Source organism: Bubalus bubalis, chromosome 8 (assembly GCF_019923935.1).
Source record: "Bubalus bubalis isolate 160015118507 breed Murrah chromosome 8, NDDB_SH_1, whole genome shotgun sequence".
Classification (NCBI taxonomy): domain Eukaryota; kingdom Metazoa; phylum Chordata; class Mammalia; order Artiodactyla; family Bovidae; genus Bubalus; species Bubalus bubalis.
The window spans coordinates 75,693,231-75,835,620 of record NC_059164.1 but is presented as its reverse complement, the minus strand read 5'-3'; the positions used below and the strand labels follow the sequence as shown (position 1 = coordinate 75,835,620).

The 142,390-nt window shown below is 50.0% G+C and overlaps 1 protein-coding gene across 2 annotated transcripts; it reads left to right on the top strand.

Moving 5' to 3' along the window:
- Positions 1 to 32,079: 32,079 nt before the first annotated feature.
- On the top strand, positions 32,080 to 137,239 carry ADCY1 (adenylate cyclase 1). Of its 2 annotated transcripts, XM_006051280.4 has the most exons (20): positions 32,080 to 32,724; positions 46,803 to 46,952; positions 59,837 to 59,955; positions 65,950 to 66,061; positions 76,683 to 76,810; positions 84,309 to 84,467; positions 87,323 to 87,464; positions 88,841 to 88,996; positions 95,511 to 95,705; positions 95,862 to 95,959; positions 96,912 to 96,996; positions 100,409 to 100,498; positions 100,983 to 101,239; positions 101,519 to 101,645; positions 117,705 to 117,821; positions 118,628 to 118,774; positions 119,392 to 119,490; positions 125,008 to 125,122; positions 126,958 to 127,082; positions 129,029 to 137,239. In XM_006051280.4, the coding sequence occupies exons 1-20, from the start codon at positions 32,080 to 32,082 to the stop codon at positions 129,365 to 129,367; spliced, it is 3,405 nt and encodes a 1,134-aa protein (XP_006051342.3). In that variant the 3' UTR covers positions 129,368 to 137,239. The 2 variants fall into 2 exon arrangements, 1 of the variants encoding a protein (XP_006051342.3); XR_006552889.2 differs by lacking the exon at positions 129,029 to 137,239 and having other exon boundaries at positions 32,108 to 32,724; positions 119,373 to 119,490; positions 126,958 to 126,978.
- The last annotated feature ends 5,151 nt before the right edge of the window (positions 137,240 to 142,390 follow it).

Genomic DNA, 142,390 nt, shown 5'->3' with positions numbered 1-142,390 from the left:
GCAGGCCTGTGTGCCCTCCAGAGGCCCCAGGAAAGGATTCTTCCTGCCTCTTCGAGCTACTGATGGCTCCTGTGTTCCTGGGCTTGTGGCCACATCATTCCAGTCTCTGTCTTCACCTTCACGTGGCCTTTGCTCTGTGTATTCCTGCGTGTCCTCTCCTCTTCTTATCAGGACACTCATCCTCGGATCATCACCCTAAATCCAGGATGATCTCATCTTTAGATCCTTAACTGAATTATATCTGCAAAGACCCTATTTCCAAATACAGTCTTATTCTGAGGTTCTGGGTGGACCCGAATCTGGGGAACACTCTCCAACCTGTGCCAGAGTGAGGAATATTGTACATTTGTTCTTAGACTCCCTAACCTACAAGTAGAATAAGCATTGCAAGGTAATAAAAGGTAAGTTCTTAAAATCATGTATCAATGCTAGAGTCTTTCTCTCTTCTCATTTCTGAATAATTCTCTACTCAGTTTTCCTCAACAGCCTTTCTTTTTTTCTGCTCAAGCTATGTCAGGAAGTTTTGCAGAATTTTCCAAGGCCTGAGCCACCACTGACATTTCTTACCCTGGTTTTGTTGCCTCTGAGTGCTTTTCTTGGGAAGAGGCAAGGGGAATCAATCTTAGGCACCAGGAGGTAGGGATGGTCTGCAGGGTTCAACATGGGGTGGGTAAACCACCTTTAAGAGGAGTCCACGTGGCCATGTGGCCACCACCCAGGGCTCAGGGATGTGTTGGTGGAGGGTGAGCTTGGAGCACTGACAGCCTTAAAGCAGACTAGCAGGTAGGGTTGGACTCACTCAACCAGGTGTGGGAAATGATTGGATCTTTCTGAGAAAGAAGTCTAATGGAGTTGTGGTCCATGGTCACTGATGTGTTAATAGCAAGAGGGGACAAGAGGGCCTGGAAGCAGTGCCAGCATCCAGAGGGGATTTTCTCAGTCTGGACAATAGCCAGGGAGCATGCAGAATAAGGCAGTGACCGTAGAACAAGAAATGAGAGCGACAGACTATTTACAATAGCCAATACCTAGAAGCAACCTAAGTGTCCATCAACAGATGAACACAGTGGAATATTACTCAACCACAAAAAGAAGGACATATTGCCATTTGCAGTAACACGGTTGGGCCTAGAGAATATCATGCCTAGTGAAATAAGTCAGAGAAAGACAAAGACTGTATGTTTTCATTTATATGTGGAATCTAAAAAATAACACAAATGAATTTACTTATAAGACAGAAACAGACTCACAAGACATAGAAAACAAATTTATGGTTACTAAAGGGGAAAGAAGAGGGATAGATTAGGAGTATGCGATTATCAGATACATGCTGCTGCTGCTAAGTCGCTTCAGTCGTGTCTGACTCTGTGTGACCCCATAGACAGCAGCCCACCAGGCTCCCCCGTCCCTGGGATTCTCCAGGCAAGAACACTGGAGTGGGTTGCTATTTCCTTCTCCAATGCATGAAAGTGAAGAGTGAAAGTGAAGTCGCTCAGTCGTGTCCGACTCTTCGCAACCCCATGGACTGCAGCCTACCAGGCTCCTCCGTCCATGGGATTTTCCAGGCAAGAGTACTGGAGTGGGGTGCCATTGCCTTCTCTGTATCAGATACATACTAGTATATAAATCACAGAGACTTACTGTATGGCACAAATTTATTCAATATTGTATAATAATCTATAATGGAAGAGAATCTAAAAAATATAGCTATAACTGAATCACTCTGCTGTACACCTGAAACTAAACAACTCTAGCTTCACTGTGACTGTGTAAGACGCTGCACTGGGAGTCTGTGCTGGGGGTGTGTCCTGCTTCTTCACTCTCACATGCTCACTCAGACAGGTAATTCACGGCATTGATCCATCTCCTCAGCACCTGTGGGTGATAGTGGTGCTCCCCATATTGACTGGGGGGTGGGTATGAGGACCCGCTGCCTTTCCTAGCAGAGACACCTGTGGGCCCGACAGGTCGGAGCTCCCTGTGGTGGGGCTGAGCTCTGTGTGTCTGCTGCTCAGCCTGCCTCTTCTACCCGCAGATACTCATCCTGAGGGGACACCCAGCAAACTTCCTGCACATGGACCCCCATCTCAGAGACAGCCTCTGGGGCCACCCAGTCTGCAGCAGGGCCTGGCGATCATCACACCTCCTGGGGAGGTCCTTCGGACTAAAGAGATGCCATTGGTGGGATATGAGGGGCCCTTGGCAGGTGGGAGCTAACCAGGGTATGTCACCTTCCAGACAGTGCTCCAGGGGAGGCAGCAGATAGTTAGGACGGGGACTCAGAGTGAGGGAGAGATGCCCTCCTCATTAGCTGACGGGGGAACGCTGTGGATCAGCCGGCTTCACCGACCTGGTTGCAAAGAAAATGGCCACCATATTCTTTTGTTCTCCGTGGACTTGCAACAGGGAGGCAGGACAGGCTGAGTTTGCAGGATAGACCAGAATTAGACTGCAGGTGGTCACGGATCTGGAGGCCTTGGGAAAACGAGCACCAACGGCAACGTGGAGATGTTAAAAACTACACACTTAATTGCTCCAGAAAGTGCTGCGAGCATCAGAACTATATTTGGACTGGAAGGGCTTATTGGCAAAATATTGCAGCAGATGCTGGAGGGAGGTTTAATTGGAGGAGTCTGCATGCTCCGTTTCCCAAGATTCTGAGTTTGATGCCACTTAATTTTTGCAAAATAGAACATCTTTTAAAAGGTTGAGAGCTACAATATAAGCCATTCATAGTTGTTAGAGCAGCATTTTTCTTTTCAAAGTAATTTAAAGTAATCTGTAATGACTGAGAAAGAAAATGTGGTTTCTGGGCATGGGGTGAAGGAAAAACTGCAGCTGACATGCTCCATGTCATTATTTAATTTACCCTTCACACTGAAACCCCCGAAAATTAAATCATTTTCTTTCTCCTTTCAAAACAGATTAGGCATCATAGAAAGCCAGTGAATAAAATTGATTCTATCATTTCTAATGAGGAGAAAACATTGCACTTGAGAGTCATAGAGTTTTCAAGACACGTTTACAAACATGTTTTACAGCATATTGCAGTAAATGTGGGGGGGCCTAACCCAGCTTCGTATCTAAGAATTGCCTTCTTTTTCTCCAAAGTTGTCCTCCGAGACCTTCTTCCTGGTCCCCAGGCTGGCTGCAGTTGGTTGGACTCCAGAGCATCACCTGACAGAAGTGAAATTTGGCTTTCTCCGCTGGGTGTAGAAAGAGGAGGAAGGAAGAGACCACAGTGGCCAGACAGTGATCTTGGATAAAGGAGATGTGTATTCTGGGCTAAGTGGTCCTCCCCAGCACCCCCGGGCATCCCAACAAACAGCAATTCTGGGTTAGGGCTCCTCAGATGCATCATGGGCTACCATGGTGGGCTCAGTGGTAAAGAATCCACCTGCAATGCAGGAGACCCGGGTTTGATCTCTGAGCTGGGAAGATCCCCTGGAGAAGGAAATGGCAACCCATTCCAGTATTCCTGCCTGGGAAATCCCATGGACAAAGGAGCCTGGCGGGCTACAGTCTGTGAGGTCGCAAAGAGTCGGACATGACTTAGCGGCTAAACAGCAAGATGCAACACAGAATGACCCAGAGGGCGTGTTGCTGAGCCCCAGCAACAGCTTCTGATTCAGCAGGGCAAGTGGGGCCCCAGAATTTGCATGTCTAGGAAGTTCCCATATGATGCTGATGCTTCTGGCCTGGGAACCACATTTGAGATCCACCGCTCTAGATAAATATGATGATGCTTCCCATTCAAATACAGTGGATCCTAGAACAACTTGGGGGTTAGGGGCACCCACCGTCTGCATGTAACTTACGGTGAACCCTCCTTAGTCATGGTTCCTTTGTGTCCGGGTTTCCTCCATATTAGTTGTTCTGCATCTTTGGATTCAACCAACTGCTGATTGGATCATGTTGAACTACAATATTTACTCTAAGTGGACCTGTACAGTTCAAATTTGGGTTGTTCTGTGTAAACGAGATTCACACAGAAATACAGGCTGGAGCATAGGACATTCTAAGAAAAAATAGGGAAGAAAGTCATTCCTCTACCCTGTACCCAGCCTGAGGTTAAGAACTTAAAGTAGAGGAGCCCCTGGAGTGAGTGTCAGAATGAGCTCCCCTCAGGTAGGGTGTGTGCGTGTGTGCTCAGTTGTGTCTGACTCTGCGACCCCATGGACTGTAGTCCACCAGGCTCTTCTGTCCATGGGATTCTCCAGGCAAGAATACTGGAGTGGGCTGCCATGCCTCCTACAGGGGTTCTTCCCAACCCAGGGATTGAACCCACATCTTTTATGTCTCGTGGATTGGCAGGCGGGTTCTTTTTCCAGTAGTTCCACCTGGGAAACCTTCCCTCAGGTAGGCTGCTTCTGTTAGGAAGCTAGCCAGACATACCTGCCCTGTACCCTGCCCCCACATCTGAGATGCTTCATCTTTCCCTCCCCCACTTGAACAGTGGTGGTTGGAGCATTACCTGAGGTCCTTGCTCTCGTGGTCAAGGACCACTGCTAGGTTTCCAGCCATAGGTTGGCACAGGTGCATCAAGACCTAAAAAGTGGCTCAAGGTAACCCAGGGTTCATCACACTGTACTTGTACTAAATTAGCATTGTGGTTTTGCCCTCACCTCCTTTTGCTTGGGTGCTTATGTGTGCCTGTGCACTAGGAGGAAAGTTATGTGACCTAAAGCTGTCAATCAACTTGTCAGTCAAGTGACACAGGACACAGGGAGGGACTTGCCACCTCTCCGAAACAACCAACCCCACCACGGGGCTGCTTCTGGTTTCCAAACAGCCCGCTGTCATCCTTTCTCGGGAGTGACTTTATTTCTGCTTAATAAAAGTCTTGCTAATTTAAACTGCTTTATGCCCCTTTACTGAATTCTTTCCCCCGAGAAGGGCAAGAATGGAGGAAATTGCCATTCCGCCAGTGACACTTCTGGCAGTTACAAGTTCATAAAACAAGATTAGACAAGGCTTCTCCCTTTTATGTTTAAATATAATAAACATACACACTTTTCTCAAGTCTGCAGACTGCTGATTTGTTTTAAACCTGTGAATCCCCTGATACCCCCTGAACGAAGAGCCATAGTACATTCTCAGGGCCTCCGTCTCGTTCTTTCCCAGTCTGTCTCTCCATAACTGAAGTAACTGCTGGCTGATTGAAAGCAGCATCATTAGTGTGGTCATTGCTGAACTTCACAGGAATGAAAGCAGACAGCAGGCCCTCTCAGTTCTGACTTCACGGTCCTCTGAGATTCATCCAGGTGTTGCTATAACAGCAGTTCAGTTTTCTTAAAGGTGTGCAGGCTTGGCCTTTAAAACACGTTTCACTTTGAAATAATTACAATCTGATAAGAAGCTGTAAAACAGAGTGGTCTCCTGTTCCCTGCAGCTGGTTTCCCTGGTTGTAGCCTAACTGTGGAAGACTGTCCACACCGGGAAGTTGACACAGGTACACTGTGTGTGTGGTTATACTCCTATGTCATTTGTTACGTGTGCTGATGCCTGTAAATACCACTGCAATCAAATTACTGAACGATGGCAAAGACCTCCCTGTGCTACCCTTTTGTAGGCCTGTCACCTCTTGGTGGGTATGGAGCCAAAAGACACAACCAAGCCAAAGATCAGGAAAAGGAAGGATTTATTACTTGTAGCAAGTAAAGAGAACACCAGAGATGTTTCCCAAAGCAGTGTCTCTCCCAAAAGCAAAATTGGGGAAGTTTTAAGCTAAGGGTACATGCATGTTCATGATGGGGCTTGGGTGGTGGACAGAGACCCAGCCTTAGTTTACTGAAGTCACAAGGGTCAGAAAAGGCCATCGTCATCATCCCTTAGGTTCTAGCTGAACTGGTGGTTGAGTTTCAGGCTAATCTTTACCACTGAAAAAGAACTGGAGGTCCTTACAACTGATATGTTATCTTTGCTATTATTACTTTTGTTCCTCCTAGCAGTTGTTTGTTCTTGCCTTCTTTTGTTCCCTTAAGATTATTAATTACTGACGCCTGTCCAAGGGCCTGGTTCTTCCTCTGGGCATCCCCTGGTCTATCTGCTCACAGTCACCCTGCCTTCATTCTCCCACGACCATCCCTGATGCATGGTAACCACCCATCTCTTCCCTACCCCTACGATTTTGTCATTTCAAGAGTTTTAAATTTATGCTATAATTATAGATTATATAACTAAACAATGCAGTATGGAACCACCCTTTTTCACTCGGCACAGTGTCCTTGAAATCTTGAAAATCACTGTGTGTATCAACACCTCTTTCCTTTTTAATATTCCTCAGGTTGGATGGTTGGAAAGGGAGAGGTTCCACCCCAACCCCTCTTGAGTTCTTTTGGCTAGTCTAATAATTAAATTGACACAGAACAGGTTAAGGAGAGGAAAAAGAATTAATTTGTGTTCATAGAGGTTTCATAGAGGTGGGACCTCCGAAGTGACCAAAGCAGACTATTTATGCATCATTTTTTAGACAAAGAAACAATGATCTGTGAAGTTTTAACAAAACAAAGGGGCTTATGCTTGAGATAGCAAACTAATGAAGAATTAAGATTTGTTTATACAGCTTTCTTAGTCTTGAGTCCCCCAACTCTGGTGATAAAGATGCTTTCTGTCCTCCCAGTATGGGAAGATGTGGGACATGTATTTCCTGATTTCAGAGGAAAAGAGTGGAAGGAAGTCAGAGTGTTTTTATATCTTTTTCTTTCACAGGCTGTTTCTCAACTTAATTCAAAATTTTCAAATATGCCACTGTGGCATACGTTGGGATGGCCAGCTCTGAGGCTCAGTGGGAGAAGACTAGTTTGTTTCACCATTCGTCCACTAAAGGACATTTTGGTTGTTTCAGTTTTGAGTTATTATTACAAACAAAGCTGATATTCGTGTACAGGTTTTTGTGCAGGCATAAGCTTTCATTTCTCTGGGATAAACAGCCAGGAGTGAGATTGTTGGGCTGTGTATTATCAGTGTATGTTTAGTTCTTTGAGAAACCATTATACTATTTTTCAGAGTGGCTATACATTTTACATTTGCATCAGCACCATTATAAAGCCAACTTTTCTGCATGCCTGCCAACATTAGTACCCAATTTTATGTCTATTTTAGCTATACTAATATTTAATAGATGAGGAGTGGTTTTTATTTGCCCTTCTTCTAATGGCCACAGATATTAAACATCTTCCCATGCGCTTATTTGTCCCTTGAATATCCCCTTCCATGATTCGTGTATCTTAATCTTTGCCCATTTTCAGATTGAAATACGTGTGGTTTTTACTGTTGAGTTTTGGGAGTTCTTTATACATTCCAGATATTAGTGTTTGCCAGCTATGCAGTTGCAAAAATTCCCCACCCCCCCAGTTTGTAGCTTGTTTTTTAAATCCTTTTGATGGCATCTTTTGCAGAGAGAGCTAAGATTTTAAATTTTAAGTTCAATTTATCATTTGTTTTCTGTTATGAATTCTGTTTTGATGTCAACTCTAAGAGCTTTGTAACACACTCTAGATCCTGAGAATTTTCTACTCTGCTTTCTTCTAGAAGTGCTATAGTTTTACCTTTTATGTGCAGGTCTGTGGTCTTTGTTGAATTAATTTTTATAAGGTGTGAGGTGTGAAATTGAAGCTACGGTTCATTTTCCTGTCTATGGATGTACAAACACTTCAGTAGTGTTTGTTGAAAGCACTCTCTTCCCTCCACTGGATTGCTTTTACATCTTTCTCAAAAATTGCTTGACTGAGCTACTGCTACCCAGGGAAGGCAGACTGTAGGGGCCTGCCGGGACTCTACTCACAAGGAGGCTGGGCTCCATGAGGCTGCTCTTCTTGGATTCTTGGAAACCTCAACAGCCCTCCCCAGGATATTTGGGGCCAGCTGTCAGGACAAACCCCCTCTTTATTGTAACCTTTAGAGAACATTTCATGAGCAGACTTGCTCAGGACCACATTTTGTGCTATCTGTGGTTTTCCCTTTATTATGAATAAGAATTTCATTCTCTATATTTATGTGATATTTACATTTCATTTAATTTCATTCTTTATATTTATGTGATATTTACAAAGCCTTGGTGAGGCTGGTTTAACTATTTCCCCATTTTCCAGCTGAGGGAGAAGAGCTGTGAAGGGTCCCAATCAAATCCAGTCAGTGTCTGGGGCTCAGCATGTCAGCCTGGCTTCCTAGGCCATGAACAGAACTGGCATCTAGGTTCTAACCAAGAGGTTCAGTCAATTATCACCACTGGAATTCACATAGTTTCAGGTCAAAGCAGCAATTCCTGAACTCCAGATGATTTTACCTGATTCCTTGATGCGACCATGGACCTGAGAGCCTATGGAATCAACCAAGTCATTCAGTAAACAAGGGTGACTGGTTGGTCATCTCTGAGGCAATGTCCTGGGGAGAAGTGAATGAAGTGCTGTACTTCATTAGAATCTGCAACACACATGATGCAAACTAGGGGGCGCCTCCTCCTGCACCCTAGGGGAAAGTGAAAGTGTCAGTTGCTCAGTCCTGTCCGACTCTTTGCAACCCCATGGACTGTAGCCCACCAGGCTCCTCTGTCCATGGAGATTCTCCAGATAAGAATACTGCAGTGGGTTGCCATGCCTCCTCCAGGGGATCTTCCCAACCAAGGGATCAAACCAGGTCTCCTGCATTGCAGGCAGGTTCTTTACCATCGGAGCCACCAGGGGAGTGATGGAATAAACACAGTGAAGATCTTTGCCATGATTTCTTCTGTCCTGTTTGGGGGCATTGAGCCTCACCTGAGCCTGGAGGGGGATGGTCAACAGTGGTTCTCCCTCTCAGGAAGCTCATGAATTTAACCTCATGAATTCAGATATTATTCTACTCTGGGAACAGTTTAATGGAAAAAAGGGAGAAGGGAATATTAACAAGTAATATTTATTGAGCACTGACCATTTCCTGGGTAGCAATATTAAAATATCCTTCCTTGCAATGGCCTTGGAGTTACGCTATTATGACTCCCATTATACAGATGAAAGTCAAGGCCCAGAGAGGTCAACCAACTTGTTCAAGGTTATTCGGCTAGAAGTGTTGAAAGAGGGTCTTGAACTCAAGTGGTACTCTTGACCACTGAACTTATAACTAATCTGGGAGCAGAGTTTTGTGGCCTGAAGTTGGGGTGCAGAGGACAGGGCTCACTCTACCAGGGGGAGGAGAGTCGTGGGGCTAGGACTCCAAAGGTGGAAGTTGAGAGGTGAAGCAGGAAGGCTGAGCAAGGATTCCCAGGTAGAGAAGATGGGCAAGGGCAGTGAGGCAAAATGGGCTTGGAGGCCATGGTGAGCCAGGTGATTTCCAGAAACTACAAGCCCCTCGAGTTGGTTGGGGCCTGGGGTATGGGGACAGCTGGGAGGTCAGACAGAAAGGCAGGGGGAGCCCAGAGCACGTGTGACCTTTACAATCTGAACTAGAGGTGAATAGGAGGCTCTGGACAGTGTTAGGCACAAAGAGACACACCCGTATTTCCCTTTAGAGAATTCAGCTTAATGACAGTGGGCAGGTGGGGGTGGGTAAGACAGCGGAGAAACCACCGTGGTGGGAAAACAGCTGAAAGGCTGGTGCCTCTCAAACAGCAGGGATGGGGAGTAAGAGATGCAGAGGTACCCACATGTCCGAGAGGTAGGCATGTGATTGGAGACAGGAAAATAGAAGCATTTAGCATAATCCCCAGGAGTTTTTCTTGGATGATGAGTAGATGGAAGAGTGATTTATTAAACAAAAATAAACCAAAGATCAAAACAAAACAAGAGAAATAATGACAAGAGAAAAAACTAACAAGGGCAAACCAGTTTGATTTTAAGGAGAAACCAGGGGGAGGGGATTTCAGTTTTTCACAGACTGAGCTTGCAGTGTTTGTTCAGTAAGCAGAGGAAGGGTCTTTAGAGAGGCCCTGGTGGGCATATTGTAGGCCAGGGGCTTCTACGAGAGGAGACTGAGAATAAACCGTCACTGCAGTTGCTGAATTTTGTTCTGTGTTTCCGGTGGTTTGGCTCTGAGAGTCTGTAAGACAAACCTAAGATGAACAGACCACTGGGGAAAAGTGACTAAAGAGGCAGCGCAAGTGCAGTATGTGAGCCTTCAGGACAAATGGGGGGAATTCTCGCACATCATTATCTGGCCACTCAGAAGCCGGCCGTGGGCGGTGCGGGAAGTACCTGCCACCTCTGTCATTTTACAGCGAGGAGCTGGTCTGGGATGTGCAGGGGAATCTAACAGAGACATTAGTCCTGGAAGACAGAATGAGTTAACCTGGCTCCTTTATTAACCCAGACACTCACCAGATGAACGGTGACGACTGAGCTGTGCATCGGCGCCAGGAGTGAATCCAGACAGGATTGACCCCGATTGATCTGAAGCTGTTAACAGGTGTCTCCTCTGGTTTTCGCCACAGAACCAACAGGCTTAGACGGGACCTTTTCCTTGGAAAAGGTCAGAACCCAGAGAGGGGAGGATATCAGCGTTCCGCTGAAATAATGTAGTTTCAAACGGATGTTGGAAAATCAAAACAGATCTTTGGTTTCAAAATAGAGTCTTGCTAAAATAGTCATTGCTTTTAGGGAAATTATTACCTGAGTGGGGGTGAAGGGACCCTGTTGGGGTGCTGGAAATATTTAATATCTTGATTTGAGTGGTACATCTGTGGGTTTATGAATAAGTAAAATTTAATCCGTATTCTTAACATCTATACATGTTATTGTATTTCGGCTGAATCGTGTCTCCCCAAAATTTACACATTGAAGTCTTAATCCTTAGAACCTCATAATATGACTTTATTTGGAAACAGCTACATCATTGAAGATGTAGCTAGTTAAGACGATGTCATCCTGGAATAGGGTAGACGCTTAATCCAGTATGACCGGTCTCCATATTAAAAGGGAAAATTTTGACATGGACACACACACACATGTAAGAGTGCCATGTGAAGACTGAATTATTCTGCCACAAGCCAAGGAACCACCAGCAACTGGAGAGAGGCCTGGAAAAGACCGTCCTGACACCTTAATCTTGGACTTACAGCTTCCATAACTGTGAGAGAATGGAGGTCTGCTGTTTATGCTGCCTGGCCTGTGTACTTTGTTATGGCAGCTCAGGGACACTAATAAAGACCAGTGGCTAAGACTCCATGATCCCGACGCAGGGGGCCTGGGTTCAGCCTCTGGCTAGGGAAATAGATCCCACACACTGCAACTAAGAATTCCCAGGCTGCAACCAAAAATGCTGCATATCACAATGAAGACGAACAATTCCACGTGCTGCAAATAGACCCAGCGCAGTCAAACAAATAGTAAAAAAACAAATATACAGCATTAATAGGAAAAAGGAGAAAATGATCATTTCAAAGGACACAGGAAAAGCATTTGACAAAATCCAACACCCTTTCACAATAAAAACACTCAACAAATTAAAACTAGAAGGAAACTTCCTCAATATGTTAAAGGTATCTGTGTAAAACTCATAGCTAGCATTATACTTAATGGTGAAAAGTTGAATGTTTTCTTTTAATATCAGGAATAAAGCAAGGATGTCTGCTCTCATACCCTCTATTCAACACTGTACTTCAGGTTCTAGCCAGGACAATTAGGCAAAAAAAAAAAAAAAAGAGTGAGAGAGAGAGAGAAAGAAAGAAAAGAAAAAGAAATAAAAGGCACCCAGATTGGAAAGGAAGAAGTAAAACTGTATTTGAAGATGACATGATCTTGTAAAAGACAATCACAAGGAAGAAATTTACAAAATAAACCAGCAGAGCTAATAAATTGAACCAGTTTGTAGGATACAAGATCAGTGTACAAACCAGTTTAAATAAATGGATAAATGAAGAGATATCCCATATTCATGGATTTGAAGTCATAATATTTACATAGCAATACTCCCTAGATTATTAATATCTGCAGATTCAATGCTATCCCTCATAAACTTTCAAAGGCCTTCCCCACCCCCCATCAAAGCAACAAACTTATTCAGAAACCTACATGGAAATGCAAAGGTCCCAAATATTCAACCAATCTTGAAAAAGAAGAATAAACTTTCAAAGTTGGAGAGCTTATATTTCAATTAAAAAAAACTTACTATAGAACTAAAGTAATAACAGCAATAACTCAGTACAGGAGTGAGAGCTCCCTGATGGAGTCCCAGATTACTGCTATGGGATTGCATGGGCAAGCCACCTGCAGCTCCGCACCTCAGTGTCCCCACCTGTCCCCATGTCCAGGATCGGGCTGCAGGAGTCAAGAGACATAAAGCGTATCTTTACAGCAGGGCCTGGCACACAGTGAGGGCTCTAAATACTAATCCCTATTATTTATAGAGGCTTCCCTCATAGCTCAATCAGTAAAGAATCTGCCTGCAGTGCAGGAGACATGGGTTTGTTTCCTGGGATTGGAAGATCCCTTGGAGAAGGAAATGGCAATCCACTCCAGTATTCTTTCCTGGGAAATCACATGGACAGAAGGTCAGACACGACTTAGTGACTAAGCAACAACAACATTATTTATAGGGACCAGAGATCAAATTGCCAACATCTGTTGGATCATCGAAAAAGCAATAGAGTTCCAGAAAAACATCTACTTCTGCTTTATTGACTATCTCAAAGCCTTTGACTGTGTGGATCACAACAAACTGTGGGAAATTCTGAAAGAGATGGGCATACCAGACCACCTGACCTGCCTCCTGAGAAATCTGTATGCAGGTCAAGAAGCAGCAGTTAGAACTGCACATGGAACAACAGACTAGTTCCAAATTGGGAAAGGAGTATGTCAAGGCTGTACATTGTCACCCTGCTTGTTTAACTTATATGCAGAATACGTGAGAAACACTGAACTGGATGAAGCACAAGCTGGAATCAAGATTGCCGGGAGAAATATCAATAACCTCAGATATGCAGATAATACCACCCTTATAGCAGAAAGCAAAGAACTAAAATCCTCTTGATGAAAGTGAAAGAGGAGAGTGAAAAAGCTGGCTTAAAACTCAACATTCAGAAAACTAAGATCATGGCATCTGGTCTCATCATGTCATGGCAAATAGATGGGGAAACAGTGGAAATAGTGATAGATTTTGTATTTTGGGGGCTCCAAAAGCACTGCAGATGGTGACTGCAGCCATTAAATTAAAAAACGCTTGCTCCTTGGAAGAAAAGTTATGACCAACCTAGACAGCTTATTGACTTTCCTGGTGGCTCAGAGGGTAAAGCATCTGCTTGCAATGTGGGAGACTCGGATTCAATCCCTGGGTTGGGAAGATCCCCTAGAGAAGAAAATGGCAACCCACTCCAGTACTCTAGCCTGGGAAATCCCATGGACAGAGAAACCTGTAGGCTACAGTCTATGGGGTTGCAAAGAGTCGGACACGACTGAGCTATTGCACTTTCACTTTCAGACAGCTTATTAAAAGCAGAGACATTACTTTGCCAACAAAGGTCCATCTAGTCAAAGCTTTGGTTTTTCTAGTAGTCATATATGGATGTGAGAGTTGGACTATAAAGAAAGCTGAGGGCTGAAGAATTGATGCTTTTGAACTGTGGTGTTGGAGAAGACTCTTTGAGAGTTCCAACCAGTCCTTCCTAAAGGAAATCAGTCCTGAATATTCACTGGAAGGACCGATGCTGAAGCTGAAACTCCAATACTTTGGCCACCTGATGTGAAGAGCTGACTCATGCGGGGACAGAGGATGAGATGGTTGGATGGCATGACTGATACAATGAACATGAATTTGAGCAAGCTCCAGGAGTTGATGATGGACAAGGAAGCCTGGCATACTGTAGTCCATGGGGTTACAAAGAGTCGGACAAGACTGAGCGACTGAACTGAACTGATTATTTATAATCATTGTAGAAAATAGGAAAATATATTTAGGAAGCTGTGTCTTCTGTACATTGAACATTTTAACCTGCTTGGAATCATATGAATGCATAATGTTGACTTTCACTTTTTCCATTCAGCATGAGTTCATGAAAGCCCATTGCCTCATTAATAATTTTAGGTCTCTAGATGCACTGAGAGCTTTCTATTTTTGTTTGTGTGAATATATGCACTAGAAACTGTGGGGAGATCCAGTGCTTCCCCACTGAAACTACTCAGTCTGGATCTAGTCAGAATAAAACTCACTGAAGTCATCAACATTAATCTTTAAAGTGATGGAAAAACATTTAGGTAAATGTGAAAATTCTTCCTTTAGCTTTCAAATCCTGCTGTGCTGGGTTTAGCAATGTAAATTACAGTTCTGGTCCCGTGGTGGTTTCCTCCCCTTGGTGGGTGGGAGTGGTGGAGCCTTCCCCCTTTGCTTTGCCTGCTGACCCACTCTGAGTGAGAGACAGCACAGTGACCACCTTGACAGTTTAATGGGGAGAGTCACTGCTTCTATAATTATGTAGTTATATATAGAACACATTATGTCTGTCAAATAAAACTGTTAATTTCCATTCCTGTTCAGATAATGGGAAATGCAAATTTTAATAATGTAAAAGCATTTCCCCAAGTTTTCAATCAGATTTTGGTGCTTTTATCTTATAAACTGATTGAGAAAATAGACCAACACAGGCTCTTTAGGAAGAAAGAAATATTTATTGGTAGTACTTCATAATAAATACAGTAGGGTCCCTGGACCAGTGGCCTCACATCACCTGGGAAATTGTTTAAAATGCACATCCTTTGGCCCCAGCCCATACCTACTAAACTGGAAGCTGGGAGAGGGGAGGGCAATCCTCCAGGGGATGCTGATGCAGACTCAAATTTGAGAACCACTGGTGGCTCGGTGGCAGAGTCCACCTGACAATGCAGGTGACGTGGGTTCAATACCTGGAGGGGGAAGATCCCCTGGAGGAGGAAATGGCAACCCACTCTTGCCTGGAGAATTCCATGGACAGAGGAGCCTGGTGGACTGCAGTCTGTGCATGCTTCATGCTAAGTTGCTTCAGCCGTGTCTGACTTTGTGTGCCCCTATGGACTGCAGCCTTCCAGGCTCCTCTGTTCACAGAATTTTCCAGGCAAGAATACTGGAGTGGGTTGCCACGTCCTCCTCCAGGGGATCTTCCGAAGCCAGGAATTGAACCCACATCTTTTACCAGCTCTTGCGTTGGCAGTCAGGTTCTTTACCACTAGCACCACCTGGGAAGCCCAGGCTGCAGTCCAGTCCAATCTTTGGAGTTGCAAAGACTGCGAGAGCACGATTCACAGCATGGGATTTGAGATAATATTCTCGACTACATAGTTCAGCAAAATACACACATACAAAAACAGTTTAAGTTTCTCTCTTACTTTCTTAAGTTTCTTCTCTTACTAGTGAGCTAGCAGTGAGGGGGTTCTGTCTGAATGACAGATAACTTGAATGTCTCTGTAGTTCAGCTTTTTTCTGATCTTGTGAAATAGGCTTTAAAAAATGTGTGTGCCTTCCTAAAGTTTCATAAGTTTATCTCTATAGGACTTGCACCTCTTTTGTTACATGTATTCTTAGGTACCTTACAGTTTTGACTATCATTATAAATGGGATCATTTGGAAAACTCTGTTCCTGCTTCAGAGATATAAATACATTCTTAAATTTTGCTGCTGATCTTCTAGCCAATCATATTGTTAAACACATATCATTTCTGATGATTTAGGTATGGATTTTCCTGAATTTTTGATGTATTTGTTTGACCAAAAAGCTTGTTCATGTTTTTCCATCGCATCTTACGGAAAAACTTGAACAAACTTTTTGGCCAATCCAATAGAATATCACATAATATTTAAATAATAATAGCTTGGTTCCTTATGATTTTCCAATGCTTAAAGCATTTAGATCTTTAGAAACTCTTTAATACCATTTACATTGATTTAATACTATTTATTATACTTCGCCATGATCTCAAATAAATAGTGGATTTGTCTTATTCTTGATTTTTAAAGAAAATGATTCTAAGATTTCATCACAAAGGATAATGTTTTTGAAGATTTTCATTCAGAAGTCTGCTTCCATTTTTATTCAATTAGACTGATGAAGAATGTGTGAAGGATTTTATCAAATGCTTTTGTGGCATCAGTTGAGATGATGGTATGGTTTCTCCCTTATTAATCTATTAATTTGGAGAATGATATTTATAGATTTTTTTTTCTAATGCTAACAAGGCCTGCTGCTGCTGCTGCTAAGTCGCTTCAGTCATGTCCGACTCTGTGCGACCCCATAGACGGCAGCCCACCAGGCTCCCCCGTCCCTGGGATTCTCCAGGCAAGAACATTGGAGTGGGTTGCCATTTCCTTCTCCAATGCATAAGAGTCAAAAGTCAAAGTGAAGTTGCTCAGTCGTGTCTGACTCTTAGCGACCCCATGGACTGCAGCCTACCAGGCTCCTCCGTCCATGGAATTTTCCAGGCAAGCGTACTGGAGTGGGGTGCCATTGCCTTCTCCTCTAACAAGGCCTAGTAGTTCATAAAACAAAGTGGAGTGTACCCTCTTTTTCTATTCTCGGGAATTGTCTCTGATTCTGGAGCGATGGATTCCTCAAAAGTTTGGCAGAACTGATCACTAAAATCTCCCAGGCTTGCTATTAACTACTGACCTAGTTCTTTTAATGATTATACCACTACTGAAATGTTTCATTTCCTCAAGATGTTATTCATAAGTTATGTTTTTTGCAGGATTCAGATTATATACGCTCTCAAATATGTTGCCACAGATTTGTAAATGGCATCATCTTAATTTCTTTAAACTGTAGTTTTGGTAATTAAGTCCTCTTTCATATTCCTAATATTTTCTTTTTTTACTTATGATTTCTATTTATTTATTTCAGTTATTTTTGGCTGCCCTGGGTCTTTGTTGCTGCCCTTGGGCTTTCTCTAGTTGCAGCAAGCAGGGGCTTCTCTCCAGTTGTGTGATGAGTTCTCACTGTGGAGGCTTCTCGTGTTGTGAAGCATGGGCTCTAGGCACAAGGGCCTCAGGAACTGGCACACAGCATTAGTTCCTCTGCTGCATGTGGGATCTTCCTGGACCAAGGATTGAGCTGGTACCCCTTGCAATGCAAGGCCTACCATTGCATCCACACCATTGGACCACCATGGAAGTCCCCCTAATATTTTCTTATACTTTCCCTCCTTTAAACCAATCAACTTCTACAAAGAACTGTCAATTTTCCTAGTCATTTTAAAGAACTTATTTGGCTTTGTTGATTTTGAAGATTGAGTATTTGTTTTCTATTTAATTTTAGAATTTAATTTAATTTAGAATTTAATATAAATTTAAATTTATATTTCACATGATATTCTATAGTTCTTTATATAGCCTCTTAGGTTGGGTTCTTAGTTTTTTATTTTTAGCCTCTCTTCTTTCTTATTAAAGTCTTTGAGGCTATAAACTTCCCATTAAATACGGTGTCCATTGTATCTCAAGGTTTGGTATGCAGTATCTTTTATTGCTCAGTTTTAAGTACTTTGAATTTTTCTGGTATTATTTCACTTTGAGTCATGAGTTATTTTGACATACAGGAACATTTAGTAATCATTTTATGTTTACACATATTTTACTTTTATTGTGGCTAGATGACTGGTTTGTAAATATCTGAGTCTTTGACTCAGATTTTTGAGATTTACTTTGTGACCTAGTGTTTAACTTTTGTAAATGTTGCATATGTACCTAGAAGAGTGTATTATTGAATAAATCAAGTTTAATAGTGTTCAAACCTAATTTACCTTTAGTCATTTTTTGTCAGCTTAAATTATTGATAATTGAAAAAGGAAGATTGATATCAACTACTCTGATAATATACTTGTCAATTTCTCTTAGTTCTACCAATTTCCTTTTTTTTTTTTTTGGCCGTATCTTGAGGCATGTGGGATTTTACTTCTCTGACCAGAGACTGAACCTATGCTTCCTGCATTGGACCACTGGGGAAGTCCCAAGCCAATTCTTAATTTATATATTTGGAGTTGACTTTTTTCATGCAAATTCAGAATTATTATAATGTATGGATTGAATATTTATCTCCCTCCCCCAAATTCATATGTTGAAATCCAATCTCTAATGCAATGGCATTAGAAGGTAGGTCATTTGGGAGGTAATTAGGTCATAAGTGTTGAGCCCCCATGAATGGGATTAGTGCCCTTCTGGAGAATCCCATGGTTGGAGGAGCCTGGTGGACTGCAGTCCAAGGGGTCGAGAAGAGTCGGACATGACTGAGCGACTTCACTTTCACTTTTCACTTTCATGCATTGGAGAGGGAAATGGCAACCCACTCCAGTGTTCTTGCCTGGAGAGTCCCAGAGACAGGGGAGCCTGGTGGGCTGCCATCTGTGGGGTCGCACAGAGTCAGACACGACTGAAGTGACTTAGCAGCAAGAAGAAGTCCAGGGAGTTCCCTGGTAGCCTCATGGTTAGGACTCTGGGCTTTCACTGCCATGGCTTGGGGTTCAATCCCTGGTTGGGGAACTGAGATCCTGCAAGCTGCAATGCCAATAATAATAATAATAAGCCCCACAGAGCCAGTTTGATCTACTCCCACCATCGAAATAGAAGAGAAGTCAGCTGTTTGCAACCTGGAAGGGGGTTCTCACTAGAACTTTACTATGCTGGTACCTTGACCTTGGACTTCCAGCTTTCAGAGCTGTGTGAAAAGAAATGTCTGCTATCGTGGTGTTTATAGCAGGCTGAGCTGACCACAACTGTGTATTCCTGTGGAGCTATTGTCATTATGCTGTGATCTTCTCTGTCTGCAGGAACATTTTCTGTATAAAGCTTATCCTGCCTGGTGTTAGCCTCATTAACCAGTTGTCCTTTGTTCAGTGTTTCCATTTGTTTCTTTTTTCTTGATTTTTCATCTGTGGGTGTTGTTACCTATTAACTCTTGTAATCAAGAAATTACTCAATTTTGTTCGTATGCCCAATATTTGTCTTTCTACTCCCCACACAGTTCAGATCATTTTTCTGGGTTCATTTTCTTTTCCTCCTGGAGCGCTCTTTTAGAAATTTAATTATTGTCCTTATATTGGTGCAATTCTCTTGATCTTTGATTTTCTGAAAATATATTTCATCCCCATTCAGGAAAGTTTTTTCTGCAAATTACACCATTCTCAGTTGAGAAGTATTTTTACTCAGTCCTTAAAAATTGTAATTCTTCTGTTTTGAGAGCTCTTTGTTGCTGTCTGAAAAGTCTGTTCTCAGGCCACCTGTTGTTCTTTTGTAAGTAGCAGATCCTTCCCTTCTGGCTGCTTTTAAGACATTGTTTATTGTAGTCTGTTGCTCACTCATTTCTGTAACTACACCTTTAATTCCTTAGGAAATATATTCATCATTAGTTGATACTCTGTATATGATCATTACACTATCTCAGGTCTTTGAGGGTCTAAATCCATGGTGGTTTGTTTTCTGTTGACCATCACTCTCAGTAGTTTGCTTTCTTATGTCTTTGATGATCTTTGAGTATGAACTCATGTTGTTTATCTTAGTCTGAGGAGAATCAGGTACTCAGACTAAGGTGCTTTCTGACGGGTAGCACTTGTGATTCTGTTGGTAGCCAAGGGGCACTTCTGGGTTGAATTTCCTGTGGGTCCCCTTCTTCCTTCCCTCCCTCTTCCCCTTTCTAACTTTCAATATAAAACATTCAAACATAAGGGAAAATGGAAAGAGAGTTTTCTTTGACTGAACCAATTTGATGAAAGTTATAGACAACTGATCTGCCTCCTGAGAAATTTGTATGCAGGTCAAGAAGCAACAGTTAGAACCGGACATGGAATAACAGACTGGTTCCAAATTGGGAAAGGAGTACGTCAAGGCTGTATATTGTCACCTTCTTATTTAACTTATATTCAGAGTACATCATGTAAAATGCCGGGCTGGATGAAGTACAAACTGGAATCAAGATCACTGGGGGAAATATCAATAACCTCAGATATGCAGATGACACCCCCCTTACGGTAGAAAGCAAAGAGGAGCTAAACAGCCTCTTGATGAAAGTGAAAGAGGAGAGTGAGAAAGTTGGTTTAAAACTCAACATTCAGAAAACTAAGATCATGGCATCCAGTCCCATCACTTCATGGCAAATAGATGGGAAATCAATGGAAACAGTGAGAGACTTTATTTTCTTGGGCTCCAAAATCACTGCAGATGGTGACTGCAGCCATGAAATTAAAAGACGCTTACTCCTTGGAAGGAAAGTTATAACCAACATAGACAGCATATTAAAAAGCAGAGACATTACTTTGCCAACAAAGGTCTGTCTAGTCAAGGCTATGGTTTTTCCAGTAGTCATGCATGGATGTGAGAGTTGGGATATAAAGAAAGCTGAGGGCCGAAGAATTGATGCTTTTGAACTGTGGTGTTGGAGAAGACTCTTGAGACTCCCTTGGACTGCAAGGAGATCCAACCAGTCCATCCTAAGGGAGATCAGTCCTGGGTGTTCATTGGAAGGACTGATGCTGAAGCTGAAACTCCAATACTTTGGCCACCTGATGCGAAGAACCTACTCTTTGGAAAAGACCCTGATGCTGGGAAAGATTGAAGGTGAGAGGAGAAGGGGATGACAGAGGATGAGATGGTTGGATGGCATCACCAACTCAATGGACATGAGCTTGAGTAGGCCCCAGGAGTTGGTAATGGACAGAGAAGCCCGGCATATTGCAGTCCATGCGGTCGCAAAGAGTTGGACATGACTGAGTAATTGAACTGAACTGAACTGAACTGAACTGATAGACATTGTGAAATTTCATCCCTAAATATCTCAGCATCCATGTCCTAAGAAACAAGACACTGTAACTGCAACATAATTATCATGCTTAAGAAACCAAGTCATCTGGTCACTTACTAATTCCCTGATATCATCTCAGACCCAGTGCATTTTCACATTTCCCTCATTGTCCCCAAAGGCTAGCTTATGGTTAAAAACTAGGATTCCAGAGGTTATCATATTAAGTGAACTAAGTCAGACAGAGAAAGACAAACATTATACAATATTGCTTATACATGGAATCTAAAAAATATTACAAATGAACTTATTTACAAAACAGAAACAGACTCACAGACATAGAAGATGAATTTATGGTTACTAAAAGGGAAAGGTGAGGGGATAAATTAGGGGTATGGGTTTAACATATACCACTGTATATAAAAGAAATAAATACAGATTTACAATATAGCATAGGGAGCTATATTCAATATCATGAAAAAGCCTATAATAGAAGTAAATATGAAAAAGAATAGATAGATAAACCTATATATGTGTAACTGAATCAGTTTGTACACCTAAAACAAACACAATATTATAAATCAATGGTAGTCCAATTAAAAAATAATCAACAACTAGGATTCAATCAAGGTTCATATATTATTATTGGTTATTATGTCTCTTTTATTCTAGAACAATCTCCCCCCCCCCCACCCTGTTTTTTTAATATATAAAAGTGGTTTTCACCTAACATGTAATTTCTCAAAGAGGAGTCTGGGACTGGCTGAACCTACACCAATGAACTTCAGCAGGTGCCCAAGTTGACTGCTCCAGGTTGTCCCTTTCTCCTTGCCATCAGGAAGGAAGGAGTGGAAGACAGCCTGCCCCCCAGCCCCTGAGCCACCCCTTTTCTCATTCCCACACTCCTCAATCACCCTCACCGGGGTGCTGACCCTCTCCTCTGTAGGTGAGGTGACTGGCTCCCCCTCCCTACAATCTCTTTCAGGGGATTTGTGGGGGGCTTTCCCCGACACCTCCAGAGCGGGCAGATCACCTCATGTTCACAGCAAGGAGGGGTCATCCGTTACCCTCCTTCTAACAGATGAAAATGTCAAAGTTGAGAGAAGCGAGGCTGATGGAAGTTGGCTCTGGAAGACGGTCAGTGGTAGCAGCAAACCAGTGGCTGTGCAAGGCCACAGCTGAGCTCTGAGTGTTTTTGCAAAATGAACCTTGCCCCCACTCCCATAACTTCCACCAAATTCCAGGGAAGCGCCCAGCCTGCCTGCTGTGCTCAGGGGTGCAGGTGTGCACACTGGTGTGCTCAGGGCTGAGGCTGCACTCTGCCACACGGGGGACCTGGGCTATACCACTTTGTGCCCCATGAGCCTTGCACAGTGGGCTGCTACACTGTGACCTCCTCACCAGCATCCAGGACTGCCCATCCCCCCAGGTGCATTGGCACCTCCTTGGAGTTTGGATTCTTGCAGGACTTCTTAGCATCCTAACTCTCTGTTTCTTCCTGGGAACTTTAATTAATACATGATAAATAAGCATTTATTCCCTGCTTGTAACCATCTGTGGGGAGAAGGATGCCCACCTGTAGTGTTCCAGCTCTCTTTTAAAACAACATCTGACCAAAAAAAAGTGCGTTGACCAGACTTCAGGGCAGCCCAAGGCTTGGTTTGCTATCACCTCCGGCCAGGTCCTGGAGGCAAGCGCATCTTTCCCCTGCAGGCCAAGAACAGGGACTTGGTAACTGAGAACTGAAAGCACATATAAACTGGCCTGCTTTCCTCTCACTGATAACAATTTGTCTTGACCTGAAAAAGACATATTACAATAATAATGTATATTTTGCTTATGCTTTACAATGGTTGAATTGTAATTTATCTATTCTGACTTATTAGTCCTCATAGCAAACCTGTAATGTGTTAGATTTCCAACCTCATGATATTAAATTACATATTTATGATTATAAAAATTTTTCATAAAAATTTTATAAGCCACAGAAACATACATACATACATAGGAGAAAAAACAAACATCCATATTCTCTGGGAACCTGCTGAGGGGAGCTAAGCCCTGAGGGTAGAGGAGAGGGACATGACAATGAGAAGTGACCGTGTGCTCCAGGAGTTCACAAGGGAGGGAGATGGAGGAAGCGAAATAATTGTCTTTTAAGACTGTAAAAGTTTCCTAGGGCTGCTGTAAAAAAAAAAAATCCACAAACTGGGTGGTTGCTTTATGGTAGAAATTTATCCTTTACAGGTGTGGATGCCAGGAGTTCAAAATCAAGGTATTGGCAGGGCTGTGCTTTCTCCGAAACCTGTAGAGGAATCCTCCTTTCAGCTTCCAGCTGAGGTGGTGGCTGGCCAGCCTTGGCATCCTTGGCTTGTGGCAGCATCATTCCAAGCTCTGCCTCCATCCTCACACGGCCATCTTTTCTTCTCATTTGTTATTATTCAGTCGCCAAGTTGTGTCTGACTCTTTGTGACCCTCATGGACTGCAGCACACCAGTCTTCCCTGTCCTTCACTATCTCCCAGAGTTTGTTCAAACTCATGTCCATTGAGTCAGTGATGTCGTCCTCTTCTCCTCCCACCTTCAATCATTCCCAGCATCAGGGTCTTTTCCAATGAGTAGGTTCTTGGCATCAGGTGGCCAAAGTATTGGAGTTTCAGCTTCAGCATCAGTCCTTCCAATGAACACCCAGGACTGATTTCCTTTAGGATGGACTGATTGGATCTCCTTGCAGTCCAAGGGAGTCTCAAGAGTCTTCTCCAACACCACAGTTCAAAAGCATCAATCCTTCAAGGCTCAGCTTTCTTTATAGCCCAACTCTCACGTCCATACATGACTACTGGAAAAACCATAGCTTTTACTATATGGACCTTTGTCAGCAAAGTGATGCCTCTGCTTTTTAATATGCTGTCTAGGTTTGTCATAGCTTTCCTTCCAAGGAGCAAGCGCCTTTTAATTTGGTGGCTGCAGTCACTGTCTGGAGTGACTTAGAGTCCAAGAAAATAAGTGTTTCCACTTAGATACCTAAATGTAGGATGATGGCATCTTGAGACCTTTAATTAATTGCATCTGCAAAGAATGTATTTCTAAAGTCCCATTCTGAGGATGAGTTCTGGGGGGACCCCATTCAACCTGCTACAGAGATAGAAGTTGATGAGTGTGGGAAGGCAGGGGAGTGTGGAGGGAATTGGTGTGGGGCTCCTTCGATAAAGAGGGAACTGAGCTGGTCCATAAATGGGGGTGTGCTGATGGTGTTTTATCCTACTAGCGTCCTAACCTTCCCCAGTTGACATGGTTCCAATGGGATGCCAAACTGTGTGTTTTCTTTATGCCCTCCTGCCTAGGGAGGAACAGGACCCAGACTCAGGCTGGCTGTTGGAGACCCTGGGCTCCTAGCACAGTAATGGTCCCAGCAGTGAGCACATGGGGGCCACTGGGCTGCCTCTGCTGGCACGTGGAGGACATGAGCTAACCTAGAATGACCAAGGCACAGGAGGCACCTGCCCTTCCTTGTATTGTTCCCATTGGTATCAGGAAAACACGATTTGGGCTTCAGGACCCATCAGAGATGTTTGTGAACCAACCTGCCACTGTGGTTTCCATTCCTCTTGATTGACCTGGAAGGTTTCTGGCTGATATAGTGGATGAAACTCTGCAAGGCAGAGGAGAGGTTCAGAGAGGACCTGACAACACGGGGGATGGCAGGGAACAGTTAAAGAATTCCAGTCTGAACTGGGGGCAACCAGTGTTCAGTTGTGTAGGAGAGGGGACGGGTTGGGTGCCGGTCTGCCCAGCCTTGCCCAGGGCAGCACTCATGCTACACGGTGCCCCTAGGTGTTCCGTGGTCAAGTTAGTTGAAAGGCAGCGTTCAGCCAAGGTAAGCAGGGCTCCTGTCTGCAGCATCTCTTGAGAGCTTTCAGACACAGCATTTCTTTTCTTAGGGTTTTCCTCAGGACGCGTGTGCTGTAAAAAAACACGCTTGGGGGATGCTCTGAGGCAGTAGGAAGCATCTTTTTTTAGAGCATGGAATGGATAAGATGCTTTCTACATTTTAGGGAAAATGTGCCAGCGTCTGAGTGACGGGAGGGAGGGTGGTTCCAGTGGTCTTGGCAAGAAGCGGTGAAGACCCGGATGAAGGCAAGCTGCAGCGGGCGAGAGAGGAGATGCACGGGAGGAAGCTATTTCAGGAGTCGGATTCATAGGACTGGGAGGCAGATTGGACATGAGGCGAGGAAGGCAGGCTTGGAGGGAGAGGCTGCCGGGCTCCTGATGGGGATAAGGCGGTGCCTGGAGACTCAGGGAATCCAGAGTGGGTTGGGGTGTGGTCCCACTCACATTTCCCGGGGGCTGACCTGAGTGCTGTCACCAAAACTGAGTGTGACTCAGACCTACAGCTCTTAACATAGGGAAGGGTCCATTTAGCCAGACCCCACAGTGGTGAGCAGGGGGCCAGTGGGCAGCGCGGCTCTGCACCAGCCTCCACCCACTGCAAAATGCAAAACACAGGGCTGGGAGCTCATCATCCAGGTGCCTTGGGCTGCATTTACAGCACTCTAATTCCCTTCCCTTTACAGGAGATGCAAAATGCATTTAAAAATCCTTCTGGAGTTTTGGTTTTCCTTTTAGTCCCAGATGGCCTTTTCAGCCTCTGGCGCCTATATTTAACCTATTTAATGAGATTTCTTTTCCAGTAATTCCTGAAACTGGTAATCTCTAATTGGGTCAAATTCTCTACCCACAAGCCAGCGATTCTATTTTTAGTGCAAATCCTCAGGCTGAAGCTTCCCTGCCTTTCGGGCGCAGCTGTCAGAGCCGACTCTCCGCCTTGCACAGCTTATTTCCCACCCCTACCCCCCCTCTCCGCCACCGCCCGGCACGTTTCAGGGTGAGCCTTTAGCTCCCCTTCCCTACCTCCCCCTGTCTTCAGCTTGACCCCCTGGGGAGGGTTTATACAAATCCATTTAGTGCCGGTCAGCTTAGGTCCCCTGGGTCACTACAAATAACTGTTGGCAGACAGCTTTGGGGCAGCGCTGAGCAGGCACCTCTCCTGTCGCCTTCTGTCCCTGTGGTGGATGGTCTGCCAGGAGAGCTGGTACTAAGAGCATTGTTTCAGGAGCTGTCAGGACCCCAGATGTCACCAGGGAATCCATAGGGAATCCCAGCTTTGTTCTCATCACCCAGGGCACGCCGCTTGGCGTCAGGATGTATGCCAGGCACTGCCTCGGGGGTGGGTGGTCCTTGTCTGCACTGACCACCCTGTCCACTAACAGCAGAGGTGACCATCAGGACACTGTGTCCCCTCCTTCCTCCTGCTGGACAGAACCACACTCCTGTGAGAACACTTGGCCCCTGGACAGTTACCATCTAAATGGAGAGCTCCCCTCCTTCTCAGAAAACACCACTGCATACCTGCCCAGAATCTAATTTCTTTTGGAAAAAAAAATGCAATATAGAGAACACAGGAAGGGGATGCACTTGCTTTGGCTCATCGAGGGAGGTGTGTTAAATTAGGGCAGACGGTTTTTCCCTGGAGCACCTGAGTGGGCATGGATGGGGCTTGAATGAATTGCTGTCTGCACCTGAGAGTGGCCACCATGGCCTCCGTCCCAGGGCCGGTCAATGGACCTTTTCATCCTATCTGTGCTGATGTCAACCCTCCCAGAGTCATCTGGGCCCTTCCACACTGCTTGTGGCTGATGTTCACTCCTCAAGAGGCCACTTGTTGTCTCACCAAGATGACACAGAAACCTCACAGGAACCCTGGCTCTGGGCAGTAGAGGAGGTCAGCAACCCCCACGCCCACCACCGCCCACCACCACCAAGTCTGGATTAATCGTCTAGGCCCCACAGTGTGCTCTGGGCATCAAGAACAGTAGCCCACCCTTCTGGGTGCATGGGTGCAGTTCACAGAGCCCAGTATAGCCTGACCCCTCTCTCCTACCACTGGGCTCTTCTGAGGACGTATCCTGCTTTCCTGGAAGATGATCGCCACAGGTGCGATTCTGTATCTACCTGTGTGATTGCTCGGCCGGCACCCGCCTCTCCCACCAGCCCGGAGTCCTGCTCTGCTTGATGCCAAATCCTAAGTGACAAGGGCAATCAGCGAAAGTGCCTGTCACACCAACCTCCTCCCGCCAGCCGGGTCTCCCTGTAGAAGCGGTGGACACTCAGATGTTATCTGACGCCTTTGCCCCTAGGCTGGCCAGAGACGCCAGCGCAGAAGTGAGGATGCTGAGTCCCCCAGGATCTGCGAGCCCACCACCCTGGGGAGGAAAGTGATAGAGCCACTTTGAAGCTGCAGTTAGCCCATTCCTGCTGGCACTGCAGGGGACAGTGACATGTGAAGGGGAGGCTGGTCGTCTGCCTACTGTCATCTGTCCACTTGTCCAGGGGCAGCCCCTGCTTGGGCTCGAGGACTTCAGGAGGGGAGCACCTCCCTTGGTGGCCTCCCCAGGCCTCCAGGTTGTGGTCCTGGGTCAGCCATCCAGGCTTTCAGTTGGGAGAGTAAAAGGGCCTCTTAGTTTTCAGATTAAAAAAAAGAAATTATTTTTAATCGAGGGATAATTGCTTTATAATATTGGTTTGATTTGTGCCATACATCACCATGAATGAGCCATAGGTGTACATATGTCCCCTCCCTTTTGTACCTCCCTCCCACCTCCCACCCATTCCCACCCCTCTAGGTTGTTACAGAGCCCCAGTTTGAGTTCCCAGAGTCATATAGCAAATTCCCACTGGCTATCTATTTTGCCTATGGTAGTGTATACGCTTCCATGCTGCTCTCTCCATTCATCTCACCCTCTCCATGCCCTGGTCCACAAGACTATTTTCTATGCCTGCATCTTCATTGCTGCCCTGCAAATAGGTTCAACAGTACCATCTTTCTAGATTTCAAATATATGCGTTAATATACGATATTTGTTTTTCTCTTTCTGACTTACTTCAGTCTGTATAATAGGCTTTAGGTTCATTCCCCTCACTAGAACTGACTCAAGTGTTCAGATTAAGGTAGTTGGGGTTGGAGTTCTCCTTCCCCCTTTTGACTGGAGGGTTCCTGAACAGACTCCCTGAACTTTTCTAATCACTGTCCACAAATCGTGGGCCTCTCAAGCCCCAGACAACAAGTCCACCAGGAGCAATCTGAGGAAGGCCTGGGAAGTGTGCCTGCCCCGGGTGTCAGGAATGTGCATCCCAGTGTCCCTGGAGGCTGAGCACCCCCAAGTCACCTGGCTGCAGGGCTATTCCACTTTAATGGCTCTCTTTTGAACCTGTCATGTGGGTCATTTGATTAAGAAGCAATGGCTCTGACAAAATTAACTTTGTAGAATGTAGTTTCCTGTTAAACTTTCCTATCTCTGTCCCAACCAACTTGCATTTCCACAGTGGCCCAGAATCAATCCACGAGAGGTAGGTCTCTTTCCCACAGACCCACACAGGCAGAACTTTGTTCCAAATACAGAGTGGTGGCATGTGGAATAAGAAACACTTGTCTGCAAACACTTGAGTCCATGGGCTGGCTTAGAGCAACTACCCTGGTATCATGGTCTCTGTTCAGAATGCCTGAAACTTATACATTTACCTCAAAGCATTTGAATGGCCTTTGCCCCATTCCTGTATGCAGGGATCACTGACCCATGAGAGGCAAAACCCATTTATTTTGTGCTTATGAAGTAAGTGCAGGTTCTGTGGGCATTTGTGCCTCTCTTCCTACCATAACCCTGTGAGCCAGGGGTTGTTACCCACTCAGTTTAAGGAGGACACGAGGCACAGAGAGGCTGAGTAACCTGCCCAAAGTCACACAGCTGGGAAGCGTGGTGCTGGGACACCAGCCCGGCTATGTGACTCAGGGTCCACCATCTCTGTGGTGTCTGTGATGCTGAATCTGGCTTCAGGCTAGGTCCACCCTGAACCATACTCACTCATGATCTGAAACTGGATTAGTTTCTGCGAAGTTCAGGGCCGTTGGCAGTTGTGATGCTCAAATGCAAACTAACACATGAGATTTGTAAATAATCAAAAGCCAGAGGGAGGCCTGGTGGCATTACTGGTGCAAGAAACACTGCCTGCCTGTCCCAAGAGATGTGCCAGCTCTCCTTAGGAAAGTGGGGAGAGGACTGTGAGCAGCCCTCCACATGGTAGAGGAAAACATTTGTTTGGTGACAAGAAGGTAACCGAATGTCTGTCCTCCCAGGCCAGCAGGACTCAATGTGGCCCACGATGGTGCCCTCTATCTGCTCACATCCGCTGGGGAGGACGTGCTCCCCAGAACTAAATTTCCCCTGGTGATCTTTGCAACCCCTTTGCTATCTGTCAATATTTACTCTCTGTAACATGGAACATTACCCAAGATAAACCATATGCTAGAGGTATTAGTCTGCTAGGGCCCCTGTAATAAAGTATTGCACCCTGGGAGCTTAAACAACAGAAAAGAGATTTGCAAACAATTCTCTCACAGAAGTGGGAGGCCTGAAGTCCAAGATCAAGGTCAGTGGGGAGGGCCATGCTTCCTCTGAAGACACTGGGGGAGGATCCATTCCTGGGCCTCTCTCCTGATTTCAGGTGCTGCCTTGGCTTGTGGCAGCGTCACTCCAGTCTTCACGCGGTGTTCTCTGCATGTGAATCTGTCTCCAAATGCCCCCTTGTATAAGGACACCGGTCATATTGGGTTAGGACTCACCCTACTCCAGAATGGCCTCAACTTAATTGCATCTGTAATAACCTCATTTCCAAATAAGGTCATGTTCAGAGGTACTGCAGGTTAGGACTTCAGAGTATAAATCTGAGGTGGACACAATTCAAGCCATGACACCCAGTTAGTGTACTGGATGTGTGCACTTGACTCTCGGATAATTTCCCCCATAGCCCTGGCTGCAAATTGTCCATGTGAGGTCTTCTCCTTGCCTTCCAGCCAACGGGATGAGACAAGAGGAACCTATGAGCAGTGCACGTCTGCACTGTGATGGTAACAATCTCTCCCACCAGCTGGAGTTATGGAGCCATAGCCTCCACAGCTCCCACGAGGCTCTGGTGCATCCCCATCTCTGGCCCTGCAGGAACATCTCCAGGCCTCTGCTTCCTGGTCAACAAGACAAGGGTGATAAACCTTTTCACCAGGATGCCACGAGGCACAAAGGACATGATGGATGTGACAATGACCTGTGAACCATGCCCCATGGCCCTGGATGCTTTGTCAGGAGGAGCAGTGTGCTTCGTCAGGAGATGCTTTGTGTGTAGCAGCAAACAAAAGGCGTGGTGCCGTGGCTGAATCTCTTTCCATTGACCCTGCAATACACAGGCTGTGTAGAAAAAGAGTTGATCTTGCCCGTTAAAGTTGTTGGGTGAAGGAAGAGTGTGTTACTGATTTGTGAACTTTGTACCCAGATCACTTTATCATACTTCTTGCATTCTTACTGTAGTTTGATCCATTTTCGGCTATTATTCAGCTTGCCTTTCACAAAGTCATTGAGATATAGAAATATACTGCATCATTTTACAAGAGAATCTACTCTTGACACTCAGTACTTAAATAGAAAAATCTTGCAGACTTTGCTACCTTTTGGGGACGGACAGAAAACCAGATGATGGAAGATGGGCACTTTGCCAAGTGAGGGGGAGGCAGGAGATCTTCCTGGTTCAGTTGCTGCCCTTCCGGAGCTGCCTGATCCATTGGGGTTGGAGACGAACTGATGACCAAACAGAGTGTTGGGTACTAGGGAGAGTAGAAACCAGGATGAGGAAGCAATTGGCTGGGGCAGGGGGAGTCAGGAAGGCTTCACAGAGGAGGCGTCCTGTGTGGGGAGGCCATTTCAGGAGGAGGGACCAGATGGCCACCCAAAATTTGCTGATATGAACAGCTGGGAAACAAGGGGTGGAGGTTTTCCTGGCCTAGGCAGAGTCTTTACAGCTATCACAGCTGATACCAGATTACTTTGGACCTTTTATAACAATGGCAACTTCACCCGGCTCAACTAATACTGATTCCAGAAAGATGTGACATGCACCTCAAATTTAATTCTTGTGTCCATATAACAGTATATGTGCAGGGGTTCTCAGCCCTAGAGCCCCTCTAAAACAGACCCATGCCTGAGCCACAGTAGTTTAACCTGTTTGTCTGGAACTGGGCTCAGGGAAAACCCCTTGCTGGGGGCTAGCCTCCTGGTCTCTGTGACTCCCTGGGATCTCAGGTTCCCAGTCCACCCACGTCCACTCATATGAGAAGCAGCAGGGGATGATGGAGCAGACACTGGTTCTGCTGGGAGTCCGGACACCTCTCCACATCTCCTGGAGTCAGCTGTTTACTCTGAGATCCTTGTGTGTTAAGGCAGAGGTAAGACATAAGACCCACCCCCCCCCCCCCCCGCCCCCCGCCAGGGGCTACTATGAGCATAATGCAGGTTAAGGCTGGCACAAAGCCTTTTCCTTTAGAGTGAGTGTAAGCAGTGGGTCCCACACACATGCCACGGCAACGGTCCCTACATTTGTCCTGCTGAAGAAAACATCTCATCACTCCGGTTTCCAGCTTCCACTTAGGGAAAACTGCAGCTTCCCCTTTCCTTTCCCTCTCCCACTCCATCCCTGCACCAACAGCCTCACACCCGCTTCCCTAGCCTCCATTGCTGTGACTCTAACCTGGCTCCTCCAGCGCTCAGGTGGCACTGGCCACACTACATGCAGGCGACTGGGGTTTCTGCTTGTCGGATCTTACCACCTGGTCATTGCTTCCACCCCTGCACCCGATGACAGGGGTTGTAGGAACCAGGACAGGACTTGCCCACAGCCTGCCGTGTGGCGGGTTCTGGGTGTAGAGAGGCTGGGGGGAGGGAGATGTCGCGGGCCACCACCTTCCTCCCTGCCCCCGGGGTCCTAGGGCATCCCCTCACCTCTCAGGGCTTTGGGTATGGGTCTGTGGTCAAGCATGGGCCCCATTTTGGGTTCCTCTAGAATAGAGTGACCCGCTTTTATTGGGGGTTACATTAGACAAGGTAAGCTGCCCCCCTCGGAGGGAACGGTGCAGAATTCCAGCACTTTTAACGCCCCAAGAGACAGCATAGTGCGAGGCGTGCGCACCAGTGGGGAAACTGAGGCCGGGAGGAGTAGGCTGGGCGCCCAAGGTCACGCGACTCCTCGGGCGGCGGGGTGTACAGATTGTGGAGTTGGGGTGCGGGCCTCGCGCACGCGCGTGGGCCTCGCGCGCCAGGCCCGCGGCTCCGAGCTCTGCTGTCGCAGCGCGGTCGCGGGAGGACCGAGGCCGGGGCGCGGGCGGCGCCAGTGCGCAGGCGCGGCGGGCGGGAGGGGACGCGCTCGGGGCGCGCGCGCGGGGCAGCCGGCGCCCCAACTCGGCCCGCCGCGCCCCGGCGCCTCGCCGCCCGCCCGCCCGCCCGGCGCCCCGGCCGGCGAGGGGCGCGCCCGCTGCATGGCGCTGGGATGGCGGGGGCGCCGCGCGGCCGAGGCGGCGGCGGAGGCGGAGGCGGCGCGGGCGAGTCTGGGGGCGCCGAGCGGGCGGCGGGGCCGGGCGGCCGGCGCGGGCTGCGGGCGTGCGATGAGGAGTTCGCGTGCCCCGAGCTGGAGGCGCTGTTCCGCGGCTACACGCTGCGGCTGGAGCAGGCGGCGACGCTGAAGGCGCTGGCCGTGCTCAGCCTGCTGGCGGGAGCGCTGGCCCTGGCCGAGCTGCTGGGCGCGCCGGGGCCCGCGCCCGGCCTGGCCAAGGGCTCGCACCCCGTGCACTGCGTGCTCTTCCTGGCGCTGCTCGTGGTCACCAACGTCCGCTCGCTGCAGGTGCCCCAGCTGCAGCAGGTCGGCCAGCTCGCGCTGCTCTTCAGCCTCACCTTCGCTCTGCTGTGCTGTCCCTTCGCGCTCGGCGGCCCCGCCGGTGCCCACGCCGGGGCGGCAGCGGTGCCGGCGACAGCCGATCAGGGAGTCTGGCAGCTCCTTTTGGTCACCTTCGTGTCATATGCCCTGCTGCCCGTGCGCAGCCTGCTGGCCATCGGCTTCGGGCTCGTGGTAGCCGCCTCGCACTTGCTGGTCACGGCTACGTTGGTCCCAGCCAAGCGCCCACGTCTCTGGAGAACGGTAAGTGTCGCCGCGCGCCCTCGATCCGGTCTGGGACACACCTGCTCTCGGGAGGGACTGGGCACGCGGGGAGAAGGGTGCGAATCTACCGACTGGGCAGGTGGAGAAACTGAGGCCCCGAATTGGAAGGGGGACGTTCAAGGTCACTCAGGGAATTGGGGACACATTGAGGGCTGGCACCCTGGGGCCAGACTCTTTCCCAAGTTACAGTCCACAAGCGCTCCTGGGTGTGGAGTGTGGAGACCCGAAACTAGCGGGCGTGGAGAGGGCAAGGATTGGCCCAAGGTCACACAGCTGGTGAGCGGCCAGTGAGGCCAGAGCTCTGGTCCGATGCTGTCTGGCTGCACCCATCCCCAAAGGATGGACAAAAAGTAGGTACGAGGAGCCGGCCTCGGCAAGCAGGATTGCTGCGGGCTGTGCGCTCAGCCCGGGGCTCCTCTCGCTTGCGCCTGGAGCGCGGAGCGCGTGCTAGGCTCGCAGAGTCACCCTCCCAACCCTGCCATCATGGGGGATGTGGGAAGCGGGTAAAGACTTTGGCCCCCTCCAGCCACCCTGGCTCCCATTTGTGGATCCGTTTGGGGTCCTGAAAGACAGGGTTTGCCAAGGTCGCACAGGGCTCTCTCTGGTCTCTCTCGACCTGCTCTGCCTCAGCCGGGATCCAGGCTCGCAGCGCCTGAACTTTGTCACTCTTTTCCCCCAGGGGCAAGATCGTGGTGAGGACCCCATGCTGACTGCTTCCTAGGGGCTCCTCCCCAGCCCGAGGACCCCAGGGGTTTTAGGCAGGTGTCTTCCAGCCTGGTGCTTTTCCGTGCAGCCCAGCCCATCCCACCTAGTCTTGGAGGGCCCAGAGGGAGGGTTTTGTTTCTCCCTCTGGCTTTATTTTGGCAGGAGGGTGGTGGGAATCTGATGGGTTGGAGGAGCCCATCTAAAGAGAAAAAGGGGGATGTGAGGAGACAGGGGTGAGGAAGGGCAGCTGGACAGAGCTGGCTTTGGGAAGAACAACTGGGGTGGGGGGAGTGATGAGAGTCAGATAGCTGGTTCCAGGGCCCCACCAAGGCCCCTCCACCCAAGGATCAAAGGAGGTGCCCCCAGACGGTGATGCCAGAATGCACAGGGTCAGAGGGGCCATGGGACACCCAGGAGTGACACACGTTTCAGGGCCCAAAGAGGCCAGTGTGTGGTAGGGGCTGTGGAGGGGCAGGGGGAGAAGGAGGGAGTATGTGGAAGGGAGCGGGCTGAGAAGGGCTGGTGGGGTGGGGGGAATAGAGGAGGAGAAATAGGGGTGAAGGCCAGAGACTGAGAGGAGGCAGAGATAAAGGCAGAAAAAAAGGGAAAAGGGCCAGGGGGCTAATTGCCCCCAGGGAGAGGAAGGAAGGCATGGAGAGGGGAGGGCTCCATTCTCCAGCTGGCCTCCTGCCTTGCATCCTTAGGCTTTGAGTGGGGCTTGTGTGACCTTCTCAGGGGGCACTCCTGTATCTTTCCCCCCACAGCCCTACTATGTGTTGTGTTTGCTCCCCCCTCCTCCCAGCCAGCTCCCCCCAGCAAGGACCACCTCTCTATCCGGACAGGGATGGTGGCTCAGTGGCCAGGTCAGCTTCAGGTGAGAGGGGCCCTAAGCTACCTGGGCAGGCCCCGGCTGAGTTCTGGTGGCCCCAGGGGTTCAGGCAACTGCTTCAATGAAAGGCTGTACTATTGTCTCCTTTTATAATCACCAATGTTCTAGGTAGCCTGTAGACATTCCTTTTAGAGAATTAAAAGATTAAGGAAGGGGGGCGGGGCAGGGAGAGTCTGTAAAGGTGCCCCAGGCAATCAGAACTCCACCCTTCCCCCAGGATAAGATGAGCTCCAGTATTCTAGGGAGGAGGGGAGCCCATCCTGGACTTAGGTGAATTCTTAGGGAGCACACACCTGGGTTTCAGTTGGCTGATGGCTGTGACTCCATGGGCTAAGCAGACCCTTCCCTCACTGAGCCTCAGTTTCCCATCCTGTCTTACGGGGCATCACAGCTCACCTTCAGGGCTGTGGTGAAAGTGAAAAAAGTCCACATTGGAAAAACACATATTCAGAATCTTGTGCCACTTCTGAATTGTTGTGGCTTCTTTAGAATGTTGGTATTCAAGTCCACCAGTCTGCACAGGTGGTGATATTGACAGACAGATGGAGATGGATGCGGAGAAACATGCGGTGATCGGACCGCATGGTGCTCCAGGGATTCTCCCTTCCAATGAGAAAATTCTGGGAGTCTGTGAAATCTGTCCTTAGTGAGCTCTGAGACTGGTGGAGAAGATGGCACCCACGTTTCTGAAGCATGTTGGTTGCTAGTCAGGCTTACGCCTCCCTGCCCTCCTGCAGTGCACTCACCTGCTGACAGTGCCACTCCCTCAGGATGGAACCCAGGATAGGCAGAAGCCCTGCAGGACACAGGGTAGAGGCCAAAAGGAGGCAGAAGGGCTGGATGGATGAGCCAGTCTGTGCTGGGGTGCCGTCTTTGCTGCAGATACGCAGCGTGTCCTATGCTTGCTGGAGAAAGCCTGTGCTGGGGCCTGAGACCTGGGTTAAAGTGTGGGCTCCTCTGGCCCTCCATAGAGGGATTCCAGGGGTTTTCTGCAGCAGTGCTGGGCTGCCCTGGTGTGCTTTGGGGCTCTGTAGGGCCCAGGCTAGCCCAGATGCTGGGAGGCAGAGGAGAACACGCAGAAAGCCAGACATGTGACTGCACAGCTGAAATTTGGGGGGCTGGTGCTCCTCCCTTTCCCGAGAAGGTGTGCCTGCTACTGCTTTCCCCTGGGGCAGAAAGAGTTTAAGGGAAATGGCCTTACTCCCCTGTGGCCCAGGACCAAGGCTGGGCCCCATAAATATAGATCGAACGGAATCCCTTCTGTGTCCCTTGCTTTCAGGGCCCAGTGGTTGTACCTCAGCACAGTTACTTTTATTTAACTGGGTGACATGTCAGAACTGAAGGCATCCCATGCAAGAACACCAGAGGCCTGCTCAGAGCCAGCAGCAGTGGGCAGGCTGCAGAGTCCTGGGCTTTCGAGGGTGGGGGAAGGAGGGAAGCTGGTAACGTCAGACTTGTCCCTTGCTGACTTACATACTGGAGGTGGCTGTGCTCAGGTACAGGGCGGGGAAGTAGAGTCAGGGGAGTGCTTGTGAAGGTCACTGCGGAAGGTCATTGCGGGGGAGTGGTGGTGGGGGAGGATGGGTGTCTCTGGAGAAAGCTCGCTGGCTCATGCTGCCTGCCCTGCCCCCCAGGTGCCTTGCCTGTGGCAGGTGCAGGAGGCAGAGCCCCAGCGTCCTCCTTGTGCTGCCCCTCTGCTCACAGCTCCCAGAGGCCCGCTTCTCAGCCAGGTGGGGCAGGGCTGCTGTAGTTTTCAGAAGGGGGACAGTGAGGGTCCACTGCAGCGTGCAATTTGCAGCGCAGTGTGGCCTCCTGTCAGTATAAAGGAAACATGTTTAGTGCCTGAACCACGGAATGGTAACAGAAATCATGGCTGCCCTGGGGAAGTGGGAGCTGGCGAGATTTCCATCCCCAGCCCACCCCCTCCACCCCCTACCTTGTAGTGTGGTCTGAGCTCTTGAGGAGCTCAGAGTGCTGGCAGGTGGAGCCATGTGACCGCTCTCAGAACCTCCGCGTGTGCTGGCGGTGCTGGCTGCCACACGGGCTTTGGCAACCCATGCCTCTTGCCCCTGTGTCTCCTACTCCTCCTTCAAGTCAGGCCTCTGGGGTGTTTGTCAGGACCTGTGTCCCTCTCTCAGCCTAGCCCCTCCTCAGGCACCCCCCACCCCAATTCTCCCCTGCCCCACTGGTTGGCCCTCTTCCTCTCTTTGTTTAGTTACTAAGTTGTGTCTGACTCTTTGTGACCCCATAGACTGTAGCCCACCAGGCTCCTCTGTCCATGGGATTTCCCAGGCAAGAATACTGGAGTGGTTTGCCATTTTCTTCTCCGGGGGATCTTCCCAATCCAAGGATCGAACTCATGTCTCCTGCACTGGCAGGCAGATTCTTTACCACTGAGCCACCAGGGAATCCTTCTTCCCTCTGGCCCTCTGCAGACTCTCCGCACTCCCTGCACCGGACCCTCTCCTGACCGCCTGTGCAGCCCTGCCCCACAGCTGGCCCCTCATCCAGCGTCGCCCCTTCTCCTCAGGCTGGACTCTTTCCCAGGTGGGGCCCTCTTCCTGCTCCCCTAACCAGCCTCCTGGCCACTGCCACCAGTTCCTCCCTGCCCCCCAACCCCCACCCTGACTGGTTCTGTCACCTGTTTGTTCACCTGCCTTGGCTGAGCTGAGCAGGGAGGAGGAGGTGGCTCCCTGGCACAGGCTTGTCCTGGGCTGGCCGCTCCTCCCCCAGGCCTCCGGTTGCTGGGCAGGGCACAGCACCGGCTTCCCATCCCCTGCACCTTTCAGCCTGGGCAGTTTCCAGTGCCTCTTCTAGGCCTGCAGGTTCATGTCTGTGGGCATCCCATCAGAAACTCCTGAGTCCTTGGAACCTGGGCTCCCAGCCCTCTTGTCTGATGGGCGGGTCCCTCCCTAAACCTGGTCTGTTTCTATCACAGCTGTGTCATCCTCTCGCTGGGCAGCCAGCTCCCACAGTAAGAAGCACCTAGAGTTGCCGACACCAGGGCAGCAGGAACTAGGGAGGTAGGGCCCGGGTGGGGAGACCATCCTGCATCAGAGTGAGGGTTCCCATCTGCTCCCCCTCCGGGCAGTCCTGGGGGTCCCAGGCTTTCCTCTGCTGCCATGGATCCCCAGACTGTCCATGTGCTGGAGTCTGGCCCCCTGGGTGGACTCAGCGGCGGGGCTGGGGACCACTGGAGCAGACACAGCTGTGAAGCCTCTGCAGCTTCTCAGGCTGTGGCACTTTCTCTAGATGGTTCTGGGTCCACGCTTGAGTGCCAGATGCTGAGCCAGGGGACAGGACCTCCTGCCCTCCAGGAAGTTAGTCTTCGGGGACCCTGATCAACTACTGGAACTGCAATCTGTGCTGGGGGGAGTGTGTGTGACCTTCGGAGAAGAATAAAGGGGACAAGGCAGACGGAGGGCTCAGGCCTGCCTCCTGGGGACAGAACACTCCAGGGTCCCGGACAGATGAGGCCAAGAGGCTGCTGGATTCTGGGGTTGCAGGCAGCTGGCTGAGGGAACGAGCTGGTCACCGCCGGGTGTGGAGGAAGGGGCAGGTGTGGGAGGCCCTGGGGTTTGGGCTGCACAGAATGTTTTGAGGCCTTCCTTAAGCGGGTCCTGTGGGGAAACGTCCCCACCCACTGCCCTTTCCACGGGCTCCCTCCCAGTGGTTCTGGGGTGCTGCCCTTCTCCCCTCACATCTCTGATGTCCAGAGGGCCAGGTTGATAGGCCAACTGCTCTTTGTTGCAAACTTGGAGCCCAGAAATGTCCTTGGGCCATTTCCTGACTCAGATGGTGGTGGGTGGGCTTGCAGAGTGGGTGGGGTGGGAACTCCCTGCACCGCAGGGGCTCCGCTCCAGGCTGTGTTGCTGAGGGCAGGGCCCTCACCCTGTGCCTCCCTTTCCTCCGAGGTCATGCCTTTGGTTGTGTAGGCATAGGTGGCCCCCGGGGACTGTGCCAGCCCCACAGCGGGCAATCAGTGAAGTGGAAGCCGTCTCCTGTCATGCACTCATACACGAGCACTCACACACACACAGACGCACACCCTTGCACACTCACACAGGAATGCATGCACCCACATGCAGACTCACATACAGGCACACGCTCGCACACTGCACTGATTACTTTTCCCATTTCCTGGGTAGATGTGTTTTCCCTGAGGAAAATGGGATCTGGGGCCCTCCCGCCCTGCGACCTTAGAGGCCAGCCCTTGGAATGAGACCAGGCCCCAGACTGCACCCAGATGGGGAGGCTGGGTGAGGGGGGCCGTGCATGTAGGCCTGAGAGCCGTGGGGTGACAAGGACCAGGATCCCCGACTGTCTGGGGCCCTCTGCCCTCCGTCTGCTCTGTGTGAGTCTCGGCAGGGCAGGCTGGGCTTCCTTGTGCGCACATCCGTGTGTGGGGCGTGGTGTGAGAATGACGCTCACTGCCTTCACTGCTCCAGTGCAGGCTGCCCCTCAGTGCTACGTCTGTGTCCCTCCTGTCCTCATCCTCCCTAGGTCCTGCTTTTTTCCCTGCAGCTCCCGACCCTGCCTTCCTGGATTGGAGGGTGGCGGGATCTGCTTTGTACCCGAGCTGCCGGTGTTCACTTTGCCTCCAGCCGAGGGAGAGCTTCTTGACTCCTGGTTCTCTGGGTGGGGCTGTGCAGAGCATGGATGCAGCTCTGGGGGTGGGGCTCGTGTGTGTACATGTGTGCATGAATGTGGGCACAAGTGAGTGCACATGTGTAATGTGTGTGCATCTGTGTGGGCATGTAGTTGCCTGTGTGTTCACCTGTGCATGTGTCCTCCTGTACAGGAATGTGAGTGTGTTCATGTGTGTGTGTGCATGTATTCGTAGCATCCAGAGGCCCAAGTCCCACCCCAGACCTACAGAGTCTGGGTCCCTGGGTTTGAGGACACCCACTGTTCTTCCAGAATCGAGCACCCGCCTTGTGCCAGGCTTGGTGTGGGGAGTGTGGTCTGAGGGCCCACAGTCTGCGCACAGGGATGGAGAGCAGGGCCATTGTGTGTGTAGGTCTGGAGTCAGGGGCACTTGCTGAAATGGGCAGTGTAGCTAAGAGGGGGCAGCCCAGGGGTCATGGTCCATAGTGATCCTGTGGGCAGTGTGGCTGCTGCAGGCCCAGAACCAGGGTGTCCTGCTTTGCTCCTGAGGGTTGCCCAGGTGAGGGGTGCCCAGGTGAGGGGGTGCCCAGGTGAGATGTCCAGGTGAGGGATCCAGGATGCCCATTGAGGGACTTGAGTGTAGGGGAACAGGTCGCCTGCCCCGATGAGTAACCTGGGTGCAAGGGGATAGGATGCCAATTAGGGACCCTGGGGATGGGACTCCCACCCATGATGCCTCAGGAGCTCTGGACAGCTGGGTGCCCCCTCTTGCTGTCCACGCTCTCAGAGGGGAAGTCCTCCCCAGGGCCACATTCCCAGTCTGAGGGCGGATTTGTGTTTTGACTCTGAAGTACAGAGTAGCTCTACCAGAGCTCAGCTTTCCCTGTGCTGAAGTAGACCCTGACCTTCGGGAGCACAGCTTCCTCCAGTGGGTGGATGGGCCTTATTGCTCACGCAGCAGCTCGTCTGGGGCCCAAGGCACCATGTGCCCAGGCTGGACGTCAGATGCCACACTCTGGACAAGGAGAATGGCCAGCTACAGAAGGGTCTGGCTGCTTCAACCCGGGCCGGGCCTGGGACCCTGGCCCCGTGGTCCGCCCTCCTGTGTGACCTGTCATCCCATGCAGTGTCCCCCTACCGCCCTTCTCCGGAGCTGCCCAACGAGCTCCTGGGAGACTGCAGCCTGGGTGCCTCCCGCATCTGCACTGGCAGCTCCATGCCGCATCTGAGCATCTGAGCGAGGTGTCTGCTCTGGGACTCTCTGTCCACTGCTGCTGGGAGAACTGGGTTGTGAGCGTTGGTGGTCAGGGCGGAGGGTGCTCACTGAGAGCCTCGTGCTGGAGTGCTGTGCTGAGTGCTGGCCTTCTCTGAAAGAGTGTGTTTTTCTTGGTGCCTTTGCCTAGTTTCCTTATGTGAGAAACGCTGTCGTGTTGTTGGAGTGTGTTGCCTTCTGAATCATCCGTGGCCAAAGGGATCTGAAATGTGTGCTCTTTGAACTTGTTTTGCAAGATGGCTGCTTTTCCAAACACACTCACCCTGCTCTATGGGTGAAAAGCTCAGTGAGCACATTGGGGAGTCACTGGTGTAGCCTAAGGATTTGGGCATATCTCTGCTACTTTGTTGTAAAGCAGGTCTTTATCTGCAGGAATCACAAGTGGTTCCTGGGCCCTCACCATGTCCCTGGAGGACCCTGTGCAGTGGGATCCATTCCTGAAGTCCAGTGTGTTCAAGGGTCCGAAATGAGCAGTGAGGGGAGAGCCTCTGTGGGGCTAGAGTCGGTGTGTGACCCAGTCCCTGTGTGCACACGTTTGTGCACTGTGCCCCCCCGCCCCGCCCCGCCCCGCCATGCCCGGCTCCCACCAGCCCAGCATGCCCCAGAAGCCACGTCACTGCAGACACTGGGACATACTGATGCCTTGCCTCTTATGTGCCTCTGTCGGTCGTGGAAAAGCTGGGATCCCTCCCCACTGCCCGGCTGATGACAGATGCGAGAGTTGGGCTGCAGTCTTATCAGGTCTTGTCTGAGGCAACCTGGAGAGAGGTTGGGCAGTGCCCCTGGCAGTGCAGGCGTATCCCTGCACCTCCCTTCACTCCTTTCCAGGGCTGTGCCAGGGCCAGGCCACCTCCCCCCCAACATGCCCTCAGTTACTCATTCAACAAACACCAGAGCACCTGCTATATTATGAGAGGTTCCCAGATCTATCACGGACCTGACAGACTGAGGCCCCTTGAGAGGCAGCAGCAGGTAGGGGAGGTGACAGATGAGTTAATAATATAATGTATTGGAAGATAGTAACTTCTAAAAGCAACAGAAGGAAAGAAATAGAAACAGCCAGCAGGAGAATCCAGAAGCTGAGGTGGAAGTGTGTGCACTTTTCGCCAGGGGTCAGGTAAGTGGTTTTGATAAGGTGACATTTGAGTGGAGCCCCTGCAGGTCAGGAGTGCATCAGGCACTGTGTGTGAAGGGGGTTCCTTCCCAGGAATGCAGGACAGAGGCCCCAAGCAAAGTGGGCCAGGCCAGGGGTACACGAAGAGGACAGGCTGTAGGGCATGAGCCACAGAGAGTTTTGGGCCCAGGGAGACTCAGGACTAGGGATTTAGAGCAGAGGACCATCCAGGAGCCTCAAGGGCCAGGAGGGGCACAGGCTTGGGTTAGGAGGCAGCTTGGCAACCAAGCAGCGGATGGCAGGGAGGGCAGTCAGGGGGCCCTGTGTTGGAGACAGAGCCGGTAGGATTTGCTGGTGGTGGAAAAGGGCCGTGGCCTGAGAGGTTTCCAGGGGCCTGGATCAACTGAGGTGGGAGAAGCTGCTGGGGTGAGTGCTGGGTGCCACCAGGGGTCCCACCAGGGCCTGTCCCAAGCAGGCTTGAACAGACACCCAACAGGAGACATGCATGGACAGGGGAGGGGGACGACTGGCTAGGCCAAGCTGAAGGTATTGGTTTGGGGGTCTTTGGCATAGGGATGGGCTCCCAAGTGGAGTGTGGCTGAGATACCACAAAGGGTGGAGTTTGGGGTAGAGAGGGGTCCAGATGCGAGGCTTGGGCCAGAGGATGCTGGGGAGGGTGCCCATGGAGGGGAGCTCATGGCTTGAGCAGGTGGGCTGGACACTGGGACCTGAGCCTGGGTTCAGGATATGAAGGTGGTCCTGACCTGGTCACAGACCACCCAGCACAGCTGCAGAGGGGACGGAGGCTGGAACTCCACTGGGCCTTTCCAAGAGTTTTGCTGAAAGGGGAGAAAACTGGGCAGGCCCAGGAGAAGAAGAGGAGTCTCATTTTCAGGAGAAAGAGAGCAGTAGGTCCCAGCTGGAGGGTTCAGGGAACCCTGGGGCATGGGCAGTGGGAGTGGCTGGGCCAGGCAGAGAGAGGGCCGCGGGGGTGGAGGGACGGGTGAGGATTGGGATGGAGAAGCTCTCCAGGCTGCGGGTGTGGGGTGGTGCACTCACTCCTAGGAGACGCCCGGGTGGGCAGGCCCTGGCGTTTCCTCCAGCGGTGTGTGTGGAGCTGGATTTTACCAGCCTGACGTTTCCAGAGTGGGAGTGACAGGAGAGTGTCCTGCTGGGCCGTGGAGTTTCAGCTGGAGAAGAGAGCTCTAAGGGCAAGCCTTCCAGGGGTGAGAAAGGTGCAGATGGGGTTCCTGGCAGGGCCCAGGCATCCAGGGGGGTGTGGGCTGCAGGGGGTCCTGGGGGGCCTGGATGCTGAGGCCAGGTATGTGGGGGAGGTGCCCTGAGGCCAGGAGTGAGGGCAGTTACAGGGAGCCCGGGAGGTGGGGCTGCTGGGTGTGCCCTGCCCTCTGCAGCTGGGGGCCCTGCCCTTCCTCAGGACCCGTGTGTCTGTAGATTGAGGATGCTGGTGGGGGTAGCAAGGACCTGTCAGTCCCGGGAGGCGTGTTCTGGGCTGTGTGGTACTCAGCCTCCACCCCAGCACAGACCCTTCCCCAAGCTCAGAAGCCTCAGCCTGGCTCCCCCCGTCATCCGCTTCTACTGCTGCCAGTGTGAACCAGCGCCCTCTTCAGGCCACACCTGCCAGCAGGTGACCTCTGGGCTTCTCTCTGCCTTGTCACCCTCCTCCCTGGTCACTGATTAGGTAGCCTGTCTTGAAACTTCTCTGTGCCCTTTGGGGTAGGACCTGGGCCTCTTGTCACTGCTGTGCCTGTCACCTTGGTTCCTGATCGTGGAGTGTGGGGAATTGAGTGGAGGCAGGGAGGCAGGTGTGCTGGGGGCTTTAGCATCATGTGGACGGCCTCCTCCTTTGATTTCCTGGGCGAAGATCGGCAGATTTGTGAATGTGAATTCAGAGCATCGGGCAGGGAAGATCCCCTATCTCTGTTTCACTCTGCCTGCTAGACTCCAGCTGTGGGGCAGGCCATCGGGCTCTTCTTTGTGTGAGTGTCTCAGATGGTGTTGACAAGGCAGTCAGCTATGCATCCAGCTGGGCCTTGGTGTCCCTGGGGGATCACTGTGGCCACAGAGTAAAGGGAAGGTGTGAGGAAGGTGGGTGTAGAGGGGGTGACAAGGTGACCCAGTTCACCCCAACTCTGCTACTGATTTTTCCCTTGACCAGATTGCCCAGCCTCTGCCAGCCCTTTTGCCTGTTGGCCCACGCCTCTCTGCCCAGACCTCACTGGGGACCTTCACTTTCCCCTGTTTCTGCCACAGGCCACCTGAAAATCCCTGGCTTCCAGGCTCAAGTGTGACCTGTGGCTTCGTGCACCCTGTGCTCAGCTGACCTTGGGTGCCTGGCCCCTCAGTTGGACTCTTTGTCCTCCTCCTGACAGTGACAGCTGAGGGCTTCACTGCAGGGGTGCCGGGCTGGACAGCATCTCAGAAGAGGCATCCTGTGTGTTGAGATATCTCGTCTCCATGTTCAGAACCTTAAATTGAGGCTAGGATGGCATGCAGAAGCCATGAATGATTAAGGTTCTACTGGGAGATGAGTGTTTTGTGCAAAGACTCACTGTTGTTTAAATTTTTAGAAATCTGTCCAGCCCTGTACCTGTGGGTGTTTTAAACACACTTAGTATGCTTTTAAATATTGATTCTGCCTGCCTGCCTGCTAAGTTGCTTCAGTGGTGTCCGACTCTTTGCGACCCTATGGACTGTAGCCCACCAGGCTTCTCTGTCCATTGGATTCTCCGGCAAGAATACTGGAGTGGGTTTCCATGCACTTGTGCCGTGCACAACCCTGAAGGCTGTCCCCTTCAGGGGATCTTCCTGACCCAGGGATCGAACCTATGTCTCTTATGTCTCCTGCATTGGAAGGCAGATTCTTTACCACTAGCACCACCTGGGAAGACCAAGTATTGATTCCACCAATGTGCAACGTGTTGTTTCATATACGCTGGTCTTCCTGGTGCCACCAGAAAAGTGCCTTCATCAACAGACTGGCATGAACTGGCCCCAGAATACAGCAGGCGGTCCTTTAGACACAGGACACTGTCTGGTACGGGGCCAGTGCAGCTGCCCTGGGAACACCAGCGCTGGCTGCCAGGACCGGCACTGAGACCGACTGGCACTGGCCTCGGAGAAGCATGTGTGTTCCAGTCCTGCACCTGGAGAAAGCATGGATGCTCCAGCTAGGGGGGCACTCAGATTTGGAGGTGTTCAGGGTCACAGTGAGGGTGAAGGGTCACATGCAGGGTCACAGGGAGATGATGAGGTCATGGAGATGTCAGGACCTGACTTGGAGATGGTCAGGTCACATGGAGATACTCAGGGTCATGTGGAGATGATGAGATCGTGTGGAGATAATCAGGGTCACAGGGAGATGATCAGGGTCACATGGAGATGGTCAGGTCACAATGCGACCTTCCAGGTAATGGCAGGCACCATTTTTATTGGACTTTCGGCCGTTCTCCTAGACCCCTCTCAGGATGGCTGTCCCTCTCTCTGGGGGGCAGAGGTAGGATCCAGGAGGTGATTTGCAGGAGAGTATTTTGTATGCAGTCCGTGTTAGGTGTAAGCGTGTGTCCATCCTCTGCCAACTGTAAGTGGGCGAGTTGTCCCTGTTGGGTTTGCTGGGGGCTCACTCCCCTGCTGGGGGTTTAGGGAGATTGACCATTGGGTGCTGGGGTCCTGTGGATTCCAGTTGCTTGGCCTGTCTCCCTGTGTCCTCCTGTGAACAGTTTCCATGTCTCTAGATGGATGTTACTGCCGACTGCAACCTCCCTGGGCTCTCTGTCCTTGTCCCTCAGCTCTCCCTGTTTGGGCCACCTTGCCCGTCACTGCCTGGACTCTGGCAGGTGTCCTCTGATCGTGGACTGCCGTCCCATCTGCCACTGTGTTTATTTGTCCTGTGTAGTCGTGTGTGATATCAGTCCTGGGTGGGGAGTATTTCGGGTTAATCCATGAGGAGCGGTGACACTCAGAACCTGCAGGAAATGCTGGAGTTTAATCAAACATAAAATCATCCATTTTTACAGTGACTGTGACGGGGGCGGGTGGGTGCAGCGGTTTTATGAAGACTGCAGCCTCACAGGGAGGTGGTGGGCGCCCTTTCTCTCTCAGTGGCCTGGGGGCTCCAGGGGGATGTGCTGGGGTTCTGCTGGTCCGTGGAGGCACCTCTGTCTGGCCCTGGGCCCTGTGGCCATGAGAGGTAGGTACAGGTCAGCTGAAGAGGCTGAGCAGGGGACGTGGGGTTTGATCCTTCGCCAGCCCTGCCACTCTGCGCGGTGTGACCATCATCTGTCGTGGGTTCCTGGGAAGTCCCCCGGGCTCAGTCCTGGGCAGTCTGGCCTGGACTTGCAATTAGGCAGGTGAAAGCAGGAAGTAGTCACACACCGTGCTCCTCAGACTTCCTGCCTTAACTCCCAGGCTGGGCAGAAGCTACCCTGGAAGGGTCCTTCCTGGCCAGGTCCCTTTCTGGCTTCTTGTCTGTTGACACGGAGTGAGAACTGGAGCCATCAGAGGCTCTGGACGCTGCATTTTCTCCATCTTCATATGTGCAAAAGTTCACTTCGTACTCAAATGCCATTTTTTCTTTTTTGTTTTTAATCCGCTCGCCTTCACTGCTTTTCTCCAGAGCCTTCCATGCTGCCTTTATGAGAATAACCACTCTGTCTGCACCTTCGACACGTCTAGGTGTAGTGTTTCCTTGGGCTGTTGTAATGAAGTGCCCAGACTGGGCAGCTCAGACAGCAGACGCTACTTCTCGGAGTTCTGGAGGCTGGTCTTTCTCGAGGCCCCTCCTTGGCTTGCTGATGGCCGTCTTCTCCATGTCCTCGGGCAGCCGTCCATCTGTGTGTGTCTGTGTCCTCATCTCCTCTTACAGGGACACCAGTCATGTGGGATTGTCCTGGATACTGTTTAGTCACTAAGTTGTGTCCGACTCTTTGCGACCCCATGGACTGTAGCCTGCCGGGCTCCTCCGTCCATGGGATTCTCAGAGAAGAATACTGCAGTGGGCTGCCATTCTCTCCTCTTGGGGATCTTCCCGACCCAGGGATCGAATGTGTGTCTCCTGCGTTGAAGGCGGATTCTTTACCACTGAGCCACCAGGGAGGCCCCTCGTGTTGGATTAGGGCCGCCCCAATGGCTTCACTTTCTCTTGATTACCTCTTGAAAGACCCTGTCTCCAAGTATAGCCCCTCTCTGGGGGATTGCGGGTCAGGACTTCCACGTGAATTTTGGGGGATGCACCTTGCATCCTTGCCCACTATTCAATTACATGAAGCTTATAGCACAGATGACCCCTCAGAGGGTGCGGGATGAGGCCTGGCTTGTGGCCACATGAGGCTGGCTTGGCGCGTGGGTCTGGCTGGCGTGGTCATTTTGTGGGCTGGTGGTTGGGGGATGTGGAGGAGCCTCTGCTGAGCCAGGCCCCTGGTGCAGTCCTCTGCATTGTTCTCTCCCCCCAGCTGGGTGCCAACGCTCTGCTCTTCCTCGGTGTGAACATGTATGGCGTCTTCGTGAGGATCCTGGCTGAGCGCGCCCAGAGGAAGGCCTTCCTGCAGGCCCGGAACTGCATTGAGGACCGGCTGAGGCTGGAGGACGAGAATGAGAAGCAGGTCAGTGCCCAGGGCCTCACCCAGAGGGGCGTGGGGGGCCTGGGGTCGGGGGATGGAGCCTCACAGTCTTCTACACCGAGGGCTCTGGGGGTGGGGCCAGACTGACTCATCTGAGAGTCGGATAGGGGTCTCAGGCCCCCACTAGTCCCTCTGCCTCCGTGGGCCAGCTCCCTCGGCCTGTTGGGGAAGAGAGGACAGTTGTTGGGGGCACTGTGGAAGTGAAGGCAGAAGAACTGCCATCTGTCCCCTCAAAATACCTGCTGGTGATATGTGGTACAGGACTATGGAGGAGATGCCCGGGGGCATTTGCAGGCCTTAAGTGGAGGTAGAGCAGAGCTGGGCTTGGTGCCTCTGGAAGAGCTGAGTTGTTAGGAAGTGGGGGTCACCATCGCAGCCCCACAGCGGAGCTTGGCTGAGGCCGCAGAGCACTGTACCCTGTGATCTAAAGGCTTGGAGGGAGCCGGGCTGGGATCCCCCCGCCCCAGCCACTGTCAGCTGCATGTCCTGGGCTCACTTCCACAGTGATGTTTCCTCTGCTGCTGTCCTGGGACCACCAGGCTGCTCTGAGCACTCTGGACGAGGCCTTCAGCTAGGAGCCCCCAGACTCCTGGGTTTATGAAAGTGCAGAGGCTTGTGCGCCACTCCTGGGGTGGGGTGGATGGGATGGGTTTATAAATGAGATGCTATTATTGTGGTAAATGTAAGGCATGAAGTACTGACTGTACATTTAAAAATGTACATATTTCCATTTATAGGTATTGTAATGATGCCTAGTATTTACAGTAAAAGAAGTAGATGGCTTATGTATATTTAGATCGTGTGTAGATCCGTGGGTGGCTTTGTCTGTGAGTGGTGTTTGGGTGTGGGAGCTACTTGTCTGTGAGGAAATGTGCACACGTGTGATGTGCACGTGTGTGTTTTGTGTGCACATGTGTGGATTTGTATTTCTGTACACATGTATTAGATATGTGGGGCATGTGTGCAAATGTATATAGGTGCATATGTGCTCATGTTAGTGTGTGGGTATATCCACGTATGTGGATTTGCATTCATGTGGATCTTGTGTGCATGCCTGTATGTCTGTGTTCACGTGTCCATGTGTGTATGGCTGTGGATATGTGTGCATTTGTGTGTATGTGCGCATGTAGATGTGTGTATATTTGTGCACACACGTGTATACTTGTGCATGCTCAAGTATAAGGAATGTATTTTTCCAGACCAGCATCATTAGCACCAATGGGGAGTCTTTGTTGCTTAGAGGGCCTTGAACTTGGTGTCCTTACCTTCATCACGTCCAAGAGATCCCAAAAGTGAGTCTTCAGAGTTCTCTCCCCTTAAATACTTCTGCTGAAGTGCTGGAAAGATTGATGTGGGGGCCATTCTTGTGTGGATGAATCTGATCTTCCTTGCATCCCCTCTGTTTTCCCTCTTCTCCATCTCCTTTCAAATGTTTTCCTTTCCCACATTTTCTAATTTTAAAAAGCTATTTGTCTTTATTGCAGTACAGTTGATTTATAATGTTCTGTTAGTTTCAGGTATATAGCAGACTGATTCAGTTATACTTATTTTTTTTTCAAAAAATTCTTTTCACTTAGAGATTATTACAGAATAGAGTACCCTGTGCTGTAAAGTAGGTCCATGTTGGTTATCTATTTTATATATAGTAGTGTATATATGTTAATCCCAGACTCCTAATTTTTGCATCCCCCCCTTTCCCCTTTGGTAACCATAAGCTTGTTTTCTGTGTCTGTGAGTCTGTTTTTAAGTTCATTTGTATCATTTTTTTTTAAGATTCCACATATAAGCTGTATCATTTGATATTTGCCTTTCTCTGTCTGACTTACTTTGCTTAGGATGATAATCTCTAGGTCCATCCATGTTGCTACATATGGTATTATTTCATTCTCTTTTTATTGCTGAGTAATATTCCATTGTGTAAGTATAGCACATCCTCTTTATCCATTCATCTGTCTGTGGACACTTAGGTTGCTTCCTTGTCTTGGCTGTTGGAAACAGTGTTGCAGTGAATGCTGGGGTGCATGTATTTTTTAGAATTATGGTTTTTTCTGGACTTACTTTCTCTGATTTTGTCTTCATTTCTTTTCTTACTCTTGCCACCTTTCCTACAGATTACCTAGCGTCACCCTTAAAATATGTTTAAATGCTTGATGCACCCTCTGTCTCTCGGGTGGGTCCTGCCTGTCAATGGTGAGGATGCTGGCCGCACATGTGGGTTCTGCAAATGTGTTTCTCCCCCTATGCCCACATTCCTGCCCCGGGAACATAGTGGCTGAGCAACCTCTCTTGCTCTCATGGAGCAGTTGCGAGCCCAGCCTCTGCTGCTGTTCATATGTCACTTCTCTGCAGCTCTGAGAGCAAGGGTTTATTTTCTCAGTCCTACAGCTGAGGAAACCCAGATTGTTGGAGGCTCAGAGACACGTCTGAGTTCTAATAGCAGGCCTGATGTTCTTAAGCAGGAAATCTACAAAATGGTAAATGTCACCCAGCCCTGTCAACCCAGCTGAACGCTCCGTATTTTCAAGTCTTTGTCCTTATGCACATTCTCTCCCCATGTCATTGTCATTTTGGTGTATACACACTTTTATTTCTGCATTTTGACTTATTTCCCATAGGTGTATCCAGCCGGTGCTCTAAAGGTAATGGAAAACAGCTGCTGCTTCCTGTGTGCGTGTCTGGCATCTGACATTTAGATACTTAAAAATGTTTCTTTTTCATAAGCATCTTTATTCATATAGACTTGAAATATCTTTGGTTATATCCTCAGGAGTGCGAATGGGATGTTCTTTCTCTCTCTGGGTCCTGGGCATTTTCCAAAACGTGTTGTGCTTCATTTTATCTTTATAAGTAATAATTAGTTACACTGGGCTCTGGGGAGCAGTGGTTGAGTGGGGTCCTGGGGCCAACAGAGCCAGCTTCACAGGGAGCCTGTCAGAAATAGAGATTCTCAGGCCTGCCCAGTCCCGTGGGTGGGGTGGGCCCAGCGTTCGGGGTTCTGGTGTGTATTCCCACTGTTGCTCGTGATGCACTTTTTCCCTCCCTCCCCTTTTCCCCGCTTCCTGTTAGAACGTGGTTCCTCCCGTTTATTCAGATGCTGGTTACTAGCCGTGGCCGCTTCTCCACATGTGCTTACCATTTGTATTTCTGTGTGGAGTGCGTGTTCTAATCCTTTGCCTGCTCATGCTCTGACTTTCCTGTGGGTTTGAATGAGCCTCTCACTAGAGAAACGCTGGTGCTTCATCTGAAGGGATCCCTGTGTTGCCCAAGCCTGTTCCTCTAGCTCTGCTTTTCTTTGTGTAAAAACTCAATCTTTCATGTTTTCCAATGTATCGGTCATCTTCCTTGGTGGTTTCATCTATTGCTGCAGAGCTGAGCACACGGAATGTGGAAGTGAGTGAGGATGGGTCATCCCCATGAGTTCCCCTGGCTGGTCCTGCGAGGAGGCGAGGCAGCATCCTGACTGGTTCTCTGTTTCCGATTGGAACCAGCGGGTGGTATCATAGGACAGCTGTCTCCCTGGGCAGCCTTGTACCCGGCCCTCAGGTTACTCCCTGCCTCTGGTTTGCCTGACTGTTTTTAGCTCAGGGAGCCTTGTTTCTTTGGGTGGCAGAAGGGAAACCCTCGAGCTCACATGGGGCTCAGGCACCCCTTCGGGGCTCTCAAGCACCCGTAGGCACTCGATACATCAAAGCCTGCCTGGGGACCGCCTGGCTGGGCCAGGGGAGCCTGCAGGTGGCCAGCCACCTCTGCTCAACTCATGCCTCTGTGTCAGTGTGAAAACCGCAGCCCCCTGAGTTGCAGGTGAGGGGTGCCCCAACCATACGGGCTTGTCATCTGTCTGTGTTTTCATGTCTCAGCTCAAGTCGCAGACAGTCCAGTTCCATAGCTGCTTCTAGAGTTTTCTCCAGGCCCTGACCCCATCAGGCGGCACCCAGGGTGATGTGGGGGGATGTTGGTGGGTGCAGCCCAGTTTTGTGGAGGCCATGCTGGGGGTGCACCCCAGTTCTGGAGGGGCCACTGGGGTATCTGGCTCCAGAGTGACTCCTGTGTGACGGCAGGTATGCCCCTATCAGCCTCTGCAGGAGGTGGGGTGACACTGCGCTGGGGCTGGAGGGGTGGGAGTGGTGTCCTTGAACGAGGCTGAGTTGGGGAGGAGCTTGAGCGCAGAGGCCGAGCTGGAGAGGGAGGCTGGGCTTTGCACTTTGTGGAAGGACGTGCATGAACATGTGACCATGTGCATGTGACGTGGGGCCTCTGATGTGTTCAAGCAGGTCAGACAGTGGGTCAGATGCAGGTTTTGGGGGGTCGGTGTGGAGGCAGGACTTGGAGGCAGGTCGGGGGCAGATACTCTAGAAGTTGGTGGGTTGTTCTTTCCTCTCTTCCAGGGTGAGTATCCTCCTGGAGGATTTGAGAGGATGGAGGTTGGAGGCTTTGAGAGGCAGGAAGAAGAAGGTTGTGCTTTGTGGCTTGAAGCAGATGTTTCTCCTGAGCCCCAGGAGATGTCTTCTCCCTGGGATGTGCCCACTCTGCACAAATCTGCCGCCAACATTGTTCTTGCCCATGTTGATCTGTTACTTTTTATTGACATGTAGTTGGTTTATAGGGGCTTCCCTGGTGGCTCAGTGATAAAGAATTGCCAGCTAATTCAGGAGACATGGGTTCGATCCCTGGTCTAGGAAGATCCACTGGAGAAGGAAATGGCAACCCACTGCAGTATTCTTGCCTGGAGAATTCTGTGGACACAGGAACCTGGCAGGCTACAGTCCTTAGGGTCGCAAAGAGCTGGACACGACTTAGCGACTAAGTGCACATACTGGTTTACAATACTGTGTTATAAATAGTTCTAGCAAAGTGATTTAGTTGTGCAGGTTTCAGGGTGCACTTCATCACAGCCCTTGGGGAGAGCCTCTGACTATCGTAGGGAAGGATGCCACCGTGAGCTCTCACCACTCACCTGCTCTCAACCAGGAAGGACCTGTGGGCATTCCATGCCTGTAATCACTGATTTTTAAGGCAACCCTGAGAAGAAGGTGATAATTGCTCCAGTAATCAGGAACATCCCCTCCCCTCCTACACTGTTTAGAACTAATTAGCCCTGCAGTTGCTGTTTTGAAAGGAAATCCATCTGCTTTGTCTACAAAATCTGAGTTTGTATTTATCTCCTGCCCTCCTCCCTGCACATGTGGGCAGGCATGGTCTCCCCAGACAAGTCTCCCAGAGCAAGGCCTCCTCTGTCGTTTTCACCAGTTGGAATGTTTGAAGTGGTCAGTTCCCCTCAGTGCAGCCCGCAGGAGCAGAGGGGCTGGAGAGGATGGACAGGGGGCCCACTCTCGTTCTGGAAGGTTCTCTGCTGTGCTTTGAAGTAGCTACCTGAGTTGTCGGTGTCCCCGAGGCTGACTCCTATAAGAGAGACTTGTATATGCTTAAGTGACCCCCACCCCGCCCCCGGAATCAGAACAGACAGTGGCCCCTGCACAGAGCTGCCCAACTCTGTCCTGTCCCACAGGGTCTTGGCAGAACAGATGAATGAGCTTGATCTGAAAGGGTTCTTTTCTCTAGGTTCTTAGATCTTTCATTTTAGGCCTCTGTGTCCATAGCTGAACATGTAAGAACCTTGTTCTGTTTTATAAATCTGAGAACTGGGGCTGGCTTGAAGAATTTAAATGATGTGGGAAGGATAATAAGGCGAGTCACAAAGTAGCTAGTGACTCAGTGAGGACAGCAGAGGCCACAGCCCAGAATCCCCCCAAACCAGCCGTGGCCCACTTTCTCCTTTTATAGCCCACATCTCCTCAGCCATTGAAAAGGCTCACACAGAGGTTTTGGGTTAAAATATTCCAAAGGGCTGTGAAAGGGCCTTTTTAATAGGTCTCTTTCAGTTTCAGACAAAAGTTGGTTCTTTGAAACAGAAAAGCCTTAGAGAGACTGACCAAGAAGAAAGAGCAGACACAAGATGATTGGGGATGGGAATACACAAGCCACAGAGATAAAGCTGGGTTAAAAATAGATAAGAGGGAAATACTTAGAGGTTTTTAAATTTTTTTTTTGCCAGAATATTTGAAAACTTAGACAAAATGGACAAATTCCCAGAAAGGTGTTAGTTACTAAAATTGATTCTAGAAGAAAAAGAAAGCCTGAAACATCCTATGGTCATTAAAACGATTGACTCAGTAATGAAAAGCTTGCCCCAAAGTCATCATCAGACCCCAGTGGTTCTACAGCTGAGTCATAGAAACTTCTGAGGAAAACGTTGTTCCAAGCTGATCATCCATAGGACAGAAACTCCTTGTGAGAGTGCAGAGTAACCTTGCTCATGATTTTGGAGGACGGAGCCAGAATTCCAGAATCTCAGAAATGCAGGTCAGACAGATGCACAGGGGAGCAGCTTCTGTCCCCCTAGTCCTGCATTCATGACTGGTATCTGCCCTGAGGCCCTTTGCCTCTTGGTGCCAAGTGGGTTGGGAGAGGCCCAGCTGGAATTTCTGTGGGGGGTGGTCATCCTTGACCCAGCACATCTGAATGCTTGGCCTATGGCTCCAGGGACCCTGGGATGGAGGGAACCTGGTCTCAGCCAAATGTGGGACTGCATGGGAGACAGCAGCAGTTAGCTCCTGTGGGGAGGCCCAACTGGAGGATGGGGGGGTCTGAGAAGCATGCTACATGGGGGAGGGGTGTGCCTTGGAAGAAATATAGAAATATTTGATTGGGGCTTTGAAGGTTATGTAGGAGTTTGCCAGGTGGAGGCTGGGAGATGGGGAGCAGTAGGTGGCTTTCACTCAGAAAATGGGGGGTGGGGTGGGGCACCCAGTGGGGTATTCCAGTCAGGGCAGGCAGATTGGTAAGCTGCGGCTTTGTCGTCCTTCAGCGTGGAGAGAGCTGGGGCAGAGTTGGACAACCTGCTTCACTGAGTGGGGGTAGGGAGCAGACAGAGACCACTTGGGGGCCTCATGTGATCACAGCTCCCCACTGGGGTCTAACCCTGAGGTCTGAGCCTGTCAGAGCTGGGGAGCATAGGGAAGGGAGTGAGAGGCCTCTGAAGGTCACCCCTTAGCTCCTTGGGGCCTCTTCCCTACTGCTCCCCACAGCCCGGCCAAGAAGCCTGGGCTTGCAAGGTCTGACCCCTGAGATCAGTGTCCTTGCCCTGACTGCAGCGGCCACCACTCCAAAGTCCCTAACATGCCTCAAATGCCATTATTAGGTTATAATTCCAGAATTGCATGCAATTGTTTGCAAAGTGTATACTCAGTTTGTCATTCTAACAAGATAAATGAAACTTTGACAATTTTGATTTCCCATTGTGTGAAGAAATCTATCAAGAGAAAGCAAATTTCTTTTAAAGTGATATAGCATGGATTTTTAAACAGATCTGGCTCATTCACAGCACCTTTAGAAACCACCATATATGTTATTTATTTTTAATTAAAAAAACCTATTGATCTATAGTTTACATACTGCTGCTGCTGCTGCTAAGTCGCTTCAGTCGTGTCCGACTCTGTGCGACCCCAAAGACGGCAGCCCACCAGGCTCGGCCATCCCTGGGATTCTCCAGGCAAGAACACTGGAGTGGGTTGCTATTTCCTTCTCCAATGCATGAAGGTGAAAAGTGAAAGTGAAGTCGCTCAGTCGTGTCCGATTCCTAGCGACCCCATGGACTGCAGCCCACCCGGACCCTCTGTCCATGGGATTTTCCAGGCAAGAGTACTGGAGTGGGTTGCCATTGCCTTCTCCAGTTTACATACTATTAAGTTCAATTTAAAGTTCAAAACAACTAAATGACTTTTCTGATATTTTGGGTGTATAACCATTATAATAATCTGTTTTTTGAAAATTTTCAATCACCCCAAAAAGAAAGCTGTACCCGTTAGTGGTCACTCCTTATTCTAGACACTGTTAATCTGTGTTCTGTCTCTATGGTTTTGCCTGCTCAGGAAGTTTCTTATAAATGGAATCATACATATGTTGCCTTTTGTGTCTGGCTTCTTTCACTTTGCATATTGTTCTCAAGGTGTGTCTGTGTTGTAGCGTTGGTCAGTGCTTCATGCCTTGTTATGGCTGAGTAGTATTCTACTGTGTGGATGGACCACACTGTTTACCCATTCGTCTATTGATGGATGTCTGGGTTGTTTCTACTCTTCTGTTATTTTTCCAGTCTATTTTCTCTGTTTTTCAGTTTGGTCAATTTCTACTGTTCTGTCTTCAAGTTCACTAAACTTTCCTTGGTCCCCTCCATTCTAATGTTCCCATTTGTTGAGCTTCTTATTTCAGGTTTTTTTTTTTTTTTTAGTTTTAAAATTTCCATTTGATTCTTTTTTAATTTTTTTGTTTTTTTTTTTTTGTTTTGTTTGTTTATTTTATTATTTTGTATCTTTTATTTCTTTGCTGAGAGTTTCTGTTTTTTCACTTTTGCAAACATATTTGTAGTTGTTCATTGAATCATTCTTAGGATAACGGCTTTAAAATCTTGTTAGTTATTCTGATTATTGTCATTTGGTGTTGGAGTCTGTTGATAACCTTTGTTCATTTGTTGAGATTGTTTTGGTTCTTTGTATGATGAGTGATTTCTGATTGGAACCTGGACAACTGGGGTATTGTGTGTGAGACTCTGTGTCTTCTTTGAACTTATTTCTATGACTTCATTTGGTAGGGGAAAGTGGAGACCACCACCTCAATACTTCCTTCTTGAGGTACAAGTCGAGGTTCCATACTGAGCCTCTGTTGGGACTTATAGTGGTGGGGGTACCTCCTTACTGCTGTGCAGGAGAGAGTTCTGGCTTCTGACTTGGAGGAGCAGGAAAGCCCTTGGCTCTGCTGATGCAGTGGAGCAGGGTTGGTGGGGTGCACTGGGTGTTACCAGCTGGTGGCGAGCACAGGCAGAGTTCCCTGCATGGCTTCTCTGGCACCCCAGCCTGGGGAGGATGGAGCTTTACTGATTTTTTGGAGTGGTTTGCCTGGAGTAGGACAATTATTGTATAGCAGTTTCCATCTCCTGAGGCTACCCCTGTCCTGATCTTTTAGTCAGAGAGGGTCGAATTTGTTGGAGCTTACTGCTGTGCCTGTTGACATTTCTGGGGCACCCACCTTCCAGCACCCAGTCTGGGGTATGTAAGGCAAAAAGAAAGTCCAGGCTCTCACCTGCAGGCCATCCCTCGCACAGAGGTTTCTGCCTCCTTCCCTCTGCCTTTCAGAGCCTTCAGATGACTGTTTTATATGTAATGTCCAGGACTTTTTGTGTACTTAGTGGGGGAATAGGGAAAAGTGCTTTTCCATCTTTTCAGAAACAGTCTTCATAATTGTTGTTTAAATATCTAATGTTTATTAAGGTTAATATATTAAGTCACATTTTGATAATCAAGATAAAATTGAGGTTTTTATATAGCCTTCATAGAATGCTGGGATATTTTGTATGATTCATATTTATAAATTTGTCCCTTTGATTTCTGGCTTTGTATCTTATTTCACTAGTTAGAACTCATCATGTAGCTGTCTGCTTCTAATGTAATGTTTATTGCTGCCTAAGGCTTGAGGGCTGGGTTTGGAATTGGATGTGGATTTCAGGTATAATCTTTATGATGTCAGCCAGCTAAGTTGTTTGCTGCTTTTTGTTTTTAATCAGGGACGGGAGCTTGATCTTTTCAGATGGCTGGCTGCTTTGCTCCCTGTGGGCGAGGTTGTGTACTTTCAAGTCTTGATTATTAATGTGTGTTGGCTTCAGGCACTATCACTAATCTTGTGGATGGAGTTAATGCTGAGCCCTTGGTCAGAAATATAGCCTGCTGTTAGGAACTTCATATGACAGTGGCTTATGCAGTGAGATAACTCTTTTTCTCTTACATACGTATTGCAGGCCCGGCACTTTATGGCCAGTGATGCAGATCTGACCCATGCAATCCTCACAACCCAGTCTCCATCTAGTTAAATGGTCTGCCATTGGTAGCGTGTAGCTTTCCTCCTCCTGAACTAAGACGGTCGGTACAGATCCAGCCATCATGACTGTATCCCCAGCAACAGGAGGAGGGAAGAAGAACAAACTGCCTTTAGGGAATATTCCAGAAATTTCCACTTGATCCTTCAGCTCCTATCTCCTTGGCCACATCTAGTTGAACAGGAGGCTGGACAATACAGCTTTCATTCCAGGTTTTCAAGTCCCCTGATGAGAATGAGGGGCTAGTTTGTGGTGCTAGTGGTGGAGAAGGGACCCTGGGACAGTGCTCACCCAGCCATCTGTCTCGGAACCCCATGCTGCGCTGGGTGTGCGCCCCTGGGCTGCAGTAGCACCTGGCCTAACCCTCCACACCTGCCTCCTGATTTCCTCTTGAAGTCCTGGACTAGTCAGTGTCCCTCTGCTTTTTCAGTCCTTCCCTCCTGGTGGCTGCCCCGGTTTCCTTGTTCTAACTCCAAGTCGTGCAGGACAGCTGAGGTGATGGAGAGACCGAGAGAGGGGAGGGCTTTCCTCAGCAGGACCCCGATGGGGAGGCTCAGGGAGAGCGGTTGGTTCTGGGGCTGTGAGACGGTGAAGGAAGGTGTGAGGCAGGCACCGGGGAGGACAGTTTCCCTTGCTTGATTTGACTTGGGCGACACCCGAGTGCTTTTCCGAGAGCAGGTGACAGATTTAAAAGATGCAGGAGACAGAAGAGCGAAGCCGTGAAGAGCTGTCATCGGAGGTGCTGGGATGTGTGACACAAGATAGGGACCCCTGTGGGTCAGCGAGGGCCTGAGGCGTTCGTCCCTTTCTCGGAACACCCTGCTGAGGAGGTTGGTGTGGTTATCACCCTGATAGACAGGATGGGATTGAGACAGAGCTTAACTAATGGCCCTGGAGGAGGCAGAGTCGGGATGGGAGGCCAGGCAGCTGTCCTGCAGGCCCTGGGACTCTTCTCCCTGAGACCCCCCTGCATGGGGCTCTGGGGTGCACCCTGAGCCCCTAGACTGGCAGGTGGCCTGAGGGGCCTGGGCTTGTAGACACCCCTGATGTGGGGCAGCAGAGAGGGCTCTGCGTGTTCCCAGGGCCTTTCCAGGGTGGCCTGCCTTGTCGTCCAGCTGCTTCTGTTTTCCCACCTTGCACCTCAGGGCAGTGACAATATCTGGAAGCTTCCAGGTGGTCCTTTGATGGTGGCCCGAGTGAGCCCCCTGCCGAGTACTCTCTGGGACCGCGGGCTCGCCTGCAGAGGCTCCTGTCCACGGGTGGTGCTCGGGCTCGTCCCCAGAGGCCCCGCTGCTAAGGAAGGGATGATCAGGTCCTGTCTACACTCAGTTCACACACCAGCTCCCACGCCCTGGGCACTGGGACTTTCTGTCCCCGAGGCTGCTCTCACATGCTCACTTAGACTGGCACTTCCATCTTGGAGGGGCCTCTCCCCATGTGGCTGGTCACAAAATGTCATGGACTGCTGTGCTCTTGCGATGTTCCTCCTGAGTGTGGGGGTCTGTCCAGCCTGGAGCCATGTGGGGGCCACAGTGGGTCCCCCCACCCCACATAGACCAGGCCTGGTTCTCCTGGGTGCACATACTCAGCTCCACCTGGTGCCGGGTGGGGCTGGGCCTGGCCTCCATCCGAAGTGTATGTGGGGATGTGTCACCTGGGGAGACTCTTCCTATGCATCAGATACATTCTCCCATCTTAAAATAACTTTACGATCTGGAGCCAAGGGGGTGAAGCCTTCACACCCCTACCCCAGGCCCCTGAGGCCATTTCCTGGAGGTGGGAGTGCTTTTAGGGTTGGTGGCTGTTGTCACTGCTGCTGCTGTGATTGCCCTCCAGAGGATGTCATGTGGGGGAGCGGCTGCTCCCAGGCAGGGATGTGGTCTCATACTGTGGGGTAGACCTGGGGTCTACGAGAGTCTCAGGTCCTGGGACTGCACCTGGCCATCTGGTCTAGGTGGAAGATGCCAGAAATCCATATGGCCCCTTCTGAGCCTCCTCCCTTGAGCAGACTGAGGGCCAGGGGCTGTGGGCCCAGCCAGGTTGGGGGGTGCTACTGGAGAGACAGTGAGGGAGGGACTACTGCCCCCTCCCTGCTCCACGTCCACCTTTGTAAGTAGGAGGTGTTACTTGATTGCAGGCAGGATCTAAATTCTGCACTTTTATTTTCTTTCCAAAGTAGAGTGTGTGTGGTTGGGGAGAGGCTCTGAAAGGGACAAAGGGAGGAGTGGGGGTCTCACCCCAGGTTTCTAGAACATGGTTTCTCAGACACGGTGTGACCAGTGGGGTTGAGGCCAGGGAAGGATCCATCATGAGGAGGAGAGACGGGGATTGGAGAAGGAAACCAAGGTCCAGAAAGGGTGACAGAGCCCCAGGGGGCAGCATGGCTCCTGTGGCTTATCAGCCCAGGCATTCGGTCCATACTCTTGGGGGTGGAGAACCTTTGACTTCTGCAGATCTGGAAGTGATCAGAAGACAAGACCAGGAGAATATGCCACATTGTATCCAAAGTCGCTTATCTCTGTGGAACATGGGCTCCTGTCTGTCGATGGGCATGGGCAGCCCACCTTGAGGTCCCTCTTGAGGCTGTTTTGGGTGGTGGTGTGGGGAGTGAGGCTGGACAGGCCTGGTTGGAGGCAGCGGTGTCTCCTCCCTGTGACCCCCACTCATTGGAGCTGGGGCACACAGTGAGCTCGCCCCAGCAAGCTTGCCCAGTGCTCTGGGAACAAGTTACCTGTGCAGTGACAGGCCAGGCCTGGGCACAACCCACCAAGGCTCTGAGGCTGGGCAGGGTCCATGGGGCTGAACCACGTGCTGGCTGTGTGTGAGGAGGCTCTGGGGCCCCTCGTGGAGGGCAGCTCCTTGGCACCAAGGTCACTGGATTGGGCATGTCCAGGAATCACAGGGAGGAGCTGCTGTGTCACACGAGCCTGTCTCTTCTGTCCAGGAGCGGCTGCTCATGAGCCTCCTGCCTCGGAATGTTGCCATGGAGATGAAGGAGGACTTCCTGAAGCCCCCTGAGAGGATTTTCCACAAGATTTACATCCAGCGGCATGACAATGTGAGGTAGAGCTGGCACTGGTTTGGCCCTGTGATGGGAGCTGAGGTGGGAGGTGATGGAGATGTGGGAGGGGTGATCGGGGAGGGGGGAAGTGATGGAGGAGGTGGGAGATGGTGGAGGTGGAGATGATGTTGTAGGTGGGAAGTGATGGAGGAGGTGCGAGAAGGTGGAGGAGGAGGAGGTAATGGCAGAGGAGGGTGATGATGGTGGAGGTAGTGGTAGAGGTGGGAGGTGATGGTGAAGGTGGAGGTGATGGAGGAGGAAGCGGTGATGGCAGAGGTGAGCAGAGGACCCTAATTTTAGGGAAGGAGGGAGCAGGTGTGGGTCAGGAGCCCAGGTGAGCACTTGCCCAGCAGGGAAGCAGTTCCCATAAGGGGTGTGGGTGGGCTTCTCTGGTGATGCATTTCACAGTTGCTATTTCTCATTTCTTCACCTTCTGTTTCCTGTATTGGCTGGAGAGCATGGGAACTCTGTCCCTTAGCCAGACTTGGGCAGTGGCCATTGGACTGGGAATTTGCCTATATCAGGTTAATAACTGAGCATTGTTCTAGTTCGTGCTGGGCTCTGGGGTAGGTGTTCCTTTTACTTTGTTCATCTCTTGGCAGCCCCAGGAGGTAGAGATGGTTATTCCCATTTTATAGGTGAGGAAACCGAGCCCTTGGAATGAACCAACTTTCCCTGGACACTCTAAAGTTTGCTAATTTGTTTTTAAAGATTCTGTTAAAATGTAATTTATTATATTAAATCATGCATTGCCTTTAAAGGTACTTAGAATAGCAGTGTTTCCTGTCTGGGAGTAATACTTGACAAAAGTGTCAGGTAGGAAATGATGGTTTGAAGGACCCATGCACTCTCTCTCCTTCTGGTCTTTGCTGGTTTTCTTGGGTGTTGGTGTCAGGCCTCCCTGCCCACTGAGCCCTTGTGGACCCCAAAGGATAAGAAAATCCTCTGTCTGTGTCGAGTGCTGCAGACTGGGTCCCCATGAGCTGGTGCTTGTTTGTCTGAATGAGCCAAGGCCCACTGCTGCCAGCCCACCCTTGTCAGGGTCCAAGCGCCCCTGTGTGTGGGCTGGTGTGGCCAACAGCTGTCTGGTGAGTGCACTCACTCCCACTGTTGTGTCTCTTAAGGACCAGTTTTGTCTTCCTACAGAAGATGGTGAAGCCAAATGGGATTAAGGCCTGATATGTGAGGCCAACGTTCAAGCCCAGTCAGGAGAGGTCACTTGGTTCTGTTTAATATCATCACACCCTTGATATCCATGAGCACTGTCACCTCTACTTTATAGATGAGGAACTTGAGCTTCAGCAAAGTGAGGTGGTGCAGGACTCCCGGGCCAGTAAGTGATAGGGCTGAAGCTAGTCTAGGATTGGCTGATGCTGATGTCTGCCGAGACCTTTCCACTTTGCACATTACCTTTTGTTACTGGGTAAGGACTCGATTTAGTGACCAAATGCCCTGCTGAGAAGACTAGACTACCACAATAATCCAGGGCACACCTTGCCAGGGCAGAGCATCTGCATACATCAAGGAAAGCATCAGACATCAGGGGTCTTCTGGGGCTGCAGGTAGAGGTGGGCACGTGCATGGAGCACCCAAGTGCCTTTCTCTTCCTCTCCTCTCCTATAATGGTAATACAGATGTGACAAGTTACTGCTCCCCTTTGCTGCTGAAAAATCTCTGTCCAAGTCCTGTGATGGGCTTCCCTGATAGCTCAGCTGGTAAAGAATCTGCCTGCAATGCAGGAGACCCTGATTCGATTCCTGGGCTGGGAAGATCCGCTGAAGAAGGGATAAGCTACCCACTCCAGTATTCTTGGGCTTCCCTTGTGGCTCAGCTGGTAAAGAATCTGCCTGCAATGTGGGAGACCTGGGTTCGATCTCTGTGTTGGGAAGATCCCCTGGAGGAGGGCATGGCAACCCACTCCAGTATTCCTGCCTGGAGAATCCTCATGGACAGAGGAGCCTGGTGGGCTACAGTCCATGGGCTCGCAAAGGGTTGGACACGACTGAGCGACTAAGTGCGTGTCCTGTGGTGGGCCAGTGTGCTTGGTGCAGCCAGGACAGCCCTGAGACAGGAGCGGAAGCTGAGGCCCGCTGTCACACATAGTGCCAGCTGCACCATAGCCCTCCTGGCTACCCTCCATCAGGATTCAGCGACATCTTTCTACAGCCCAAATATGGACATCTCATTGGGCTGTCTACAGTCCTGTTATGTCCAAGCCCAGTATGGCCTGGCTGAGTGTTGAAAGCATGTCCCAACATTCACATACACACCATTGTCAAAGATTGAGAAATTTATTTGCTCCGAACATCTAAGAAAATTTCTGTCTAGTCATTAGCTGAACACTATACCAAGTTAATGAAGCAAAGTCTTTAGTAGCGTCATGTAACAAAGAATACAGACTTCATAGAATTAGTTCAGACAAGTCACTAAAGAAGCAATAGTATAAACAAACAGTAACAGCAACAAACCCTGAGGCGGATATGTTTTTCAGAGTTGCCGTGTTATATTACCCAGTTTTCAATAAAAACATATGAAACAAGCTAAAAACAAGAATGCATGGCTTACATAAGAATATATTTAAAAAGCGGTCAATAGAAACTATCCCAGAGGAAGGCCAGACATTGAACTTATTTGGCAGTACCTTTAAAATCAGCTATCTTAGATGTGTTCAAAGAACAAACCATGTCTAAGAAACTAAAAGAAAATATGAGAGTGATTTCTCATCAAATAAAGAATACCAATAAAAAGATAAAAATTATGTAAGTGAACAACTGAATAGAAATTTCAAACGTGAAAAATAAAATGAAAAATTCATCTGGGGCTTAGCAGCAGATTTGAACAGACTGAAGAAAGAATCAGTGAATTTCAAGATAAGTCACTTGAAATTATCCAGTCTGAAGAACAGAATGAAGAAAAGGATGAGGAAAAATGAACAGAGAACTGAGGGACACCATCAAACGTAGCAACACACTCATGATGAGAGTCTGAGCAAAGAGAAAAAGGGGAAGAAAAATTGAAAAAAACAATGGCCCCAAATGTCCCAAATTTGGTGAAGAACACTTAACTACATCAGAGTAGCTCAAATAAGTTAAACTCAAAGAGAACCGCAGCTGCACACATCATAATCCAACTGTCAAAAGCCAAAGACATGGACAGAATCTTGAAAGCAGGAGGAGAGAAGCACTTTAATAAAGTTTCTCATCAGATTAATAATAAAGATAAATAGTTTAATAATGAAAACAAAACTTTAATAAAGTTTCTAGCAGATTTCTCATCAGAAACCATGGAGGCCACAAGGCAGTCGCATGGCTTATTCAAAAGCTGAACTAGAAAGGTAAGAATTCTGTACCCAGCAAAAATCACAACAGTGCCAGCTGCTGTTCTCTCTGCCTGCAGAACCTTGTCTGGTGTCTTCCTGGCTCCCCTTCTCCTCCCTTCAGGACTCAAATGTCACCTGACTTACTCAGAGCTCCACACCTGTCTTCCCTGCTTCATGTTCCTCCATAGTTACACTTGTCACCTTTGACACACTGTGAGCATCCACCTCCTCCGACTAGAATGGAAACTTCTGGAGGGCAGTGATGTGTGAATCTTTTTGCTCACTGCTAAGTCCCAAGCATCCATCCAGAACACTGCCTAACATGTAGATCCTTCAATAAGTATTTATTGCATTGTAACACTCACAAATTATTGTAACTAAGCAATTGGTGAGCTCTTAGTAGGTGCAAGGTGTTATTCTAAGTGCTTTGTTAATCCATGTAACCCTCACAACCTGTCATTGGACTCTGGTCTTATTCCCATTTTAAAGATGGAAAGACTGACATGTGAAAGTATTGGGTAGGTTGCCTGAGGTCCCAGCACATTGCCATAACTAGCAGACGTGGACAGTCCTTCTGGAATCCAAGGTCTCAACACTTCTCCCCGTCACTTCTCGCCACACTCCGGAGCCTCTCCTCTTGGATACTTGTGTTTCACTGCTTACTGCTTGTGTCCATGTCCCAGCCAGTCTGCCTCTCTCAGCTTTTGATAAGTTATTATATGGTTCACCCGTTCTTAGTTTCCACATACTATTTGCACTTCTGAATCAATCCCCTCTTCCTTTTTTTCTTTCTTCTTTCCTCCTTCCTTCCTTTCTTGTTTGTCTGGAAAATCCCTGGATAGGCTCCAGACCCTGCTCCAGCCTGGCTGAGTCCTTGAAGTGGGTGAATTCCAGCCTTACCATTATCATTGCTTCCCTGTGCTTTGTCCCTGCTCTGAGCCTTCTTTCCCAGATGTTGAGCTCCTGAGGACAGGGGCCTGGGGTGTAAGAGATCCGCTACCTGGGTGCTTTAGGGGTGAGGTTTCCCGTTGGTTGTGGAGGTTGTGGAGGACAGGCAGGGAAATGCTGGGGGCTTTCCAAGCGTGGAGGTGGGCAGTGCTCAGTCAGTGTTCATGGAACTAAATGAATGAGCAGAGGCTGAGAAACCAGAGGCTAGAGGAGGGCGTGAGAATGCATGGGTGGTTATAGAGAAGGAATAAAACACGGTGGATCCTCAGAGGTGTGAAGAAGCCTGAATTTTATACTGAACAGAGGGAAGAAAACTGTTGTTTGTCTCCACCCACTCTTGCAGTCCCTCTGCTCAGCTTCTCAGTATCAGTGACACACCTGTAGCCTAGACACAGTTTTTACCCATTCATTCATTCCTAACACAGATATGTGTCTCCTGTTGCTCTGTGTTTGGTACAGTGGGATGTACAAGTCAGGTCTGCATCCTTAGGCTCCTCTCAGTCTCAGTGGGGGATGCTCTTCTGCAGTTAGAGGATTATAACGGCATATGAGACTTGGCCTGGGGTGAACACAGCTGCTCTCTGCACTTGGCTTGCTCACAGAAGCCTCTCTGAGATGTGGGTTCCCACTTTCTGCCTGTAATGTGGGTCCCCACTTTCTGACATGAGGTATTATTGAAAATTCAACCCTGAGTTAAGATCTGGCATCAGGAATTAAGATATGAACACAACTGTGTCAAAAGAACAGATTCCTGTACACATCACTTTCTTCATTTAAACTGGAGATGCACGTTTATGTCTCGTCAATCTCTCCAGTACCCATGTGAGTGATCTCCCAGGTCTCATAGCTGACGGTGCTTTTGGCTGAAGGTGACAAAAGTTGGCCATACAGTGTCTTCAAGAGTGAGGGGTGTTCCCCTGGGGTGAGTGGTTTGGAGGTGACACCTGGTACTGGTCCAGGAACTCTGTGATCAGGCCTCATGGTTCCCATGGAGCAGCTTGTTCTGAGCTAGGCCCCTGGTCAGCTCTCCATCATCCCCACACCTGTGGGGGATCAAGGTGCTTGGGGGATCAGCAGGAACCCCACCACTTCCAAATGTATAGCTAGGGGAAGCTCTCTGTTGCTTTACAAGTTCTCTGTCGGGCCTTGATCCTCTGTGTTGATTCGTTACTTAAGACTTTTAAAGTCTTTGCAGCATCCAGGTTGCTGGTTGTGTACTGTGGGTAGACACGGTGTTGTTTACCCTGACACGGGTACTGTAGTAAATGGATGCCCAGCATCTAAGAGAGATGTTGCTTTCACCCTTGCAGCTGACCGAAGGGCAGCCCTGCACACAGCACAGCACCCCTGGGGGGTTTGGACAAGGCCTGGGCTCAGTCACTGGCATCAGTTGTGGGGGGAGGGGTGGGGAGATGGTGTGAGGGCTGCTCATTCCTTGAGAACATGTCACTTTTGCTCACCTGCCACCAGCCATGACCCCATCACCAGGCCACCCCAGAAAGTGGAGCAGGCCTGGTGGACGTTGAGCTGCTCCCTGTGTCCTGGGAGGAGTCAGCAGGAACTCTGAGTGGCTCCAGCATTTCCTCCCTCTGTGACCGAGGAGTCCCCCGGCTTCTCCCAACCTCAGTCTTGTCCCGGATCCAGCAGGGATACGCAGGGGGGCTGTGGTTTCAGGTGACGTCTGTCTGAGCCCATGGAAGAGGGCAGCTGGTACCTCTCTGTCTTGCAGCATCCTCTTTGCAGACATCGTGGGCTTCACGGGCTTGGCGTCACAGTGCACGGCTCAGGAGCTGGTGAAACTCCTCAACGAGCTCTTCGGGAAGTTTGACGAGCTGGCCACGGTAAGTACAGCCACCCCCTTCATCTGATGAAGTTGCTCCTGGGGCCAGGACATGCCTGGTGGATCCTCTGGTGGAGATGTGGTCTTGGCTGTTGTTTCAGCCTCACTGGTTCCTCCCCTGGGACCAGAGTGCTTGCTGCCTTTGCAGATGGCAGGAGGCTGCATGAACCCAGTCACACCTCCAGTGAAGGGCCCTGGGCAGGCGGAGGCACTGGCTGGGTTGTGGGGCCCTGTGTGTGTGTGGACTGCCTGCGGGCCACCCTGCATCTCCTGTTCCTTGGCAGATGTCACTTGGGCTGACCTTGGTGGAGGGAGGGGTCTTTGGAGCAGGCCTGCACTGCCCTTTTCTGGGACAACTACCTGGACTTGAAACGTGACTGCTGGGGGTCAGTTGGTGACATCTCAGGATGCCTGCCCCCTTTTCTGTGCTGTGGGTTGAGCACTGGGGTTTTGAGATTGCCTAGGACAGGTCACATCTAAGGTCTGTGGGCTTCAGTAGCCGTGGCACGTGGGCTCAGCTGTTGTGGCTCCTGGGCTCTAGAGCACAGGCTCAGTAGCTGTGGTGCATGGGCTTGGTTGCTCTGTGGCATATGGAATCTTCCTGGACCAGAGATTGAACCATCTCCCCTCCATTGACAGGTGGATTCCTATCCACTGTGCTATCAGGGAAGTCCAAGATGATGATCTTTATAAAAAATTTTGGTTTTTTTTTTTTTCTATTTAATTTTGGACAGTTTATACTGCTGCGCCTTCAGGTTCGCTGATCTTTGCATCTACAGCGTCTAACTTGCCATGTACCTTCCAGTGCAGCTTCCGACTTCCCTAGAAATTGTTTCTTCTCTAGAAGCAATTTCTATCTTTTGTCCTTGTTGAGGTGACTGACCGTAAAGAAGCCCAAAATTAAAACGGCCTCATTTGCTTCTTATTTATTGCTTTCTTTCTCCGTTCGTGCATTGACATGTTGTGTCTTCAGTATATTTTCACCCTTATCTGCTTGTGTCCTGTTCTGAGGAGCACCGGACGTGTTTCCTTGTGTATGTGCTTGTTTTATGTCCGAGCGCCCTGTGTGGAAGGTGTGGCGACCCCGGGGATGCAAACACATCCTCCTTTATGAAGGCCCCTGGCGGGTGGTTAGACTCACAGTGTGCTTGTCTGCATCTCCGTAGGCGCTGACGGTTTGTTTACCCTGATCCACGGCTGACGACCGCAGATGTGCACTGTGTTTTTGACCTTTCCTCCATTTATTGGATCTATTTTAGATCTGTGTTTGCTCTGATGTCTGTGTGTATCTCAGAAACTGGCCACACCCTTTGAATTTACGGAGAAACACCTGTTCTGGGTTTAGCCTTGCTCCACCACCACCTGTTGGGGGTGGGCCCATCTCTGGATGTCAGTTTTTCCCATGGGAAAGTGGTCTCCCTGGACAAAGCAGATGCCCCCCTGGCAGTTTCCAGCAGGCGTGGGGGTAGTGGGGAAGGTTCCTGGAGTGCCAGCCACGGAGATGAGCCTGGGTCCATGTTGGCCTCATGTCGGCTGGGCCAGGCGGACTGGTCCTCAGGGGTTATGGGCAGGTGAGAGCATGGTCCTCAGCTCTGGTCTTAACACCAGGAATCCTTCAGGGACTGTTTCCAGCAAGAGCTTGATCTCGACCCCGGCGTGGCCATTGCCAGGCACGAGAAGGGATGCATTGGATTCAGGCCAGTGCCCAGGGCCAGGCAGCTGACCCGCACACATCATGGGTGGTTAGAGAGCTTGGACGAGTGCAGAGGCTTCCCCTCTTTAGGTCCAAGCATTCCTGGGGTATGCGGGGTCTGCCGGGGGCTCTCCCTGGGGACATCAGCCCTTGGGCTTGGCCAGTCCTTGTTGTCCCTGAACTCAGACGCTTTGGAAGCCTTCCCAGACCATGAGGACCCGACACAGGAGCACTTGGCCAGGAGTATAAGGGGTCCAGTGCCTGATGGATGACCGTGATGACTTGTGTTAGTGAGGGCATTATTTCCCAGTTACTTGTGTTACTCTGGATGATTCTGAAAGGGACCCATGGAGGCCTGTCGGAGGGCGGAGCTCCCCACCCAGTTCTAAGCTGCTTGGCTGTATGTTCCTGTCCATCCTTCCTATCCCTATCTTTCTTCCTCCCCCTCAGGAAACTGTCCTTGGGTCATTTCAGGGGGTCATACCTTCCTGTTCTGACAGCTGGTCCCACGGCCGCATGGAGCTGGCCACGTCCAGGCCTGACATGTGCTCAGAGTCCAGCTGTGCCTCTGCTCGACAGTGTTCCTTCTGCAAAGCTGCCTGCACATGCTGTTGGTGGGGTGAGGGGCGGACTGGAGCCCCGAACGGAGTCAGAGAGCCTTGGCCAGGGAGGTTACAACCCAGCCAGGGAGACCTGGAGCCAGTTTTGTGAAACCCGGATTTTGCTGAATGACATATGGTCAGGATGTAAAGAGATATCGTGAGCACAGCCTGGAGGGGGCGGCCATGGGACCATCACCTGAGCTCAGCTTGGAAAACCAACCCAAGGGTACGATTTCAAGTGATCAAAGTAGAATGTAAAGTTGCATATAGAATAGGATAGAATGGAATTTCACACTGCGTGTGCACATTCTATGCACACACTCACGAGTGCCAGAGAGAAAAAGGAAGTCTGGAATGGAATATCCCAGAGTAACCATGGTTATTGCTAAGCTGTAAGATATAATATTTAATTTTCTGAACTTTCTGCATCCTGGATAATGAACCTGGATTTCTTTAACTATCCTTTGATTAGCAGGGAATAAATATTGTTGTTGAAAAACCAGTAGATGTTTGGAAGTCTAATGAGTCTGTCGTTTGTGTTAGGCCACTGTGGAAACGCCCACCCCGTTTGCTGGAGGAAACTGTGTTCAGCAGCTGCAGTGGCTGAGGTCCCTTTGTGGGGAGGTGTCTCCAGGCAGAGGGACGAGCGAGATGTGGGGATGTGGGGAGGTGTGCTCCAGGCAGATGGAGGAGCGAGATGTGGGGAGCAAGGCTGGCTTGAGGCCTCGGTGCGGAGGAGCAGTGAAGGGACAGGCAGGGTGGCCTGGAGGGGCCTGGAGTGCCGTGCAGAAGAGGATATGGTGCCTCTGTGTGTCACCGAGAAAGCACGTGTCCTTAGTTGGGTTCAGAAAACAGCTGCCAGGTCTCTACTGTGTGCCCGAGTTGTCCTGGGTAATGGGGATGCAGCGGGAACAAGTCAGATGTAAACCCTGCCCTTGAAGATTTTAGGAAACTCACACATGCACAAAGTTAGAGACAGTAACATAGCAACCGCCCCCAGGCACTCACAATCCTCTTTGATAGGAACTAACATCCGGCCAGTCTTGTGGGTCTGCAGCCTCCCCCCAGATCCTACCCACCACCATGCCACATCCTTGCAGCCTTGGAGAGTGGCTCCTCTGTCCGGCACGCTGTGGCCGGTGCCAGTTTGAATCCTGCTCTAGGCATCGTCACCCTGCTTGTCTCAAACGCGTCTCTTCTTCAGAGCTCATTTGTTTCAGTCAGGATTCACGTGAGATGGATGTATGTCTGGGTGGTGCCTGTGGATTTTAATTTATGGAGGTGTCAATTTAAAAAATGTTCACAACCCAGAAGCTGAGAGTTACATTTAATTTGGTGGGAATTTTTAGGACTTCAAGCCCAGGAGACAGTATCTCAAGTGATCCCAAGAGAACTGCTCCAAGGAAGCAAGGAGAGAGCCAGGTTTATATAGAAGTTTTGCAACAAAGGGCAGATAGTCTGGTCATCAAAAAATTATTTTTAATTAAAAACAGATAACCCAAGTTAAGGAACTTAGTGCTTTTCTGTATATGGGAAGATGCAAGTCTGGGCTCAGTGGAATCATCCCTTTGATATGCCCTCAGCTATCTGGGGCCGCTTCCTGGGTTTTTCATGTCCTGAGTTTCCTCTGGGCTCAGTGGTAGTGAGTGGCTGCAGTCTGATGGCTGCTAGATGGCAGGTATTCTTTTCCTTCCTGAGTTCCCTCAGGGCTCACGGGCTCACACACGGAGGGCTGCAATCTCCGATGGCTGTGACATCCTTGTTTACTGATATGGCAGAAAATGCTCCATTTTTCAGAGGTGACAGTGATGGCGGGGGGGCTAAGGCCAGAGAAGGATACTCTATCAATCACAGTCCCGCAGAGGAGGGACCACGGGGTGCCCAGGAGGCAGAGAGGCTAGGAGAGGGGGACGGGGCTTTATAGGTGTTTCCATGGCGATGAGCAGACACAGGGCTGGACAGTGTGGATGGTGAGGGCTCTGGGCTGTTGGTGTCTCCTGCCCCCCTGGTCCCTACCCTGGTGATTAGGGCGGGAACAGTGGCAGGAGTATGAGAGTCCACAGAAAAAGTGTGGGCTCTGATCTGCCAGTGGGATAGGAACAAGCTGTCTACTGTCTCCAGGAATTAGCCAGCCCTGGTAAGCAGGAGGCATCCTTTCCTACCAGCAAGGCCCCTGAGATATCAGACCTTCATAGCATACAAAAACCAAAAAACCAGATGGATACACACATTGTATTCAGTGGATGTGCCAGGTGTGTCTTGGTTTTGGTTTTTCCTTGCTGATGCTCCTGCCCTTGGTGGCAGCTCAGCCCCAGGGGTGGGTGTGCTCTGTACTTCTCACGACCTGTCCAGACACCTGAAGGAGCTGACCTTCTGTGCCTGCCTTAGGTCCTGAGCTCTCATCTGTGTTAACGACACTTCCCTGATCACTTTGCTTCTCCCCTGTGCTCCCTCCTCGCTGGCCTCTTCTCACCGGGACGTGTGGATCTGAGGTTCCTGTGTTGTTATGGGCTTCCCAAGACGATGTGCCCGAGGGTCACAGCAGTTGCCTCAAAAGCCTGGCTGATCTGTATTCACTAGGGTTTCCACACTCAGGGTCAGTTTTCTGATCCTCTTGTTTCTTCTGCATTTATTAGCTCGTGATTCTTTAAGAATGAAGAACATTTACTCATGAGCTGTTTGGTTATCCTCAGTGAACGCTTGATTCTTTTCATTTCTTTATCAAGTTTCAGGACTGGATCCACCAAGGGGATGAGCCTGAGGTTACCTCCTGCTTCCTGGTGACTTGGCCCACACCCTCCTAGCATATTCCTGCCTCATACACAGATGTGGCATTTTTCAGAAGCTCTAGTTTTTCTCAGCAGGAAATGGGTTTTCCAGCCTGTAATCCGGGTTGTCTCTGGCCCTGTGACTTTCCAAAAGACAGAGGTGGAAGATGTTTTTTAGAAAAATGGAAACAAATTCTGAGTTCATATGGGTATTTCCAATTCACTTAGTCCTTTGATTTTTACATTTGTGTCTCTTTTCCTTTGATGTTGGAAACTCTAATGACAGTATTATAATTTTTTGTTTCATTCTTTTATGTACAATTGATTCAAAATAGCATCAACAATATTATTACCCTCAATAAGACCACTGAATACAATCTAAGATTTCTTTAGTAGTTTCTGTGGTTATCTTGTCCTTGGATTACATCCCACTAGTGTGTGTGTGCATGTGTACTCAGTCACTTCAGTTGTGTTTAACTCTTTGCGACCCTATGGACTGCAGCCTGCCAGGATCCTCTGTCCATGGGATTTTCCAGACAAGAATACTGGAGTGGGTTGCAATGCCCTCCTCCTGACCCAGGGATTGAACTTGTGTCTCCTGCATTGCAGGCGGATACTTCACCACTGAACTACCAGAGAAGCTGTATATCCTGGTGGCTCAGAGGATACAGAATCCACCTGCCATGCGGGAAACCTGAATTCCATCCCTGGGTTGGGAAGATCCCTTGGAGGAGGGCATGGCAACCCACTCCAGTATTCTTGCCTGGAGAATCTCATGGGCAGAGGAGCCTGGTGGGTGCAGTCCATTGGGTCGCGAAGAGTTGGGCATGACTGAGTGACTAAGCGTAGCACACAGTACTGATATACGGTCAAATATGTATTTTCTCCTCACTTGGAATAGTTCTCTGCTGTGTGATCATGCTGTCAGTGAGGTTACAGTTAGGTTTAATTTATTTTGGTTTTGATTTTTAGGCATCAGTATTTTAAATTAATTTTTCTTTTCAAGTACATAAAATATTGGCATGGCTCCATCCCACAATGGAGAGTCCAAGACGAGATACTTGGATACTGCCAAGTATCTGCAGGGCCAACATACTGCCCTGTCCCACCGTCTCTCCCACCCCATGCATATAGGCATCTGTGCTGTGTCTGGGGTTGCCCCTCCATTGTTCCTTTTGGAGACCAGGAGCAGATATGTACATGTGACTGTTTATTATTGAAGAGTATGCCTCAGTGGGGGCTTTCCATGTGGCTCAAGTGGTAAAGGACAGGCCTGCCATTGTAGGAGATGCAGGCAGGAGACAGCAGGTTCAGTCCCTGGGTCAGGAAGATCCCTTGGAAAAGGAAATGACAACCTGTCATTTCCCAGTACTCTTGCCTGGGAAATCCCATGGACAGAGGTGTCTGAGAGGCTACAGTCCACGGGGACACAAAGAGTTGGGCCCAACTTATTAACTGACTGACTGAGCCAGCCTCTCTGGGACCCTTTGTTTTCCCACTGAGCCAGATACCGTGCAAAGTTAGTATGACTCAGCCAGTTGGGTTTTGGATGCAGTCACCTGGGGATCAGGTGCAGTTGCTGGGTCATTTCCAGCTCTCCGTCTGCACCTCCCTTTCCCCTGGGTGCTGCCACCAGGTCCTGGGAGCTTCCTTTCCTTCCTAGAATCCAGGTGCAGCATGGGGTCCACCTGATGGCCTCTGGCCTCTCTGAACTTCCGTTTCAGAGTCACCCTCAGCCCCAGAGAGGTTTGGACATCTTTGGGTTCTGAAATTGCAGTGGGTCTTCCTGATCCCACTGAATTTTCTGCTTCTTCCCAGGCCTGGGGCCAGTGGGGCAGGCTCACAGAGCCTTTGAGCTTGAGGATCTCTGCCGTCCTCTCTGGCAGGGCCAGTCAGGTCCAGAGTTGACCTGCGAGCCTGCAGAACATGTCTGGAAACCAAAGCGTGAGACCCTCCTCCCTGGATCCTCCTGCAGCTCCTCTGCTGCCCTGAGGGGGCTCTGTCTGTCATGTCCCTGTCACTCCTGTCCCTTCTGAGCCAGCTCCTCCGGCCCTCCCCCTCCATTTTCTTTCTCACTTTGGCTGGGAAACAGCTGTTCAGCTGTCACGCTCCTTCTGGGGAACTCCAGGAGCCGGCTTTCATTAGTTACAGGGAAGGTGTTGTAATCTAAAACACCCAAAGCAACGGAAAAAACCTTTTTTGGTCTCTTAAGCTCGTTAACCAAAGCTGGTACAGTTGAGATAAAAAAAAATCAAGGCGATGGGTTAGCATTTCACTTCCCTAGTCTGTTCTGGGCTGTGTTGGCTGCCCTGCGGTGGAGCCGGCCTGGAAGGGACCACCTCAGGATGGTCGCCAAGAACACGTGTGTCACTGACTGACTGTAATTATCCTCCCAGTCCTGACTGTGTCGATGGGTCCAGCTGAGGATGGCTCTTTTCTAGGAAGCTCTCCCCAGAATGCGGTGGACCTGTGAGCCTGTGGCCTGGATGTCACCTGCTAGATGCTCTCGTCCTCCCTTGGAGAGCCCCCACGCTGGGCAGGGAGGGTCACTCCTGAGGCTTGATGCGGCACCGCTTGCCTTCATCTTCATTTACACCTCGTTATTCCAACGCCTCCTGTCCTGAGGGTCCGGCCATCAGAGAGCCTCCCCAGCCCCACAGAGACTCCCCTTTCCATGGCGGCCACTCTGAGCATCTGTGTCACAGGGGACAGTCAGGCTCACACGGTGGCCGTTTGGGGCAGCCCCACCCATGGCCTCTGATTTTCCTTCGAATCTGATGGTACAGCTGCCACTTCTGACCAGCCTATTGAATTTATGGTCCGTTCACTTACACACACACACACCTGTCCACACCTTCCAGTCTAGGGACAGTCCTGTCGGGGACACACAGAGATAAACCGGAGGCTGGGATCATGGGGCCTGGAGACGGCCAGGAACACGAGCTGGGGGATGCAGGGACGACCATGGTCACCCACACTCATGCCCCAGGGGGATGCTGATGGATAGGGACACCTGTCATACCTGAGGTCCCCAGAATCCGGCCTTGGTGACCTTGAGGAATCTTCTTCAGGAGCAGTGCCTAAGTGGAGTAGGTTCTGTCACTTCTGTGGGCTCCTCAGAGGGAGGGGTTTAGTTCCCCAGATGGATAGCTGGGAGGAAAGCTGGACGAGTTTGGGGTTCATGAGCTTTCCACTAAGGGTCTCTGTGCCCAGGGAACAGTGGAACCTGGCAGTGGACCCTCGTCTCATCCTGGGCCCTTGGGTCCAGTGAAGGTAGCCTGAGTGTGAAGGTGGTGAGGGGATGGGGGAAGGAGCTGTCCCTCAATGATCTACACCACGTGTCCTGGCAGTGAAGAGACAGGTGGGGGCGGACATGCTAGAGATTCCGGAAGAGAGCCCAGTGCTGCCTGCTGGCTTGGAGAAGGCTGCCTGCCAGAAGCCTGGCCCTTGGCTCCATGATGTGGACATCTGCACCTGGCTGGCCCTGGGCTCCCTGACTCTGTTAGCCGCAGCATAGTCTGCCTGTGGGACACTGGGAAATCCCTTCTGCAGACGAGGAGGCAGGTGTCTGATGGATGAGTGACTGCCCCTGGTCACTTGAAGGCTGAGTGGCCAGATCCTGGACCTCCCTGAGGCCAGCTCCCTGATCACAGCAGGTGCCTTCAGGGCTCAGGCTGAGGCAGACCCAGTCACTGGGCTTTCCCAGAGCCCTCCCGACAGGGGCAACGTCCACTCTCCTCCTCCTCTTTGACCGAGTGTCCCCGTGGGAGGAGCGGGGCACTGAGTCATCTGCATAGAGGACGCCCCCTCCACTGATGCCTAGATCACCGCTCCGAAGAGCATCGGGATGCTGGCCATGGCCTGTCCCCCACCCCTCTGCCTGGTGGAGAGTGTCCTGCGGCAGTGCATGGGTGGGGAAGGCTGAGAATTCCCATCCCAGGGCGCTGAGAATTCATAGCATTCGAGAAAACCTGCAGGAGGCAACTCGTTTGTAAGAAAATGAAGAGCAGAACTAAATATAATTTATAGAGTGTGTTCTCAGAGTGGGGTCAGTGTAGCTCTGGGCTTCCAGACCATCCGGGGGCTGTGAGATGCGTCTCATCCAAGGACAGGTGGTGTGAGGCCCATCTCCTTCACAGACGTCCTCCAGGAGAGACCATGGAGTGAATGGTGGAACATAGAATCAGCTGGAACAGACAGAATAGAATAGAATCAGAACATGGAACACAGAAAACAGCTGTCTTCTGAAGACAGATACCGAGACTGGCAAAAGGGAGAACAAAACCTTGCTTCTCATAGTGGCTGTTTTGGAAAGTGTCATAATTTTTCATAAAATTTGTTACATACTCTTGTTAATACATAATGGATTGGCTACTGTTACTTTATTTATTTTTAATGGTTTTTGTTTCCTTTATTAAAGTTCTTCAAGGTTAGTGGAAAAACATATAAATAAAATCCATAAATAATCCAACACTCTAACTTGAATCAACAGTTTTACCCTCCCCACGGACGATGCTGTCTTCAGAATCCTTTGTATCATCTGAAGCAGCACTAATCTATTTCACTTCCTTTTTTCTTCCAACTCTCCCGACTTTGGGGTCCTAGTGAACAGCAACATGTTCCATGGAGGGAGGAGGAAGGGAAGAGGGTCGTGTATTACTTTAGATGCATTAATACATTTTTAAAAAAGCTTCTCAGTCGTAGCTTCTTATGTGGCAATATCCATAGCTCTAACCTACTTACATGAAAACTTGTTGAGGTCCTCAGTTATTTATGGGGTATAAAGGGGTGTTGAATGCAAAATGTCCCAGAAATGCTGTTTTAAGGCTCTCCTTGTATAAAGCCGACAGCCACCATCGTCATCATAGCCAGCCCCGATGGGTTGGTGCAGGATGGATGGTAGCAAGGGTCTCCTGTGTCTCTCTGTCCTCAACTTGAGGGCGAGGTGGGGCCAGCATTCTTCCCATTGTGTAAATGTCCGAGGAGACCTTGTGTGGTATAGGATGCCTTTCTGAGGTGTTCCCTGTGAATGGTGAGGTTAGGGCTTAGACCCCGGCTGGTGATCCTTTAGGGAGAGCTGCTCACATGGCCTGTGGACCTCAACTCTGGGTTAAGCTATGGGGCGCTCAGAGCCGTGTGGCCTGGCCCTTCCTGGGGTGGGTAGGGGTCTAGCATGTTCCAGAAGAGCCATCACATGATGATTTGAGTTGGTGGTCAGACTGTCCCAGCCCCTCTTGGGAGAGAGGACCCCTCCCTGGGGAGAGGAGCTGGCTCCTGGGCGTGGGGTGGCCTCCCAACCTTGAAGGGTCTGTGGGTTTGGCCCTGGTGAACTGAAGGGCGGTAACGTTGAAGGAGTGTGGGGCAGTGTGGGGTGCCCCAAAGTGACCCTAGTCCCAGCCATGGGGAACGCCTGCGCTCTGGAGGTGCCCTGACTGTCGGGGGGGTTGCCTGAACACTGGTCTAGGTTGTGCCTCCAGCTCAGCCTCTGGTGGCAGAGGAGCAGGTGCTCTGGCGGCCCCAGGTATATTGCTAACTTGCCCTTTGCCCTCTCGTCTGAAGGAGAACCACTGCCGCCGCATCAAGATCCTGGGAGATTGCTACTACTGCGTGTCTGGCCTCACTCAGCCCAAGACTGACCACGCCCACTGCTGTGTGGAGATGGGCCTGGACATGATCGACACCATCACGTGAGTGCCCTGTGCTTACCCCGCCCCACCGCGCAGCCTGCCTTGTCCTGGCCAGTGTGTCCAAGGTGGGTCACCTGTGTCGTGGCTGCAGAGAACCAGTGCTTCTTGGCAAGGTGCTGGGTGAAGGTGCCCTGCCTGCACTGCGGAGCTCTGCCTCTGGGAGTCCCTACTGTGCATTTTGTTGGGGCTGCGTTTTTTTGTCCGTGGTGATCCCGGTATTGTCAGCTGTGTGTTGTTGCTGTTAGCACTCAGTCATGTCCAACTTGTTATGACCCCATGGACTGCAGCATGCCAGGCTTCCCTGTCCTTCACTATCTCCCTGAGTTTACTCAAACTCATGTCCATTGAGTTGATGCTGTCCAACCATCTCATCCTCTGTTATCCCCTTCTCCTCCTGCCCTCAATCTTTTCTAGCATCCGGGTCTTTTCCAATGAGTTGGCTCTTCCCATCAGGTGGCCAGAGTATTGGAACTCCAGCTTCAGCATCAGTCCATCCAGTCAATATTCAGGGTTGATTTCCTTTAGGATTGACTAGTTTGATCTCCTTGCAGTCCAAGGGACTCTCAAGAGTCTTCTCCAAAACCGCAGTTCAAAAGCATCAATTCTTTGGCATTCAGCCTTCTTTATGGTCCAGCTCTCATATCTGTATATGACTACTGGAAAAACTATAGCTTTGACTATATGGCCCTTTGTTGGTAAAATGATGTCTCTGCTTTTTAATATGCTGTCTTGGTTTGTCATAGTTTTTCTTCCAAGGAACTGTGCGTTAGTCCAGTCAAAAGAATGAACCTTTCTAGCTTAGCTAGATGAGATGCTCAGGGAGTTGATTGTGGGAAAGTGTTAGTCCCTCAGTCGTGTCTGACTCTTTGCAACCCTATGGACTGTAGCCCACCAGGCGTCTCTGGCCATGGAATTCTCTAGGCAAGAATGCTGGAGTGGGTACCCATTCCCTTCTCCTGGGCATCTTCCCCTTCTAGGGATTGAACCCACATCTCCTGCATTGCAGGCGAATTCTTTACTGTCTGCACAACCAGGGAAGCCCTGGTTGTGGGAAAGCTTTGGCTCAAATCTGGCTAAATCCCAGTTGAAAAGGAATCACGTGTGCTAGCCCATGAGGCCAGATATCCAGGCGTCAGGTGTCCTCTGTGGAGAGAGGCTTAGATGGAGCTGGTCTTTCTGGAACACTGGGAGGCTTGCCTGCTGGTTTCTTAGCCACTCTGTCTCCTCACAGTGCTCGTCAGGGCCTGGGATGAGGCGGTAGGGGGCCTTCTGTCTGGCTAAGGAAGGTCTGGAGCTGGGAGGGTGAGATGGTGGGTGGCGCATAGATCCACATTTCAGCTTCTCAGCAGCATGGAGAGATGGCTTCGGCTCAGTGCGTGGGGTTACCACGGCCTGGTGTGGTCTCACACTCGGGAGAAGAGACTTAATAGCACAAGAGTGGAATGAGACAGGGGTGGACAGCAGGCTTGCTGCACCATCCCTGTGAGGCGGATTGCAGGGTCCACATACTGTGTGTAAAAATAGGGTGCTCAGCATGCTCAGACTGCATGCTTGGTCTGAGCCCACTTCTCAGGAGACAGGACCTGCGTGTCAGCATTGCCTGGGCGAATTGAACCCCCAAGGGCTGCTCTGCCCAGAGAGCCCATGGCAGCTGATCTGGGCTGTGGTCTAGAGTGGATAAGTACCCCCCACCCTCAGGTGATTTCAGTATGTAGCCCCTGCTCTGGAAAAAGAAGCTGAACTGGGGGAGAGGCTGGTTGTTGACCGCTGTGTTGTTTAGGGAGGCCACAGGTGCCCCTGGGTCGTGGGCATGGCGCCGTGAGTCATGCTTCACAGGAAGCAGCAGAGGCTGCAGTGCTGAGATGTCCCTGGCCGAGGCCACAGAGAGGTCTGCTGCAGGCCTGGGGACCTCTGAGTGGACAGAGGAAGTCCAAAAGCAGGAGGGATGGTTTGCATGGTTATGAGATTCCTAAAGCATCTCCTACAGATCCCATGCGTGGTGATTCGGATGCTCAGGATCAGGAATGTTCTTGTCCTCCTGTGGTATGTTGGACCACTGTCGTCAGCTCCCTTTTCAGGCTGATGCTCTGCTGGTGGTGCATCCACCAGCATCATCTCGAAACAGGGTGGTCCATTCCGACCCTTGTGAGCACAGGACCAACTTGTGTGGGTCAAGCATTTGATATCGCAGGATAGAGAGGAGTGTAGTAAGAGATTCATAAAAACCGAGAAAGAAATCTCTGCCAGGGCAGGTGAGCGGCCTGACCAGCTCTGACTTGTGTGAGAATGGAGGGGTCGAGGGTCTCCTTGGACGGCAAGTGGGGAACGATATTGTTTTCTGCTTGGTAGAAAGTTCATTTCTATGGGGAAAACAGATGAAAAGATTTGTCATGTTCTGTGTAAAAGACAAAGCAAAAAGTACTGCCTTGAATGTGGAGTCCCAGGGCTTCCAGGGACAGAGGAGCCTGATGGGCTGCAGTCCATGGGTTCACAAAGAATTGGACATGACTGAGCAACTGAGCACAGAGGACTCTTACCCTCCCAGGAGAGTGGCAGTGCCTAAGGCTGGTACCCCGAGGGCCCCTGGGCTCCTGCTCTGGGGCATCTGGACCCTGTCTGCTCTCAATACCCAAATCAGATCCTTTTCTCAGACTTGTGGACCTAATTAAGGTGTGCAATGCACTCTTAAAAGAAACACCACAGATTAATTCTGTTGGTGTGATTTTTAATAATAATTTAAAGTTATATATATTGCTGGTTTTGGCCAGATGGCACCTGCCCATGGGAGGAATGGAGGTAGAGTGGGAAGTGCCTTACGTGCCCAGTGAGTGTGATGACTGGCTTTGGCTTGCCCTTGCAGAGCTGTGACCCCGGCCATTAGATTCCTCATCTGTAAAATGGGAGTGTCGGCTTCATGACATCCAGGGCTCTGAGTGAGCCTGGACTGGCAGAAATCCAGGGCAGTGGAACCCACTCTTGGCCTCTACTTCTGGGCTCTGTGGCCCGATGGTCAGGGGCTAGACCTTGAAGTTTCTCTCTCTCTCTCTCTCTAGGACTCCTGGTGGCATCATGCTGCTTGGACCTATGTCCCCTTGCCCCCCACCATAGGGTGTGCTGCCCATGTGAGATCTGTGCCGCCACTCTTTCCCACACCCCAGCACCAGCTTTCCTTCATCAGGCCTTGAATATTATTAGGTCAGTCCTGAGGAACTGCTCCTCTGCAGCCGCGTCTGGTACATGAACACTTCCTAGGGTTCAAGCCATCAGTCTCCAGATTCAGGTATTCCTGAGTGGTTTGGGGCTTCCTGCCCAAGGAAACAGATGGGCCCCCTGTCCCATCCTTAAGCTGGTGCTTCAGTTTCCTCACATCCTCACATTTTCTCTGCTGTGAAATGAGCTGTTGTGAGAATTAAATGGGATCCCAGGTTAAATGGGCTGGCAGGGAAGATGCTGGATCCCCAGGCAATGCAGACATCAAATCATCAAGTCTCCCCTTTCCAAAAAGGAGTGGCTCAGGGTGAGCCAGCGGGGTGGCTTCTGTCCCTGGGGCTCTGGAGCATCTTGATTCTGTGCATTTGCAGGAAAGGGGTTTGTCCACTCCACCGGGAGTGCTTCGACCATCACAGGAATTAGCCAATCACAAGTCAGACCTCCAAACATACAAGTACCATTTTGCTAAATTCTTAATCCAAACATGGCTTTGCTTGCAGTCTGGGTATTTTTAGTTCACTATAATAAGTAGAAGTGAATGGCGTGTGCTCTTCTTTCCCTGACCCATCTTTGAACTGGTAAGGGCCAGCTTGTCTGTGCTCAGGTCATGGGTAGACCCGATGTACCCAGCTGGAGTGGAGGTCGAATGAGAAGAGATGCTCAAATGGCAAAAGTCATTTCTGATGGTTCTGGAGGCCCCATTCTCCCCCTCCTCAGTTTTCTCAGTTCTTGGTAAATGTTCCTCAGTGAGATAGTTTTTTTTTTTTTTTTTTTTAATGGTTTTTCTTTAAAAAAAAATTTTTTTTATACAATTAAAAAATTACAGTATAGTTGTTTACTATTGTGTTAGTTTCAGATGTGATTCAGTTATACATATGTGTATATTCTTTTTCAGGTTCTTTTCCCTTATAGGTTATTACAAGGTATTGAGTATGGTTCCCTGTGTTACACAGTAGGTCCTTGTTGGTGATCTAGAGTGAGACAGTTCTTTTTTTTTTAATATATATTTATTTTTATTTATTTATTTGACTGTACCAGGTCTTAGTTACAGCGTGTGGGATCGAGTTCCCTGACCAGGGATCAAACCCAGGCCTCCTGCATTGGAAGCAAGGCACCTTAGCCAGTGGACCACCAGGGAAGTCCTTAGAGTGAGACAGTTCTTGAGGAAAGTTTTATCTTAAGTGATTGTCCAGTTAACTGCACATCTGTTAGTGCAATTGAGAACCTGCTGGAAGGGATGACAGATGGAGTGAGTTGGTAGAGTATCCTGGGCTGCCTGGTTGGTTGGAAGCTTGGGAAGGTCCTGCATACCAGGGACCCCTGAAGGCTTTCTTGAGGGAGGTGGACGTGGGTCCCAGAAGTCCCCCTGCCCTCCTTCGATTGCTGCAACAGTAGAAATGCCTAAAATGCACAAAACACCTTTTGCAAGTTTACTTATTTACATTTCCCAAATTGATTTCTTTTTGTGAATTAAAAATTAAAAAAAAAATTTTAGTTTTCTTATTTTGGTACCTTTAACTGGAGATCGGCAAATGAATGAAAAAAAGTTAAAACTGAAAAAAAATACACATTCAAAATATATTCAGCTAATTAGGTATTAAAGATATGTGGACAGCCAGACTTTCAAAAAACCTTTATTATAAGTTGGTGACATGCATACTTCTAAGATTCTCAGAGGTGAACACCAGGCTGCCCTGGACCCTGCATAGATGTATCTGATTCTGTGGCCTGGCCTCCTGAATGCAGAGGATGGTGAGCTAGGCTGGAAGGCCAGCCAGGAAGTTGGCATCTTAGCTCACCTTTGGGGCCCCTGGGTGCCATGGTTTTGGGGGACAGGCCCTTGGTGGATGAAGTGACCAGTTATGGGCAGAGCTGCTCCTGGTTAGAGGCCAGATTGAGGGGAAGGTTTGAGTGGAGGCTGCTTGGGCAGGGGGCAGTGGCCAGTGGGGGCGCCTGTGGACAGGCAGTGGGTAAATGAGCAGTGTGTAAGTAGAAGTTAGGGTGAGGGCAGGTGAGGGGGACGCTGACCTGGCAGGTGGGCTGGGTCCAGCGAACCTGATTCTTCTTGTGTTATTAATGACAAATGGGACTTCGTCAGTAATGCTGACAAATCCTGGCCTCTGTGGAGCAGAGTGGCGGCAGCTCAGGGCCGAGCAGGTTGGCCATCGTCGTCCCCTCTTGCTGGAGTGCCCCATGGAGCCTGTTAGTATCTCCACAGCCCATGCAATAGGAGCAGCGGGATGTGGGTGCTGAGGGGCACTAGAGTTGAGTTTGAATGCTTTCAGAGCCTGCAGGGGCTCATTCAGCCCCACGCTGGATTGCACACAGTGAGACTGAAGCCAGGAGAGGGCAGAGGTCGATGTGGTCAGTCGCCAGGTCAGATGGGGTTTCCCCAGAGGCCTTCATTTCTCTTAAACCACCTTCCCTGGCCTGTGCTCCCCCCACGCTCTGTCCTCCCTCTCCTGCGCCTCGACCACACCCCCTCATCCTGTCCCTTCCTGGCTGCAGCCTCTAGTCCTTGGTCTGAAGACAGGACACTGGCATTGAAGCAGCTGAGTGTGCAAGAGCTGGGCTGGGGAGGCGGAGCTCTGAGGGCTCGGCCAGTGGGGCCCCCTGGGTGGATAAGTGTTCCCTTCTTTAACACTGCTACTCTTGTTCTGATGATCAATAAATTGCGAATCATTAGTAGGGGCATCATTTATCAATAACCTGCTATGAAGAGATGATGGGTTTCAGAGTCTTTGGGGATTTTTAGCCATTTCCATCTGGCATTCCTGTTGGTGGCCATCTCTGTCTTCCTTTCTGCACAGAACTGGCTCCTTTCGCTGTCAGAGGCCTGGTGAGCCAAAGCTTTGGGACCTTCCTTCTTTTTCACTCTCCTTGTGATGTTGTGGACTTAAGTTGTGTCTGGTCACATTCATTTTGTTCCAGATGAAGATTCCCAGTCTCTTTATTCCAACATCACTCAAAGCTCCTCATTCTTTAATTTTTTTTTTTTTTTTAGTCCTTCAGGGTTTTTCTTTGGAGAACAGTGAGCTGGTGGTTCTCAGGAGTTGCGGGTGGGTGAGGGGAATGGAACTGTCCTCATCACGGGCCTGCTGTGTCCCCCAGTGTGGCTCAGCCTCCCTCCCTTCTTGCTCTGGAACTTCTAACACACCTGCTGTGCAGGGCCACCTTTGCACCCACCCAGGGTGGAGGGGCCAGGGGAGCCGTGACTGACCTCCTGCCCACTCTCACGCTTCCTTGCAATTCTGTCACTTGGAGCACACCAAGCAGGCCTTGATACTGCTTCCTCAACAATACGCTCTAAGACTGTTCTGCCTTTTGGGGAAAAGTGGAAAAAAAAAAAAAAAAGAAACATGGCATCAGAGGGTCTCCCCATGGCAGCGCTGCGTCTGCTGTGCTCTGACCTGTGATCACAGCCTGTCATGTGCCTCCCGCATCTCACTCCACTGTGGGCCTGGAGAGGCCCTGCAGGCATCTTCATGGCCCAGAGGGGATTTCTGAGCCCTGCCCACCTACAGGTTGCCTTGATTTCTCTTTCCAAGAGCTTTAAAAACCATCTCCCATTTCCTTGCCCAAATGCCTCCTCTGACACTGCCCTCACTTCCAAGGGTGGTCTCTCCTGGGGGCCTCAGGGCTTCAAGCCACCCTCTGCTGGAAGCTAGAGCCCAGGGACATGAGCGGCTGGGCAGGTGGAGTGCACACTGGCCCTGCAGTCTAATTTCAGCATCTACCCGTTTCATCTTGTTTTCTCCCGTGAGTTGACTGTGGCACAATTTACGTCCCACAAAGTTCTCCTGTTGTTCGGACGGGTTTGCAGAGTCCTGGGCCTCCCCACAGGATTAGCCTGCCTTCTCAGTCAGGGAACTTGGGGTCAAACCTTGACCATTCCTGGGGCTTCTGGGACCCCGTCACATGTTCCCCATGGCTCTTACGCTGGCCCCCGGGTAGGCAGCAGGCATGAGCACCCCTGATCAGGTTGGTGGTACACAGTGCAGGATCAGGGTCCTGGGACTAGGACCTTGGGCTTGTTTCCCTTCTGTGGCTGCCCTGGGTAAGGAGCGGGGAGGGGAGGTGCGGTGCCTTGTGAGCTGAGCAGTGGCCCTGGAGTTTGGGGGAGCCAGCCTGGAGGGACCCCTGCCCACCAGAGGCCACAGCTCAGGGGTCAGGCTAATTAGGTCAGGAGACCACCGTCCCATCCAGGCTTCTGCTGTCCTGTGCTCATGGCACTATGGGAGCAGACTGCAGGGTCCCAGCTTCCGCCCTGTGTCTATGTTTGTTGCAGGTCCGTGGCTGAGGCCACTGAGGTGGACTTGAACATGCGTGTGGGGCTGCACACCGGCAGGGTCCTCTGCGGGGTCCTGGGCCTGCGTAAGTGGCAGTATGATGTGTGGTCCAACGACGTGACCCTGGCCAACGTCATGGAGGCCGCTGGCCTGCCTGGGTAAGTCCGGGATCCTGAGGGCAGGGGTAGGGGATAGTACTTGGCCCTTCTGCTTGGAGGGCCTGGAAGCCTGGCCATCCTAGCCCCCATCGACAATTGGAGGGGCTTGTGCTGGGCTGACTGAGACTCCTGGCCTTCACGGAGAGCAGGCAAGCTGACAGGAGGTGGTGGTGACTGACAGCCCCGTGTCTGCCTGGCTGGGAGCTGTCCAGAGTGCTGACTGCTGCTTCTCACTTCACTTTCTTTCTCAGACTTACACAGCGGAAAGCGTTGTGGTTTAGCGCCCCACTAGGGAAATTAACAGATTTTCTTCTAGAATGAGGATGTGTTTCTCATTGGTCCGTGCACTTCTAATGCCTCCTAATTACAGTTGCCTGCCTTTGTCTCATTTTATTCAAACCATTCCACAGAGCCAAGGCATCGTATTGCTGTAAAAACATTAATCTGAGAGCTGAGCGGGTGCTCCCCTCCTTCCATGAGCAGTGGGCAGCAGGGGGATGACGTGATTGCAGGAAGGGGGCTCTGAGGCACATTCATCTCTCAGTCATACCCTCCTGCTTTCCTCCCCTTAAGGGGTTCATGGGCTGTGCTTGCAGCTGCTGCTGGGCCCAGCTGTGGTTCCCAGGGGCTAGAGCTGAGCGTTAGACGCTTGCACATGTGTGTCTGCTTTTGCACACTTCCTCCGAACTTCAGGGCAAAGCTCTGTGCCCTCTTCTGTGGCCCCTCTGGCCTTGGCTGCCTGTCCTCTGCCTGCCCCCAGGCATCCTGTTCTCACCCTAGAGGCCTGCTGTCCTCTGGGCCACGTCTTTCCTCCTCCCTCCTGGCCTGACCTCAGGGGGGAGTGTAGAAACAGGGGTCCCCTTTCTATGTGTTGAGGCCCTGAGCTTGGCTGAGGGCCAGGTGGCATCCGAGGCTGCTCGGCGTGCTCTGGAGAGTGGCTTTGAAATCAGGAAAGGGAGGCTTATGGGACTTGAGGAAGTAGCGAGCCTGGAGATTAGAATCCAACAGCAGAAAAAGGGAAAATCTTCCTCAAAGCCTCACTGCATCTGTCCCAGGAATGGCCACAGCATTTCTGCATGTTCAGTTGCTTCAATTGTGTCTGACTCTTTTTGACTCCATGGACTGTAGCCCTCCAGGCTCCTCTGTTCATGAGATTCTCCCGGCAAGAATACTGGAGTGGGTTGCCATGCCCTTCTCCAGGGGATCTTTCCAACCCAGGGATCAAACCCACGTCTCTTATGTCTCCTGCATTGGCAGGTGGGTTCTGTACCAATAGTGCCACCTGGGAAGCCTAGGGCATTTCTAAGTGAGCTCAAAAACCCTGGCATTGTTGTCTTCAACCAGGATGCCTTTGAGCATCCCCCGGGGGGACCCTGGAAGGCCCTGACTCCTCCCTCCCGCACCCTGTCCTTCAGTGCTCCCCCCATCCTGTTCTCTGCCCTGCAGAGCAGGGTCTCAGGGGGTCACTGTAAACACCTTCTCACTGTGTCTGCCCCCTCCCCCTCTGGCAGCTGTGCTCATAGCCCCTTGGTCTGGCACAAAATCCAGACCATCAGCCAGCAAGGAGGTGACAGGAGCTGCCCACCTCCATCCTCCCCTGCCTGCTGAGATCCCACGGGTCCTACCTGCTCTGCAGCTCCATGTTTGGACAAGCACAGGGACTTCCCACCGTTAGGGAGCTCTTCACAGGCCCCCTCACCTGGCCAGGGCCTCTTTCAAGTTGGGGCTGACCTGTAGCTCTGCTCCCCTGACTCCATCTACCAGACCCCCAGGAGGGGCCTCATCCCCCATGCCCGCTCTCTACTTGGCTTCCTTTTTTCCTCTTCTCCTCCACCCCACCTTTCGGAGACACTCCTCTCCCCGCCCCCCACAAAAGAAGGACCGCCAGCCAGGAGCATAGTAATTACAGAGTGCCTGACGGATGCAGCGCTGTTCCTAGAGGGGAGTGTCAGCAGCAAAGACAGAGGCCCTGGCCCTGGTGGGCTTCACATACTGGGGGGCCACAGGGAGCACTCTGCGGAGTGCACAAGAGGGGAGCATGACACAGGGCTGGGGCGGGGGGGCCTTTTTCATCAGTCAGACTGGGTCTTCCCAGGCACAGAGGTCAGTTAGGGACTCACAGGTCCTCGGGGGCACTGAAACTCTGGAACTCCACACTGAGCACAAGGAGGAGGGAGAGTGAGAGTCCCTGAGAGAAGGGGAGCCAAGAGGCAGAAAGAGGAGCAGCGGAGGGGCAGGGTGCTGAGAAGGAATGCAGGGAATGCAGGCGTCAGGAGGAGGGCCTGGGGAGGAGGAGAGCCCTCAGCTGTGTTCAGTGCTGCACAATGAGGACCAGACATCAGATCAGCTGTGTGTGGCCAGAAGTGGCCTCAGCAGAGGGTTCCGGGCACTGCGGGGTTGGGGGGACAGAGGAGGCAGAGCATTGCCATTCCCCCTGCAGGACCTGACACTGGGCCGAGTCCTCCCGCCCTGGGGATTTTGGGGACAGACCACGGCCTGGGGAGAGGCCTCCTTCTCCTTCACTTCGCCGCCCTCTGCATCCCTCGTTGTCCCTTCTGCATCCTGACACTTGCTTCCCTCCTCCCCTTCAGTTCCCCTCTGGCCCCTTCTCCCCTCTGCCTGCAGCTCTCTTTGCTCTCAACCCCTCTTTGCACATGTTCCCCTCCCTCTGGGTCCCCCTAATGCTCCTCCCCACCTTCCAGCCCTCTGTGCTTGTGCCCCAGGGAACCTGAGTGGTCCTTCCAGAGCTTGCCCTTGGGGAGGGGACATCCCTGCCAGGACCCTGCAGAGTGTCAGCCCTGTGGGGGAGGCCCCCCTTTGACTCTGAGCAGGGATCTCCATGCCCTTTTCCACAGGAAGGTTCACATCACAAAGACCACCCTGGCGTGCCTGAACGGTGACTATGAGGTGGAGCCGGGACACGGACACGAGAGGAACAGTTTTCTGAAAACTCATAACATCGAGACCTTTTTTATTGTGCCCTCACATCGGCGAAAGGTAGGCTTGAGAGCGTCTCCTGTGCAGAGCCTTCATTCTCCTCAGATCGCTGCTTCTCAGGCCCTGAGCTCTGCGTACTCGAGGGTGTTCCCACTGACCTTGTGTGCTGGGCCTGGCCTGCTGCATGTGTGGGGAGGGCTGAGGGGGAGGGGCGGGGAGGGAACTTGGAGTTGGGGCCCTGGGGTCCTTAAGGGCTGGGCCATCTGAGTCCTCCTGCACCTCCCTGGGCCTTTGCTGCCTCTCCTGCAAATTAGGTTTGAGAACCTTCTGCAGGAAGTCAGTGATGGATTGTACTGTGGATTAAGGGGTGCTGTGCACAAAGGAAGGCTTGTGACCATCCTGTGTGGGCACTGAAGGTCACTCCACCCTGGGGAAGTGATCTGGACATGATCAAGGGTGACTGAGCCACTTCCAGGGCTCAGGTGAGGGCGCAGGGCTCAGGCGAGGGTGCAGGGCTCTGGAGAGGGTGCAGGGCTCAGGTGGGGGTGCAGGACTAAGGTGAGGGGCGCTGGACACAAGAGGCTGTGGTACTCCTTCTGGACACAAGCAGGTCAGATGTGAGGGAGACCTTTGGGTTTCGCTGTTCTGGTGCTTCCCTGGTCTAGCCCTCTCCAGGCTGGGATACATGCACCCATGTGGCATGGGGACCTTGGATGGGGTAGCACTGGCAAGGCGAGAGAAGTGGGGCTCAGGGAAGGACAGGTAGGGTGAGGTGAGCTGATTCCTGGAGAAGGCGAGTGAGTGTGCATGACAAGGGCAGGTGTGAGGTGGGCTGGAGGAGGGCTGGGTGAGAGGTTTGGTTGGCCAGCTCGGGTGAGCCTGGGAACAGGGGAGCAGAGGGCGGGGCCCGAGGAGGGAGGCCTGGGAGCGGCTGCTTGCATGCAGGAGGTTCTGAGCTGTAGGAGGGAGCCTTGGGGCCCCGCGTGGATGCCGCCCTGTCATGCAGAATTAAACTACAGCATCAGTCAGGGCTGCGCTTTGAGGATGAGCAGGATGATATGGTTTGTACAATGAGCAGCCCCTTTGGAGGAATTTGGGGTGAAAAAGGGAGACAAAAAGGCAAAAGGCAGAAGGGGAGGTCTACAGGAGTGACCCTGGTGGGCCTGTGGGTGACACTCACCAGCGTGGTGCAGACCTAGTTGGGTGATGTCCACACATCCGCCCCGGGATTCAGGCATTGCTCTGGTTTCAGAGGCATTGGGTGGAGTTGAGAGCTGCATGTTTGGGGGCTGGGTTGTGGTTCTGTTCCCTGGCGAGCAGCAGGCCTTGAGCTAGCTGCCTGTGACCCCTCTGCCCCATCACATTTGCGCTCCCCGCCCAAGAGGCAGGACGTGCCTGTTACTCACAGTGTATCTCTTTGCTGCATGTCTGCACAGATATTTCCGGGGCTGATTCTCTCAGACATAAAACCGGCCAAGAGGATGAAGTTCAAGACCGTGTGCTACCTGCTGGTGCAGCTCATGCACTGCCGGAAGATGTTCAAGGCCGAGATCCCTTTCTCCAACGTCATGACCTGTGAGGACGACGACAAGGTAGGCTGGCCCTGCTCCCGCGTGCCGGCCCTGCCGAGTCCCCACCCGTCTGTCCTCCTAGTGCGGTCCTGCCGTGGTCAGCTCCATCAGCCCCGCCCCTCATGTTTCATAGTCTCGTAAATGCTCTTTGGAGCTGGGCTGCTTTGCTTTCCTGCAGAAACCTTTTTATTATCTTGAATTTTTTTCCCCCCACAAGTTGACATTCCATGGATTTATCGGTGAATTCGAGCTCAGATCCCCCAGATGTTTAAATCTGTCCTCTGGATATTCACACGTCAGATGTTGTAGTGCTGCTTCTGGGGACTCCTTCCCCCTCTGTCTGCACCCCAAGAGCCTCAGTGTGGTGTCACCACAACATTGTCCTTCACCTCCGTGGGGAGCATCTCTGACCATCTGCTCCCTCCCTGTCTGGCTCTCATATCAGAGACCCCCCTTCCTCTGTTAAGTCCCTCTAGTTGATGGTACATGGCCTCCAGACTTGACAGAGGTTCCTTTTGGAGGTGTTCCTGCAGGGAAACCTGGGTGCAGGACTTTCCATTTTTCTTCTTGGGTTGGTTTCTTCTTGAGTCACCTTCCGATCTTCTTTAGTCTTCTGCTGGAGTTGGCTGGGGCCTGGGGTGAAAGCATGGAGCTGAATGGGGAGGCACCACCGTGGCTAGGGGTGGTCCTCAGTGTCTGCCTCAACCACGCGGCCCTTGTGTCTGTAACCCCCCTGATCCCTTCCCCTCCAGGGAAGACCCTGGTCCTCTGGGAGCCTGGGGTGAAGCCTTGTGCTCCATCACTTCATCAGTAGCTCTGAGCATACTCTTCCCAAGTCCTCTTGTCATTGGCCCTCCAGCCCCTGTCCTGCACCAACGGCTGCACCTTCTGAATATTCTCACTTTCACCCTCGTCTGTGTTCTTGAATCTGTCAGTGACTGATTGCCTGTTTCCTGAGATTGCTTCGCTGCCATCTGCACTCTGGTTTTCTCTGTCTTATGGGTTTTATGCCTTTAAAAGGAATTCCTTCACCACAGTTTCAGTGGCTTTTTAGGAAGAAGCAAAATCCTGCTGCTTCTCACTTGTAGTGCCTTATTCTAGAGGGAGTTTTTGTGGTTTGATTACGGGCTTCTATTTGGGAAGACTTTATCTGGAAATGCAGTAAGAGCTCTGTTGATGGAGAATTCTCCCAGGGAGATTGGTCTTTCCTCTGCCTGCCACGAGGGAGTCTTTGAACTAAATGCCCGACTTGTGGTTTCTAGATGTCCCAGGAGGCAGGTGCATGCGTGCACATGCCTTTGGTGGAGAGTCAGGTCTAAGACAGGCCAGCGTCCTCACTGACCCCACTGCTTAGTCTCTCCTGGTCGTGGAGCCTCTCAGGGTCTGGGGTTCAGCCAGATGTCTGTGACTTCACTGCCCATCTTGCTTGGGCCCTGGGTTTTCTGTGAGCCCCATGAGAGCATGATGGCACCATTCCCTGGCCTGAATTCCTATTGTCCTATTGTTTCTGGCCTCTGGTCATTTCCCTTACTTTTTTGTCAGTTCAGTTGTTCATTTCACAGTATGAGTGGGTTGATATATTTACCCAGAACATGTAACAGGAGCACTCTCAGGCTTTCCTGTTTGCCAGCTTGCCAGAGTAGAAATCGCTGTCTTCTTCCTGCAGCGCCCCCACCCCCGCAACCCCCTTGACTCAACTTAACCCTCCAGAGATGGGACTGGGGGAGGGGAGTGAGGTGTACAATTTAAATACATGTCCAAAACTCAGTGTCAGGATAAATTGCCTACATGCGTGCTCAGTTGTGTCCAGCTCTTTGCAATCCCATGGACTGTAGCCTGCCAGGCTCCTCTGTCCATGGGATTCTCCAGGCAAGAATAGAGGTTGATTTCCCACTCAGCTCCATGCTTTCACCCCAGGCTCCACCCAACTCCAGCAGAAGACTAAAGATGGTGGGAAGGTGAATCTGACCACCCAAGAAGAAAAATGGAAAGTCCTGCACCCAGATTGCCCTGCAGGAACACCTCCAAAAGGAATCTCTTTCAAGTCTGGAGGCCGTGTACCATCAACTAGAGAGACTTAACCAAGGAAGGGGGGCTCCTGACATCTCCAGGAGCGGGTTGTCATTTCCTCCTCCAGGGGATCTTCCCGACCCAGGGATTGAACTTGGGTCTCCCTTATCTCCTGCACTGCAGGTAGACTGTTTACAGCTGAGCCATCTGGGAAGCATCAGGATAAATAATAGTGCAGTATTTTTAAAAAATCAAGTGTAATCCAAAAGAACCCACAGTGAACAAAAAATCAAATTTTAGATGAAGCCAGGGCAGTGCAGAGTCATTGACCTGGAGCCCGAGGCAAGGGCTGGTGTCCCAAGGACTCTTCAGAGAAGTTGGGGTGGGGAGAGGGGAGAGAGCGAATCATTCCTGTTGGGTTGCCTGGAAGGGTGGGGTTCATAAGATTGAGGAGCTGAAGCTTTTCCTGGGCAGAGCCTGCTAACCTGTGAAAGGAGCCTGTGACCTTTGGATTCAGACTGTGTCTGATGAGCCCACACCGTTAGCGTCAGTCTCTCGTTCTCAGGGACTGAGCAGCCCCTTGGTGTCCCCGCTCGGACCTGAGAGTGCCAGCAGCAGACCCTACCCAGCCCACGGCTCCTTAGTTGAGGAGGAATCACATGCTGGGCTCACTGGCCACCTTCTCTGGCTGGTGTCTGCAGCCCATCCTCCTGGCCCCATGGCCCAGGAACCCAGGGAGCCCTGCAGCTCCACCCTTCCCATCCCTGCTCTGGGGAGACCAGCCGTGCTCAGGGCCCCTTCTCTCCTTCCTTTCACACCAGAGTTCAGATTCCTGGATTCTTCCCCAAGCCTGTCACTTCCATGGCTCTGTGGTCCTTCTGTCTCCCCTGGGAGCATGAGGGGTGGTATCCCAGGTTTCATCCTCAGCCCCTCTGTCCCCACAGTCTCCCACGGGTCTCCCCTGGGGATTCAGGGTCCTTAGACCCCTGCTCCAACATTCCCGACATCTCTGGTGCTTGGGATACCTCCGCTGCTGCCTGGCTGGCCCCCGACTGAGGATCCCACAGCCCAGTCCTGTGCTCTGCTCTCAGACGCCCTCTTGCATCCAGCCTTCTTCTCCCTCCATCTCGCTGTCTTCTCTAGACTCTGATCCCTCGCCCCCAGCACACCCAATTCTCACCTCTTTTCCCCCTGGACAGCCTCCGTGGGCCCAGGCAGCTCCCCTGCTGGGGAGGCAGAGAGACAGCGCAGCCCCCATGGGCAGGTGCCAGGGGCTGGGGGCGCAGCTGGGAGCCCGGACTTCTGCTGCTCTGCTCTGTGCCCTTCATCACTTTTGCCCTGTGATAGTGGAAACAAGTCCAGGATGCGGAGGGTGCAGTGTCGGCACTGTGGGAGGGCGTCAGTGGGCGAAGACAGGGCAGTGACAGGCAGGTGGCCCGGGCTGGGGAGTCCATGGTGGTCTTGAGAGGATGGAGTGGAGAGGCCGTGCATGGGCAGGGCTGGCCACCAGTGGGGATATTTGGGAAGGATGACGTGAGTGACCCGTCCAATGACCTTGAGCAGAGCAGCCCCTTCTCTGGGGCCATTTTCCCCACCAGGTCCGAAGTCCTACATCTGCTTTAGGATGAGGTTGCCTCATCTTTTCTGTTGCTGTCTTCTGTTCACTTTATCTGCACCTCCAGGCCTAACAGCCTGATGGAGGTGTTCTTGCAGATGGAGCTGGGAAGGCTGGCGGGATTAGGACAGTGGGGTCCACCACTCTCTGTGCCTTTGTGCTGAATTTGTGTGAAACTGTGTCCCAAGTTCTGGGGAGCGTGACTCAGGTGTATGTGGTCAGCCTCAGAACACAGCCGGTCTTGGGTTCCCCTGTTCCTGGCCTCTCCTGAATCAGAAGTGTGGGAGCCCAGGGTAGGTCGGCCACTAGGTGGCGATACCATGCAGGTGCCTGCAGTGCGGCCTGAGCTTCCAGGCTTGGTTTTAGAGCTCCTGAACAGCCCAGTTGCACCCCAGTTTCGGACCACGCCCAAGGGGCTGCTCTCCTTAATACACAGAGACAAGCACCTGCAGTAAAACCCGACCCCCATGTGCTTACACTTGTTCTATTTATTCCTTCAGTATTCCCGATTATAAAAGAACTTTATTGTGGAAAATATAGAAAAATACAAAAATTCACAAAGAAGAAAATGAAAACCATTTATCTATAATCTGACCACCCACAGCCAACCTATTATTAATATTTTGGTTCTTCTAGCTTCTTAGATGTGTGTATATTTACACATTTAAAAAAATAAAATTGATGGGATGATATACAGCGTTTGCTGCTTTCTTTCACTTGCCAGTGTATCATAAGCATTTCCTTATATTGTTGACTGTTCCTCAAAAATAGGATTCTTCAGTCATTGAGTAAATCTCCAGCCTAAGGAGAGACCATTTACTTACTCCACTTCTATTGATATTCAGGTCATTTCCGCTCTTTTGGTGTGTTTTCTTTTAATCAAAGTAAGTAATTCACAGCCTTTTTGCTCACGGATGTGCATTTACATCTCTGATCATTTGTAAGATGGATTTCTCTGCCTCAAGTGTCTGTCTGAGACACTGAGAGTGGCTGCATGGCTGACGAGAGGTGGGGCCGGTGTCACCCATGGCAGCAGGTGGGAGACGTGTCTCCCCAGCCCCGGCCAGTGTGGGGAGAGGCTCTCCCTAAAACTGCCAGTAGATTTGTCCCTTCTGGAATGTACACCAGGAGCCTCCCAATTTCCCTCTCCCTTTTTATTTATTTTATTGGAGTGTAGTTGCTACACAGTGTTGTGTTGGTTGCTGCCGCATGACGGGGTGAATCAGATACACGTGTACATACATGCCCTCCCCCTGAACCGCCCTGCCACCTCTCTAGGCCGTCCCAGCGCTGACCTGAGCTTCCCGTGTTTACAGCGGCTTCCTCTAGCTGTCTGCGTCACGCGTGGTCGTGTGTTTATGTCAGTGCTGTTCTTTTTATTTGTCTCACCCTCTCCTTCCCTCCCATGTCTGCGTGTCCATTTCATGTCTGCATCTCTCTTCCTGCCTTGAAAACAGGCTCATCTGTACCATCTTTCTAGATTCCATGTTGCTGCTGCTGCTGCTAAGTCGCTTCAGTCGTGTCCGACTCTGTGCGACCCCATAGATGGCAGCCCACCAGGCTCCCCCATACATATGTGTTAATACATGACATTTGTTTTTCTCTTTCTGACTTACTTCACTCTATGTAACAGGCTCTAGGTTAATCCACCTAGTTGTAGGCATCCTGTAGATGTTCTTCATCAAGTTGGGGAAGTTCCCCACCATTCCTTGATTTGTGATGATTTTTATCATGAGTGGGTATTGAATTTTGTCAAAAGATTTTTTAGTTGATGTGACCGTGGGTTTTTCCATGTGGTGGCTAATATGGTGTTAATATGATAGCTTGTGTGGAGCGTTCAAATATTTAAACCTTATGTATCTAGAAAAGTTCATGCTATAGACTTCTATTTATATATTGCTGAATCCTATTTGTTAATGTTTTGCTAAGGATTTTTGCATCAATATTCATGAGGGACGTGCCCTCAAAAATAGTTTTCTTTAATACTCTCTTAGTCTGGTTTTGGTATCAGGATAATACTTTATAAAGTGAGTTGGGAAGTGTTGACTTTTATTTTCTGAAAGAGACTCTATAAAATTGATGTTAATTCTTATTCAAATATTTGATAGAATTCACGATGAAACCGTCTCAGCCTGAAGATTACTTTTTTATGAATTTTTAAATTATGAATTAAATTTATTTAGCCATTATAGAGCTTTTTTATTATTATCTTTTCTGTTGGGTGAGTTGTGGTAGTTTGTATGTTTCAAGGAGTAGGTGATTGATCTAAGTTGTCAGATTTATTTATAATTAAAAATTATTTTTTTTTCTTAATTTTTTTTTGGCTGTACGTGGCATATTGGGGTTCCCCAACCTGGGGTTGAGCTTGTCCCCCCTGAAGTGGAAGCACAGAGTCTTAAACACTGGACCATCAGAGAAGTCACTGAATTGTCAAATTTATATGTGAACTATTGTTTATATTTCCTTATTATCCTCTTGATGTCTGCAGTGTCTAGTAAATTTGCTTCTCTCCTGAATTTGTTTATATATTTCTCTCTTTTTCTTTGTCATGCTTGCTAGAGATCTGTTGATTTTATTGATATTTTCAAAGAACAAGTTTCATTGCTCTGTGCTCTGTGTCCACTGCACACGTGTGGGGTCCCATAACCCTCCATGTGGTGCCACTACACAACCGCCACGTGGCCCCACTTACAAACACAGAGACCCAACACCAGGATGTGATAACTCACCTGGGATCTCCTCACTAGCAGGTGGAGGAGCCAAGAATGCATCTCAGATCCCCAAACCGGCCCCCGACCCAGACTCTGCCAGATCCTTAGCAAGGACCCAGGAGGATGGGGCGTAAGAGCTCTTTTCTTTGCTCAGTAGAGACTCTGACCATATCCCTGCCTTTCTTTCTGTAATGGTCAGCGGAGGGCACTGAGAACAGCCTCGGAAAAACTCAGAAACCGCTCGTCTTTCTCTACAAACGTTGTCCAAACCACCCCCGGCACACGTGTCAACAGGTACATCGGCCGCCTCCTGGAAGCCCGCCAGATGGAGCTGGAGATGGCAGACCTGAACTTCTTCACCCTGAAGTACAAGCAAGCTGAGCGAGAGCGAAAGGTGGGTGCCGGGGGGCTCAGGGTGGCTGGGAGTCAGAGGCCCCAGGGAGTCCTGGGGATGTGGGTGCAGCTCTTTCTCACTGTGGTGGTCCTAGGCATCCTTGGCACCCTTTCTCCTGGAAGCTGGCGGCTGATGGTCTATTTCTGTGTCTTCTAGTACCACCAGCTTCAGGACGAGTATTTCACCAGCGCCGTGGTTCTGGCTCTCATTCTGGCCGCCTTATTCGGCCTTGTCTACCTTCTAATAATCCCACAGTAAGTGCCATTCTGGGTCCATCAGTCATAGGAGGTTGCCAGGAATCCCTTTCTTTTCAAGTTCAGGTTTGATTCCTGTGGTCACTCTCCCACGGTGCCCTGGCTTTTGGAGACCGCCTGAGCCACATGCCAGTTCTCCATTACCTGGAGGACCTAGCTAAGCATGCCTGATGGCAAATGCATGGGACTGCTCACTCTCAGTTGTTAATTTTAAATGTGCTCAGTCCTCAGACACCACATATTTTCAGTGTACTCTGTCCACAGCACACACACCATTGACTTCATGGCACTGACTGCAGGAGATAACACAGGACCGCCAGTGGGGCACCCTGGCTTCTGGGTGCTTGTCATTTCCAGAAACATTTAAATGAGGACAAGTAGCCTCTGGAAAGGAACAAAAACATAAGATTTTAATAAGATTGAATCGTCCTAAATCACAGTGAGTGACAGTGGTGGTTTCTTGGCAGGAAAGACCCCTCTTTTCTTCTAGATGTACCACTTTCTTCATAAACCTCCCGAGTGGAGCAATTCAACTGTGAGTTTCCAGAAGACACTGGAAGCCAGCCCCACTCCAAGACCCTGTGGACACACAGTGGCCACCTGGATGGCCTACTAGGAGATTCAGCTTTCTTATTAAACTCTTCCCAGATGAAGCCCAGGAAGAGGGCAGTGCTCAGCAGCCAAGTCTGTGCAACCCTAGCCCTTCCTGCATGCGGAGGGCATCTCTCGAGCATTCCTAGGACTAGAGAGACCCTGGAGCGGGGGCACTTAGAAGTTGGAGTGGACACAGGAAGAGCCTGTCTCCTAGAAGAGGACTGGCATGGGCAAGTCCCCAGAGACCACTGTGTCTTCCTGGGGGCTGGGACCTGCTGGGGGAGGGGAGGAAAGATGGCATCTCTCAGGCGCCTGTCGCCTGCGCCGACCTGCAGTGACTGTATGTCTTCTGTTGTAGGAGTGTGGCTGTCCTTCTCCTGCTGGTGTTCTGCATCTGCTTCCTGGTGGCCTGTGTCCTGTACCTACACATCACCCGGGTCCAGGTACATGTGTGTGTGTGCTCTGTACCTGCATGTTATCTGGTCCAGGTACGAGTGTGTGTGTGTCTTGTACCTACGCATCACCTGGACAGGTAAGCGATGGCCTCTGGCTGCCCTCTTGGCAGGACAGGTCGGGGCAGTGGAGGCGGTTTGTCCCCTCGCCTCCCTGGCAGGTTAAGAGTTGTCCGTGTGGCAGGAACGTATTCAGCCTGTCGCGTGCCGGTGCTGTTTGTGGAGTTTCAGCGGTGTGCCCCGTGGACACAAGGGTGGTGGACAGTGATGGAATGAATGAACGCGTGGTGTGACACTGTTCTGTGCGGGTGGAGAGTCCTGCGGCTTGTCGTGTGTTCATGTCCTTGACTGGGGCATCCCTTCTCTCGAGGATGCTTCCTTTACGGATTGAGCTTGTGGTCCTGTGTCATGTGAGGCTGCTGGGAGAGGACTCTGTCTTGTCTCACATGCCTTTCTAACGTCCTGAGCCTTCATTATCAAACATCCCTTGTCCTCACCAGACCCCCACTTGTCACCTCTGCCAGACCCAGGGTTATTTGCCCACAGTTGTTGAAAACAGCTACTTTGGGAGAAGATTGAATCAGTTTTATTTAAATTCTTTATTATTCATAGGTAACTTCTTGAGTTAAGAAAAAAAATTCTACTTACTCAAACCACATTCCCAGATCCTTGATTTCATAGATGGAGTGGCGTCTGGTTCAGTGAACTGAAATTTCCCACTTCAAATAAGATTGCTTTATTCACCTAATTTCAAGTGAAAGCAAGTTCATGTTAATTTCTATGGCCTGTGGCATTCGTCCCCAGTGTTTGGAATCTGTTCCTGGTGGACCAACTGTTCTCCTGGCAGAGGTGGCCCTGACTCCACCAGCCCCTGTCTTTCCATCCACCACTACCACCCGCCTCCACCCTCGCCTGTGGGCCTGAGCAGTTTTTCTAAGTGTGTGATTTTTAACTCAGTGCTGCAGCCCATGGTCCTAACAGCTGGTGGCTGCAGGTCACCAGGCCAGCGAGTGCCACTGATCCCACATCCGCTCTGCAGGCCCTGCGCTGGGCTCTAAGTTCACTGCCAGGCTTGTGCAGAGGCCTCTGGGGCTCTGGGTGACAGGGAGGGGTCAGACCGCAGGCTCTTACTGGTGGGCAGTGGGGGTGGGAACAAGCCTTCTTGTGGAGGCCAGCATGTGTGGAGATGGGGAGACGCAGGTGGGATGGTCCATTGTAGCCAAATATCACCAAAAAAGCCTCGAGTCAACTGTGACATAGAAGTGGCGACAGCCAGGGCTTCTGGCTGATGGCAGCCGGGGCCACCTGGGACCTTCACCCACACAGTTGGCGCCCCCATCACTAGGGACTAACTGTGGATCATGTTCTGGGGGAACTTTTCATTGTTCATGTCAGTTCAGCTACCTTTTTTCTGTATCATGATAGACTATTTTTCATGCTGTTGTTAGGTCTGTGTGTATATATTTATATGTGTATCTATCTATCTATACATATATATATGAATTGTATTGGTTTGTGTGTGTCTATGTATATATATATATATATATTTGCTCATGAAAAAGAACTGATAAGTTGACCAAATTTACTGTGAAAAAGGAGACTATTAGTCTTAAGAACAGACAGCCCTCCTTATTCTGTGTGTACGTGCTCCGACGCCTCTCGTTGCTCCCAGCAAACAAGTCCAAGCTCTACTTGGGTCCCTGTGATTGTCATTACTAGAGAGGTATTTTAACTCTCATGTGTTTAATCAAACACAGTTGTAGGATCAGGCATTTGGGAAGAGTCTCAGTACCCCGAGGCTGGGAGTCACAGCTGTTCACTGTTGTGTGATCCAGGGGCTCAAATGGCCTTCAGTGATAAAAGGAATTTATTGGCCCACATATTCAGGAAAAACCAGAGAGAGGGAGGGAGGGAGGGGAGGAGGGTGGGTCCAAGGCTGGTTTTATCCAGTAACTCAATTCTGCTACTGGAGACCAATGTTCTCTGGGTCTTCTCACTGCCCCAAAGCTTCCCTTTCTTAGGGTGGCCTAGAGGCTTCACTTTCACTCTTCACTTTCATGCATTGGGGAAGGTAATGGCAACCCACTCCAGTGTTCTTGCCTGGAGAATCCCAGGGACGGGGGAGCCTGGTGGGCTGCTGTCTATGGGGTCGCACAGAGTCGGACACGACTGAAGTGACTTAGCAGCAGAGGCCTCAGTAGTCCTGCTGTAGGTCCCCGTCCACCCACAGTGCTCAGAGGGGGAGGGGGACACACCCGGGGCAGGGCTTGCCCAGCCTTGGCCAGTGGTCCTCTTCTCCTCACCTCCCGAGAGACTCTTGTCCTGTTCCCGCCTCTTGCAGCACTGGAGCCAGGCCTCACTCCCGGTGGTGCCCTGGGGGCCTCTGAAGTCCACTGGACCAGAAGGAGCACCTCAGGGTTTGCTGAGTGAAAGTGTGTGCGGCCCATGCTTCACGGGGCTGAGGGCTTGAATCCCCTGCACATCTGTGGTCTTGCCCAGGGCTCTGTGGGAGAGAAGACAGGGAGGGTGTGATTCAGGTCAGTAAACAAGCAGGGCTGGCACCACAGCAGAACAGCTCGTCTTTCTGAGAAACTCAGAGGAGACCCGTGTTTCAAGGAAAATACAACCATGTAGGAGCCTAGAACTGGGACCCAGATGCATACCCACCGCCATGTGAGCTGGAGCACCCACTGTCTGTGCTGGGTTGTAGGATGAGTGAAGTTGGCTGGCGGTGTCTGGGCTGCATTTTTTCCCACCTGTAGGACAGGGATGGTAATGACCCCGACCTCAGAGCAGGGAGTTAGGGGGATAACTCTCTAGATGGCCCCAGGCTCCCTGACTGGTCAGTGTTTTCTGTAAGGTCACTGTGGTCTCTATTTTTGGTTTTATTTCTAATTTCAGAAGTGTGAGTCTAAAAAGAACTTCTGTCCATGAAATCATTTATTGAATATTGCACAATGTTTAAATAGACTTAAAACATACTAACTGGACAATAATTACATAAAGCCTGTGTGAAGAAAATGATAAAGGTTTAAGTCTATAAAGGAAGCCACAAATAGATGGGAAGTCTTTACCATTTCTGAGATAGAGGGATGCAACATTATGAAAATGTCAACTTAATCTCTCCGATGAATTTCAGTGCCAATCAGTGTCATAGAGTGGTGGGTGGTGTGGCCCTTTTAAATTTAAAGATGTCAGTTTTCATTTTTTAGTTTGGGCAGCGTTTTCACCTGGGAGATGAATTATATGAAAACAGCCAAGAAATGTGTGTGGAGGATGAATAGTGGGTGAGAATCTAGCCACATACAGATGGTGCGGACATTGTGTATCATGATTTATTTACTGTGGACATGATTGGCTTTGCGATAAGAAGTGGTTTGTAAAGTAGTATTTTGTTGTTCAGTGTTTTCCAGGGTGCCTGACCATCCAGATCCGCACCGTCTTGTGCATCTTCATCGTGGTCTTAATCTACTCTGTGGCCCAAGGCTGTGTGGTGAGCGTCTCTGCTGGGTGCAGGGATGGGGGCTCCCCTGCAGGGACCACCCTGGAGGTCCTGTGAAACAAGGGGGTTCAGAGATCGGCCTGGGGGTGCCCAAGGAAGCGGGGGAAAGGAAACATCTCCCAGTGGAGGAAATGTGATGTCCTACTGGTAACTGGGAACTCTGCCTTTCATTGTGTGCAGAGGACGAAGCTGAGGCAGAGAAATAGGAGGAGGTGGTATGGGGAGGAACAGAATGGAGTTGAGTGGTTTGGGAGGATGGTAGGGGCCTTGTGTCCCCCTGGCCCAGATCCTGGGGCTCTCCCTCTAGTAGTAAGGAGCCCAGAAGGGCCATGAGCAGGTAGGAGTGTCCGAAACTTGGCTGTTGGCACCAGGGGAGTGGGTTGGAGCCGGAGGCCATAGCGGGCTAGGAGGAGGGTGCACCCTGTGTCCTGAGTGGGGTCCCTCCCATGCTCCTGGTCCCTCCATCCTCCTCCAGGTGGGCTGTCTGCCTTGGTCCTGGAGCTCCAGTCCCAACGGGTCCCTGGTGGTCCTGTCCTCTGGGGGCCGGGACCCAGTGCTGCCTGTCCCGCCCTGCGAGTCTGCGCCCCACGCCCTGCTGTGCGGCCTCGTGGGCACCCTCCCGCTGGCCATATTCCTGCGGGTCTCCTCCTTGCCAAAAATGATCCTGCTCGCCGTGCTCACCACCTCCTACATCCTCGTCCTGGAGCTCAGCGGGTACACGAAGGCCATGGGGTAGGTACGCTGCTCCCGCCAGAGCCACTGGCCAGGCGTTGCCAGTGTCTGCCTGGGGCCCTGTGTTCCAGTCTGCTGACTAGAAACTCGTTGAGCTGGGGTTGCTGCCTGTCTTCACCTGGGCCCATACACTAGTGAGTTCCTGGGTTTCTCTGTGGACGAGGCTCTCAGCCTGGGTCATTCCTGGGCACCTCTGGGGGTGTCACATCTGAGAGCCCCCTGGGGATGGGCCTTGTGTTCTTGGCACTGAGATTGGCTTCCTTCCTTCTCTTCCCCCAGGGCCGGTGCCGTCTCAGGGCGCAGCTTCGAGCCGATCGTGGCCATCCTGCTATTCTCGTGCACGCTGGCCCTGCACGCCCGGCAGGTGGATGTCAAGCTGCGGCTGGACTACCTCTGGGCGGCCCAGGCAAGAGGAGACCCTCTGCTTCCTGTGGGGGGTGGTGATTAGGGGATCCCTTGGGAGGAGTTTCAGGTGGGGGCTCCTGGCTGGATGCCAGTGGCCATGTGGGCATCACTGTTGGGTGGAGGAGGCTGTGGTGGGGCCAAGGAGCAAGATGGCAGGAAGGCAGGAGGGGGACAGTCTAATGAACCCTGACTGATGGTGAGAGGTTGGCTGCTTTGCTGGCCATGAGCTTCCTGTCCCCACAGGCGTTGTGGCAGAGGGACTCAGCCTCAGTAGGCTAGACATGACCACGGGTCTCATCAGGGTCCTGGGAAACCCCTGAGTTTGTCACATCTCACATGGCCTATTCCAGATTGAGTAGGTCTGCTCTTGGGGCCAGGAACCCATATTTTTACAGTGCACACGGGGGAATTCTGATACTAGAGGCCTCGGGGAGATGGAGTGGCAGTCCTGGGGGCTGTCCTAGGCCCTGAGGCCGGTGACAGGTGGTGACCCCCAGAGTTCACCCTGCTCACCTGCCCGGAGCCAGCACATAAGGGCACAGCTCAGCCCAGGTCACGTGTGGTATGGTGTGTCTCTGCGTCCCCATTCTTGCCCACTCTGTGTCCCTGTCACCCTCTCCATGTGTCCTTGTCACCTGCTCCTCTACACCCACTCCTTGTCACCTGCTCTGCGTCCCTGGCCCTGGGAACCGAGGCCTTCTTTCTGGTCCAGAGTTCAGACTCCACTGCTGCAACTTGCTCACTTCTTGGCTCTGAACAGATTGCCTCCCCTTGTTTCCTCGACTGAAAGTGGGGAGGCAGGTGTGCAGTAGAACAGAGGCTTCATTTTGACACATGAAGAAGCAGCCCTTGTCTGTCTGAGGGAATTCGCTCTGTTCAATCCCCATGGCAGCCCTGCCTGGGAGGATGGGATCATAGATGGGGATCACATATGGATTAACATGCCCAGGGCCAGAACTGGAATGTCCAGGGGTCCAAGCAGGTCTGAGGTGGGTGGGAGCGTCTGCATACCAGGAACCAGAGTGTAGCCAGGGGTTCAGCCCAGAGCTGCAGCACAGGGGCATCCATCACTGGACCCCAAATGGGTGCGGCCCAGAGGGCCACAGAGAGAAGGCGGTGGCTGTGGGTGCACAGGTGGCTGGGTGCACCCTGCTGTCGCCCCATGATCTGTGCAGAGGGACAGGCTCAGACATGCCTACTGGGGGCCCAGGCTCCTCCTGTGCTGCCTGCCCACATCCTTTCTTCAGGAAGATGTATGACTCCTTTCCACATCCTGTGGTAGAATAGGCAGGAGGTGGGTTGTCAGTGACTGAGGCCCTGGTCAGCTGTATCGGGTGGGCCTGGAGTTAGGTGGTCTTCATCCCAACCCCCACAACTCCCCCTGGGGTCTTTGTGACTCTCTTCCCTGGTCCTCAGTCCAGTGGGGTGATGATTCAAATCCTATGTGGAAGTGTGTTGGTTGGGTTCTACAGAGAGGAGGTTTATTCCAGGGACTGGCCTGCGAGTTACGGAGGCTGAGAAGTCCTAGACACCAAGTGCCACTTCAGTTCAGTTCAGTTCAGTCGCTCAGTCGTGTCCGACTCTTTGCGACCCCATGAACCACAGCACGCCAGGCCTCCCTGTCCATCAACACTTGCTGTGAGAGAATAGGAGCGCTGGTGTTTGAGGGTAGTGAAGACAGACGCCCAGCTCAGGCCAAGAGTGGAGTTGCCCCTTCTCTGCCTTTTCCTTCTATTCAGAAGGATTGGATGATGCCCGCCCCCTTGGCTGGAGTAGAGGGCATCTTCCCATGGTCCAGCCTCTCAGAGCTAATCTCTCTTATGTGTCCTTACACAGACACACCAGAAATGATGCTCACCAGCCATCTGGGCGCTCTGTGGCCCATCAAGTTGACACATACAATTAGCCATTGCACTGAGGGATAATTACAGTTTCCTTCCCAATGGGCTTGGCTGAGGCCCTGGCACATAGTAGGTGCAGACACCCTGCTCCCGGCATCTGACAGGCCGTAAGTTTCCGTGGACTCCCTCAGGACAGCCGCTGCTGAGTGTTCTCACTATGGGAAGGAGGGGTGGCGGATGGAGGGGTAGGCTGCCTGTGATGGGGGCAGAAGGTAGCGACCACGCTGATGAAAACTATTGTCTACCCTTTAGTTAACCTGGAAAAGATAAGATGCTAGTTAAGCAGCTTTCTGTCTGCACATCAGGCCAGGTTATATCTTCAAGATCATGAGGAATTACTCCATTGCTTGGGGCAAACAAAAGAAAGAAAATGTGTGTGTGTGCACATGTATTCTGTATGTATGTATATCTGTGCACACATAGATACACTAGGTGAAAAACTTGGCTTATTTATTCCTTTTTATGTAGCAGCTTTACTGAGTTGTAATTCACTTCCCACAAGATTCACTCACTACACAAAGTGTACAGTTCAGTAGTTTTCAATATATTCACACAATTGTGTAGCCGTCACCCCAGTCAATTTTAGTACAGTTTTGTGCCCCCCAAGGGACCCCTGTAACCATCAGCAGTCACTCCCCATTTCTAACCACCCCCAGCCCTGAGCCACCGTCTGCTCTCAGTCTCTGTGGATTAGTCTGCTTCTTCCACTCTTCAGCCTGTGTGTACTTTTAAGTCAGTGCCTGTTCTGGACAGACTAACTCCCTGTGTGCAGCCAGTGGGAGCCTTGAACCAGGCCTTGGAGGGAGAGACCCCCTAATTCTCTGATTCTAAGGGGCTGTGGCCCAGCCCTGTCTTCACTCCATACCTGGCTTCTGGATTCCAGGTGGGCAGGGAGCTGCTGAGATTTGAACCCCGCATTCCCTCTCCACGGGCAGAAATTCCCAGGTGGGCTGTCTATACAGAATTGGCCCCAGTTCTTAGGCAGCATGGCAGGGGTGGTGGTGGTGAGGGCATGCAAGTGGTGCACCCGATTCTGGCTTGCACTCCTCCTCGAGGGGCTCCGGCTACTGCCTTCATGAGTGCCAAAGCCAGGCCACCACTCCCAGGCATGTCCATGTGATACCCAGCCAGGCTTCCGGAAGTGCCTGGGCTTCTCTGGGCCTCTTGGATGCTTGAGAGTTGGTCATGGGAGGGTGGGAGAGGCTGGTATTGAGGAAAGGAGACAAGGCGTGTGACAGGAGGGGGACCTTCACAGAGACCTCATGGGGGCGGGGTGGTGGGGAGGCCATCCAGAACTCCGCCTTCTCTGTGGGCAGCCAGGGTGGCAGGGTCCCATCCCTGACTCTGGAAGGTGGCCTGGTGGTGGAGTGCGATGGAGCAGGGGGCCTGGGGAGGCACCCTGGGGGAGACACCACCATCACAGGGGCCACCAGAAGGGCACTTTTGAAGTGGTTGGGTGGAGCCTGGGCAGGGTTGGCCATTGGAAAAGGGGCTAAGATGGAGGTGGGCGTGGTCTCAGGCACATACCACTCAGTCTGGGCAGAGGGCAGAGGGCACATTTCTGATTGACAACGTCAAGAGAGCTGATGGCACTGGACCATCTGAAAGGTGGGTCAGGGTAAGGCAAACCTAGACTGGTGCAGTGGCCAGGGCCACTTCCCAGACCTTGGGGGCGAAGGAGTGGTCCCCAGAGCCAGGACAAGGTGGGCCACCAGACAGGACTCACCACCTTCGTCCAAGGGACATGGCCAGCCTGCAGTGACCATGCTGGGAGGGACCTTGTCACAGTCTGCTCCCTCCCTCCCAGCTCCTGCCTGGTGCTTCCAGAGGCAGAGTCCAACCAGAAACTGTGAGGGGGCTGGTAGGTAGAGTCCTCTGGGCTGGCCCTGGGTCAGCGCAGATGTCAGGGGAAGAGAGCAGTGCACACCATTCCTGGAAAGGCCATCAGGCCACTGCAGTTTGCCCAAACCTTGCCAGGTAATGGAGGACAGCCTCTCTGTGGTAGACTGCACTGCTGAACTTGGTCTTGTCCGGCTCTGGCTGGCTCTCCAGGCTGACCAGACTGGCTGGTCTCTGAGATGTGTCTACCCTGCCATCAGCTGGCCCCTCTGGTTTAAGGTCTTTCAGTTAGGAATAGATACTTGAAGCTAGAGAAAAACGGACTTGGGATGAGCCAGGAAGCACTGGATTGGCCTGGGGGTGTGTGAGATGGTTCCCACTTGTTGACTAGATGCTTGCTCTGGATCTCACTCTCAGTGGGATTGAGGCCCTTGCTGTTGGCTCTCCCAACTGGGGACTCCCTCCCCCAGGGCAAGCAGTTTCTCTCAAATGGGTTGGCAAGGGCCATTCTAGGCATTGGTGTCCCTTTTAGATTTTTTTTTTTTGATGTGGACCATTTTTAAAGTCTTTACTGAATTTGTTACAGTATTGTTTCTGTTTTATGTTTTAGTATTTTGACTGCATAGCATGTGGGATCTTAGTCCCTGGACCAGGGACTGAATGTGTACCCCCAGTGTTAGAAGGGGAGGTCTACCACTGAACCTCCAAGGAAATCTCTGGTATCCCTTTAAATGTTATTTAGTCCAGTGGTTGACCCTGTCCTGAGATTCTCCTTCAGCAATACCCCTTGTACACCCAGCCCCACCGTGAGATGAACTTTCCAGGCAGTTTGGTGCAAGAGACAACCTCTGTGCCATGGAGGGAAGGCTTGCCTGTACGGAACACACTGACGTATTTTTCTAAGGACGTGTAACATGAAACGCCTCACTTTCCTGTAGACACAACAAAACAAAACCATTTCTAGACTTTGCCCGTTTGCCCTGTGGATACTTAAGTCTGTCATGCACGTATCAGAGTGCCTCAAACTATTGCAAAACTGCCAGACCAAAGACTCATTGGTTAATTATTTACTGAGACCCAATTGGTTCTATAAACCTAAACAAACAGATGGGCTTTTCCTTCCTGATGACTTCTCAACCTCTTAATCTGTAACTGTCAGAATGCTTTTGCTCCAGTGATTTTTTTTTTCTTTGAACTCAGTGATAATCATGATGACAATTATAATAAAACAATTTCTCTGCAATGAATACCTATTCTGAGGGTAGTTTCCATTTGTGCAGCTGCTGTTCTCAGCACTCAGAGCAGGGGCTGGTTCAGATATGGAGCTTTTGGTCGTTGGGCCAAGCTGAGGCCAGCTGCACCTCCTCCTTCAGTCACTTCCCTTCCCAGGCCTCCTTTCTCCACATGTGGGACAGTAACCTGGTCCTTGGGATTATAGGAAGTTCATGCTACCCGGTTCATGACCCTTATTTCACATCTGAAATGCCATGCGTGTTGTTCATCCTGTTCTCTGTTCTTGGCCCCTGGTGTCACCACTGGGACTTGGGTTGAGAACATCCCTCACTGAGGACAGTGCTTCTGGGTGTATCATGGCTGTGTTCTGAAACACAGTGCCAAGGAAATGCCCGCAGATCAAACACTGGTGCTGAACCCTGGGCTCTGAGTCCAGGAATGTCCCCCACTCAAGGGAAATCAGACCTGTCACCATGTTGGGAAGTGCACAGACAGCCTGGGGTGGCCCTCTCTCTGCGCGTGGTATCCTGCCTGGCTCCATCCAGTAGCTGCTTATTGAGCGCCTGGTCTCCACCAGGCCTCCTTGTAGGGGGACACTACATGAGTGTGAGCATTCATAACCCTGCCCTGAATGCCCAGAGGCTGATAAAGGAATCGATGTGTCAGTCATAGATGATTCCAGAACAGTGAGAGAAGTGCCATTGTATTGATAAAACAGCCCATAGCCTGACCCAGCCCTCAAGTCAGTGACATCAGCCTCTAGAGAGAATACCTGGAGATTTTGGAGGAATTAGCCAGGGAGAGGTTCTATGGCTGTTGGATGGTGTTTTATAAATGTCAGTTACATCAGGTTGCTGACAGCGTCCTTTGGTCTTCTATACCCTTACTGATTTTCTCTCTCGCCATTCTGTCAAGTTTAGAGACAATGGTGTTGGAAATATCCAGCTATACCTATAGATAGAGATTCCAACACCATTCTCTCTAATTTCTTAAAGTTCTATCAGGTTTTGTTTTATGTAGTTTGATGATCTGTTATTACATCAATAGATGTTTAGGATTATGTCCTCTTGATAAATTGAAACCTTTGTTCCTCTTATCAAAAAAGAGGAATATATATTTCATATATATTCATATATCTTTCATATATCTTCAGTTCAGTTCAGTCGCTCAGTCACGTCCGACTCTTTGTGACCTCGTGGACTGCAGCACACCAGTCTTCCCTGTCCATCACCGGCTCCTGGAGCTTGCTCAAATTCATGTCCATTGAGTTGGTGATGCCATCCAACCATCTCATCCTCTGTTGTCCCCTTCTCCTGCCTTCAATCTTTCCCAGCTTCAGGGTCTTTTCATTATAAAGAGTCAGTTCTTTGCATCAGGTGGCCAAAGTATTGGTGCTTCAGCTTCAGCATCAGTCCTTCCAATGAATATTCAGGTCTGATTTCCTTTAGGATTGACTGGTTTGATCTCCTTGCAGTCCAAGGGACTCTCAGGAGTCTTCTCCAACACTACAGTTCAAAATATTTTCAGGCTAAAACAAAAACTCTAAATAAATATTGAACCTTAAAAAAAAGAGACCTTTTCCTAAGTAATGCACTTCACTCAGCAGTCTGTTTTGTCTGATATTAATATAGGTAATCCAGCTCTCTTGTTAAGTCTTTCTCCTCATTTTACTTGTAACCTTATTGTATTTTTTTTTTGGTATAGCAGAGTTTTATTAAAGTATAAAAAGGGACAGAGAAAGCTTCTGACATAGACATCAGAAGGGGATCAGAGAGTACCCTCTTGCTAGTCTTTAGCTGGGTGTTTTATGTCTATTAGAAAGCTATTAATCAGATAAGAGAGATACCTCAAGGCTGACGGAGTTTCACCAGTCCCCTCTCCCACAATATGCATTTTTGAGATAGAATGGCATGAGGTGTATCATCCCCCAGCCATAAAACAATTGATATGAATACTTGTTTGTTGAGCCAAAAGTTAGTCTTAGGTGGAACCATTTTGAAGAAAGGCAAATTCCAAAGCAAATACATAGATTTTGCAAATACAAAGCAAATACACAAATCTATTAATGTAGATTAAGAAAAACATTTCCATAAGAAAAATGCATTGATTAGCTCCAGGTTCAAGAAAAGTTAAGTTCAGGTGGAACCAGGTGTCATCATGGCAACACAGAATTTTAAGAGAAAAAAGTCTGACACTTGAAGTTTGTTTCCTCCTGCTGCTTAAGGGAGAGATAAAAAATGTCTAACACTTGCAGCCTATTTCCTCCGTTTGGAGACCCCTGGCTTTCCTGCCTGTTACCCTCTCATTCCCTCCTTTTCTTTTAGGAGAATTATGTTGCCTAGGGAAAGGGGCATCGTGTTCATTTCATAAGTACTTCCTGCTGTTGAGGGGCATGGTCCCTAAATTGTTGAGGCAACATATTCTCCTAACCGTCATATGTAGTCTCTCATCCAGGGGCCCCAAGTAATAGACGGAGGAGGCTGTGGCACCCATAGGATCCTGGACAGCCTATTATAACTTAAAACCTTTTAGACGGTTAGAAATAAACCCCATTGTACAGTTACAGATGTAAGGCAAAATAGTCATTAAACCCAGTTAAAACCGAATCAAAATGAAAAGTCACATTGTTTTTATAGTTAAGGTACAATATGTTATACCAGTCCATCTTAGGATTGTTAGATGTCATCGGATCAAGAAGAGGCATCACATACGGTTGTTGTTGGTGAAGGTATTTGCAGACTTGAAGAGAGTCCTTTCTTTGAAGTGGAGTAACCCACCATGGGAAGCCTTCAATTGATGATGAGGTTGAAAAGCTAAAAGCTGAGTCAAATAGCTCTAAGGCTTTAGGATCTATGACAATATCTGTGTGCAAAAACAGTCTGTCATCGAGACAGTCCCTTCTTAGGGGCAGTTTGAGCCCTCATTAAAGCTACAGGTAGGACTTTAAACCAACTGTCTTGTGTTTCTTGAGTTAGCTTACATGGGTGTCTTTTAATAATGTCATTAGCCTTTTCAACTTTTTCTGAAGATTGGGGTCTCCAGAAACAGTGTAAGTGATATTCTATTCCCAGAACTCTTGACACCGCTTGAGTTACAGCAGCTGTAAAGACAGAGCCATTGTCACTCTGAACTTTAGAGCTTAAGATCCCACTTACATCATGAGAAGTCAGTACAGTAAGATTTTGCCCATTCATTAACCTTGGGCTTTAGTGAATACTGCTTTTGATGTGAAAATAGGTGAGGGTCATTGAGCTTGACAGTGATAGGAACAGCATTTTGTGCTCAACCCATAGTTTTTCCATCAGCCCACACTCTAGGATTTGCATTTTGTTCAATTAATGGGAGAGAAAGAGCAGGCTCCATGTTTATGAAAACAGAGGCTTGGACCGTGTTCAATATATCCCTCCCCAGAAGGAGTGAGGGAGATTCTGGCACGATCAGAAACTGGAGAAAATAGTACAGAGTCCAAGCTGCAGCTTAAAGGATGACTGAAATAATAACATTTGACTCGTCCAGACAGTCCCATTATGGTAGTGGATCAGGAGGAAAGTGGGCCAGGGGCTTCAGTGAGCACAAAGAAAGTTGCCCCAGTGTCCAAAAGAAAATTGACTGATTGACCCTCCACAAGTGTTAAAACCTGGGGTTCCTCAGGTATCATTAGGATGGGAGCTTGTGTGGGGACCCCTGGGCACCTTTGGTCCTGATTGTCCTGAGAGCCTAACCTCTGGGGCCTACATCTTGGAGGGCAGTCTCTTCTCCAGTATGGTCCTTTGCAGACAGGACATGGAGCTGGGGGTGGCTTAGATGCCTAATGGCAATCCCACTTGAGATACCCCTCCCTTTTCACCTGGGTCCCTCTGGGAATTTTTCCTCAGGCTGTTTCAGAGCAGGTCTAACTGCCACTGTTGGGGCTTCAGTCTATTGCCTGGTTCCTTTTTGCCTGCTATTTTCCTCCTCATATTCTCTACCATAATATACTGCCTGAGCCAGCTACAACAGTTTTTCTTTTTTTTAAATTTTATTTTATTTTTAAACTTTACAATATTGTATTAGTTTTGCCAAATATCGAAATGAATCCGCCACAGGTATACATGTATTCCCCATCCTGAACCCTCCTCCCTCCTCCCTCCCCATACCATCCCTCTGGGTTGTCCCAGTGCACCAGCCCCAAGCATCCAGTATTGTGCATTGAACCTGGACTGGCGACTCGTTTCATACATGATATTATACATGTTTCAATGCCATTCTCCCAAATCTTCCCACCCTCTCCCTCTCCCACAGAGTCCATAAGACTGTTCTATACATCAGTGTCTCTTTTGCTGTCTCGTACACAGGGTTATTGTTACCATCTTTCTAAATTCCATATATATGCGTTAGTATACTGTATTGGTGTTTTTCTTTCTGGCTTACTTCACTCTGTATAATAGGCTCCAGTTTCATCCACCTCATTAGAACGGATTCAAATGTATTCTTTTTAATGGCTGAGTAATACTCCATTGTGTATATGTACCACAGCTTTCTTATCCATTCACCTGCTGATGGACATCTAGGTTGCTTCCATGTCCTGGCTATTATAAACAGTGCTGCGATGAACATTGGGGTACACGTGTCTCTTTCCCTTCTGGTTTCCTCAGTGTGTATGCCCAGCAGTGCAATTGCTGGATCATAAGGCAGTTCTGTTTCCAGATTCTTAAGGCATCTCCACACTGTTCTCCATAGTGGCTGTACTAGTTTGCATTCCCACCAACAGTGTAAGAGGGTTCCCTTTTCTCCACACCCTCTCCAGCATTTATTGCTTGTAGACTTTTGGATTGCAGCCATTCTGACTGGTGTGAAATGGTACCTCATAGTGGTTTTGATTTGCATTTCTCTGATAATGAGTGATGTTGAGCATCTTTTCATGTGTTTGTTAGCCATCTGTATGTCTTCTTTGGAGAAATGTCTATTTAGTTCTTTGGCCCATTTTTTGATTGGGTCATTTATTTTTCTGGAGTTGAGCTGTAGGAGTTGCTTGTATATTTTTGAGATTAGTTGTTTGTCAGTTGCTTCATTTGCTATTATTTTCTCCCATTCTGAAGGCTGCCTTTTCACCTTGCTAATAGTTTCCTTTGTTGTGCAGAAGCTTTTAAGGTTAATTAGGTCCCATTTGTTTATTTTTGCTTTTATTTCCAATATTCTGGGAGGTGGGTCATAGAGGATCCTGCTGTGATGTATGTCGGAGAGTGTTTTGCCTATGTTCTCCTCTAGGAGTTTTATAGTTTCTGGTCTTACGTTGAGATCTTTAATCCATTTTGAGTTTATTTTTGTGTATGGTGTTAGAAAGTGTTCTAGTTTCATTCTTTTACAAGTGGTTGACCAGTTTTCCCAAACCCAAAACAATAAAGTAAATGGCAACGGGATCATACTTATAAGTAATTACCTTAAACGTAAATGGGTTGAATGCCCCAACCAAAAGACAAAGGCTGGCTGAATGGATACAAAAACAAGACCCCTACATATGTTGTCTACAAGAGACCCACCTCAAAACAGGGGACACATACAGACTGAAAGTGAAGGGCTGGAAAAAGATTTTCCATGCAAATAGGGACCAACAGAAAGCAGGAGTAGCAATACTCATATCAGATAAAATAGACTTTAAAACAAAGGCTGTGAAAAGAGACAAAGATAGTCACTACATAATGATCAAAGGATCAATCCAAGAAGAAGATATAACAATTATAAATATAAATGACGTTTAGGATCAACGTCAGTAAACTTGCGGAGAGCCTCCCGTAGTCTGTCTAGGAATTTAATAGGAGTTTATCAGGAGTTTCCTTCTCTCCCTGTTCTGTGTCAGTCAGCACCCAACATGGGAGCACCGCAATATGTAAGACAAATGCTAACAAGTATGAAAGGAGAAATTAACAATAACACAATAATAGTGGGAGACTTTAATACCCCACTCACACCTATGGATAGATCAACTAAACAGAAAATTAACAAGGAAACACAAACTTTAAACGATACAATAGACCAGTTAGACCTAATTGATATCTATAGGACATTTCATCCCAAAACAATGAATTTCACCTTTTTCTCAAGCGCACATAGAACCTTCTCCAGGATAGATCACATCCTGGGCCATAAATCTAGCCTTGGTAAATTCAAAAAAATAGAAATCATTCCAAGCATCTTTTCTGATCACAATGCAGTAAGATTAGATCTCAATTACAGGAGAAAAACTATTAAAAATTACAACAGTTTTTCTAAAGACTGATTTGGTTCGAATGCCTGTTTTTGTAACTTATAGCAGATGTCTGGAGCTTAGTGAGAGAGAAATTTATCTTCTAAGACCATTTCTCCCTCTGTGCTTTTAGGATCAACGTCAGTAAACTTGCGGAGAGCCTCCTGTAGTCTGTCTAGGAATTTAATAGGAGTTTATCAGGAGTTTCCTTCTTTCCCTGTTCTGTGTCAGTCAGCATAATCTAAAGTCTTAGCTTGTGCTCGCTTAAGTCCTTCAAGAATACATCTGGCAAAGCAGCTCTGTTATGGGAACTGCTTGGCTCCCAGTAGGAAGGAGGGCTATTTCATGATCCTTATTTTCCCTTGTCTTACGTTCAAGCCATTCATCTCCAAAAGTAGCAGCTTCCCCCAAAACTCGAGTTCTCGAGTCAGGAGTTAGCCTGTCTGTCCCAAGACATACATTACATCTCTCCAAGTAAGGTCACAAAGTTAGCCCTATAAAGGCTTCTGTGAACTTTTCTGGATCCTCTAGAAAGTCTGGACCATAATTGGTATGGTTTGAATTTCTACTGAGACTGAGGAAACCCCTCCTGAAGGGGAGCCTTTGATGCTCAGCCTATTCAGTTGGGAGCCCCAGATACAGGGGTAAAGTAAGAGAACAGGAGGGAGCTGAAGGTTTCACATGCAAATCTGCACCCTTAGGACATAGGTCTGGCATGTCTTGCAGAGAGATAAAGAGCAACACTATGGCACTTCTACCCATTTCTCTTGTTTTCTACGGAACCGGTCTAGTTGTAAAATAGTATCATAATTAAGAGACCTCGTTCCATGGAACAGGCCCACGTTCCATGTCTTCTAAAGGATACTGTGGCCATTCAATATCACAGAAGAAGATCAGGCATGTCTTTTTAAACTCTGGAGATCAAACTTGTCCCAGCTTTTTAAAAATACATTTTAAAGGAGTGGTTCTGGAACTGCTTGCTCCCATCTGTAAGAGAGAAAAAAGCGGCATCCACAGCTGTGGCTTTTTTGAACTGGAAGTGTCCTTCCCTTCTCTAGATGGGGGTGTAGACAGACTCTCCACCAAAGCTTTTCTTCCCTGGTCGGACTTAGTCTGTCCCTTACCAACACAGGCGTTTTACTCATTCCTCCTGGTTCTACCACCGAGGCCGGGTGGAGATGCACCAGGGGTGCATTCCAGATAGCATCCCAAGCTGATTTAGTTTCATACCACCAAGACCTTTGTTTGATTTGCCCTTTTCTCTGATGCCACGTGAGGTGGAGCAGAGTAGTTTTCCCAGAATGTTTCCCAAGCTAGGACTCCTAGGGGAAGGATGTGCCTGTGCACATTCCTGAATACAGTCCTGACCGCAGTAGAAGCGGTGAGTCATAAAGGGATGAACAACCACCACGATGTCCTTTCTGAGTGTGATACCAAAAGAGGTGGTGGAGGATTGGCTAGCAAGGAAAAAGTGATTTTTGTTCCTGAGCTATTAGGGCCAATCCTTCCAGTTCATTTCCACAGATTCCACAAAAGGAATATCTAAGGAGTTGAGACAAAAGCCACCAGGAAGCCTCCTCTGGTCCACTACGAGCTAGTGCTACCAAAGGAAGAAGCCCGTTGCACTTCCAATTTGGCCAGATCCTGCAGCTCCCGATCTGTGTCCTCAAAAACCTCGTGGCCACCAGCAGTGCTTCTGTCCACGTAGACAGGAGACACAGCCATGACAAAGACTCTTTGTCAGATCGCTTGCCCCTGAGGCAGGCAGCGAAGCGAGTGACCTCTAGCCTGAGAGACATTGCTGGAGCTAGAGCTCCGCTTCGCTCCCAAACATGCTCTTGTAACTTTTGGCTCCTAGCAAGGCTAGGCGCTTCCGTGACTACCAAGTTTGGGGTCTGAGTAAAAGTACATAGTAACGGCATGAATCACAAGTCCACATAATCTATGACCCAACAGATTATGTTAATAGTTCTGATTCCCCACGAAATTATGAAATGGTCAAAGAGACGAAGAAAAGGTGACTGAGAAAGGAAAGTTCGGTCCACGTGCTTTGCTCATCTCTGGCTGCTCCCCTAGCAGGGACCTTGGGTGACTCTTGGCATTGGCAGGTTGGTATAAATTCTGGACAAGGCTCCCCTTTTTGGGGCTGCCTTTAGTCATTATGAGGCACCGGGAAACTGCAGAGGAGGGCTCATGACTTGCTTCGTGCAGGGCGTGTCATTCATTCACACAAACACACCATAGATTTAGTAAAGTAAAGCAGAAAACGTGCATACTGAGAAAGCAGAGAGGCTAGAGCTCTGAGTGTTTTTACTTTGTCCTGAAGATCCCAGACAAGCCCCCGAGATAGCTTATGGTGAACGATGTCAGATTTGTGATCTCCGAATAAGAAGATTTAGCTTTGGGACCAGGGACCAGGCTTGATCACTCAAGAACTTTTGTATAGCAGAATTTTATTAAAGTGAGAAGAGAAAGCTCCTGACATAGACATCAGAAGGGGGACGGACAGTGCCCCCTTATTGTATCTTTTTATTTAAAGTGGATTTCTTGTAAGCAACATACAATTGGATCTTGCCTTTTAATCTAATTCCTAAATCTCTGCCTTTTAATTGAGGTCTTCAGATAATTTACAATTAGTGTGATTATTGATGCGATTGTATTTTAATCTTCCATGTTGCTGTTTCCTATTTGTCCCACCTGCCCATCTATTTGTTTTCTTTTTCCTCTTTTTCTACCTATTTGGGTTAATTAAATATTTTTATTATTCTACTTGATCTGTATTTTTATCAGCTCTAACTGTTTGTTGTGTTATTTTAATAGATACTTAGCATTTTCTGTCTTCAAGTGGTGTTATACTACCTTACATATAAGAACCTTAATATTAATAACAATATATACATCAATTTTTTCCATCCTAGGGATTTTGCATTGACATCATCATAGACTTTATTTGTACATATATTATAACCCCCCAAATATATTATTATTTCCATCATAAACATTAAAGTCTACTTTAAAGATAGATTATAATGAAAAAGAATATTTTTTGTTTACCCACTTAGTTATGATTTCTGGTACTTTTCATTCTTTGTGGACTTCCAGGTTTCTGTCCGGTGTTATCTTCCTTCTGCCTGAAGGGCATATGGTTCTCTCAAGTCTGTTGGTGATGAATACTTTCAGCTTTTGTATGTTTGAAAAACTCTTCATTTTGCCTTCATGATTGAAAGATACTTTTGCTGGGTTTAGGATTATGGGTTTTTGATTTTTTTTTTTTATTTTCCATGTGTTAAAGATACAGTTCCACTGTCTTTTGTCTGGCATTGCTTTTTACGATATTGCTATCATCTTTATCGACGTTCCTCTGACCCCATCTCCTCTCGTGTTTCACCCTCTTGACAGTGGGGTAGGGGCTCCTCTGTCCCCCATGTGGTCTGACGAGCCTGGTCCACTCTGAATCTCCACACTCTTCCCCTCTGCAGTGTACCTGCTCTCTGTGGAGACGAGCACCAGCATTGATCCCCTGCCTAGCTGATGATTGTCCATGCAGACGTCTCACAAAGGGCCTTTTCCTCAAGTGAGACTAGTCCTGGAGTTAGAGATTAAGTTCTTCTCACTTTGTGTGCTTTGGAAAGGTCCTTTCCCTCTCTGTGCTTCTCCAGGAGTAGGTGGTTCTCAGAGCCTGGGTGCCCCAAAGAGGGGCCTGTACACCCCAGAAGGCAAGTTAGACAGCACAAGATGGTTTTGGAAGAGGACATCATGATGGTTAATTTATGTATCAGCTTGGCTGGCTCATGAGGTGTCCAGTTATTTGCCCATGTATTATTCTGGGTTGGTCTGGGAGGGTATTTCTAGATAAGATTAGCATTTGAATCTGGGCTCAGTAGAACATATTCTCCTTCCTAATGTGGGTGAGCTTCATCCATCCATTGAAGGAGGTCTGAATAGAACATAAAGGTGGAGGAAGAGAGAAATGGGGCCCCTCTTTCCTGACTGCACCACCTGGGACATTTCCACCCTCAGCCCTCCTAGGTCTCAGACCTCCAGGAGTTACAGCACCAGATCTCCTGGGCCTCCAGTTTGCAGATGGCAGATGGTGGGGCTTCTCAGCCTGGAAAAGGGGGCTGAGCCCCTCACTGGCCTTTTAAAGTTCCAGCTTATCTGGGTGATGACTGGTCCAGAATTTCATGGATCCTCGGGGCCCCTAATGTTGATTTAGTTCCTCTGCTTGGTGGGGCCGTGGAGATGAACCTGGTATAGATCATCGGTGCACTTGGTGTTTAGTTTGGATGATTACAGAGAAGAATGTGTTAAAGGTGTAGATTCAGAACTCTTGTTAAAGATGGTAGGGCAGACATTATTCAGGAGCATTGTGTTAGGTGTAGGAACCACTGCAGTGGGGGAGAGAGATGAAGCTCCACCCTAAATATAGCATGGGCAAGTGGGGGTTTATAGTCAAGGAGCAGGGTGGCGGATGGTGGATGGAAAATTATTGAGAGGAGACATCTGGGGTGAGGGATGTTCTGGCTGAACTGACCTAACAGGATTCATGCTGAGGGTAGGTCAAGGTGATCTAACATCACCTGGGGAGCGTTGGAGATAAGGAACCTGATCAGATATCTGGGGTGATCAGATGTCAAGGATGGGGTCTCTGGTTAAACTGACTTAGCAGGGTTCTTGCTAAAACTAGACACATGAACACCCCAAAGTCAAGACCCTGTTGGAAGAGGGTTCAGAGTCTGATCCAGGTGAGAACTTGTCACATGGTGGGGTGTCAAGTAAGGGAGTGTCATATGGTAGGCTGTCAAGTGATGGAAGGAGGCATGAATGGGTGGCTGGGTGACTTAATGGAGGACCCCCTTCCCAGGCAGAGGAGGAGCGGGATGACATGGAGAAAGTGAAGCTGGACAACAAGAGGATTCTCTTCAACCTCCTGCCAGCCCACGTTGCCCAGCACTTCCTAATGTCCAACCCTCGCAACATGGTGAGCCTAGGGCCTGCATGCCCTGAGGTGCAGTGGCCCCTCTGCCCACCCTCCAGGGCAGGGCCAGATCCAAGACTCCTGGGATGTGGGGTTGACAGGTGCTCAGAATTAGCATGTCTTCCCCTTTGATCCTGGAAGAGAGCATAGCATCCACTGTCCCCACAAGGAAGGCAGGATGCTGCAGTAAGTCACACATGAGGTTGCAAAACACTGCCTTGAGGCCTGGGTGGCCCCCTCTTCGCTGAGTTTGGGCAGCAGGTGCCTTCGAAACCACACCCCGCCTGTTCACTCCCTGCTCTGTGCTCAGTGCTGTCTGGGTTGGTCTGAACATCCTAATGGCCACAACCTGCTGCAGTAAAACTCTGAAACCACCTGGACAGCACAGAGCAGGGCTTACAAAAGCTGACTCAAGAATAAAGAGGCTCAGGCTAGGTTTTTAGGCCCTAAAGGCACAAGCCCCCAGGCTTAGCTTGACCAGCTTTGACCTAAAATAGATCTGGGGCTCATCTTTTCATCTTGCTGGGACTTGGGGCATCCAGGGCCAGTTGTTTTCCCAAAACAGTGTGTCCTTCCTTGGTGTATCTGCCTCTCCTTGAGGGGGCTCTGCACCCATCTGTGAGCTGAATGACCACCCATCATCCTAGATCCTCTGAGCCCCCTCCTGGTGTGGCATGGGAGTCCCAGCACATCCTGGCAGCCACATCTCAGGACCTGGTCTCCAGGGCCTGCCCCCAGTACCAGCCCTGAATGCTGCTCTGGCTGCCCATTCGTTGCCTGACCCAACCTTTGATCACCCCACCCCCCAGGACCTGTATTACCAGTCGTACTCGCAGGTGGGGGTCATGTTTGCATCCATCCCCAACTTCAATGACTTCTACATCGAGCTGGATGGCAACAACATGGGGGTGGAGTGTCTGCGCCTTCTGAATGAGATAATCGCCGACTTTGATGAGGTAAGGGCTGCCCTGCAGTCCTGACACCCTGGGGCCTGGGTGTCCTGGGGTGCCTCCTCCAACAGAGTCCTGAATTGTGTCCACTGATGTAGTATGTGCTCTGTGGATGGCATGGGACCAGGGGGAGACATGTATTTTGTCTCCTTGGGAATGCCAGCTGATCGTGACATTTGAGGAAGAAATTTTGCCTTAAGATGGGGAGGGTGAGTGGTGGTACCTGTGGTCTTCCTTGTGAATGCCAAGCTCAGGTGGGCAGCCTCACCTGCAGGATGGGCGGGCAGGTATCTCTGCACTGTCCACAGCAGGCCTCCGGTCTGTGCCTGCTTCCCTCCCTGGGGTCTGTCCTCCTCCTGGGTGGTCATGAGGTCAGCTGCTGGAGGATGGGGGTGTGTTCTGCATGGTTCTTCCTTGGTGCCTCTTTTAAATGCCTTTGTTAGAGGCCCTGAGGCCTGCATTTCTCAGTTCAATCCCAGAACTTGTCTTGTGCCCGTATGAAGAAGACACATTGCTTTCCAGAATGCACCTCTCTGCTCTGTGCTTGCTTCCGGCGGCTGTACACTGCTGTGACTTGTCTAAAATGTTATGTAACATTTAACAGTTTTGTGTTTCAAACAAAGCTCATGGACAAAGACTTTTACAAGGACCTAGAGAAGATCAAGACCATCGGGAGCACGTACATGGCTGCTGTGGGGCTGGCGCCCACTGCTGGGACCAAGGTGAGCGTGGACTGAGAGGTGTGCCCTGTTCAGGGACTGGGTCCTGGCTCTGTCCCCAGCTGCCCAGGTTTCCATGGGCAGGCTCCCTGCTGTGGGCCTCAGTTTTTCCTCTGCATTGGATTAGGGAGCAGCCTGAAGGCTGTCTTGTCAGTGGCCAGTTCTCTGTAGTCACAGCCTTCTGTGAAAAATCAGTGCAGAAGGCTGAACAAAGAAACTTCCTCCAGCCCTGCCTCCTCACCCCCCACCATCCCCCCACTACTATCCTGGCAACTGGCACTACTGAGTGTTCATCTCCCCAGACTGACCCTATAAAAAGACAGAAAAAAGAGAGGAAGATGTAAAAAAAAGAAAAATCCATGAATAGAAAGCAATTATACATATGGTAGATGCTAGCTGAATCAGCAGTCACCTTTAATGTGAGAGGTCTAAATACATCAATTAAAAAGCAGAAACTGACAGAGTCGCTAAAATTCAGACCCAACTAGGTTTTCTGCAAGAAGTACACTTTAAATATAAAGCCACAGATACATTGAAAATAAAAGGATGTAGAAAGAGATACCATGCTAGCCCTGTTAAAATTTCAAGTAACTATCTTAATTTTAGACAAAGCAAATTTCAGATCAAGGAAAACTATCAAGGATGAAGAGGTACATTACAGAATGATAAAGAAGTTAATTCTCCAAGCATACATAGAAATCTTTGATATTTATGTACTTAACAACAGGAGGCAAAAACTGATAGAACTGCAAGGAGAAGTAGATGAATTCATTATTATAGTTGGAGACTTCAGTACCGTGCTATTGGTAATTGGTAGATCCAGTTGGCTGGAAATCTGTAAAGAGAACTGAACTGAACAACATCATCAATCACCTGGATGTAATTGACATCTATAGACTACTTTATTGAAAAATAGCAGAATATACTTATTTTAAAGCTCACGTGGGATATTTACCAAGATAGATCACATTCTAGGCCATTAAACAAGCTTAAAAATTTTTAAAGAATTGAAATAATGTACAGTATATTCTCAGACTAGAACGTGATTAAAGTAGAAATCTACTATTGTTGTTTAGTCGCTAAGTCTTGTCCAACTCTTTTGTGACCCCATGGACTGTAGCCTGCCAGAGTCATTTCTCCATGGGATTTCCCAGGCAAGAATACTAGGGTGGGTTGCCATTTCCTTCTTCAGGGGATCTTCCCAATCCATATGTTGAACCCACATCTCTTGTGTTTCCTGCATTGGCAGGTGTATTCTTTACCACTGAGCTACCAAGGAAACCTTTGCTAGGAGAATCAATTACCAGGAAATAATTGGAACATTACAAAATATTTGGAGATGAAACAATATACTTGTAAATGATACAAAGGACACATGCGAAATCTCACGAGAAGCTGAAAATATTTCGAACTAAATAAAAATGAAAATCAGTTCAGTTCAGTCGCTCAGTCGTGTCCTACTCTTTATGACCCCATAGACCGCAGCACACCAGGCCTCCCTGTCCATCACCAACTCCCGGGGTTTACCCAAACTCATGTCCATTGAGTCGGTGATGCCATCCAACCATCTCATCCTTGTCGTCCCCTTCTCCTCCTGCCCTCAATCTTTCCCAGCATCAGGGTCTTTTCAAATGAGTCAGCTCTTTGCATGAGATGGCCAAAGTATTGGAGTTTCAGCTTCAATATCAGTCCTTCCAATGAACACTCAGACTGATCTCCTTTAGGATGGACTGGTTGGATCTCCTTGCAGTCCAAGAGACTCTCAAGAGTCTTCTCCAACACCACAGTTCAAAAGCATCAATTCTTTGGTACTCAGCTTTCTTATAGTCCAACACTCACATCCATACATGACTACTGGAAAAACCATAGCCTTGACTAGACGAACCTTTGTTGACAAAGTAATGTCTCTGCTTTTGAATATGCTATCTAGGTTGGTCATAACTTTCCTTCCAAGGAGTAAGTGTCTCTTAATTTCATGGCTGCAGTCACCATCAGCAGTGACTTTGGAGCCCCCCAAAATAAAGTCAGCCACTGTTTCCCCATCTATTTGCCATGAAGTGATGGGACTGGATGCCATGATCTTTGTTTTCTGAATGTTGAGCTTTAAGCCAACTTTTTCACTCTCCTCTTTCACTTTCATCAAGAGGCTCTTTAGTTCTTCTTCACTTTCTGCCATAAGGGTGGTGTCATCTGCATATCAGAGGTTATTGATATTTCTCCCGGCAATCTTGATTCCAGCTTCTGCTTCTTCCAGCCCAGCATTTCTCATGATGTACTCTGCACAAGCTGAGTCTGAGTGAACTGCGGGAGTTGGTGATGGACAGGGAGGCCTGGCGTGCTGTGATTCATGGGATCACAAAGAGTCGGACACGACTGAGTGACTGAACTGAACTGAACTGAACTCTGCATATAAGTTAAATAAGCAGGGTGACAATATACAGCCTTGACGTAGTCCTTATCCTATTTGGAATCAGTCTGTTCTTCCATGTCCTGTTCTAACTGTTACTTTCTGACCTGCATACAGATTTCTCAAGAGGCAGGTCAGGTGGTCTGATATTCCCATCTCTATCAGAATTTTCCACAGTTTATTGTGATCCACACAGTCAAAGGCTTTGGCATACTCAATACAGCAGAAATAGATGTTTTTCTGGAACTCTTCTTGCTTTTTCAGTGATCTGGTTGATGTTGGCAATTTGATCTCTGGTTCCTCTGCTTTTTCTAAAACCAGCTTGAACATCTGGAAGTTCACGGTTCATGTATTGCTGAAGCCTGGCTTGGAGAATTTTGAGCATTACTTTACTAGTGTGTGAGATGAGTGCAATTGTGTGGTAGTTTGAGCCTTCTTTAGCATTGCCTTTCTTTGGGATTGGAATGAAAACTGACCTTTTCCAGTCCTGTGGCCACTGCTGAGTTTTCCAAATTTGCTGGCATGTTGAGTGCAGCACTTCCACAGCATTGTCTGTTAGGATTGAAATAGCTCAGCAGAAATTCCATCACCTCCACTAGCTTTGTTCGTGGTGATGCTTCCTAAGGCCCACTTGACTTCACATTCCAGGATGTCTGGCTCTAGGTGCGTGATCACACCATTGTGATTATTTGGATCTTGAAGATCTTTTTTGTATAGTTCTTCTCTGTATTCTTGCCACGTCTTCTTAATATCTTCTGCTTCTGTTAGGTCCATACCATTTCTGTCCTTTACTGAGCCCATCTTTGCATGAAAAGTTCCCTTGGTACCTCTAATTTTTTTTGAAGAGATTCTAGTCTTCCCCATTCTATTATTTTCCACTATTTCTTTGCACTGATCACCCTGAGGAAGGCTTTCTTATCTCTCCTTGCTATTCTTTGGAACTGTGCATTCAAATGGGTATATCTTTCCTTTTGTCCTTTGCTTTTGGCTTCTCTTCTTTTCACAGCTATTTGTAAAGCCTCCTTAGACAGCCATTTTGCTTTTTTGCATTCCTTTTTCTTGGGGATGGTCTTGATCCCTGTCCCCTGTACAGTGTCATGAACCTCTGTCCATAGTTCATCAGAGACTCTGTCTGTCAGATCTAGTCCCTTAAATCTATTTGTCACCTCCACTGTGTAAACATAAGGTATTTGATTTAGGTCATATCTGAATGGTCTAGTGGTTTTCCCCACTTTCTTCAATTTAAGTCTGAATTTGGCAATAAGGAGTTCATGATCTGAGCCACAGTCAGCTCCTGGTCTTGTTTTTGCTGACTGTATAGAACTTCTCCATCTTTGGCTGCAAAGAATATAATCAGTCTGATTTTGGTGTTGGCCATCTGGTGATGTCCATATGTAGAGTCTTCTCTTGTGTTGTTGGAAGAGGGTACAAAAGTCAGTTGTTTTCTTTTATACCAACAATGAACAAGGGGAATTTAAAATAACAAATACAATGCCATTTACATTAGCACCCCAAAATTAAATATTAGGTAGAAATTAAATATATATAAATATATATATATAATATCTCTATGAGGAAAACTATAAAAGTCTGATTAAAGAGATTGAAGATCTAAATAAGTCAAAAACTACTCAGTGTTTCTGCATAGAAAGACTCAATATCATTAAGATGTCAGTTATTCTCACTTGATCTGTAGACAATGCAATCCTGATCAAAAGTATAGCAGGTTATTTTGTGATATTGACCAACTGATCCTAAGTTTGCATGGAAAGACAAAAGACTGAGGGTAGTCAACACTGCATAGCAGAAGCAGGACAAAATTAGAGGACTGACACTGTCAGACACCAAGATTTATGGGATTTCCCTGGTGGTCTAGTGGCTAACACTCCTGGCTCCCAATGCAGGGGACCCAGGTTTGATCCCTGATCAGGGAACTACATCTCACATGCTGCAACTAAGATTTTACATGCTGCAACTAAGATTTCGCATACTCCAACTAAAAGATCCTGCATGATTCAACAAAGATCAAAGATTTCGCATCCTGCAACTAAGACTCAGCACAGCCAGATAAATAAGTAATATTAAAAAATTTTCTATAGAGCTGCAATAATCAGTACAGTATGGTTTTGGTAAAAGAGTAGTGAAATAAACCAGTGGAACAGAATAGAGAGCCCAGAAATAGATACGCATAAATATAATCAACTGATCTTTGACAAATGGATCAAAGATAGTCTTCAACAAATGGTGCTAGAAAAAATTGGATATCTGGCTATCTATATTTGTAAAATGAATCCAGGCACAGACCTTATATTCTTCACAAAAACTAACTCAAAATGTATCATAGGCCTATATGTAAAATGCAACACTATAAGACATCTAGAAGATGACATAGAAAATCTGCATAACCTTGGGTTTGGCGATGAGTTTTTAGATGCGGTACAAAAAGCATGATCTGTGAAAGAACACACTGTTAGGTTGGACTTGATTAAAATTTTAAAATTCAACTTGTGGAAAATACTATAATGAAAAGACAATCCATAGACTTGGAGAAAATCTTTGCAAACCACCTGATTTGTATCCAAGGAGATACAACACAATGAAAGAGAGTCTCAGTGTGAGGAAGGAGGGTTGGATTTGCTCTCTGCTGTGTGAATGCTGACCATCCACTGTGCTCACCTTGCTTTGTTTGTTTACAGTGGGCCAGTGGCAGCATTGTCTGAGCAGTGGGACATTTGGTTTCCCACAACAGGGTCCCCTCCCATCCCACCAGCCCATTCCTGCAGAAGGGCTCTGCTTAGGTTCCAGTGGCATCAGCCTCTGCTCTCAGGAGCTGTAAGCCTTGAGCAATACTATTCTACCTCTGTTTCAGTCTCCTATCTGTAGAATGGGATGATAAACACACCGTAGGCAGCTGTAGGGTGCCACTCAATCCCTGATGAGAACCACCCAGCCAGCCTCCAGCCCCAGCCAGCTATTGACATGGGGATCAAGTCCCTGATCCCATGAGGGGTACAGGCTGGTCCCCCTCACCTCTGCAGGTTACTGGCTGAGTGTCCCTGTCCTCTTTGCCCTTACACCCCTCAATGTAATAACCTGTGTGTGCTCACGTCCAGGCTAAGAAGTGCATCTCCTCCCACCTCAGCACGTTGGCAGATTTTGCCATCGAGATGTTTGATGTCCTGGATGAGATCAACTACCAGTCTTATAACGACTTTGTACTCCGTGTTGGTATGTGGCGGCAAGCTATCCCATCACTTGGGCCAGCTCACCCTTTCTCTACTGCCCTGGGAGCCTGTGGCTTGGGCCTTTCCTCATGAGCAGGGGTCACTGGTCCAGACTCCCTTATCTCACAGGAAGGAGGATGGCGCCACCCAGAGGAGTGCCAGGGATGCAGGGACCACTGGGTATCCATGACTTAGAGCCTGGAAGAATCATTGTCCAGCTCACACAACACAGGAGAAATCTTGATTGTCTTAGATACTCTCAGATACACCTCTGAGCCCACACTTACCTGGAGGAGGATGCCCCACTTCCTGTCGGCAGGCATGGATATCTGATACGCTGTGCAGGAGCCCAGCGGTGTAGGCTCGGTCCGGGCCCTCAGTTCTCCTGGGCTCCTGTCCCTTGTCTGTGAGTGAGGAGCAAAACCAGCTGGGATCTGAGCTCCTTTCTAGCTCTTACCAAACTATAGGGTTTCTTTTTTTTTTTTTTTTTTTAGTCTTAAATTCATTTTTTTTCCCCCTGGGTAGATAGGTTTAGCAGAAAAAATTGTATTAGTTGAGGATATAGTTAAACTAGAGATTTCTCCCTCCCTCCATCCCTCCCTTCCTTCCTTTCTCTGTCTGTTTCTCCTTCCCCTGTTTCTCCCCACCCTTACTTGTTAGTCTATGATACAGTTAAACTGGACATTTATTTTTGTTGTACAATTCAAACGTTTAGTGACCTTAAAAACAGAACTTAGAGCTGGGTTTGAGTGGTTTTGAGGGGTGGTAGCCAGTGTCCACCAGAGCGGGGGCAGTTCTGATGAGCTTAAACACGAGGGCTGACCTAGCCTGGTGCCCGGCCCATGGGATGTGCTGGAGGTGGGAGCAGGGCGCCCTCTGTGCCTCACCTGCAGGGTTCAGTTCTCTTCTGGGGCCGCGGGCTCAGATGCATAGATGAACGGATGTGACAGGAAACAGATCCAAGGGTCCATCAGGGAGATTGTTACTCTCCTACTGAGGACCCACAGGCCAGTTGGACCTCCGTGCCTGGGCGGCTGGTCAGACAGGAGGCTGGATCCTGGCTCAGTCTCACCCACATGGATTAGGGCCTCCAGGGCGGTAGAGGGGGGCTCCCCAGGTTCCCCCAGCCATCTGGAAGTGTCCCTTTTGGGGCTTCTCCCTGGGTCCCCACATCCACCGAGCCTGAGCCTCCCAGCTCAGTTCAGCCTGTTCTGCCCCGCTTCCTCCTGAAGACGCCAAGCACCTGCTGCCCAGGCTTCAGGGGCCCGACTGGGTCAGTGTCTGAAATGCTATTAATATGCTTGGGTAAGCTCAGAAAAATTGATGCAGACTACAGAGTCAGAAGGAGTGATGTGGCATCAGCCCAGATCTGGCTGCAGGGGAGATTTGGGGCACGTGGGCCTGTGTTACTGTCCAGGCCAGTTAGACCCTGACTGCATAAAGAGAAAGGGGCCTCACTCTTTTTAGAGCATCCTCAAATACTTAGTTCTGGGCCCCATACCAGAAAGAACAGAGGGATCCCATCTGGGGAAACAGGAGCTCCTGCCCTTTCTGGAAGAGGGAGCTGGGTGTGGGAACACACCTGCAGACTGAAAGCTTAGCTTTCTTAGCAGCAGGACTCAGCATGAGGTCGCGCTTCCAGGAAATGGGACTTCTTGTGGTGGGGACCGCTGGCTAATGGTGTGGTATGCAAGTAGAGAGCTGCCCCTCGGCAATGCTGTAGGGTCCTTGCTTTGGGGAGGAGTGTTGCTCGGTGACCCCGTAAGCCGTGACGTCATGAGGGGCAGCTCCTCCCCTCGGAAGCCTCTGCACTGACACCACGCCGTGGCTGTTTTCCAGGCATCAACGTTGGCCCCGTGGTGGCTGGAGTGATCGGGGCTCGCAGGCCTCAGTATGACATTTGGGGGAACACGGTCAATGTGGCCAGTCGGATGGACAGTACCGGCGTCCAGGGCAGGATCCAGGTCAGTTCACTCAGAAGTCCCCAGGGCCCAGGTGTCCATCCTGGCGGTGGGAGACTGCCGTGGGAGGAGCAAGGGTCATGTTGGGGTGGCCACCCAGTCCAGCAGCCTGCGTCCTCCTGTCCCTGTCTGCCTCTTCTGGGTGGGGACACTGAACCATATGGCTCAGTGTGTCTGCGGCTTCGGCGGTGGGGGCTGGGGTGACCCCTCTGTGGTCAGGAGCAGAGTTGGGGTGATGAGTGGCAGGGGACAGTTAGTTGGGAGTAGTGACAGCTCCCTAGAAGAGAAGGGGCTTCCTTGCCTTTTGAAAGGTGGGTGCAGTGGGGCCACCTGACCTGAGAACCTGTGGATGGCTAATGGGGACGAGACTTGGTGCCATGACTCCAGCCGGCACTGAAGATTTGAAAGACAGTGGCAGAGAACGTAGTGCTGGGTGAGCAGGGCCAAGCCCTCCTGCAGTGGTTGGGCCTCGAGGCGGCCTCTGAGCATTGCACACCCAGCAGTCACCACCTTGCAGCCAGTTAACGCTGGTCCTTTAACTTTATCACAACTTCTCACTCGGTCCTCCACAGACCCGTGCATTCACCCTAGGGTTCGAGAGAGACACTGGGGTGCGATCCTGCAGGCTGCAGTTCAGTGAGAAGGTTGCCGGCTTGGGGCTCTCCTGCATCATGCCCCTTCAGTTCCTGGGGCCCCGCCCCCATTCATTGGGCACTAACTCTCAGGCAGGTACCTGTGACGATTCCCAGGTTCCACCTCAGCCATCTGCTTGGGGATCAAGCAGGTACTTCCCTGGAATTCCTCTATGGGGGTCCAGCACTGTCTCTTAGACAGAATGAGGTTGACATGGCTGCAGAGCAGGTGTCCCCCCATCCCTGATGCTGGCCAGGCCTCACAGAGAACTCTAGGTAGAGTTCCTAGTCAGCCTCTTGGGAAATATAGGGATTCTCCTGAAGATGGTTAAAAATCAGACTTCCTGGGGATGCCCTCTCAGCCTCTTGGGGACCTTGTGTCTCTGAGCCCCTGACCTGGACCCTCTATGGGACCCACTTCGGCAACATCATGCACAGCCCCGACTCACAGCCTGGGACTTCCTGGCTCAAATCTCAAGGTGGAGGGATGCAGAGGACAGGGGTAGCTGGAGCTCCCAGGCAACCTGGAAGGACACCCAGGCCCATCCCAACCTAAAACCTTCATTTTCAGCTTTACTGTGTGTAGTGGCAGATTACCTTTACCTCCAGCAATTCTTTGTGCAATGATCTGGGAATTTTATTGCCTCCCATTCTTCATAAGGCAAGAAAGGAGGGAGCTCACCACGAGGATAAGACTCAGAGGGTTTTGTCAGTGTGTATATTTGGGCTTGAGCTGGACGTCAGGGTTCTAGGGAGTGCAGATCTTTTTGAATGGATGAATGGTGGGTTCAGTGTGAAAGGAAAGAGACTTTTATCACCGTACATTTTGCCACCTTGCATCTCAGAGGCCCCATCTGAGAGGTGACCTTTCTGACAATAGCGTCTTCCCTGTGTAACCGGCTAGTCTGTGGCTCAGTTCCATGAAGGACTTTGGGGTGCACTGAGCCTGTTGGGGAACCGCGTAAGGCCATGTAGCTCTGGCCCTCAGTTGGAGCTTGGTGTCCAGGCATCTGGCTTGGGGGTGACCACAGAGCTCACATGCCAGTCCTTGAGGCTGGGTCCTTGTGGGCCCGTCCAGTCTGCTCGTCCACTCTCGGTGCTTCTCATGGTGAGTGCTGTTGTCTCCTGTTTGTCCAGGGCCCCGTTAAGGCCCCTCTGAGTCCCATGCTCTTTGCATGATCACGTCCTTCTCACAGAGAGACCAGAGTGACCATGGGAGGAGCATGACTCAGCCTCCAGGCAGAGCTGGGGTGGGCAGTGCTGGGGGAGGAGAGACCCTCCCGTGGGCTCCCTGTTGACCGCCTTTCCCCGCTGCAGGTCACAGAGGAAGTTCACCGGCTGCTGCGGCGGGGTTCCTACCGCTTCGTGTGCCGAGGCAAAGTCAGCGTCAAGGGCAAGGGCGAGATGCTGACGTACTTCCTGGAAGGCAGGACCGATGGAAATGGATCCCAAACCAGGTCCCTGAACTCAGAGCGGAAAATGTATCCTTTCGGAAGAGCTGGCCTCCAGACCAGACTGGCTGCGGGTCACCCCCCGGTACCTCCTGCAGCTGGCCTCCCAGTTGGACCTGGGCCAGGGGCTCTGCAGGGCTCGGGGCTTGCCCCAGGCCCCCCAGGCCAACACCTGCCCCCTGGAGCCTCTGGGAAGGAGGCTTAGTGGAGCCCATGCCAGCCGCTAGTGGGCACAGGGCACAAATGCTCAAGGTGTTGGGGGTCTTTGGGGCTCCCCCAGGGACCAGCCCAGCCAGCAGAGCAGGGCTGGGAGCTGGTGACTGGGCTGGGGAAGGGGCACAGTCCAGGCATGACTTGAAGCAGCTGGGCAGTGAGTCCAGCAGTGAGTCGGGTGAGGGGCCAACCCTGACCGCACGGACACCGAGGTTTTAGCGGCGACTGTGTTTGCTTTGTCCTCACCTCAGTGACAGAGGGAGGTTGGCTGGGTCAGCTCCAGGTGTCAGGACCTTCAGGACATTCTCCAGGGCCATAGGCTACAGTGAGAGCCTCAGAGGTCTGGCTGGCAGAGTGACTGGGGCGCCCACCTTGTGCCCTGAGATGGATCAGCGTCAGCCCAGCAGTGGCTGACCTCCAGCCCATGGGGGCAGCTCCAGCCCTGGGCAGTGGCCTGCAGAGCCCGGAGTGGGAGTCAGGACTCTCTCAGCAGGGCAGAGCTGGACAGGCCTTAGGGGATGGTTTGGGAAGAATTGAGAAGCCCCTGTCCCACTGCATGCATGGTGGTGGCCCCTGGCTTCCTTCAGATTGAGTTTTCGCTGAGAGTCAGAGGTGGGTCTTCTGGAATTCTTGGGGGCCCTGCAGCCACATCTCTGTGACCAGCATAGTTCATGTTCTGCCTCTGCATTCTCCGCCTGCCCCGCCTGAGTGCATCAGCTCCTGTGAAACCTGGACATTCCCTTTTCTGCCCACGCCACTGTTTGTTCAAAGGAGAGAAGGTGGTTGGTGTCATTTCTTACCTCTCTACCGTGGCACCTTGGGTTCCTGTATGCTGAACAGCAGTGCAAGTCTTCGTTGACTTTGAAGATAAGTGAACCTCACAAGCATGAGAAGGCTTCTTCCTGGATGGAAGGTGTTCCTCCAGCAGAACCGGCCCCCTGGATGTGGAGTGTCGGCGTTCATGGCTGTCAGTTTAGATGTCCCTGCTCTAATTTGCGGGGAAAGCGACTGCAAATAATTCTGTGCAAGTCTGGGAATCTCCTACCAGTGTATCTCTGTGGTTGCCATGGAGACGAGGAGCGTGACCATGCTGGAATATGCTGTTGCAGGGGGCAGGGGTGCAGGAGGGCCAGTAGGAAGGAACTGTCTAGAAATAGCTGGACGTGGAGACCTTGACTTTCGACCGCAGGGAGGAGGGCAGCTTGAAACTGGAGGGAAGGTTCTGGGCAGGCAAGTCAATGTGGGGGGGATGTCCAGCTGAGACCCAGAGCGTTGACAGCATCTGGGGGGGGTCCCGTGGTTTCAGGGGAGCCCTGCTTGGCAGAGTCAGCAGCCTGGGTGTCCCTCTTCTTCGCTGGTCTCCAAGGGCTCTACCCCCTCCCTGGGGGTTCTGACTTTTCTGTATTGGAACAGGGGCTCACTTTGGACTGAACCCCATGTCCTCTGGGCTCCCCCCATTTTTGGCATGTGTCTTGTGACCGTGGGGGCGAGTAGCCAACAGAGTCGGCTGCTTAGCCAGTGTGGATGGGCCAGTGACAGAGGTGGTCAGGTGGACAGTCTTTCCTCAGATGCACCCTGGATGAGTGGTCACCCGCCTCCTACAGACAGGGCAGAACCAAGTCGTCTCCAGAGCACATGGCTTCTGCAGGTGTGCACATCTGTGCCAAGCCATGGGGCTGAGATGCTGTCCAGGGTCCTGCTGCCCATCTGCTCACCATGGCCGAGCTTCCACCCCAGGGCACGGTGGGAGGAGGTGGACGGCATAGTGGAGCATGACACTGCGAGTACGCTCTGTCACCTGGCAAAGGGGGCACTCCATTCAGGGTGCAGGCTGTAAGCTGCAGAGAGGATCCTGGGCCACGTGAGTTAACTCAGTGTGACCAGTGTGATCACATGGCCCCTTAGAAGTGGATGAGGCAGGTAGGCAGTCAGGAATATTCTGAGCACGAGGTTTCTGTTTAAAGATGAGGGGCTGCAGTCGGTCAAAGGTGAGGATGGCCCAGCCATCAGCCAGTGAGGAAGCAGTCGTTGCCCCCACAGCCACAGGCTCTGAATTCACATCGACTTGAGCGAGATGGACCCTGAGCCTGGGGTGAGATCCCAGCCTTGCTGTGCTGGGACCTTGGGTCCACAGAGCCACGGGATCCCCACGTGGGTTGGCAAAGCCACGGAACGCGTGGCCCCCCGTCACCACCACCTCGGGAAGCCATCGGGGCCTCAGCTGTTCTGAAACGGCGAGGTTTCCCCGTCGATGAGCAGAACCACCTTCATCATCAGCAGCTCCAAACCCTACCTGCTTCCTGTGGGCACAGGGGCCGTGTTCAGCCATAACGTTCCTTGGGGTTTGGTCAACAATTTCCTTTTTATTTGTGATAAGACTGTATGATATTGCCTTATTTATTTTTAACCTTGTACAATAATCATGTACAAATGTTAGAACCTCCTGAGTAGGATTCTCTCTAAATTATTTATTTTAAGAAGCTCTGTAAATAGTGCACTGGGTAAGGCACTGCCTGCTCCCTTCTGACCAAAATGAAGGCAAGCCCAACTCCCGGTGTGAACAGCACACTTCAGCCTACGCGTGAGGTCCCTAATGCACCCCCCTGCTTGGCGTGGCTGCTACCCTTTGGAATGACCCCGTCCTTGTGTCCTTTCAAGACCCTTGCATGCCTCTTGTGCCTGACCTCAGTAGATTAGAACACAGCCCTGAACTTCCGAACGCTTCCACGGCCCCCAACCCTGTCCACTCGGAGGTCTGTGTCCTACAGGGTGGACGCCTGCCCCCAGACCCAGCCGCCGTGAGCCTGCCGTGTTTATCAGACTCCAGAGCCACCAGGGCTTCCGATCCTTTCTGTCACTTGAAGCAATAACTCTAACTCCAAACTGTAGAGACAGGTCTGGTCCAAAGCAGATTGGTGAGTCAGAGACAAGCCATGTGTACATTTCCCCAAACTGAAGGGCACTGTGGGACGCTGATACCCCCAATCCCTGGCTGATGTGCAGGCTTGGACAGGGTCCAGCCAGCCTTCCTTGCTTTCCACCTGATACCATTGTCCCAGCAGCCACCTGGATATAATATTTGAATCCTTGCTTTCGCCTGCTGCTCAGGAAGGAAGAGCTGGGTTGGCCTGGCAGCTGTGTTTAGGTTTTCTCCCTGGCAGGCGAACCCGTCTCATTTCCAGGGTGTGTCCGCCCTTCCACATGGCGTGTTCTGTGATTCCCTGAGTCTGGGATCCTGGAGGTTTCTCCCTATGTGGCAGGTCCTGCTGGGGACAAAATGCCTGACTCATAAGGCAAATGCTGCCTAAGTGTACGTCCATCACGCACATAGGAAATGCGTGTTCCCATGATATGCCCTGCATCAAGCAGTTCCCTTACAGGGGACCACAGACCTGCTGTCACACTTGTCATGCTGAAGTGTGCAGGCCCGTCGATTGTGTGTAACTAGCCCCCACCCAGAAAACTGACGTGCCCTGGTTTTGTAATGGCTTCAATTAACAAAGCAAAACAAAACCCCCAAATCTAAACTTCGTAGAGGCAATTGGTTTCAAGATATTTGCTTTGGTGAAATATTTAAATGAGAGGTGGGCTGTGGCTGGTGGCAGTTGGAGGACACGACCGTGTCCAAGGGCCCGGACGTCCCCCTCGCCAGCTGCAGTTTGCTTTGAAAGTTGCAAGTGTGCATTAGCCTTCCTAGATTACCATGTAACATTCCCGGTTCCATTGTGAACGATGAAGGATGTGATGGCTCTTCATGCAGCCTCCTGGGTTTGCATCTGCCTTCACAGAACCTTAGGCTGGGGGTGGGTCTAAGTCAGATTCCAGGTCCACCCGGGGCTGTGCTGCCAGGTCTGGAGGTCAGCAGGCCGGACAGGGGGCCCTAGGTGGGTGTTTGGAGGCTAGCTGTAATGGCTCAGGTCTCCACCTTGAGTTGGGAGACAGAGATGGGTTTTACCCTAGGAAGTTCGCTGACACAGTGCCCAGGGTCCAATGACATCTCTTGGTCTGTTGTGAGCAGAGACCAGGCCAGGTGCCCGAGGGTTGGCCTTGTGTGCTGTGGGGGAAGTGGAATTGTGACTTTTCCCAGGTGGTTTCAGGAGATTGGGGCTAGTGTACCTGCATAGGTGGCACCTGGGGAGTGCTACCAGGCAGCTGTTTCCCACCCTCAAAAGCAGGGAGGGCATCCTTGATTCTCTGTGAACTGATCGCTGGGAGCCTGGTGCCAAGGAGACAGTGTGGGAGGGTGAGTGGGATGCAGGGGACAGCTGAGTGACTGGGGCCAGGCAGGCATGGCCAGCAGGGTGGTCAGTCATACCAGCTGTGGACCGTGGGCTCAGCCCCAGAGACTGGGACCCGATCTATATTTCCCTCTCAGGTCAGGGGCACAGCCCAGACTGTGGGCATACAGGGGAGCTCCTGGGGACTTCTCACTTCCAGGAAACCCCAGGAAGCTTTGGAAAGGATTCAGCGGTCTTTCCTTTGGTCCGTGCTCTGTCCTTCCCTCTGTGCTCACATGGGTGGGAGGCAGGTCCTGTGATGGTGAGAGGAAGTCTGTCTTCTTTGTTCAGCTCATGAAATTAACAAGCCCAATTTCAGGTGCCCCATTTGGGGCTGGACCTCCCTAAACAGCTTGACCTCATGGTAACAACTCAGACATTCATATTCCTTAATTTTCCTGAAAGTATAACACATGTGTTCACTACGATCAAAGATAACTTTTTTGCCAGAGGCCTAACTTAATCTGAATCTCTGTGTGTGTGTGTGTGCGTGCACACGCGTGTGTGTTTGCATGGCATGGCATAAGCAAAATTAGAATCAGTTATTTGTTCCTGGAATCAGGATGGATTCATATAAGAAACAAACTAGGAATACAGGAATACAGACTACAGGAATAACTAGGAATCCAGACAGATGACTGCCCCCCAGGGCATCAGGTGAAGCCGTCCCTGCTTGCCCCTAGAGGTCCTGAGCCTGGAAGCAGGGGGCCGGGAGGAGTGGACAGAAAGGGGGCCTTGACCCCCTCTGGCATCCAGGTGGAACCCAAGCCTCCATCTCCAGCAACTACTAGAGAGTAAGGAGGCTTCCTCCCTCCCTCCCTTCTTCTTCCTTTTTTTTTTTTTTCCTAAAAGAATCTCTCTCCAGTATCAGTATAAAGTTCAGGGCATCAAGACCCCAGCCTGATTCCACTTCCTGTCATCTGTATGGTGGTTTTATTTTTGTTGTGTTTGGGTTTTGGTATATGTGGAGGCCTGTGGGGAGAGCTGCAGGTGGGTGGCTGTTGGTTCAGGAGTTCTGGAGGAAGGAGCTGGCAGGGCACCCCCCCACCTCCCTGCACCTGGGGAGCCACTTGGAGGTCTGGCTTCAATCTCTGGGCTGAAGGAGAAAACAATAGACAGATGGTCTTCTAGGGAATGGGTCACAATTGGCTGGGGAAGCCCCGGATCTCTTGTGATTACAGATGGCTCCTATTCTTCAGCCACAAATAATGACTGTCCATGTAGTTATTAATATAATCCTTCATTCCTTTGTGAAATCCCTGTACTTCCCTAGATTCAGTTTGTTCTACACTAATAACCACAGGGAAATGGTAGATCACTCCTCTGTGCAGTTAAACTACATCTCCGATGGACTTTTCATGTGACCACAAACTAAGGAAACCATCATGACTAAGACCCACGTCTAGCTCGGTAGGTGACAGAGCATCTTACCTGGGCTTCACCCGGCCCACCTCCAAACAGTTGGCAGGGGGAGGTGTGGCCATGCTCCCCACGTTGTTGATGAAGAATCTGAGGCTCAGAGAGGCTACAGACGTGGACAAAGTCACACAGTCCTGAGCAGCAGGACCAGGATTCATCCTGTTCCTGTCCGTTCCGAGCTCCTGGTTTCCCATTCTATTCAGTGCCTCTTGACTCACGGTGAAATTGGGGAAGTTGTGTTGGTTTTAATGGCGCCCTTAGCTTGTGTGCACATGAGTGGTGGGGGTGCATGCCAGGCTGGTTCTGAGCGGCCAGGTGGGTCCCCAGGTAGTGAGTGTGCCCCACAGCCCATTCCTTGGGTGTCCCTGGGCACAGAGCCATCCTCAGCTGGGCCTGACACTGTGAGATGAAGACAGTGTGTGTTCTCTCCTCTCAGTGCTGCCCCTTCTCCAGTAGCTGGTCCCCAGCAAAGACTTACAGCATTGGGCTGCAATCCCTGCCCTGTCTTGTCATCCTTTCTGTCCTAAACCTGAATCCTGCAGCACTGTCTGCCATCGTGTCTTAGGAACTGTCCCTCAGTGAGGAGGACCGTTGTCCTGTCACTTCCTATAAGGCCTCTCTGCCTTCGGCCTGGGAGAGAACCAGGCCCTCAGACGCTCCCAAGCTGCACACAGTTCCCCACTTACATGAAGCCAACCCAGCCCCCAGCAGGGGCTCTACCAGGTCAGGATCCTCTGATGTTCTTGTCACGCTACGGTGTGGAGGAGGTGGTCAGTGTTCCTTCCTGGGGATTAGAGAGTGTCCAAGAGCAGGTTTCACTGAGAATGTGTGGAAGGTGAGGCAGAGACGTGGTGGATGGTGAAGGATTGGGTGCCCCCAGAGCACAGATGTCCCTGACTCCCCCAGGGCTGGCTGGCTCCCAGAGCTGGCTGCTCATCTTCAGCAGGATTGGATTCCAAAAACAGCTGGCAGTCCCTTATTGAGAACTGATGTTTAAGCAGAGAGGAATTCCTAGACGAACCCCCAGAGATCTGCCCACCCTTGGGCTTCATAAGTGCGTGCAGGGCAGCATGCGGGACCAGCCAGCCAGAGAGCCATGTCTGGGGCTCACACTCCAGATGGCACTCCACGGGCAGCAGGCCCACCAGTAGCCAGAACTTGATTTTTGCCTCCCACCAGCAACCCCCACGCAACTCCTGGCCCAGGCACGCAGCACATGTCTCAGGGCACCATTCCTATGTTCCGGGAATCCTGATGAAGCCGCCGCTGCAGCCTCTTCCACGGGCCAGTGTCACCGATGCTCCCTGGGCATCAGCCCCAGAGAGGCACGTGGTTTTGCCTTCATCTCTTTTGAAACTGTGGCCGCGTGAGCCGTTTGCACTCAACATCGCATGCTGTGAAATTCCTAACCGTGTAAAACTTAGTTTGGATTCCAAAACACGCAGCATGTGCAAAGGGACAGGCCCAGGCCACCACGGGTCGTCTGCTGGCTGGCCGCAGTGCGTCCCGCCTCGGCGGATCCTGGACCCTGAGCCTGTGCAGCCCCTGCACCCCTTCTGCAGTGTCTCCTCTCAGCCTCAGTGCACTCCCCTTGTCTCTCGTGCACACCGTTCACACCAATTGCACCCCACCTTGCACAAGCAGAGCTAATGTACCAATTCTGACCATCTCTTAGCAGCAGATTCCACTCCCATTTAAGGGAAACCCAAAGCTCACTCTTGGATTTTCTTTACTCATTGAGAAGGGTTGTGTGAACCCCTCGCCCTCCTGTGTCCCTCCAGGGAGCGCAGAGTGGGCTGGGGTGACACATTGTTCCCTGGTAGAGCTCACGGAAAATGCTTCTTTAGACGCGGAAACGAAATGTCTGTACCCGAACGACAACAACTCAATATCACTGGGTAACTTCTCATGATAGATTTGTATAATCAATACGGGTCTATTTTTACGTCCACTGAACACTGTAGAGTACCTTCCAGTCTTTTCCAAGATTATTAAATTGAGACAAGTAATTGAATAATTTGTCCTATTTTTATTTGAAACAGTGAATGGACTGAAATGTTAAATGTGAATGTACATTTCTTAATTGCAACTTTTCTACTGAGTGTTTGCACTATACTTTCTGGAATCTTATTTAACAAAAATAAAGGAAAAAAAATTGCTTGACTAAACTCCTTGGCCGTTTTAATAGAAAAGCAGTCGGTTGTGTGGATATTTTAAAGACACCCCTATTTGTTTAACTTTTCCTGTGGGGAGAGAGTGTAATTTTCTAAAATACTGTCACCCCTTCCTTCCTTGGGCCCCCGGTGTGAGCTCTGCTCCTCTGATGAACAGCCCCCTTGAGTGACGAGCAATTGCTCCCAAGTGGGAGCAATGGATGGACACACTTAAGTTCTTTTTAACTTCTTCACCTAAACATGAGAATCTAGGGAAGATAATTTGTATTATTTGGAATTCCCCTTGACTAGTCTCTCTCTGTCTAATGAGTGTCGTTTTGCTTAATCTTTTATAAAAGAACAGGGAAAAATCTTGCCTGTCTTGAATGAAATATGAAAGTTGGGGTTCAGTCTTGCTATTGACTTGCTGTGCATTCCTACAGATCTAGTGAGTGGAGGGGCTCTGGGGTCCTGTGCCATTTGAGCAGGTGGGGATGACCACCTCCAGGCAGAGGCCACAGTGACACAGCATATCTCAGGGCTTCTCCTGCTGCTGCTGCTAAGTCGCTTCAGTCATGTCCGACTCTGTGCGACCCCATAGACGGCAGCCCACCAGGCTCCCCCATCTCTGGGATTCTGGGGACAGCATTTAGTGGACTGAATGATGATTGTCTTGTGATTTAGGAAAAAAATTCTATTCCAGCCCTGAGTGGAGTGTGGTCCCTAGTTGTGGCTGATTCTGAAACTCAGGCATCCTCAGAGAATGTCAGTGGACACCCCTGCCCATAACATGGCCCTCCTTGAGAGCAGGTTAAATTGTATCCCTGCCCTGGATGAGCAAAGCTTCCTGCTGGAAGAAGCTATGGGGTGGTATGAAGAGTGGCTGGGCGACAGTCACCATGGACAGCCGAGGTCTACCTGTGGGGAGCCTGGACTACCAGGAAGCCGTGGCAGGGGTGGGCTCAGGAGAAGGGACAGGAGGAGAGGTGGGGTTCGTGGGCTCTGGAAGAGCCCAAATATCTGATGGGTTCTGTGTCATGTGGATATGAGACTGGATGCTTCTCCCTGGTTCCCACTGGACTCCTTGCTCCTCTAAGTCTTTGCTTAAATGTCAGCTTTCCCAAAGGGCCCCTTCACTTCTGTGGTTAAAGCTAGCCTCCCCACCCCTTGCCTCACTTTACTCTGTCCTGCCCATCATCACCTCTGAATATACATACAGTGTATAGGTTTTTTCTGTACCACTTCCTGACTCCTCACTGGAAGGTAAGCCCTGAGAGTAGGGATTCTGTCCTTTGTACTCACATACTCAATAGAAATTTATCTCATGAATCAGTGAATAAACAGGGTGACTATTTAGGTGGCTGTATTAGTTTCCTGTAACAAATTACCAAAAATTGGGGGGCACTTACAACCATGGAAATTTACTCTCTTACAGTCTGGAGGCTAGAAGTCTGAGAGCAAGGTGTCACAGGGTTGATTCCTCCTGGGGCTTGAGGGAGACCCTGTCCCAAGCCTCTTCCGTCTTCTGGTGGCCACGGGGGTCCTGGGCGTGTGGTCCCATCACTCCAGTCTCTGCCACTGTCTTCACGTGGTCTTCTCCCTCGGTGTCTCTGTCTTCTTTGCTGTCTGTCACTGGAGTAAGGGCCCACCTTAGTGCAGATAATCTCATCTCTAGACTCATACCTTTATTATATCTTCAAAGACCCTTATTCCAAATAAGATCTTCTATGGACTGAATTATGTGCACTCCAAATTCATATTTTTGAAGTCTATCTTCCATTGTGGCTGTGCTTGAAAATGAGGTCTTTATGGAAGTCATCAAGGTTGAATGAGGATCACAGCAGAAAAAACTTGAGTAGCCCATGGATAATGATGGTGGTGATGGTGGTGTTGGGGAAGGAGGAGGAGGTGGAGAAGGAGGAGAAGGAGCACCAGCGGCAACATCAGAAGAGCTCTGAGCACCCATGTGCATTAACCCATTTACCCTCCTCATATCCATGCTCTGGTGTGGTCGCATTGGAATCTGTATTTATGCCTCTGAAGAGACAGTGCTTTTTGGGGAAACACAGGTGAGTAGCTTTTTCCTGAGCAGCTGCTGTTTCCCTGGGCTGACAGTGCCTGCCCAGCATCCCAGGGGCCCAGAGTGGAGGGATGCCCCAGGCAGGTGTTCACAGATTCCAGGAATGAACCTCTCCCAGCTGGGAGTCCCTGCTGGTGTAGCTGTCAGATAAGCAGTGCTGAGTGGGCGAGGGTCTAGAAGAAATGGGAAGGAATATAGATAGGGACAAGTGGGAGGGCAGAGGAAGAGATATGACCGAGGGTTTCCAAGGGGCAGGAATGAGGGGACATGATGACTAGGCAAAGGATCCAAGGGGACTGAAAAACCACCACTAACAAAACCAAAGTGTTTATTCCCTTAGCAGACACAGGGTCATGTCCTAACACTAGCACAGGAAAAGCAAAGACAAATGGGTCAGAAAAGAAACAGTCCAAGAGAAAAACAGGCAAACCAATATGACTCAGTGCTCAAGAAAAGCAAACCACATGTTCCCCTTTCACTTATTCGGTGGGTCCAGATCACAGCTTTGGGTGGTGGTGTGCAGAAGGCAGCCCTTCTTCTGGGTCTGGGGGCTGGAATGCTAGACTGGAAGTCAGTTCCCTGAGAATTCTGAGGACATTAACTGCCACCTCCTGGTTCCCAGCGAGCCCTGGAGAAGTGGGACCCCTAGGATCCTCAGTGGGAAACTTTGTAGGAGGGTTTTCCTCTCAGGAGGTTTCTTGGGTCAGGTCTCTGTCCAGTGTGCTGAAAATTTCTGTGCTGTGTGAATGGATGAGGCTTACCCCGCTGTATGCTGTACACTGCATGCCCGTGCCTTTTAATATGGAAAACACATCCTCCCTTTTTGGGAAATACTCTTGAATGATTCTATTGATAAGTAACTCCTCTCCGTTTCTCTGTCTTCACTTTCCTAATCTCCTAGTATTTGGAAATTGGATAGGTGATGTTGTTCCTCTAATCTTATTTTTCCTCAGTTTGCATTTTTGGACTCTTTATGGGAGAATTCCTCAGCTTCATCTTCTAATGCTGTTATGCAATTAATTCTGTTAAATTTTAAATTTCTGAGGCATCTTTTATCAGCTGGGTATGTCTTTGTGTGGCATCGTATTATTTCATCATTATTCCCTGAAGACAAACTTTAGGTTCTCTGATGTTTTCTTCTGCCTTCATAACCTGTTTCTTGTGCTCTTTATGTACTTCAGTATCTCTTTGTCATTTGAAATGAGTATTTGCCATCATCTTAAAAGCTCTGCATATAGGAGTGGGGTTCATCTCCTGTGGGACAGGCTGAGTGTTAATGGTGTGCCTCAGTGTTTTTCTTTGAGGTGATGCTCCATCTTCTCCTGGGGCTCTGGGCCTGGCTGCATCCATGAACTCTAGGGGGGCACCTAGACCCTCAGTGTTCAGTATGTAAACCACCCCGTACCCAGCACGCGCTTCAATAGTTAGAACATCTTAGCCTCCAAAGCTCCCCATGCCTCCCACCTTTCTCAAAGGTCGTCACTATCTTCAAAGTATCACATGACTTGATTAAAAAAATTCAATGTGAGACTCTGTCTTCTAACCAGGGAATTCAACCCATTTATTTTGTTTATGCTATCTTTGAACTTGAACAATCTTGCTTCTCAATTTCCCTAGTCTTGTTTCATTTCCCTTTTTATCGATTCACTTTACTGTAAGTATTAAGATGTGCATGTGTTCTCAGTTGCTCAGTCATGTCTGACTGTTTGTAACCCCATGGACTGTAGCCTGCCAGGCTCTTCTGTCCATGGAATTCTGCAGGTAAGAATACGGGAGTGGGTTGCCATTTCCTTCTCCAGGGGATCTTCCCGACCCAGGGATCAAACCCACATCTCTTAAGTCTCCTGCATTAGCAGGTGAATTCTTTACCACTGTGCCACCTGGGAAGCCCAGAGTATTAAGACTGCCAGAGGGAAAAGAAAATTTCATTATTCACAGTATTAATTGCTACATTATCCTGCACTCAATAAACAATGCTGAGTGCCAAGATGGCTATGATGTTTTGCCTCTATTCTCATCTCCTCTAAACACTGGAGAATATAATTGGTAAAGTTAACCCAACAGTCAAATGGAAGAATAAAGCAACTGAGAGCCTTTTGCTTGGCTGGAATCTTATTTCCTGTTGCATGCTCTTCCAAGTGATAGATGCCAGTCAGCCTTATTCTGCCCTGCCTTTGAGGATGATTTGTAAAAAGTAGAATTATTGATAAGAAAGAGAATGAATGTTTTGGGTGCTCTGATAAACATGAAAACAAAGTAAGAAAAATGGCAAGTGGGAAAAGAAAACGTGTTTTCATTGAAGCAGCAATGCATTCACTTCTGAATAATTCAGGGTCAAAAGGTAAAAACAAGATGATGTTGTCACTGAAAAATAGATACTTGAACTGTCATCATTGCCCCACCCTAACAACACGCTCTTATTAGCTATTATTTTAGTCCTGTGCTTTTTAAAATTTCACAAAAAGATACCTTTTGGAGATATTACAAGTTTTGTTTCAGATTACCACAGTAAAGTGAATATTACAACAAAGTTGCACAATATTTTTGGCCTCCTAGTTATGTTTTTTGGCACACAAAAAAGTTATATTTACACTATTCTATAGTCTGGTAAGTGTACAAAAGCATTATGTCTAAAAATGCACTACATTAATTAAAAAATACTTTATTGGAACTTCCCTGTTGATATAGTGGCTAAGACTTCATGCTCCCAATGCAGGGGGCCTGGATTCGATCTCTAGTCAGAGAATTAAGAGTTTGCATTCTGCAACTAAGTTTGTATGCCAAAACTAAAGATTCTGGTGTGCCGCAACTAAGAGCACAGTCAAATAAATATATATTAAAAGAAATAAAAATTTAAAAATATTGCTAAAAAATGCTGTTATTTGAGAATTTAGCAAGTCGTAGTAGTAGTAAAGATCACTGATCACAGATCAATTACCAAAACGAAGTCAGTAAATGTTAGAAAAATGCCTCTGATGGACTTACTCATTGCAGGGTTGCCACAAATCTTCAATTTGTAGGAAAGGTGTGATCTGTAAAATGCAATGATGTGGAGCACAATAAAATGACATATGCTTGTATTTCAC

What these genes read in the sequence shown, in the direction of transcription:
- ADCY1 (XM_006051280.4), top strand. Translation starts at nt 32,080, where the DNA reads ATGGCGGGGGCGCCGCGCGGCCGAGGCGGCGGCGGAGGCGGAGGCGGC. An exon ending in AGTTTGACGAGCTGGCCACG is followed by an intron (nt 66,062 to 76,682) that starts GTAAGTACAGCC and finishes TCTCGTCTGAAG; the next exon opens with GAGAACCACTGCCGCCGCAT. An exon ending in TGCCCTCACATCGGCGAAAG is followed by an intron (nt 87,465 to 88,840) that starts GTAGGCTTGAGA and finishes ATGTCTGCACAG; the next exon opens with ATATTTCCGGGGCTGATTCT.